The sequence below is a fragment of the Chiloscyllium plagiosum genome, unplaced genomic scaffold (assembly GCF_037043375.1).
Source record: "Chiloscyllium plagiosum isolate Xiang-an unplaced genomic scaffold, Cpla_swu_hap1 HiC_scaffold_13, whole genome shotgun sequence".
Classification (NCBI taxonomy): Eukaryota; Metazoa; Chordata; class Chondrichthyes; order Orectolobiformes; family Hemiscylliidae; genus Chiloscyllium; species Chiloscyllium plagiosum.
Genome location: NW_028270151.1, coordinates 68028135 through 68172313, shown reverse-complemented (window position 1 = coordinate 68172313; position 144179 = coordinate 68028135). Strand labels below are relative to the sequence as shown.

The 144179-nt window shown below is 42.7% G+C and overlaps 2 protein-coding genes across 5 annotated transcripts in view; both read right to left on the bottom strand.

Annotated features, from left to right (window-relative positions):
* Positions 1 to 43922, bottom strand: part of LOC122555828 (integral membrane protein 2C-like) — a 78319-nt gene extending 34397 nt beyond the window's left edge. Inside the window, exon 1 of one of the 2 annotated variants that reach the window (XM_043702007.2) lies at positions 43695 to 43922. In XM_043702007.2, coding sequence (XP_043557942.1) covers positions 43695 to 43787 — 93 coding nt within the window. In that variant the 5' untranslated portion in view covers positions 43788 to 43922. The remainder of the gene's footprint in view (positions 1 to 43694) is intronic. The other variant, XM_043702006.2, reaches the window with a different exon arrangement.
* Positions 43923 to 59674: 15752 nt separating this feature from the next.
* On the bottom strand, positions 59675 to 125618 carry cab39 (calcium binding protein 39). Of its 3 annotated transcripts, none has more exons than XM_087993705.1 (9): positions 125491 to 125618; positions 96940 to 97080; positions 78397 to 78561; positions 72922 to 73040; positions 70244 to 70412; positions 69914 to 69973; positions 66044 to 66109; positions 63860 to 64003; positions 59675 to 62740 (listed from the first exon to the last, which is right to left on the bottom strand). In XM_087993705.1, exons 2-9 carry the CDS (start codon positions 97051 to 97053, stop codon positions 62552 to 62554), a joined length of 1026 nt encoding a protein of 341 aa, XP_087849831.1. In that variant the 5' UTR covers positions 97054 to 97080; positions 125491 to 125618; the 3' UTR covers positions 59675 to 62551. The 3 variants fall into 3 exon arrangements, with proteins under 3 accessions (XP_087849831.1, XP_087849829.1, XP_087849830.1); XM_087993703.1 differs by having other exon boundaries at positions 125457 to 125616; XM_087993704.1 differs by having other exon boundaries at positions 125461 to 125616.
* Between the last annotated feature and the right edge of the window lie 18561 nt (positions 125619 to 144179).

Here is a 144179-nt window from a genome sequence, read left to right as displayed (position 1 = left end):
GTAGTCCAGGCTAACTTACTCCGTGTAATTTTCACTGTACACTTGCAGAAACAAATTGCAAAGTTATGGTCTGGGCTGCCTGCTTAAGAATGTTTGGAGTGGTCTGGTGTAGTCCAACCTTGTGCGAGATTTTAAATAGCGAGTGGTAGGTGCTAGTGCCTTTATTTCGGATGTTGGTTTGGTTGGGTAGACAAAGCTTGGGATAATAATGGCAGTCCGCTCAAGTTTTCTGGAAGTGGATGCGGTGACTTTGGAAGGTTTGCAAAAGGTGAATAAGACCAAGCTGCAGCAATTAGCAGACAAGCTGGGGTTGGAACTGCCTGCTTCTGTGAGGACAGGAGAGATAATTACAGCAGTAGCTTAGAATTTAAACTTGCTGGAGAAACCATCAGAATCTATAGAGATGGCAAGAATTCAATTGCAAATGGAGCAGCTAAAGTTAGAGGCGAGAGATAAGGAAATGGCAGCAGAAATGAAACAGTTAGAGTTACAATTAAAATCAGAAGAGAGAGAAAAAGAGAGAGCATTTGAACTTCAAAAACTGACTCTTCAAAAGGAAAGTCACTTAAAAGGCTGGAGATAAAAGACTGAAGGTAACCTTAGCAAGGAAGTAGTGTGAACTCATGTGGAAGAGCAGAGAGTTAAAACAGCAAGGTCAGTAGCTGAAGTGGCTGATGATTATGAGCTGGTCCATAAAACAGGGTTTGGCTTCCAGAATCAATTTCAGTCCATGAGGGAGAGAAATTGGGGCAAAGAGAAATCCTCACATGGAAAGGGAAAGGTAGATCTCAGTGGAGATCATAAGGATAACTTACCACAGGATAAAAAAGAAACCCTTGAGGGGGACAAAGAAGTTAAAATGCTCCAGTGTTTTCATTGTAATAAAGTGGGCCACATGAAATCACAGTGGTGGTGGATTAGGGGAAAGCCAGATGTAGGAAAACCAGACAAGCTGGAAGTTTTGCTGGACTGGTAACAAAAGGCACAAGGGAAGTTAAACAACTGCCTCTAATTATACAAGATGTTCTGAGATTGATTAAGGAGGATGTGCTAGATCTGCTTAAAAAATATACATGCAAGGGTAAAGTTTATTCACATAAGCCAGGAGCAGTGGGTAAGAAGGTTGAATATTAAGGGACACAGAATCCTCTCAGTTTGAAATGCTGAAGGATGAAGAAATATGCACTCGTGAGGGACTATTGCCAGAAAAGGTACTTGTAACAGGAATTCATGGTGAGACAAAAAGCACTCAATTATGTAAAGTGAGGCTAGAGAGTCCAGAGAAGAGTGGAGAATTTGTGGTAGGAGTACTGGACAAACTCTCAGCTCCAGGAATACAATTTGTCCTTGCAAATGATATAGCTGATTCACCGGTAGGTGTGCTGCCTACTCTAGTTGAAAAGCCAATGGAGATGCAGGCAACTAAAGACATGGAGAATGGTTATCCAGGAATTTCCCTGATTGTGTGATCACAAGATCACAGAGGCACAAGCTGAAGCAGGAGAGATCAAAAGGCAAAGATAAGGAAGCTGACACAGTGTTATCTGAAACTTCCTTTGATCAGATAAGTGGCACAGAGAAGGAGCAAATAGGTAAACATACCAGTATCTTTAGCTCTGCTAAGGTGATTGAATTACAGACGAGAACTTAAAACAGTTAAATCAGATGGCATTTACATAGAAGGAAAGTGAATGCATCCCTCGGTGTTATTACTTAACAAATTATGTCTTAATGAGAAAATGGAGATGATCACACATTCAAGCAGATGAGAAATAGACAGCGATTCATCAAATTGTTCTGCCAGTAGGGTATAGAAAAGAGGTGCTGCGAGTGGCACATGAGCTACCAATTGGAGGTCATTTGGGGTGAGGGAAACACAGGCTAAAATACACAGCTATTTTTACTGGCCGGACTACACAAAGATGTAGTTGAATTTTGACAGACATGTCATCAATGTCAGCTAATTGGAAAACCACAGGCAGTAATAAAACCTGCACCTTTAAACCCTATTCCAGCATTTGCAGAGCCTTTCACAAGAGTCTTGATTGATTGTGTAGGCCCCCTACCTCAAACAAAAAGTGGGAATAAGTATTTATTAACAATAATGGATATGTCAACTAGATTTCCAGAGGCAATCCCATTACGCAAGATCACAGCAAAAACGGGCTGTAGAAGAATTACTTAAATTATTTACTAGATACGGACTGACAATAGAGATCCAGTCTGATCAAGGATCAAACTTCACATCCAAACTATTCAAGGGGGTTATGGATAACTTGGGAATAAAGCAATTCAAATCTACTGTATACCATCCGGAATCACAGGGAGAGCTGGAGAGATGGCATCAAACACTAAAGACCATGTTGCGGGCTTATGGTCAGGATTATCCAAATGATTGGGATAGGGAAATTCTGTTGGTACTTTTTGTGATCAGACATGCACTGAATGAATTGACCAAATTCAGTCCAGTTGAATTAATTTTTGGGCATGAAGTAAGAGGACCATTAAAATTGTTTAAGGAGGAACAGTAGCGTTTACTTGAGACACGGTTGAAAGCCGCGGCATGGCACATTTTGCGCGGCCTTCGGTGACTAAGCTACAGCGGATCATGGCCCTTCGGGTTGCCTTGAATTCAATACTGACACAAAATGCAAAGAAAGAATTTGCTTTCGTTAGACAAAGGCTGTTCGAATATGGGGATAGGCCAGGGAAGTATTTAGCGGACCTGACTAGGATAAAGCATGTTCCCCAATCCATTACTGCAATCAGAGACAGCATTGGGTCCTTACATATGATGGTAAAAAGATTCATGAGGCTTTTCGGAGCTTTTACTCTGAATTTTATCAGTCTGAAGGTTGCGAAGACAGGAGGGCTAAAATGGAGACGTTTTTTAAGAACCTGGACCTCCCAGGGGTAACCTTGGAACAGGGCTCTCTCCTTAATGCCCCCTTGACAGTTCAGGAAATACAGCAGGCAGCTAGGCAACTTCACAGTGGGAAAGCGCCTGGCTCTGATGGTCTTCCGGGTGAGTTTTATAAGGAGTTTATAGGGATTCTATCAGGGCCAATGTTGGAGATGTACAGTTACTCCTATATGCATGAATGCCGACCACCATCTTTGAGAGAAGCTAATATTTCCTTAATTCTTAAGAAGGGGAGTGTTCCTGAGGATTGTGCCTCATACAGGCCCATCTGTCTATTAAATTCAGATTTCAAGATTCTGAGCAAGGTCCTGGCGCTGAGATTGGAAAGGGTATTGCCCCATATTGTTAAAGAGGACCAGGAAGGCTTTATAAGGGGCCATAGGTCCTCTAATAATATTAGAAGGTTGCTGAATGTGGTCCAAGTTTGTCAGCAACAATCGATTCAGGGGTTGGTGATTTCCTTAGCTGCAGAGAAAGCATTTGATTGGGTGGAATGGCTGTATCTTTTTTATGTCTTAGAACAGTTTGGGTTGGGTGGGGTCTTTGCTAGGTGGATGGAGGTTTTATATTTCCACCCTCTGGCCGTGGTCATCACCAACGGGGTGAAGTCTGGGAATTTTACGATTGGCAGAGGTAGTCATCAAGGCTGCCCCCCTTTTATCGTTGTTGTTTACGTTGGTGATAGAGCCGCTGGCAGAGGCCATTCATCAGAACGTCCATATAACTGCTCCGGAAGTGGGATCGAGGGCACACAAGATTACACTGTATGCGGATGATGTCCTTCTGTTTTTATTGAACCCGATGACCTCTGTACCCCATTTGATACAATGTATCAATTCATGTGGGGCTATTTCAGGATATAAGATTAACTATAACAGGCTATGCCTTTGGGGAACCCTAAGGGTGTGTCAGAAGTTGAAGGTGGCTCTAAGTTCCCTTTTAAGTGGTCATGGGCAGGATTCCGATACCTAGGCATTTTTATTACCCCCAAGATTGATCTGTTATTTCGGACTAACTTTGCTCACTCGCTCGACAATATTAGGCGAGATCTCCAGAGATGGGAGGCTCTTCCAATCTCATGGCTGGGCCGAATATCTCTCATTAAGATGAATGTTCTTCCTCGTTTGCTTTATCTCATGCATATGCTCCCTATAACGTTTCCCAGGTCAACGCTGCGGAAGTGTATGTGGTGGTTCGGTTCCTTTGTCTGGCATCGTGGGTGGCCCCTCATCAAACTTACTAAATTGCAGTTGCCTCAAGGAGGGGGAGGAGTTGATTTCCCAGATATCAGAAGGTATCAGTTGAGTTCCCTGAAGTCTTTTGTCTGTGATTGGGTAGGTAACGATCAGAACTCAATATGGCTGGACATTGAGGCCTCCCAGGCAAAGTGCCCTCTTATTAACCTGTTGTTCATGGATAACATGAGGACAGTTATGGACCATTGCCGGAACCCCATTGTTATTAGTACAGTCAAGGCATGGAGGGCGATGCATCAGAATGAGGGTTGTTTATCCAAGACTTCGCCACTTATACCTATAGTTGGCATGCCAGGGCTCTGACCAGGGATGGTGGACTCAGGGTTCAAACTATGGGCAGCGAGAGGAGTTTCTAGTTTGGGAGACTTGTTTGAGGGGGAGGTTATGATGTTTTTTGAGCAACTGAGCTGCAAATATGGGTTACCCAGCAGAGATCTTTTCCATTTTTTTCAGGTTAGGGATTTCATCCAGAAGAAGACTACCCTTCTCACTTAGCCCTATAAGCCCGATACAGAGAGCTTGTTGCTACGTTCCACAAGCACCCTTTCGGTTAGTGCCCTCTATCGCCTGCTGGGTGGCAAGGCCTCCAGGCTATTAACCGGTTATGTCAGGTCTGGGAGCAAGAGCTAAGAGTGGAGATCTCTTCTAAAACATGGGAGTATATATGGGAGAATCCTCAAAAGATCTCAATCTGTAATAGGACATGCACTACGCAGTTAAAAGTTCTGCTCATCTGGCGAAATTTAAAAAGGGGGCATCTTCAGTGTGTCTCAAATGTAAGATAAGTGTAGTACTCTTACCTATTGCTTCTGGACATGCCATAGGCTCTGTGTTTATTGGAGCACTGTGGCAGGAGAGATAGGGAGGGTATTGAGGAATGAAGTCAAAGTAGATCCGATATCTCTCCTCTTAGGTCTACCAAATTTACCATCTTTAGATGGGCATGGGAAGAAACTATTTAATATTCTTGCATACTGTGCATGGAAGAATATTCTGATGAACTGGGTGCCTGAGAACCCGCTGGGCTTGCTGGGATGGCAGAAATTAATTATGGAGCACATTCCCTTGGACTTTTTTACAACTGACAATTTTTATAAGACATGGCAGCCCTCCTAGAGTTATTTGGAAATAGATTTGTCAGTTGTCTTAACTAGGGCATTTATTTAACCAGGATGGTTAGATTTGTCAAGCCTTGGGCCCTGGAGAGGCTCTCCTGAGTTAATACGGTATATATACACAATGCTCCCTTTCCTTTGTTTGGGAGCTTTGCACCGAGCATAGCTGTTCTGTATTTTGTGGGGGGGTTTTTGGGTTTTTTTGCTTTTCTTTCTTTTTTTGGTGTTGCTTTGCACAGTGTTAGGGTTTGTTTTGTATTAGAGGGTAGGTTAATATTAGGAGACAGTAGTTGTATTGTAATTTGTGTTTTTTTCTTTTTATTATACTGATATTTGTTATTTGTATTTTTCAATAATTTTATATGTTTGTAAAGTAAAAAAAATTGCTAATAAATATACTTACAAAAAAATTTGATTAAGGAGAAATTAATAAGTAAGAATTCAGAGACCACCCATTTAGACTATGGGTCAAGTTTTGGAGAACAATTAAACAGAGCTGAAGCGTTGGCTAGACTGCATTTAAAAGTATCACAGCATACAATGAAAGAGAAAGTGGATAAGAAATCACAACTTCACAATTTTGCAATGGAAGTTAAGTTATTGGTGTTACTTCCAGTAACAGGTGAGCCTTTAAAAGCCAGGTTTAGTGGACCTTATCAAAACAAGAGGAAATTATGTGAGGTGAACTACTTGATAAGGACTCCAGACAGGAAGAAATCTCACAGTGTGTCATGTGAATACGTTCATAAGGTATTTTGAGTGGGAAGGAAAGCAAGAGGAGAAGGTGTTAATGATTACAGCACAGAAGGAAGAACCAAGTTCAGAGGATTCTGAATTGGACATTCCTCAAATCAAATTGGACAATGAGGAAGTTGTCAAAAATTGGGATTAATTATCGAGTTACCTTCCACAAGAAAATCAAAATGACCTGGAAGACTTATTGCTATCACATGGGGAGATAAGCGGAAATAAACTGGGAAGTATTAACCTAATTGTGCATGATGTCGAGATAGGAGATGCTGTTCCGATTAAGCAACATCCTCATAAGCATAACCCTCAAGTTGGCACAGGTTCAGAAGATAGAGCGCATGCTCCAAGATGGCATAATCAAAGTGAGTTACAGTAACTGGAGCTCACCCATAGTCATGGTGCCAAAGCCAGATGGTATGTGTGGACTATTGCAAAGTCAACACCGTTACAAAGACTGATGCACATCCAATTACACAATTGAAGATCTGTGTCAAAAAAGTGGGATAAATAACTTACATTTCTAAGTTGGACTTGCTCAGAGGCTGCTGGCAAGTACCTCTGTCAGAGACAGCATAGGCCATTTCAGCTTTCGGAATGCCAAATGGACTATATCAGTTCAAAGTCATGCCATTTAGTATGAAGTCACTTTTCAGAAACTGACCAATAATGACGTTGCCGGGTTAGCCAATTATGTTGTTTACATTGATGACCTGGTGATTTTTAGTCACTCATGGAAGGAGCATTTACACCTTTATCTGACTTGTCCAATAGACTTCGGAAGGCAGGCTTGGTAGTAAACCTAATTAAAAGTGAATTTGCCAATGTCACCTTCCTGAGCCATGTTATTGGATATGGACAAATGGTCCCACGGAATGCAAAAACGAAAGTAATTGGGGAATTTCCCACACTGCCGATGAAAAAGAAATACTATGGTTCCTGGGATTGACTGGATTTTACTGAAAGTTTGTGTCAAACTTTAGCAGTTTGCCTGCTCCACTCATCAAACTGTTAAAAAAAGGGCAAGAAGTTTCAGTGTACAGCTGACTGTCAAAAGGCATTTGACAGCCTAAAAACTGTGTTAACCACTGCCCCAGTATTAGTCACCCCAGATTACACGAAGCCTTTCAAGGCAGCTATTGATGCCAGTGATGTGGGTGTTGGTGCGGTCCTCCTGCAGGTGTATGATGAGGGGATAGGAAGACCCATTGGGTATTTTTCCAGGAAATTGAACGTCCATCAACAGAAATATTCAACGGTGGAGAAAGAGACTTTGAGCTTGGTGTTGGCATTACAACATTTCAGTGTTTATATTACCAGCAATGCATCTGAGATAATCGTATACACTGATCATAACCTATTGACATTTGTGGAAATATTTAAGGACAAAAATGCCAGACTGTTTAGATGGAGCTTGTTGTTGCAGCCGTTCCATTTGGCAATTATGCAGGTGGCAGGTCGCGAAAACGTGATTGCCGATGCGTTATCGAGACTCAAATACGATACAGAGGCATTCGGTGGTGGGTGTACCGCCACCTGAATTTGCACATGGTTGTGCACGTTTATAGTTAGTTTAGTGTATATGTGTGTTTAGACCACTAACCAGGTTTTGAAGGGTTAAAAATGAAGCCATCTTTTTGATATTGATGGTTCATTTTTTTAAGAGGGGAGGTGTCACAAAGCTAGTCCCTTTGTTGCTAAAGGTTGTACCTTGACTCAAGGAGACTCTGTCTTTGATTTTTTTCAAAGGGGTAATAAACCAGTTGGGCTCCAATCAGACTGGTTTGGTACAGAGATGAAAGGATTTTGAGAGGCCTTTTGTTTATATGCAAATGGATGAGACTTCAGGCCTAAGTGGTCATGTTTTAGAAGTGACCTGTAGAATGAAAGGGGAGTGGTCAGCTCTCTGGCTGAGCAGTTTAGTTCAGTCCAGAACTGGTTGGGAGTTCAACAGTGAGCTGTGTGGAAACTCTCTCTCTCCTTCTAACTTCAACCTGTAAGTATGTGTTCCATTTATACTGGTTTTTAAAGGTTTGGATAGATTGAGTTCTGTAGGTGTTCTTTATTCAGTTCTTCGTGTTTCATTGTGTAATTTTGTGAATAAATTTTTATCTGTTTTTAACCTGGTAGTCCACCTTGCTAACTTACTCTGGGTAATTTTCACTGTACCCTTACTGAAACAAATTGCATAGTTATGGTCTGCGCTGCCTGCTTAAGAATGTTTTAAGTGGTCTGGCCTAGTCCATAACATTTGACAATCACAAGCAGGATTTCACAACACTAATCTTGATACGTTACAGTCTGTTAAACTTTGCAGAAAATTGGCATGCTTCATTGCAATGATAGTGGATAATCACCATCAACCATGATCATGACATTCCCCTTTGTACCATCCCCGCATGCAACATTTGAATATAACTTACTCCATGCAGATAACCATACGCACTGGCTGTTTTCCAAATATACTTTAAAAATTGTTTAAGGGCATCACGATACAATAGCAAATAGCCTCATGAGACAAGCTGTATTGGCCTTCAACATTACCATAATTTTAAAACAGAAAACAGACAGTTACTCAGGCATTGACTGATATTAACTTATGCATTTCCCATAAATATATCTGAAAAGAAAGAAGATATTGCGATGTGGCAGTACTTGTATACATACTTTAAATAGGGGATTGAGAATAGGCTAATTGAGTGAGTGATATTGCCATTATTTCAGTCCTGCATCATTGGTTCCATATTATAGTATTATGCATGGGCACAGTGCTGAATAATTGGCTTGCCTTTCATGCCATTGAGGACTTCACAGCAAACAAACTGTTTTATAAGAACTGTTCAATATTACAATAATTCAAGTACCTGACTGGATCTATATGATAGTGTTACTTGCAATAACTTAATCATCTCACATTTGGTTGAAAGAAAATACAGACTGAAAAAGTTCACTGTGATGGCCTGTGAAATGGAGGCAAGTTCATTAAACCACCAACAAACAAGTACCAGTTTGAGCCAAAATTAACATCATTTTAAAAGTCTTTCTATTTTTGCTTGCAAGTCTGTTAAAAAGGCACTGAAACTCAGATTTGTATCTTCTCATTGACTGACACCTTTCTGGAAGTAACACTTTGGGTTAAAAGTCATCTGCATTTTGTCTAGTTCGAAATAAGATAATGGAACAGACTCTGGAATACACGCTCAACTGCATTTCAGCAGCAGTTCTTGAACAGTAAGGCAGAGACAAGAGAAAATGAATTTGAGTGCAAAAACTAAAGGACTCTTTCTCTCAAACTCAAGGTCAGTGCCCAGTGAAATAACAACTTGGGAAACAACTATCCACCAAGAACTTGTGAATATCTGTAAAGTTCACTGCTGAAGAAACAAGACAAATGCGAGACAGCCGTGAATCAGGCTGCCTGCTTGCCACTTTAACACACAACCCTGTTTCCTGGCAACATTTCTGACTCAGGCCTGCTGCAGTGTTCCAAGGCAGCTCAGCACAAGCTGGAAGAACAGCATCTCATTTTCCACTTGGGGACCTTGCAGGACTCAATATCATGACTACTAATTTTAGAGTCAAAAAGTGTGGTGCTGGAAAAGCACAGCAGGTCAGGCAGCGTCCGAGGAATAGGAGAGTCGAAGTTTCAGGCATAAACTCTTCATCAGGAATGGGCTTATTCCCAAAACATTGACTGTCCTGCTCCTCGGATGCTACCTGACCTACTGTGCTTTTTCAGCATCACACTTTGCGATTCTGATTTCCAGCACCTGCAATCTTCACTTTTTACTTAATAATTTTAGAGCTTGAACACCACTTTCCATGTATATTACCCACATTCCAGTCCTGTGCTTCCACCACATCCAACACGTTTTCACACGCTCATAGTCCTTATTATCACCCACCTAGCTTTTTGTCCCTGGTTTCCTATCTCTTGTTCCTCTCTCTTTCTGGGATCCATCTTCATCTATTAGCTCACTATTTTCCCCCTCAACCCAACCTCTTGTCATCAAAATAAATTCTACTTTCTCCCAGATGCTATCAGTCCTGACGAAGACAGTCACTGGACTAAAACATTAACACTGTTTCTCACATTTTCACAGCACAAATGCTGCCAGACCAGAGTTACTCCAGTAACTTCCGATTGTGAGTCAGGAGTCAGGTCATTTTCACAACTCAAGGACTCCAAGAACGTGTGTGTGTGTGTGTGTGTGTGTGTGATGTCTCGTTTTCATAATCTTCCCAGGGTTAGTAGAAACTAAAACTAATCTTTCCTTGAAGCAAAACTTGGAATTCTGCTCCTTCATTCCGATCTAGTTAATCACATTTTAATTGAAGTGTGATAGCTGTGTGCTAAAATGACATAAAATATTTAATATGACTGACCAAGAGGAGATTCAAATGATGGGAGCCAATCTCCCTTCAACCTGGTTGTGACAATTCTCCTTACACGGAATATCTCTTCTCCATCATAGCATCGAGTCTTTGAAGTTGAAGAGGAATGCCAGCACAGGGCAGCAGGAACACAGACAGTCCATGCAGTGGTGATGTGTAAGGGGGGGGGGGGGGGGGGGGGGAGTACAAAAACTGAAGAAAATTGTAGAGGTCAGCTCAGGTGAGTAATGAGATGTATACATAACTGGATACTGAGAGAATCCACTGTCCAGAAACATGGCAGAAATCAATGTGAAGCAATTGAGGGATAAATATTGGCCCAGAAACCAGGGATAACCCCCTCTTCCTCATTGAAATATTTGTGTAAGTCCACCTGAGAGGGCAGATGGGACTTGAACATGACAGAAAGATGGCCCCTTCAGCAATGCTGAACTGTACTGGTGTATTAGCCTTAATCTTTGCACTGGTGTGGGATTGGAATCTACCACTTTCTGATTCTTAGAGTGCTAATATGGACAGATAGGAGAGAAAATAATAAATTCAAAGTCTTAGAGCCAGATGGAAGAAATGCAATCAATACAGACAGCAGGGAATGTAACAATGTCAAGAGTTGTCTTGGAGTACAGCATTGATCAAGGTGCAGGTGGTGATTGATCCAAAAAAGGTAAGTGCATTCAAGGATGAAGGAATGAACAAAGGTTCAATCAGAATTCAATGGAGATGGGTCCAGAGAAATACTGAAGGAGGAAATATTGATACCAATGATTTGAGAAAAATCAATATAGGAGCAGAAGTCAGGGCCAGAAGTCAGGAATCCTAGGATAAGAACAAAGAAGAGTACAGCAGAAGAACAGGTCCATCAGCCCACCAGGCTTGTGCCAGTACACTATGACTTTCTAAACTGAAAACATTTATCCTCTCCATTCCTTTATTCCCTGCCTATTCATGCAACTGTCAAGATGTCTCCTGAATGATGCTATAGTTTCTGCTTCTACCATCTCTTCTGACAGCACATTCCAGGCATTAAGGCACTGTCTGTGTCAAAAAAAAACTTGCTTCTTACATTTGCATTTCTGCCTTAGATAAAGACTCCAACTACCCATTCTATCCATGCCTCTCAGGTCACTCCACAGCCTGACATTCAACTGAAATAAATTTTGTCCATCTCTCCTCAGCTCATGCCTTCTAAACCACACAACATCCTGGTAAACCTTTTCTGTACCCTCTCCAAAGCCTCCACATCCTTCTAGTAGTGTTAATGAGGTCTAACTAAATTTTTATACAGCTATGACATGCATAACCAATGTTTACACTCTATGCCCTGACCAATGAAGGCAAGCATGCCACACACCTTTTTGACCACCTTAAATCACTTGTTTTGCCACTTATAGGGAACTGTGCACCTAGATCCCTCTGTATGTTAATGTTTCTAAGAGTTTTGCCATTTACTACATACTTCACTTCTACATTAGAGCTTCCAAAATGTATCACTTTACAATTGTCCAGATTAAACTCCATCTGCCATTTCTCCACCCAAGTCTCCAGCCTATCTATATCTTGCTGTATCCTCTGGCAATTCTCCTCACTATCCACAGCTAGACTTTGTACGTGGCCTGATTATAAGTTTGTAGATGACACATTCTCCTTCAATCATTTATATATATTACAAACAACAGAGGTGCCAGCACTGATCCCTGCATAACACCACTGGTCACAGATCTCCAGTTGGGAAAACACTGCTACTCTCTGTTTTCTATGACCAAGCCAATTCTGTATACATCTTATCAGCTCACTGCATACCTGCACCCTCTCTAGACTCACAATCCACCATGTCCTTCTCCTTTGTCAATACCAATGCAAAGTGTTCGGAAGGACTTCACCCACTTCCTCTGGCTTCACACATAAATTTCCTCCTTCATCCTTGAGTGGACCTACCCTCTCCCTATTGCTCCTTATATATGAATAGAACACCTTAGAATTTTCCTTAATCCTATTTGCTAAGAATATTTCATGGCCCTTTTTAACTCCTTGTTCAAGTGCTTTTCTGCTCTCTTTCTATTCTTTGAAGGCTCTATCTGTATTCAATTTCCTAAATCTTAACTATGCCTTCTTTTTCTTCTTGACTAAGATCACAAGTTTTCTTGACATCTTCGTTTCCTGAATTTTGCTATCCTTATCCTCCATTTTCACAGAAATATGCTGGTCCTGAGCACTAATCAATTGGCCTTTAAAAAAAAGAGTCCCACATGACAGCCACTCCCAATGTGCAGTCAACAATTCTCGCCTAATATTGTAATAGATAGTTTTCCCCAATTCAGTAGTTACATCCTAGGACCACTCTTATCCATAAGTAACTTAAAACTTATAGAATTATGGTCACGGTTTCTATAATGCTCCCCCACTGAAACTCTGATCACCTGGGCGGGCTTATTCCCAATGCCAGGTCTAGTACATCTACTTCCCTATTTGGAATACTTACCATCTTGGATACATCTAACAAATTCCATCAAACAACTCCAAGTAGTCAAATAGAATAGTGGTTGAAAATAGAATGGAGTTTTGGGTGGAAGAAAGAACTTTAGAGATTGGAGCAAATTTGGGTGATGGTAATAATTTTAACAAAGTTTTTTCCTCTTTTGTTCAGCCCTTAACACTGCTTTTTCTTGAGAAAAATCTCTCTCTCTCTCATATATATATGGACAGACTCTGGTCTCGTGCTAAGCAGAAAGAATACATCTTGAGAGTGAACTGGTGAGGAAATAAAAATTGCCTTTTCAAGTAAGGGAAGACTGCATCATCAATAGACCATTATACTGAGGAACAGGAAAAAAGAGAGTTTGGCTGCTGATACAATATTGATCATGAGGAAATCTTTAAATCACTTCCTTTTTAAAATTAAGTTTCTGATTGGTGAGTTGACTGTGCCAAGATATATGGATTTGAGCAGCAGATTGGGGGGAGTAAGAAACAAACTGGGCCAGATTCAAGAGTGCTTAAGCAACCTCCCCCCCCCTCCACACCCCCTCCCCCCACCACCCCCACCCCTGCAGTTATGATCCTCAGTGACAGCAACAATATACTGTCAAGTACAGCATTAAAAAAAACAGCAATTCAACAGATCAACGAAGATAGTTGTGACTAAATCCTCATTTGGAGCCTCCTTGTTTCTGAGATGACATCTTGGCAAGTCAATTAGCATTGTAAAGAATACATGACTTCTTAACGGGTGTTTTAATAAATCCTATTACTGCTGCAGTGACTGGCAATAACTTCTGTACCATGAATTACATCAGTTTAATGAAAATCTCTTAACTAAGAAAGAAAATGTCTTTCGTACAGGGTGAAGGTAACTGAAGAGGATTGGAAGCCAGCTGATTATTTATAGTAAAGCTGGTACAAATGAATTTTGCAAAGGTACATTCACACTTAATTGAAAATGTCAAGCAGAAAGAAATTGCAAAGTATCCCAGCCACTGAACGTAGGTGCAGTGACTAAGAATTCCAGTGTCCCAGACAGAAGAACTATGAATAGCTTGCTATTTGTCTTCGAGTCTCAAAAATCAATTCCCACATCAGACAACATGACCTAGTTCACTCAAACAATTTGCTTCTGGCTTCACCTTGGAAATAACAGAGTGAAACACTTCTGATTTTTTTTAATATTAAGATTGGCAATAATAAAATATGCTTTCCTGAAATATAGCATGATCAACAAAGTATACCACAGAATCTATGGCCTTTCAAAGATTATAGTTCTGAGTGATAACAGAAAATGCAGTACAAGATTCTCAGTTTTGAGAAGACTATAATTACTGAAGAAATTTGCTTCCGTTCTACATTCATTCTGTTAAGTGGGTGGAAAAAACTGTAGCAGGGATCTCTCCTAATTCGAATTGAAAAGTAGATTATCTTGTAATCATCACACCCTCTGACGACCCCTTCTCCCACCTCCAACACACCCCGTCCACCTGGACACCCCGTGCTGGCCTCCTACCTGCCCTCGACCTCTTCATAGCAAACTGCCGCCGCGATATTAACCGCTACCTGAACTCCCCCACCCCTCCCACCCACTCCAACCTCTCACCCTCGGAACGCGCAGCCCTCCACTCCCTCCGTTCCAACCCCAACCTCACCATCAAACCAGCTGACAAGGGAGGCGCAGTAGTAGTTTGACGCACTGACCTTTACACCGCTGAGGCCAAACGCCAGCTCGCAGATACCTCCTCCTACCGTCCCCTTGACCATGACCCCACCCCCCACCACCAAACCATCATCTCCCAGACCATCCATAACCTCATCACCTCAGGGGACCTCCCATCCACCGCCTCCAACCTCATAGTCCCACAACCCCGCACCGCCCGTTTCTACCTCCTGCCCAAAATCCACAAACCTGACTGCCCCGGACGACCCATCGTCTCAGCCTGCTCCTGCCCAACCGAACTCATCTCGGCATACCTCGACACGGTCCTGTCCCCATTAGTCCAAGAACTCCCCACCTACGTTCGTGACACCACCCACGCCCTCCACCTCCTCCAGGATTTCCGCTTCCCCGGTCCCCAACGCCTCATCTTCACCATGGACATCCAGTCCCTGTACACCTCCATCCCCCATCACAAAGGACTCAAAGCACTCCGCTTCTTCCTTTCCTGCCGTACCACCCAGTACCCTTCCACTGACACCCTCCTTCGACTGACCGAACTGGTCCTCACCCTGAACAACTTTTCTTTCCAATCCTCCCACTTTCTCCAAACAAAAGGAGTAGCCATGGGCACCCGCATGGGCCCCAGCTATGCCTGCCTCTTCGTAGGGTATGTGGAACAATCCATCTTCCGCAACTACACTGGCCCCACCCCCCATCTTTTCCTTCGCTACATTGATGACTGTATCGGCGCTACCTCGTGCTCCCACGAGGAGGTTGAACAGTTCATCCACTACACTAACACCTTCCACCCCGACCTCAAATTCACCTGGACAGTCTCGGACTCCTCCCTCCCCTTCCTAGACCTTTCTGTTTCTATCTCAGGCGACCGAATCAACACGGACATCTACTACAAACAGACCGACTCCCACAGCTACCTGGACTACACCTCCTCCCATCCTGCCCCCTGTAAAAACGCCATCCCATTCTCCCAATTCCTTCGTCTCTGCCGCACCTGCTCCCAGGAGGACCAGTTCAAAATACGTACAACACAGATGGCCTCCTTCTTCAAGGACCGCAATTTCCCCCCGACGTGGTCGACGGTGCACTCCACCGCATCTCCTCCACTTCCCGCTCCTCCGCCCTTGAGCCCCGCCCCTCCAACCGCCACCAGGACAGAATCCCACTGGTCCTCACCTACCACCCCACCAATCTCCATGTACAGCGCATCATCCGCCGTCACTTCCGCCAACTCCAAACAGACCCCAGCACCAAGGATGTATTTCCCTCCCCTCCCCTATCAGCTTTCCGTAGAGACCACTCCCTCCGCGACTCCCTTGTCAGATCCACACCTCCCACCGACCCAACCTCCACTCCCGGCACCTTCCCTTGCAACCGCAGGAGGTGCAACACTTGCGCCCACACCTCCCCCCTCACTTCTCTCCAAGGCCCCAAAGAAAACTTCCATATCCGCCACAGATTCACCTGCACCTCCACCCACATCATCTACTGCATCCGCTGCAGCCGGTGTGGCCTCCTCTATATTGGGGAGACAGGCCGCCTACTTGCGGAGCGATTCAGAGAGCACCTCTGGGCCACCCGGACGAACCAACCCAACCACCCTGTAGCACAGCATTTCAACTCCCCCTCCCACTCCACCGAGGATATGCAGGTCATTGGACTCATCCACCGCCAGACCACAACAACGCGACGGTCGGAGGAGGAGCGTCTTATCTTCCGACTGGGAACCCTCCAACCACAGGGGATGAACTTATGAACTTGGACTTCACCAGTTTCTTCATCCCCCCTCCCCCCACCTTGTCTCAGCCGAATCCCTCCAGCCCGGCACCGCCTTCCTGACCTGCAGTCTTCTTCTTGACCTCTCCGCCTCCATCCTACTCCGACCTATCACCCTCACCTTGACCTCTTTCCACCTATCACATTTCCAACGCCCCTCCTCCAAGTCCCTCCTCCCTACCTTTTATCTTCTCCTGCTGAACACTCTCTGCTCATTCCTGAAGAAGGGCCTGTGCCCGAAACGTCGAATCTCCTGTTCCCTGGATGCTGCCTGACCTGCTGTGCTGTTCCAGCAATAAAGTTTCAACTTTGATCTCCAGCATCTGCAGACCTCACTTTCTCCTCCAAGAACGAAGTCATTGCCAAGAAATTGATGCCGAGGAATCAATGTTATCCAAAATGGATTGCCCTTTTTAGTTTTTGGTTTACTAAACCTAATGCACCCTCATTCTATTTGACAAAATAAAGTTTTAACAACAATATCAATCATTCAACCTAACCTTTCTGATTACCTCTAACACCTCTATACCTGGAGGAGGCTGTGGAAAATGTGATGGCTAGCTATTTGAACATCACTGCATAGCACACCTTAAAATTGGATAACGTAGTGGCAGCGGAAAACGTGCAGTCAGAGAGATCTCAATTCGGTCGAATTACTGACCCTGTCATGGCAGCTAGTGGTAGAATTAAATCAACAGCAAATATATCACTGCCAATGTCAAGTGAAAACACATTCAAACCTCCACATATTTTTATAATATTCATTCATGGGGTGTGAGTGGCTCTGGCTAGGGCAGTATTTATTACTCATCCCTAATTATCCAGAGGGCAGTTAAGAGTCAATCACATTGCTGTCAGTCTGAAGTGACATATAGGCCAGACCAGATAACGACAGTAGTTTCCTTCCCCAAAGGTCAGAAGTGAAGCAGATGGGTTTCAATAATGAACTCTTGGTCATCATTAGATTCTTAATTCCAGATTCTTTATTGAACTCAAGTTCTACCATCTCCTAAGGCAGGATTTGAACCCAGATCCACAGAACATTAGATGAGTTTCTGGATTAATATTCGAGCGATAATATCACTAGACCGATGCCTCCCTTAAATATTTAATGATAAGTACATACTCGAATATGGGCGGCACGGTGGCACAGTGGTTAGCACTGCTGCCTCACAGCACCTGAGACCCGGGTTCAATTCCCGCCTCAGGCGACCCACTGTGTGGAGTTTACACGTTCTCCCCGTGTCTGCGTGGGTTTCCTCCGGGTGCTCCGGTTTCCTCCCACAGTCCAAAGATGTGCAGGTCAGGTGAATTGGCCATACTAAATTACACCATAGTGTTAGGTAAAGGGTAAATGTAGGGGTATGGGTGGGTTGCGCTTCGGCGGGTCGGTGTGGACTTGTTGGGCCGAAGGGCCTGTTCCCACACTGTAATGTAATCTAATCTAATCTAATCTAATATGAATTTATTTTCCTTGTCATTGCTGTAGACACATATCGATTGGGACAACACTACTATCATAGGGCAAGCCAGACAGAGAACAGCCAGGGAATTCCTAGAGGCATGGCATTCATCCACAAACTCCATCAACAAACACATCGACCTGGACCCAATATACCAACCACTACAGCGGACAACTGAAACTGACAACCGGAAGCGGCAGGGACAGACCACTATAAACACCGGAGGAAACATCAAAGAAGCGCTTCGCAGGAGGCTCCCAAGCACTGATGATGTCGCCTAGCCAGGGGACGAAACGTTTGCAACAAAAACTTCCAGCTCGGCGAACAGAACCACAACAACGAGCACCCAAGCTACAAATCTTCGCACAAACTTTGAACACATATCTATCTACCTCGTAACAGAAAGGAGAGTCAGAGGATGGTTCAATGTCAAAATGAGGTCTTTGTTCACAATAACAGATTTGCTGCTCAGGAGGATGGCATTTAGCTTTTCATATCTGTGCCAGTCAAGTAAGAACCTACCAGCCTAGTTCCATTTTCCACCTTAGTCCCATAGCCCTGCGAGTTGCAGCACTTTGAGTGCATATCCAAACTTTTTAAATCTATTACAGGGTTTCTGCCTCTACCAACCTTTCATACAGAGAGTTCCAGATTCTTACTGCCAGCAAAAAAAAATCACCTTGACTATTAATTCTCTAATCCTTCTTCCAAAACCTTAATTCTATGCTCTTAGCCATTACCTCTCTACTGAATGAAATGGATCATTTCTATTTACGCCCCTCAATCTTGTATTGTATTCTTTGAGTAAACACAAACCATTTTGTTCTTGTTTTTATTCTCATGTTGAAATCTTCTTTCTATATTCAAGTGGTTGCAACACAACAGTGCAGTCACATGTGAATTGCACCGTCACCAAGGGCTATACTGTATAGCCTATGTTGCGCATCTATTTATAGAGAGATCTGGTAATATTGTATGTATGATTACGTACTGGACAACAAAGTCAAAGAAACTTAATGAAGGTTGAGGACAGCATTTTTAAAACAATCTATTTTGCTTCAACTTTCACAATGGTTCAAATGCAAACTGCATTTCAATGCTTGGAACAGCAATGCTTCAGAGAGTTTATTTTCTAATCTGTCTGTGTCAGGTTTTGACTCTTAAATATAACATATTAAAATTCAGAAAAGAAGATCTTAAGAGGAAATAAAACCAGCAATTTCATACACAAGGGGCAAGTCTTTGTGATGATGAAATATTGCAACAAATAAATGAATCATCAGATGCAGCAAGAAAATATTAAGGAAGAAAAAGGAGGTAGAGTACCTAATTTCAACTGTTGTGTAAAGCAAAATTCTAATCAGCTTGTGCAGAAATGATATTGCACACCTCGGGAGCAGGTGGGACTTGAACCCCAGCCTCCTGGTTCAGAGGTAGATATATTACCACTGTGCCAAAAGGACATATTGAGGATATATATTTTCAAACATAAGCTTCTCGCCCACCAACTTAATATGAACACAACATGACTGGTGGGAATGTGAATTACCTACACTTGCAAGTTGACCAGCTATTGTAGCACTTGCCTAAGAGCGGGCATCCAGATGATATTACAATTAGACCAAATAGGGGAACGCAGAAGAATAAAGGATTCCTGTGTGTATCCTTCTGAACATGATGAGACAGAAGCAGATTGGCCCCTCAATCAGATGCAAGTGAATTACTCTTACAGCAGTGATGAGAGCACGAAACTGAATTTTGCATCCCCAGGATTATAAAGTTGGAAAAAAGTAGTGTCTTCTTCTGTTTGCTTTGCATGCTCACAAGTCATGTGTGAACATTGAATAAGAATAGGACTTTGTGCCTTTGTGCACTCGGATAGTTACACTTAAGTGAAGTACCAAAATCTAATTCCTTAAAACAGAAAGAAAGAAAACGTGGAAAAGAACTGGGACACCGGGGCACTGCAACTGGTAATAAATGATGAAGAGAGATATTGCTTTACTCATGAGGATACACTGAATGATACATCAAAACATGGAATCATAGAATGTTTACAGTATGGAAGGTGTTATCGTTCTGCCCTACAGTGCCTATGCTAACTCTGCAAGAGTAAGTTACTGAGTTGGCCTCCACTACACTCTCACATTGGCTTGGGCCAGGAATACACAATCATCTGCAATGGGTTTAAGGTTGAACTACTTCAGCTCAGAGTTCATCAGCTGGAGGCTGAATTGTAGACACTGATGCAACAAGGAGGGAGAAAGGTATCTGGATTCTTTGTACCAGGAGGCAGCGAAAGAATAGGATCTTCTGATTTTGTCAGTCATCAAAGAAAAAGAGAGTGTGACTTACAATGAGACAGATAGAACATAGAACAATAGTGCAGAACAGGCACTTTGGCCTTCGGTGTTGTTCCGACCTGTGAACTAATCTAAGCCCATCCCCCTACACTATCCCATCATCATCCATGTGTTTATCCAAGAATTTTTAAAATCTCCCTAATGTGGCTGAGTTGGCTACATTGGCAGGCAGGGCATTCCACACCCTTACCACCCTTAAATCTATCACCCCTCAATTTGTAGCTATGCCCCCTCGTACAAGCTGACATCATCATCTTAGGAAAAAGACTTACTGTCTACCCTATCTAATCCTCTGATCATCTTGTATGTCTCTATTAACTCCCCTCTTATTCTTCTTCTTTCCAATGAGAACAGACCCACATCTCTCAGCCTTTCCTCATAAGGCCTTCCCTCTAGACCAGGCAACACCCTGGTAAATCTCCTCTGCACATTTTCCAAAGCTTCCATATCCTTCATGTAATGGGGTGACCAGAACTGTACACAATATTCCAACTGCGACCACACTAGCGTTTTGTATAGTTACAGCATGACATTACGGCTCCGGAACTCAATCCCTCTACCAATAAAACCTATCACACTGTATGCCTTCTTAACAGCACTATCCACCTGGGTGGCAACTTTCAGGGATCTATTTACATGGACTCCAAGATCCCTCATTACATCCACACTACCAAGAATCTTTCCATTGACCCAGTATTCTGCCTTCCTGTTATTCTTCCCAAAGTGAGTCACCTTACATTTATCTGCATTGAATTCCATTTGCCACCTCTTAGCCCAGTTCTGCAGGTTATTCAAGTCCTGCAACCTGCAACAATCTTCAACACTGTCTATTGCTCCACCAACTTTAGTGTCATCTGCAAACTTACTAATCCATCCACCTATGCCTGCATCTAAATCATTTATAAAAATGACAAACAGCAGTGGCCCCAGTTTCTACTCCAAACTGCTAAATCACTCACAATCCCATGCCTCTGCATTTTCTCCAACAGCCTACCATTTGGAACCTTATCAAAGGCTTTACTGAAGCCCATGTATACCACGTCAACTGCCCTACCCTTATCCACATGCTTGGTCACCTTCTCAAAAAAACTCAATAAGGTTTGTGAGACATGACCTGCTCTTGATGAAACCATGTTGACTATCTGCAATCAAATTGTTGCTTGCTAGATGATTATAAATCCTACCTCTTATAATCCTTTCCAAAACATTTCCTACAACAGACATAAGGCTCACTGGTCTATAATTACCTGGGTCATCTCTACTGCCCTTCTTGAACAAGGACACAATATTTGCAATCCTCTTGTCCTGTGTACTAAACCTATAGACATTGATAACACAAAGATCAAAGCCAAAGGCTCCAATATGTCCTTCCTAACTTCTCAGAGAATCCTCAGATGAATCCTATCCAGCCCAGGGGACTTGTCCTTCTCTCACTCCTTCTAGAATTGATAACACCTCGATCCTTTCTAGTCTAATATCTTGTATCTCATTCTTCTCCTCTACAATATCCTACTTTTCCTGAGTAAATATCGACGAGAAATATTCATTTAGCACCTCTCTGATCTCCACAGGGTCCAAACACAACTTCCCACTTCTGGCCCTATTCCTACCCTAGAAATCCTTTTATTCCTCACATACCTATAGAAAGCATTAGGGTTCTCCTTTATTCTACCTGCTAAACACTGCTCACGTCCTCTCCTTGCTCTTCTTAACTGTCTCTTTAAATCCTTCCTAGCTAATCAGTAACTCTCCATCACCTCATCTGAACCATCTCGTCTCATCAGGATGAGGGTACCCTGAGGGCATGAGTGCAGAATTTGATTTGATTGGATTTATCACAGTCACGTGTACCGAGATGGAGTGAAACCTGCTGTCTTACTTACATTCCAGGCAGATCATATGATACAAGTGCATCATGGTAGCAAAATAGAGTGAAGGCTGCAGTGTGACAGCTGCCGAGAAGTTGCAGAGAGAGCTATCAACATTAACATCAAAGAAGTCCATTCAAAAGGATGATAACAGCAGGGTTGAAGCTGTTCTTGAATCAGTCAGCCTCTGCAATTGTTCAATAAGTTTATGGTTCTCTCAGCCTGCTTGGATGAGAGCAGAGACTGCAAAATGGATGAGCAAACTAACCATGGCACCACGATGTAGGAAACCATTCAAGTGCTGGGACAAACAGAACCAGGAAAGAGGTTCTCCATAGAGACTATGAAAAGCTAAACACTAAATTAAAAACCAGAATCTCAAATATTATAATATCAGGATGATTACCTGAGGCACATGTAATTTAGCACAGGGTACACAGTATTTGAGAGATGATTCAAAGATTGATGTGTCAGAAGGGCACTCTGGTTCACAAGCCATTGTTACCAATACTGGGGAAAGTGAGCACTGTAAAACTGGGATAGTCTATATTTGAACTGTGCTGAGACTCACAAAGCAGACAGAAGTAGAGAGGGTTTTAAGCTAAATAGTGCAGTCAAAGGATCAAATGTGGTAAGATATGGAATATTAACGAATTAAAAACAAGGTAAAATAGGAGAATAGTGACACAGGAAATGAGGGTCAGAGAAGAGAAGCAAGAGACCCAGTAATAAGTTAACCCTATGAATACACCAACAGTCAAGACTAGATGGTACAAAAATAACAAAACAAAATGCCAGAGGCTCTGTATCTGAATCAAAGCAAACAAATTGTTTTTATTGACTTCAGTATACACAATCAATCTGATTGCTGTTACAGAGATATGTCCTCAGGATGACAAAGATTGGATTCTGAATATTGAGGGGATACAACATTCAAGAAGATTAGGAAGCTAGGTAAAGGTAGAGAGGTAGCACTGTTTTTCATGGATGGCATTTGTGTAATAGTTAAAGATGACTATGGTTGAGGAGTTTGGGATATAGAGTTGGTTTGGGTGGCAATGAAGAATATTAAGGGAAATAAATCCCTAGTGGAAATGATCTACATGCCTCCAAATAATAACCATAGACGTTAGCGAGTTTTGAGAAGATTTGTAGCTCAGGTTGAGGTTCTGGATGTAGGTTTGCTCTGAGCTGGAAGGTTCATTTTCAAACGAAATGAAAACGAACCTTCCAGCTACAGCCATAATAATCATAATGTGGGACAAAGTATAAAAATAGCATTGGGTGCTTATGATAAAAGGACAACAGTAATCATAGCTGACTTTAATTTACATATAGACAGGAGAACTCGGACTGATAGTCAAAGCTTAGTTGAGAAGCTCATCGAATGCTTTTCAAATAATTCCAGAGAACAGCACAATTTGGGACCCACCAGAGAGCAAGTTATATTAAACTTTGTATTGTGTAATGCAATGGGATTAATTAATGGCATTACAGTAAAGTCACCTCCTGGGAGCTGCAAACCTAATAAGCTTGAGTTATATCCAGTTTGAAAGAGAGAGTATTGGGGGCTTAGGCCAGTACTTTAAACCTAAATAAATTCAACTATGTAGGCATGAAAGCTGAGTGAGTCGAAGTGAATAGGTGTACTAGACTAAAGAATGGATCAACAGAGATACAGTGGCAGACATTTAAGAGGATGTTTGTGTATACTCTGTATATATTCCTACAAAAAAATTCTAACTAGGACCCACCAACCATAGTTAACTTAAGTTAGGGAAGCTTCAAAGATAGGGAAAAAGCATATAGAGTAAATCCCCTGTACCTGCAAACTCCCAAATCACAAATTCACCTATCCATGCCAAAAAGTAAGTAGCAGCAAAATTAAATATCCGTGGGCAAACTTGCACATCCACGATTTTGAACCTATTTTTATTCTATATTTTTAAACAAGCTCCAAAATGGAACCCTCATGCAAATGGAGGAATGATTGACATTGCGAAGATGAAAGTCAGATATTTAATCAGAATATGCACAGAGAACAGAACTCTTGCACCTGAATTTGCTGGTGTTGTTTCAAATCGCAGCTGCAAGCCAACAACAAAAACAAATTGCTATTTCAACATAATACTACAATGTCTACTCTAGACGTGCAGTTACATCATGCACGTGACTAATATTCTTGCTCATATTTCGTAAGTTAATTTATTTTGATTCTTTTTAAATTGAAAATGAGTCAGAAGATGATTCATTATTGCTTTGAAGAATAAGTGAGATTCTATGGAGGTATAGCACAAGCCATGAATCTAAATGTAATTTCTACTCAAGATCTAATGTAAATGGAGAAGGCCAGACATACTTAATATTTAGGACTTGCCAATGAAATCCAATTTATAAGAATCTAAATAATTTAGATTATGGTTAGAAAATATGTATAAAAATGGCATGTACCTGCACAGCAAGAGCTTGCGATGGCTATAATCAATAGTACTAAACTGAAAAGGAAACAGTGACACATTAAGTAGCAGCTCTGTAACACTACATCTAAAATACAGTACATGTTAATTCTCTTGGAAGGTTTAAACTGTCCAGTAAAATGGTTTAACACTGTCCTGTTGCAATTTTTCTAGTAGCCTTCTGCTTATTTATCTGCACAAATCTCCATCTGTGAATGACAAGCAAATGGCAATGTTCTTGCTGCTGTCACTGCTCTGATCCATGTTCTTTGTACAGAATCTTCTGCTCTTCAAAAAAGATTCTCACATACTTTGTCAATTACTTGTGTCTACCTCAGATATCATCTGCATTCAGGATATCTGGGTGGTCTTCCAGAGGTGGCTAACGAAGAAGCCACCTCGGCAATGCCTATTCAACTAAAGAAAGTCGGCAGGTTCATTGAGGTGAAGGCCAAGAAGACTCAAAGCTGTGGAAAGCTGGCAGCCATACTAAATGGCTAGGAAAGCAGTTATAGCTTAATGTCAAGGTTCACAGCCCAATTAATGACTTCAGCTGATGCACTGTGAATGATTGTGATACCAACAGTAATAGATCTATCAAGGCAGGAGTTGAGTTTCTGGGCAATGGCTTGAATCGCAAGGTCACAATTTTAATTGTGAGTTTAAATTTAAATTTAAATTTTAATTGCAATTCTACTTGTGGCAATTGGCTACATCTTCCCTGAGTGGTCTTCTAGTGGTTCAGGGCGTCTGGATTTTCTGTGAATAGTGGGGCAGTGGGGGTGGGGAGGGGGGGTCAAAACTGAAGCATGGAGAGAAAACAAGAACACTTAAAAGAGAGTATTGCAATTCTGAATTAAAACTTGGAAGTGAAAATGTGCCTCAGAAAATTGGTTTTAACCAAAGATTTATTGGTTTACTTATTAGTTACATTATTAATAAGTACATGGATAGTGTATGGACATGCATTTTAAAATAACACTGCTAATGATATCAAGTCATATTTATACTTATTCAAAACAAATTGGCAATCAATATAATAAGAACAACTTAGAGTTGGGCCAATAAAATAGGCCCATACAAGTATTCAACAACCATAAAAGTTAACCTATGGGAAGCAAAGTTAAGACATAGCAAGTAACTTGGTCGAGGGTCGAGTGTAATGTGTAGAGTGTAAGATGAGCATAAAATCATGGCTGAAAATGTGTTGCTGGAAAAGCGCAGCAGGTCAGGCAGCATCCAAGGAACAGGAGAATCGACGTTTCGGGCATAAGCCCTTCTTCAGGAGCATAAAATCATGGACCGTATCGGTATCCTAGATAACACTAGAACAGGAAGTGCTGCCCAGCTGCAGAAACTTGAAGTCTGGAGGTGGAAAGAAAATAGGAAACCACCATGCAGTCCAACAGAATCAGGCAGATATTGCAGGAAACCTCCAATATCCTGCTCACAAATCATTTGTCATTTGAAATTTGACAAAGGTGCTGGTTCCTTGAAGGAATGCATTCTGAGCCATGTTTGTGGTGCCAGAGAGGGCAGGAAGAAGAACGAAAGAGCAAAGGTGGTGGAGGATTCATTCATTTGGGAACAGACAAGCATTTCTGTAGTCGTACATGTGATTCGATGATGGCATTCTGCTTCACCCTGATGCTGAGATCAAGGATGTCACACAGTGGCTGCTTTGTGCTGCTGAACACTAGGTCCAGCTTTGTATGTAACAAGACAGTGAGGAGGTTAAAAAAAATCGCAGCACTTGGTATCAACTCAGTGTTACACACTGATAAATGTCACTTCTTCCTACTCCACATACCTTTAATGCCTGCTTCTAATATTCTCAACAAAATAGATGAGCATGGACCACATCAAATGTGTGCACTAATACCAAAATGGCACCAATAGTGCTGAAACTACAAGTGCAAGGGAACTGAATTTTATTGTCCTATTTGTTTGTGCACTAATAACATTTAAAGAATTGTGGATTATAATTCAAAAAGTAAAAAGTCGGTCAGAATCAGAAAACATTTTCAGCATTAATGCACAAGGCATCCATTTACTTGATTCAGAAGATTAGAATACAGGTGAGTGATTAGAAATTAATTTGTTTAAGTGAAGCAACATGATCTATTGTTGTAAAGATACAGAAGCTACTCATTACTTTATACACAAAGACAAGTTGTACTGTTTGGATTGAGTGAAGTTAATTTTAACTGTGAATCAGTATGTTTTCCTGTTGTGAGATAAGCAGCTTAACAATTCCATCAAGGCTCCATCTGACTAAGTATCTTCTCCACCAGGCTTGCAAAATGCTTGTAGCAATGCACATGGGGATACATGTGAAATACACTAACAACCAGTTACCAGCCTCAATGTACATTACTATAACAAATCCAGTCTATGTTCTTTCAAAGTTTGATACTGGGTGGTATGGGCACACAAACACAAAATGCTCAGATCATTCAGGAGTAATTAACAGCCCCTGTATCCAAGGTCAAACTAGTAACCTTTAACATACCTTTCACCCAAACTGCAAACCAGATGCTGTCTGACTGAATGCACATTCTCTACATTTTGTCTCAGTTCTGAGATCTCAGTTTTAACAGGGTATGATGTGTTCCATACCTCGTTTTTTTTCCTGTTTCTTTTACAACTCTCCATTAAACCCATTCTATATTTACAGTCTCATATTCTCAAGTGGTTCTGTGTGACGTTTTGCTCGATTACTTTACTTTGGAATATTTTGGGATTTTAAAAATTTGTTCCTGGTATGTGAACTTCACTGTAAAGCCAGTAAGTTTTGCCCATTTCGAACTATCCTTGAGCAAGCCATGGTTAGCTGCTGACAACAGAGTTGTTCAGAGGGTTATTACGAGTCACACTTAATATGTAGTTCTGCAATCACCAGTTAATGACAGCAGATATCCTGAAGGACATTAGTGAACCAGATGGGATTATACAACAATTCAATACTTTCACAATTTCTACACAGACTAGCGTTTTTATCCAGGTTAACAAACCAAACCCAAGTTCTTTCAACTGCTGTGATGAAATTTGAACTCATTTCTCCACTAGTCCATGTCACTAAATTATAGGCCAATAAAATTACCACTATGCTACTGTTCCCAATACACTGTGCAATATTGAAAATGCTACATGTAGTTGATATGGCAGATTATGGATTTATGCATATTAAACAGCCTGTGAGAGTTAAATTTAAGTACATTTCCCTCAACAGTTCTTAACAAAGAGATTGTCCAGCTATTAGTTTGTTAGACAACATTTTTAATCAAACTACACTTCAGCTTTAGAAAGGACAGCAAGTAAGTGGAATTGTAGTTAACAAATGAGCATCAGACAACATGGCAATATGTGGATAAAGAAAAATGGTACAGCAAGTCTATTTACAGATCAGTACAGAGTCACAATGATGAACACAGCTGAATTCTGGGATTGCTACACAGGAACACAACACTGGATAAAGCTGCTCCTGATGAAGGCTATCAATAATATAGTCTGACCTTAAGTGGAACACAACTAATTTTAATAATGAGGGCCCTTTTTATAACCATACCAGTGATTAAAAACAGATAAATTAAAACCTGGCTTTTCAATTGATAATAACCACACAACACAGATGTAGCAAATGTGAATAAAAAGTTTCATTCTGGCTAATTGCATTTCTGATGAAACAAATCTCTTGGCCATTCTACAAATCTGCCTTCCTGATATCGCGTTAACCTCATACTCCAAATAGGGACTGGTTGTAAAACAGAGGGATGTTGTCTCCATATGTAAATATATATTTAAACTCTCCTTGAAGGTTTACTGTACAACACAGGGCCAATCTACCTATAATCTCACATCTATCAGTTTAAACCACAAAAAAACAGAAGTGAGTATAAAGTAAGGATAGTATAAAGTCCTGAGGAAGGGTTATTACCGAAATGTTAACTTCCCCACCTCCTGATGCTGCCTGGCTTTCTGTGTTCTTCCAGTCACCTGCCTGGCTACCTTAGATTCCAGCATCTACAGTTTTTTTTGTCTCTAATAAAGTAAGGATAGGCCATGCACATAGCAATGGGATTCCTCCAATTATCTTTTACCATCAATCCAGCAATGATACATTAATTACTTTTTTTTATTGTTTGTGGGATGTCGGCATTGACAGTCCCGAATTACCCAGGGGCATATGTAGGCCAATTCTGGAGTCACATGTAGGCCGAACCTCACCAATTGAGAGTAGTTGCGTGATCACTATTAGGACAGCTTTTTATTGAATTCTAATTTCACCATCTACTATGGCAGGATTAAAACACATGTCCTCAAAACATTAACCCCAGGTCCTGTATTACTAATCTATTGATATTATCAATACACTGCTGCCTATTCACTTATAATTCCTCATCTTTTATTAAAACTGAATTGTCAGTCTCAATCAGAATTCTGCGATGATAATGTCAGTTTCTTTGACATATACATGGGCCTTCAAATTTTTTTATCCCATTTAATTAGATATGTTCCCTTTCAGCCAGTATAATGGATTAGTTGACAAACCGGTAACGTCACTGTACCAAAGAAGCCATGGTTAATGATTTGGGACAGGCCTTTAAATCTGATCATGGCAATTGGCCGAATCTGAATTCATTTATTAAATCTAGTCTAACGGAGCCCATAAAGATGTTGTCACAACAATCCATCTGGTTCACTAATGTCCTTTAGGGAAGGAAATCTGCAGTCCCTACATCAGACCCATAGCAATGTGATTGACTCTTACATGCTCTCTGAAATGGCCCAGAAGGTCATTTGGATGTATCAAACAATTGCCAAGCCTTAAAAAAAGGAACAAAACTGTATAGATCATCCTGCACCGACCTATGCACCAAAACTGAGATTGGCAAATCCAGTCCTGTCAACCCTGCAAAATCTTCCTGGCTAATAGCTAGTGGTACGGGTCAAACTTTGGAGCATTACCTTAGAGACTAGACACAAGCAACATTTGACATCTTACTCACAGGACTATGCCTCATAATGTCCCAGATACCACCATCACCAACCCTGGGTATGTCCTGCCCCAGCAGAGGTGCCTGCACAGTGACATACAATTCAGTGGGAGATACTCTGAGGCTCCTTAACAAAGGCTGCAGGCCACATAACTCTCATGGTATCTGATCAAACATGGGCAAGAAAATCTTTTGCTGATTACCACTTACAGCTGCCACTCCCCCTACCAACAGCTGTTGAAATCAGTACTCCTCCATGTTGGACGCCAACTGAAAGAAACCCAGAGTGACAAGGGCACGGAATATACTCTAGGTGGGAGATTTCAATGTCCCTCACTCAGGATGGCCCGATAGCACACTATTCACTGATCTAGAGTCGAGAGTGTGGTGCTGGAAAAGCACAGCAGGTCAGGCAGCATCCGAGGAGCAGGAGAATCGACATTTTGGGCATAAGCACTTCATCAGGAAGGACTCAGTTCTCTAATCTCTGATCTCCAGCATCTGCAGTCCTCACTTTCTCCTATTCACTGAGCTAGCCAACCTCAAATATTGCTGGCCTGCAGGAGGTCATGATAGCCAAAAAGAGGAACAAACTTACTTGACCACATTCTCACTAATCTACCTGTCACTGATGCATCTGTCCATGCCAGTATTGTAGAACTGACCAGAAAACAGTCCTTGTGGAGATATAGTCTTGCCTTCACATTGTGGATACTGTTGCAAAGACATTTTATATTTAAATGTTGCTTGCTGGAATTAAGGGCTAGCTTTTATCTGACTCAGTTGGAGGGAAGCCCAAAAATGAGCTGAATTGGAGGAAGGCTGCTCAGAACAAGCTGAGTTGCTGGAAAACCAAGTGAGAACAAGCTGTCTACCTGGCCCCTCAATATGTGAAAAGAAAATCCTTGAGCTCAATCTGTTTGTTTTTTTTGAAATTTGTTCCTGCAAGAGTTTCGAAACAACTGTGTGTTTAGTCTTGATTACACATGCCAGAACATTGAAGATAGTCTATACTTTATCCTTTAACCTTCAAAAATAACCTATTGGTCAAAGTGCATTTTTGTTTTGAGAAAGTCAATTTCTCAAAAGACTTTTTTCCCCTAACAGCATGCACTTGTGTTTTCATGTGTGATATTTAGAGAGATAGCAATTATACTTCTATGTTAGAGACTGCATATGTTGACCATTTATTGCATATTTATTGGATAAGCTTTGCTATAAACTGATGATTGTGTTTATTAAGAAACTGGGTTGCAAGATCTTGTTACTGAAAATCATAGATAAGATATTGGCTTTCCTGGTAACAGGAAGCAGTACTTTTATTCTACATCATGACCTGTGGAGCATTACAGTAGAGACAGTGCACTTTTTCAGCTTCAGTTATACCCTCCATCATGCTCTGTGGCAGAATCACCAAGCTAAATGGTATTGATTTCAAACAGATTTAGGAATGCAAAAATGGGCATGCACAAGGCACTTTGGGCCATCAAAAGCAGCAGAATTGTAAGTGCATGGACCAGCATGTCCCACTCTACTGTTACCATCAAGACAGGGGACCAATGATGGTTCACTGAAGAAGGGATGCCAGAAGCAGAACCAGGCATATATAAAAATGGAGTGTCAGCCCGGTGAAGCTACAAAACAGGACTATTTGTATGCCAGACTGTGGAAGCAATTTATAATAAACAGAGTGAAAGGATTCTTCAATCAATGGATCAGATATAAGCTCTGTAGTCCAGCTGCCTCCAATCATTACTGGTGGTGGACAATGAAACAACAGGAGAATGCAACTTCGTTAACATCAAAGGATGGTGGAGGCAAACACATTAGTGCAAAAGATAAGACTGAAGCATTTGCAAACATCTTTGGCCTCTGGAGTTGAATGGATCACTTATCTCAGGTTTGTCTTGACGACCCCAGCAATGCCAGTCCTCAGACAATTTGACTCACTGTACATGATTCAATAAATCTGAGAGTATTGGATACACCAAGGCTCTGGGCCTGACAACACTGGCAATAGTACTGAAGATTTATGCTCCTGAACTAGTTGCCGCCCTAGCCAAGATGTAACTCCAGTGTAACTCCAATCCTGGCATCTTCCCACCAATGTGCAATATTGCCCAGCTTAGTCCTTAAAATAAAGGACAAATCAAATCCATTCAATTACTAACTCATCAGGTGACTCATATTCATCAGTGATTGAAGGGATTGTCAATATTCCTATCAAGCAGAAGTTGCTTAGCAAGAAACTGTCACCAATGCTCAGTTTGGGTTTAGCTTGAGCCACTCAGCCCTTGACCTCATTTCAGTTTTAGTCCAAACATGGACAGAAGAGCTGAATTCCAAAGGTGAGGTGAGAGTGACTCCCTCTGACATCAAGGCCTAATTTGACCTAAAATAACATCAAGGAGTTCTAACGAAACTGGAATGAACGGGAATCAGTGAAAACTCTCTGTTGGTTGAAAACCTGTTAAGGACAAGGGAAGGTGGTCGTAGTCTTTGGAGATCAATCATCTTAAACACAAAACATGACTACAGGGATTCCTCAGGATAATGTCCTAGGCGCAATCATTTCCAGCTATTTCATCAACTCCCCTCATTCCATTAGGTCTGTAGTGGAGATGTTCACTGATGATTGCACAACATTCAGCACTAATTGCAACTTCTGAGATACCAAAGTCATCCCTATCAAAGTCTGCACAACATCCAAGCTTGGGCCAACAAGCGACAACTAAAATTCTCACAACATAAAAGTAGCGGATAATGATCTCCAGTACCTTCAGCATTCAGTCCCTCCAAACTAAGGCACAGTGTGTATCATCTACCAAATGTACTGCAATAACTCACTAAGGTTCCTTTAGCAAAACCTTACAAATCCACAATCACTTCCACCTTGGAGAATAAGGGCAGCAGAAGTAGTGGTGAACCTCCTGCAAGTTCCCTTCTTGAGGCAAACACTATCCTGACTTGGAACTAGATCCTTCACTGTCACTGGCCAAAATCCTGGAACTTCCACCCCTAACAACACTGAGTGTACCTACTCATGGACTGCAGCAGTTCAGGAATGCAGCTCACCACCAATATTTTAAGGATAATTTTAAATGAGTGATAAATGCTAGCCTAGCCAGCAATACCCATGTTGCATGAAAAAAATTAGAAACCACTAGATCAGAAACATACAAAAATCAAATTATGGCAGATTTCAGTGTATGTCAAAGCATTTTCTCCTTCATCATCCCAAATCTTTACCTTTCTCATTGGATATGATTGCTGGGATGGTGACCATACTTTAGTACGCCAGCCAAGTGACATTATTCAAACATGTTATCTTGCATCTTAACTGTAGCACAGTATCCATTTATAAAAGGACTTCACAGCCACGTCTGAAATTGTATTTTTTGGTTTTAGATATCTATGTCCAAAAGAGGCCACTGATTGGTGATCAGTACCATGCATCCTAGGCAATTTTTCCTACCCTGACATAAGGATGTGGTAGCCAAATTTAGCCCTATTCCTGCAAAGTTGCAATCATCAATCTCAATAAAAATCAGGCATCAATATGGAAATCTTACTATTTTCCATGGTACTAGTATGTGCTCAATAATCTGAGTTATCAGAGGCCAATATAATTCTTGCATTTACACAACATGAACATTATAGGCATTGATCCATTGGGTGTGTTCGAAACTGGTCCATACATCAAATTATTTCGAAGTATAAGCTTGGAAGACCACTGTTTCTGGACACTGATTAAGTGTAAGAATTCTTTATGATTAAATTGGCTGAAACGGAAGCTGTTCATCAAGAGTTGCATTTCTTATTTTGCAACCCGACTACACATCATTAAAAGTATTACATTAACTCACATTTATTAATTACAAACAGGCCTCATCAGATTTGCAGAACCATTAATAAAAAAATATTCTCAAGAAACAAGTTTTATTTGAATGCCCTAATCATGAGGAAACTAATATGCATTGCAGTAGTGTCCTGATCGATTGGGTTATTTGAGATTAGCAGCATATAACATAGTGCAGCTGTCTCTTATAGATAATCCAGTCAGCTATAAAAGTCTTGTTCTGAATCTTCTTCAAAGAATTACAATGTACCAAACTTTTTAGTCTAGTTAAATCATTACTTTTCTTTCACTATTCTTTCCCCCAGAAGCTTGCAAACGAACTGAAGACTGCAGTTACATTTGACACATGGTGATTGTACACCTTAGAGGCATATATTATGGTTGATGTAAATCAGTGTATTCACAGTTTTTAAAACAGTTCTTTTCAAAGTCCCAATGGCTCGCAGGTGACTTTGACAGTTTTAAGTGTTCCACTATTATCCTTCTCAGATTTAAAGCAGACTTTGACAAAATTATAACACAGACATAGAATCCCTACAGTTTGGGCCATTTGGCCCAACAAGTCCGCACCAACTCTTGGAACAGTAACCCACCCAGACCCATTCCCCTACCCTATTACTCTACATTTCCCCGGATTAACCCATCTCACCTACATATCCCTGAACACTATGGGCAATTTAGAATGGCCAATTCACCTAACCTGCACATCTTTGGACTGTGGGAGGAAACTGGAGCACCTGGAGCAAACCCACGCAGACACGGGGAGAATGTGCAAACCCCACACAATCGTCAGAGACTGGAATTGAACCTGGATCCCGGGCGTTGTGATAACTACTGGATTACTGAGTCACCCAAACAAAATTGACCACACCATCCCTGCCAGCACATCTCTCTGTGGCATCCACCCAGCTGAGTGGGATTGCTTTCATGTGGTTATATTCTCACTTCCATCGTAGTGACTGAATTAACTTCAAAGACCTCTCTTTCTACTTCAGCATCATTACCCCTGATGTCATCCAAGGGGTCATTCTTAGTTCTCAGCCATTTTGCACCTACATGCTACACCTCCAAAACATCATTCAGAATTGCAGCTTCAATTTCCACACATAAGCAGATGACTCCAATCTTCAACTCACCACCATTTTTCTCAAACCCTCTATCGCTAAATCGTCAGGCTGTTGTCTGCCATCAAGTACTGAAATAGCAGAAATTTCCTCCATATTAAATTGAGAAGAACAAACTCCAGTCCTGAGCCACCAAATTCTTCCCTCTCCCGGATAACAAAGGTTGAACAAAATTGTTCACAACTTTGATACTTTACGTGACCCAAAGATGCGTAACTAACCAAGCGACCACATTCAAGCCACAAACTAGACTATTTCTACCTCAGTATTATCATCAATCCACCACAATTTAGCTGCTGCTCATCCATGTCTTTGCTACCTCTGGACTTGAGTATTTCAACTCAGCCCTGGCCACTGTCCATAATCTGAAGTTTATGCAAGACTCTGCATACTATATATTAATCAACATTAAATTCAATGCATCTATTATCCTTATGTCTACTGATGTACATAAGCTCCTTAATTAAGGGAGTCAGTTAGCTGGACAGCTGGTTTGTATGACAGCAGAGTGTCGCCAACAGCATGGGGTCAATTCCTGCACTGGCTGAGGTTATCATCCAGGTCCCACCTCCTCAACCTTGCCCATTGCCCTCTGGGATTATGGCAACTTTATTTTTTAGTTAAGCAACACTTCAATTTGAATATTTTTGTCCTTGTTTCACATTCACCCTTGTAACTTCTCCCAGCTCTACAAATCTCCCCATATCTGCACTCCACCAACTCTGGCCTTTCCACACTGCCAGCTTAAACCATTCCACAACTGCAAGCCATGTTTTATGCTGCCAAGGGCTTAAGCATTGGAAATTCCCTCCCTAAAAACTCTCCATCGCTATCATTCTACTCCTTCTCCTTTTTAGAAACAGATCAAACCATTGCCTATAATTTCCCCTCCACGGATTGGGGGGGGGGGGATGGGGAGGGTTTGCAGAGATGGATGTTAGGCATTTGACATGTCATGAACAGGGAAACAAAAAAAAGTCTAAATCAAATTTCAAAGAATAAAATGCTCAGTGTTTCAAATGATAATGGAAATTGAGGATTTTTTTTTATTTAACAAGATATTCAATCCCATCACAGCAAAGTATATTGCATAAAAATCCATCAGTGTCCAGCACAAGGTTCATATCTTTTAGGAACAAAGAGAAAATCAAAGTACATTACAGCTGGTTCACTACTTTCTCAATGCAACCAGGAATGGATCATAGATGATGTCTTTGCTGATGATATAAAATTCTTTGGATGTTGGTAAAGCACAACATCTATTGGAAAAGTTACACACAATAATTAAGAGGCCAGGATTTTCGATACAAAGGCCTTTAGATAACTGCCTTAAAGAAGAACTGTGCATAGTTGGGACAATGAATTCTTCCTTTTTATTTTCAGTTTTCTTTGTCCATCATAGAGCTCCTCAGCTATTGTGACGGGGAAAAAGTCAGACTCAATATTAGTACTCACCTCTAGGTCAGAAAGTTGGGAGCTGAAGCTTCACTCCACAGACAAAATCTAAGCACATCCTCCAGCACTCCATGGAGGGACAATCACACTGTCAGGAGTCTTGTCTTTCAGGTACTGAACTGAAAGCTCCTTGATTTTTTAAATGATCACAAAAGATCCCCTGTCTTCAGTTGACAAGAAGCTGGGAAATTTTCCCACATAGTTGACTCAATTGTTATCCCAACTAACATCATTAAAAGAACTTCTAATGAAAGATCATTAACCTAAAACATAATCACTGTTTCCTCTCTGCAAATGCTGCATGATGTTCTGACTGATTATCAGCAGTTTCTGATTTTAGACCATAAGCCTGTAAGATATGGGAGTAGAATTAGGCCATTCGACCCATCAAATCTGCTCCACCATTCGATCATGGCTGCTATGTTTCTCAACATCATTCGCATGCCTTCTTTCTTGCCTTGATCTCCTTACTAATCAAGAACTGATCCTTCTCTACCTTAAAGAATTCAATGACCTGGCCTCCACAGCATTCTGCAGCAATGAGTTTCACAGATACACCACTCTGTGGCTGAACAATTACTCCTCATCTCAGTTCTAAATGGTTGTCCCTTTACTCTGAGGCTGTGCCCTCAGGTCCTAGTCTCTCCTAATCATGGAGACATCTTCTCCACATCTGCTCTATTCGGGGCTCTCAGTATTCTGTCAGTCTCAGTGAGATTACCCCAATCCTTCAAAGCTCCATTGAGTACAGACCCAGAGTCCTCAACTACTCCTCATACGATAGGCCCTTCACCCCTGGGATCATTCTCGTAAACCAAGGCTAGCACATCTGCTCTTAGATTCGATGCCCAAAACTTCTCACAATAGTCCAAATGCAGTCTGATCAAAGCCTTATACAGCCTCAGCAGTACATCCTTGCTCTTGTATTCCAGCCTGTATAACTGCCACTGAACCTGCACATTAACCTTAAGAGAATCCTGAACTAGAACTCCTAAGTCCCTTTGTGATTCAGATTTTCAAAGCCTTTCCCTATTTAAAAAATAGTCTACACCTCTATTCTTCTTGCAAAAGCACATAACATCATACTATCCCATATTGTATTCCATCTGCTACTTCTTCACCCACTCGCCTAGACTGGAAAAATACTTCTGCAGCCTCCCCCCCTTCTTCAACACTATCTGTCCCTCCACCTATCTTTGTGTCATCTGCAAACTTAGCAATAATGTCCTCAGTGCCTTCATCCAGATGTTTAAATGTATAACATGAATAGTGGTGGTCGCAGCACTGACCTCTGTAAAACTCCACTAACCACCAGCTGCCGTCCTGAAAAAGACCCCTTTATCCCCACTGGCCTTCTGCCAGTCAGCCAATCCTCTATCCATGTTAGTATCTTTCTCCTAACACTATGGGTTCTTATATTATTAGCACCTGTGTGGCATCTTGTCAAAGGCCTTCCAGAAATTCAAACAGATGCTGGCTCTCCTTTGCCTAACTTACACATTATTTTTTCAAAGAATTCTAACAGATATGGCCTCCCCTTGACAAAACCGTGCTGACTCAGCCCTGTTCTACCATGTACTTTCAAGTACTCCGTAATCTCATCCTTAATGATGGAGTCTAAAATCTTACCAATAACTTACATGGGACTAAAATAAAGGATAAAAGCAAATTAGTGCAGATGCTGGAATCTGAAACCAAAAGAGAAAATGCTGGAAAATCTCAGCAGGCCTGGCAGCATCTGTAAGGAGAGAAAAGAACTGATGTTTCAAATCTAACTGACCCTTTGTCAAAGCTGGACAAAGCTTTTGTCCCTTTGACAAAGGGTCAGTTAGACTCAAAACGTCAGCTCTCTTCTCTCCTTACAGATGCTGCCAGACCTACTGACATGGGACTGACTGGCCTATAGCCTCCTTTCTTCAGTCTCCTTCCCTTCTTAAATGGGGGTGTTACATTAATCTTCTTCCAATACTCTGTGACCCTCCATGACTCCAATGATTCCTGAAAGATCACCACTAATGCTCTAAAATCTCTTCAGCTATCTTCTTCTGGAACTCTGGGGCGAAGTCCATCTAGTCTGGGTGATTTATAAACCTTCAGACTTTTCAGCCTGCCCCAGCACTTTCTCCTTAGTGATGACTACTACATTCATTCTGCCCCCTGACTCTCTTGAAGTTCTGGTAATCTACTGGTGTCTTCCACCATGAAGACTGATGCAAACTACCTATTCCGTTCCTCCATCATTTCTTTGTTTCCCATTACTACTTCTCCAGCCTCATTTTCCAGCGATCCAATATCCACTCTCTCACCTTTCATAGCTCTAAAAACACTCTTACAATCTTCTTTTATATTACTAGCTAGCTTACCCTCATATTTCATCTCTGCCCTTACTGTTTTGTCAGTTATCCTCTGCTGGTTTTTAAAGGTTTCCCAATACTTTGGCCTCCCTTTGACCTTAACCACATTGTATGCTTTTTCTTTTGTTTTCATGTAGTCCCTGACTTTCCTTGTCAGCCATAGTTGTCCTCCCCTTAATATGTTTCCTCTTGGGATGAATTTCTGTTGTACCTCCCAAACGATCTCCAGAAACCCCAACTGTTGCTGCTCCATTGTCTTCCCTGCTAGGCTTCCCATCCAATGACCCTCTGGCCAGCTCCTCTCTTATGTCTTTATCATTGCCCTTACTCAACTATAATACCATTGCATTTGATCCCAACTTCTCCCTATCAAACTGCAGGGTGAATCCTATCATATCATAATCACTGTCCCCTGAGATGTACGTCACCTTAAGCTCACTAATCAAGTATGCCTCATTACACATCACCAAATCCAGAACTGCCTGTTCCCTAATGGGTTCTACCACAAGTTGCGTCAAAAAAAAAGCTTGTACACATTCAAATAATTCCTTTCATTTGGATCTGCTACCAATTTGCTTACGCCAATCCACCTGCATATTGAATTCCCACAAGATTATTGTGGGACTGTTCTATCTCCTGATTTATTTTCTGCCCTACGTTCTGATTACTGCAACAAGGCCTGCACTAATTACCATCAAGATCTTTTTCCCTTTGTGGTTCCTTAACTCTACCCACACAGATTCAATGCCTTCTGACTCTATATCACTTCTTGCTACTGATCTAATTTCATTTCTTATGCACAAGGGAACCCCACCACCTCTGCCCATCTGCCTGTCCTTTCAATAGGGTGCGCATCTTGGATATTCAGTTCCTAGCCTGATCCCCTTGCAGCCATGTCTCTATGATAATAGAATAAATTATCTAGTCATTGTTGTTTGTGTGATGTTGTGGGCAAATTGAGTAAAATGCTTGCAACATTATAATAGTAACTACCCTTCAAAATTACTTGATCGGCTGTTAATAACTATGGGATACCCTACAAGGTAATAATTCTTATGAATTTCTCTTTATTTATAAGTTGGATTTCTAGTCTAAAGAAAACTCATATTGGCAAATTAAAATTACTGTCACAGCCACCATCACAGACTTTATCAGGAAGTATGTGGAGGGCTGCATACCAAGGAAGTCAATCTGGGTGTTCCCCAGCAGGAAACCCTAGACGAATCAGATCGTACAGAACCTGCGAAATACCAGTGTGAGGCCTTCAGTATAGGAGACCCACTCAAATATAAGGAATCCAAGTATGACCTTCGCAGAGCCATTAAGACAGCCAAGGACCAATACCGATCCAAACTAGAGACTCAGACAGACACACGGTGACTACGGCAAAGACTGAATGACGTCACAAGTTCTAAAAAGATACACTGCAAGATAGCAGATGATGACACACCCCTCCCAGATTGTCTCAATGCCTTCTATGCTCGCTTTGAGCAGAATTTCAGCGAGAGGTAACACCTATTCCAACAAGTCCTGATGAACTGATCCCAACAATCACTGCATCAGAGGTCAGATCAGTTTTCCTCCGTGTGAATCCAAGGAAGGCGATAGGACCAGACTGAGTACCAGGCCGTGCACTCAGAGCATGGGCAGATCAATTGGCAGAGGTCTTCTCAGACATCTTCAACCTCTCCCTGCAGCAGGTCACTGTCCGTGTCTGTTTCAAGAGGGCCAACATCATCCCTGTGCCTAAGAAGGCTCACGCAGAATGTCCCAATGACTACCACCCAGTGGCCCTAACTTCAGTGCTTTGAAAGGTCGGTCATGGCATTAATCAACTCCAGCCTCCCCACTACTCTTGACCCACTCCAGTTTGCCTATCGGACCAAAAGATCCATGTCAGATGCTATATCACTTGCCCTTCACTCCTCCCTAGAATATCTTGACACCAAGAACAGCTACGTAAGAATCCTACTCATTGACTACAGTTCAACCTTCAACACTATTATCCCCTTGAAGACTGATTACTAAACTTAGTGATCTTGGACTAAGCCCCACTCTCTGCAACTGGATCCTCAGTTTCCTGAGCCACAGGCCACAATCAGTGAAGACTGGGGACAATATTTCATCCTCACTAACACTCAACACTGGAGTCCCCCAGAGGTGCCTACTTAGCCCCCTACTGTACTCACTGTATACCCATGATTGTGTTACCAAATACCAGACTAATGCTATTTACAAGTTCGCTGATGACACCACCATAGTCGGTCGAATCTCAGATGGGGACGAAACAGACTACAGACGGGAGGTGGAAGACCTGGAAAAATGGTGCACTGAGAACAACCTAGCTCTCAATGCTGGCAAAACCAAGGAACTCATTATTGACCTTCAGCAGGATGTTACTCATGACCCCTACACATTAACAGCACAGAGGTGGAATGAGTGGAGAGAGTCAAGCTCCTGGAAGTGGTCATCAACAACAAGCTTTCTTGGACTCTTCATGTGGATGCACTGGTTGCAAAGGCCCAAAAATGTCTCTTCTTCCTCAGGCAGCTGAGAAACTTTGGCATGACAGTGAATACCCTTGCCAACTTTTATACGTGCGCCATCGATAGCATTCTGTCTGGATGCATCACTACCTGATATGGCAACTGTACCATTAAAGATCAGAGACGGTTTCAGAGAGTGGTGAACTCAGCCTGGAAAACCCCAAAGGCAACCTCCCATCTACAGAATCCATCTACCAGGCCCGCTGTCAAGGAAAGGCCGCCAGCATTCTCCATCCCACCCTGGCAATGCTTTTCTACAACCTCTACCATCGGGGAGAAGGTACAGAAGCCTGAACACATGCACCAGCTGGTTTCAAAACAGTTTCTACCCTAATGTTGTTAGAATGCTGAATGGATTCACAAACTCATAGCATCCGCCTGTACTTTTGTTTTGGTTTTTGCCACTGTTTAACTATTATTTACTTATCTACGCTATTTAACTATGTGATCTGCCTGTAATGCTCACAAGACAAAGCTTTTCACTGTGCCTTGGTACTCATGACAATTCAATTCAATTCAATATATTGATTTGAACCAATACAAATTTCCTATTTCATCACAATGAAATAATTTTTTTTCAACACGTTACTAGTGTTGCAGATAAGCAAAGCAAAACTAATAACTTTCAGAGGTCACCGGGAGAAACCATTTAGTATGGGTTATGCCACTTTGACAACACCTTATCTACTGGAATCATAGCTGAATAAGATTGGATTTTCCTTTACAGGAATGTATTCCTTCATTATCTAATTATCTAACCTGTCATCTAAAACAGTAAAACAATAAGGACTACTCCAGTGCTGAGAGAAATGGGTTCATTACAGTCAATGAGGAAGTGTTACAACTTGTCTCCTCATATAGAAAATTGAATCATAGGATCATCACACCATAAAAGTGGCCATTCAGCCAATCGAGTCTGTGTCTGCTCTCTCAGAGCAATACTCTAGTAGTTGGCACTACTCTCATGCCCTTTGTGGTCCCATGATCCTTTTCCAGGTACTATTTAAAAATTAATTTTTTTTTTAAACAGCTAGATATGAAGCTGTCCCCACCAGACTCTCAGGCCAGGCATTCTAAATCCTAACCATTCACTGCACAAAAACGCATCTTATCACCTTTCATTCTTTTCCTGATCAGCTTAAGTCAATATTTTCTGGTTTTCCTCTCAACCTTCTGTTCTGAGAACAGTCCCAACTTCTCCAATTTATTCAACTAACTGAAATCCTTCATTCATCGAATCATTTCCATAATCTTTTTCTGCATCCTCTCAAAAGTCTTCACATCCTTCTTAAAGAATGGAGCCCAAAGTTGGGAAAATATTCCCATTAAGGCCAAATCAATGTTTTATGAAGATTTGTCATAACCTGAGAAATGCTGGAAATTACTGCCTTTGGGCTTTATTAATTCCATTGATAAATCAACAAAATACCTGAGCAGTGCAGTGAGAATATATTCAGTTCGGATATTTGCATCTGAATGACTCAATTTGGATACGTGGTTTTGGATTTCAATATCATGGAGAAAAGCATTGCCAAAGTACAAGTCTCTATCCTAATTAACAATCACCAATTCTGCAATTCAGACCAAAAGCTTTTCTTTTAAACATTAAACATTTCTGCTGTGCAGTTATTTTAAATGGAAAACAATTATAAAACATTGCAGGTTTTGAAAACAAAATGATTAAGCAATAGTTTGTGTTTTGGTAAGCTTTTGAATCAAAATGCTTTCCACTGCTGTAGAATTTTCTTTTGCTGGAGAAACTCAGGAGGTCTGGCACCATCTGTGGAGAAAAAGCAGAGCTAACTTTTCGAGTCCAGTGACTTGTTCAGAACTGATTTTGTGATTCGGTGTGGACTTGTTGGGCCGAAAGGCCTGTTTCCACACTGTAAGTGATCTAATCTAATCTGTTTTTGTTTTAGTTTCAGATTTGTTCCAGCATTAGCAGATCTTTGCCTTCTGCAAGTTGAATAGTTGGTCATGTTGTTGGTTTTCTGCACAATCATCACGAAAGGCATTTATTTTTAAACAACTGAATAAGTTTGTAATTGGTCATTAATTTAACAAGTAGGATTTTTTTAAAAAAAAGGTTGAACAGGAATGAACGTTCTCCAATAATGCCGAGCGGAGAAGCGAATGGAGTATCAAACCTATTATAATCTCTGTAGTGCTAAAACTCAAGCTACTTCAAATAAAAGCAAAATGTTGCGGATGCTGGAGATCTGAAATAAAATCAGGAAGTGCCATTTCTGAAGAAGGGTCATCGCACTCGAAACCTTAACTCTTAGTTCTCTCTCCGCAGATGCTGGCAGGACTGCTGAGATCTCCAGCATATCCTGATTCTATTTCCGACACACTGAGGGGAAAGAAAAGGTTTTGTTTTATATAAAAAAATGCAGCAGCAATTTCCTACAGGGGGAAAAAAAAGCATTCGCGTAGGGATATTTTTATATTGATATTCCAGCGATCGAAATTCACCCTATTGTGCATTAACTAAAATGTTTCCAAGTAAACAAACTAACAAAGGCTCTTGGTGCGGGTGGGGAGGTTTGAGTGTGTGCAGGCAGCACAACAAAAATCAATGTTGAATTGCTCCAGCACAACCCCATTGCCAATAATGCAGAAGGCAAAGCGAGACACAGCGAGATACACTGTCACTGCGATTCATGTCCCTTCTCTTTGGTTGTTTGTCGTCCGATTCTTTTTGTATCTAATGCAAATTAAAGGCACAGCTCGGAGCTGTCAGTCCATGGACACATTTGGAGCTACAACCCGGAGAGAGCGATGTTTACAGCAGTGACGCGATTGATATGTCATTGCACAACATTAAAAGCGACTCACATCTTGGGGGATGAGGATCTCGGTTTTATCCGCTTCACTTTCTGCCTTTTCCGGCTTCTGCCCCAGAGCTGCAGGGAGAGAGATTTTCACCATTTTTTTCTGGTTTGCGGGATGGGAATATATTAACCACCCAGTCTTTCCTCGTCAAACCTCAAAATAAAGAAAGGGCATGAAATATGTCGGTAGCTGTCTGCGCTTCCTGCTTCTGATCTGTCCTGTCGGATTTCCCAACATCGGTTTCCGGAAATTTCAAGGACTGTGCGCGTGTGTGTAAAGGGAACGCCTTTTATGTTCATTTTCTTAAGTAGGCGTGAGAATGAACGGAAGGATTAGGGTGATCCTTAAAAGGATGTTGATGTATTAACTTGCTTTCCTCCAGTTAGTTGATTACACAGCAAGACATTTCAATGCTGTAAATTAATTGATTGCAAATTTCATCTTTGCTACAATCCACTTGATTTTAGACACCATAACACATCATTAAACAAAGTGCATCCTGGAGAGAAAGTGAGGTCTGCAGGTGCTGGAGTTCAGAGTCGAGAGTGTGGTGCTGGAAAAGCACAGCAGGTCAGGCAGCATCCCAGGAGCAGGAAAATCGACGTCTCGGGCATAACCCTTTCATGAGGATTTGCGCAAGGGAAATCATGTCTCATACACTTGATTAAGTATTTTTGAGGAAGTAAGCAAGAAGATTGAAGAAAGTAAAACAGGAGACATTGTTTACGTGGACTTTGGTAATGCCTTTGATCAGGTTCCGCACAGTAGATGGATCAGAATCATCGAATCCCCGCTGTGTGGAAATAAGCTATTCGGCCCACCGAGTCCACACCGACCCTCCCAAAGACCATCCCACCCAGACCTACACCCCTACCCTATCCCTATAACCCTGCATTGCCCATGGCTAATCCACCTAGCCTGCACATCTCTCGACTTTAGAGGCATTTTATTATGGCCAACCCATAATAAATTTAGATCACATGGAGTTCAGGATTATTTTTTCAATGGGATACAATATTGGCTTGACAGTAGGAGACAGGTGATGGCAGTGGAGGGCTGCTTCTCAACCTGGAGGCCTCTGACCAGCAGAGATCGGTACTATGTCCATTTTTACTTTACATTTATATAAACAATTTGGATGAGAATAAAGGTTAGTAAGTTTGTAGAAGATACAAAAATTACTGTTAGACAGTGAAGGTTATCTAAGCATCCAAAGAGATCATGATCAATTGGGTCAATGGACTGAGAAGTGGCAGATGGAGTTTAACTTGGATAAATGTGAGGTATTGCATTTTGGTAAAACAAACAAGGACAGGACTTACACAACTAATGATAGGGCCCTGGGTAGTATGGTAGAACAGAGAGACCCAAGGGTTCAGTTACATAATTCTTAGAAATTTGCGTAACAGGTAGGGTGATTAAGGAAGTGTTTAACACATATACTCAAAGGTCTGAGCAACGAAGGTAAATGAGATGGGAACGTCATGTTTAGGTTGTACAGGATGTTGGTGAGGCCTCTTCTGGAGTACTGTGTGCAGTTCTGTCCACTCTGTTATGGGAAGAATAGTATTACATTGAAGAGGATTCAGAAAAGATTTATCAGAATGTTGCTGGGAATGGAGGATTTGAGTTATAAAAATAGGCTGGAACTTTTTCACTGGGATGGAGGTGGTCGAGGTCAGAGTCAAAAAGTGTGGTGTTGGAAAAAAACAGCCAGTCAGGCAGCATCTGAGGAGCAGGAAAGTCAATGTTTTGGGTATAAGCTCCTCTTCAGGAATGTGAAGGAGGCCCAAGGGGGCTGAGAGATAAATGGGAGCAAGGTGGGTCTCGAGGGTGTGCAGGGAAGGTAGCTCAGAATGCGATAGGTAGATGAAGGTGGGGGCAATGGGTGATAGGTCAGAGGGGAGGGTGGAGCAGATAGGTGGGAAAGAAGATGGAGAGGTAGGACAGTTCAAGAGGGTGGTGCCAAGTGGAGGAGATACATTGTCGACCACATGGAAGGGGAAATCGCAGTCCTTGTGTGGAGTGGAATTGCTCCTCCTGAGAGCAGATACGACGGAGGTGGAGAAATTTGGAGTAAAGGATAATGTTTTTACAGGAGGTAGGGTGGGAGTCTGTGGGTTTGAACTAGATGTCCGTGTTGAGTCGGTTGCTGGAAATGGAGATGGAGAGGTCCAGGAAGGGGAGGAAGGCATGTGAGATAATCCAGGTGAACTTGAGGTCAGGATGGAAGGTGTTCATGAAATTGATTAACTGTTCCACATCCTCGTGGGAGCACAAGCTGTTACCAATACAGTCATCGATGTAGCGGAGGAAAAGGTGGGGAATGGTTCTGGTGTAACATCCACATACCCAAAGAGACAGGTATAGTTAGGCCCACATGGGTGCCCATGGCTACCCCTTTGGTCTGGAGGTAGTGGGAGTATTGAAGGAGAAATTTTTGAGGGTGAGGACCAATTCAGCCAATTGAATGAGTGTGTCAGTGGAAGGGTACTGATTGGGTCGGTGGGAGAGGAAGAAACGGAGGGCTCGGAGGCCTTCATCATGATGCATGGAAGAGTATAGGTACTGGATGTCCATGGTGAAGATGAGGCATTTGGTTCCAGGGAACTGAAAGTCGTGAAGAAGGTGGAGGGTGTGGGTGGTGTCTCGACTATATGTGGGGAGATCCTGAACCAAGGGGGAACAGGATGGTGTCAAGGCATGCAGAGATAAGTTCAGTGGGGCAGGGGCAGCGGAGATGATGGGTTGACTGGGGCAGTCAGATTTGTAAATTTTGAGCAAGAGGTAGAACACCCAGTGTGGGGTTCTCGGACTATGAGATTGGAGGCTGTTGGTGGGAGAACCCCTCAATTATAAATATACCTCTTGTAGCAGACAATGGCATAACTGGACTATGCAAACATCAAAAAGGAAGCCAATGGATTGGAGAGAGCTGTTGACAAAAGTTTACTTTCCCTGTTACTAAGGACTGTGACATTTCCTTGTGGGTTACTGAATTAAGTGAACTGATCAAAGATATATTAGAATAATATTTTTCTATTTATTCACATCATACTTGTTGGCTTGAAAATGTTGATCAGTTCCCTTTTCAAAAGGCTGGAGAATTCTCATGCAAGATCATGTGCCTAAAACACTGGGTAACAATGCTAGACTAACCATAATGGATCAGAGATTGTTCACCAGAGATTGTTAGAGATGCTGAATCTGAAATCCAGAGCAAATGGAAGTTTAAAATAAGGCATTACAGAGTTTTAGAGGAAGGGAGGGACTGCAGATCAGAGTCGAAAGTGTGTTGCTGGGAAAGCACAGGTCAGGCAGCATCTGAGGAGCAGGAGAATCGACATTTCAGGCATAAGCCCTTCATCAGGAATGAAGCTTGTGGGCTGGGGCTGAAAGATAAATGGGAGGGGGTGGGGTGCGTAGCTGAGAAAGCGATAGGTGGACGAAGGTGAGGGAGGTGATAGGTCGGGGGGTGGGGGGGGGGGGAGGGGGAGGTGATGGACAGATCTGGAGATGGTGCCAGGGGGGTGGAAAATGAGGAAGCTGTTGAAATCCACATTTATCCCATGTGGTTGCAGGGCCCCAAGGTGGAACGAGGCATTCTTCCTCCAGGCGTCGGGTGGTAACAGTTTGGCGGCCCAGGACCTGCACGTCCTTGAAGGAGTTGGGGGGGGGGGGGTAGTTGAAGTGTTCAGCCACGGGGCCATTGGTGTGGGTGTCCCAGAGATGTTCTCTGAAACCAACTACGAGAAGGCATCCTGTCCCCCCAATGTAGAGGAGACCACAGAGTGCAACGGATGCAGCAGATGACCTGGTAGAGATACAGGTAAATTTCTGACGGATGTGGAAGGATCCCTTGGGGCCTTGGATGGAGGTGAGGGGAGTGGTGTGGGTGCAGGGTTTGCATTTCCTGCAGTGGCAGGGAAAGGTGCCAAGAATGGGGTGTGGGTTAGTGGGGGTGGGGGTGGGGGAGGTGTGGACCTGACAAGGGAGTCGCAGAGGGAATGGTCTCTCCAAAATGCTGATAGGGGTAGGGAGAGAAATATATCTTTGGTGGTGGAGTCCTTTGGAGGTGGCAGAAGTAGCAGAGAATGATGCGTTGTATGCAGAGATTGATGGGGAGGAAGGTGAGGACCAGGCGGTTCTGTCCTTGTTGTGTTGGAAGGGGTGGGGTTCAAGGACGGTGGGGTGTATAGTGGAGGAGATGTGCTGGAGGGCATTGTCGACCACATGGGAAGGGAAATTGCAATCATGGAAGTAGGAGGCCATCTGGGACTTTGAGGTGGAATTGGTCATCCTGGGAGGAATTGGGAATAAGGGATGGCGTTTTTACAGGAGGTAGCTATGGGAGTTGGTGGCTTGTAGTAAATGCCTGTGGTTAGTTGGTCACCAGAGATGGTGATGGAGAGGTCCAGGGAGGGGAGGGAAGTGTCCAAGATAGTCCAGCTGAATTTGAGGTCGGGTGAAAGGTGTTGGTAAAGTTGATGGACTGTTCAACCTCCACGTGGGAGCATGAAGCGGCGCCGATACAGTCATCGATGTAGCAGAGGAACAGGTGAGGGGTGGTGGCAGTGTAACTGCAGAAGATTATCTGCTCCACATATTCGACAAACAGGCAGGCATAGCTGGGTCCCATGCAGGTGCTCAAGGCTACCCCATTGGTTTGGATGAAGTGGGAGGATTGGAAGGAGTTGTTGTTGAGGGCAAGGACCAGTTCAGCCTAGCGGATGAGGGTGTCAGTGGAAGGGTCTTGGTTGGGATGGTGTGACAGGAAGAAACAGAGGACTTGGAGACTTTGTTGTGGCCGATTGATGTGTACAGGAACTGGATGTTCATAGTGAAGATGAGATGTTGGGGGCCAGGGAAATGAAAATTTTGGAGGTGAAGGGCGTGGGTGATGTCACATCTCTGAGACACCTGCACCGACCAACCATACCACCCCGTGGCTGAACACTTCAACTCCCCCTCCCACTCCATCAAGGACATGCAGGTCCTGGGCCGCCTCCACTGCCAAACCATTACCATCTGACACCTGGAAGAAGAATGCCTCATATTCCACCTTGGGACCCTGCAACCACATGGGATAAATGTGGATTTCAACAGCTTTCTCATTTCCCCTCCCCTCACATTATCCCAGTCTCAAGCCTCCAACTTGGAACTGCCCTCTGGACCTGTCCATCACCTCCCCCACCGATCTATCACCTTCTCCCTCACCTTCATCCACCTATCGCTTTCTCAGCTACCCCCTCCACACCCTCCCATTTATCTCTCAGCCCCAGCCCACAAGCCTCATTCCTGATGAAGGGCTTATGCCCAAAATGTTGATTCTCCTGCCTCTTGGATGCTGCCTGACCTGCTGTGCTTTCCCAGCAACACACTAGAGTATAGAATTTTAGTTCAAATGTGACACAAATTGCCAATCTAGCCGAGGTTACAGTGTTTATCTCTAGGTGGTATCTGGGCATCAAAAGCTAAATTAAAGATATGTTGGAATACTTTGAATCAGTGCTTTCATGTGGAATAATCAGATCAGTGTTCAAGATAGCTAGCTGATGGGGATCAAAGCATTATGAAAAAAAAAGTCAGAAAACACCAGCTGAGGATAATCTATATGTACTCAAATGTAAATGAAACAAAGGTGAAAGCAAACTTTCCAAAAGGTACATTATTTTATTGTAGCTGAAAGGGTTAATAGAGCTTCAAATCAGAAAGTTGCACAAGTTAAATTGCAAAAAGAGAAAGTCAAATGTAATTTTTAAAAATTATGTTGACAATGCGCAGGACTGCTAATGTATAAAGTGACCAGCAAATTCAGGGATGAAAGGACACAGGGCAAGTTGCTAATATCTAGAATTTGGTGGCTTACATCATCTAAGCCATTGCCAGCCCATAAATTTAAAAGGTAATGGATTTGCACAGAAATTGGTTGAAGTTAGGGCTGAATTCATGCCCAACTGCCAAATGATGCAGTATTTATCAGCACAATACCAATGAGTTTGTATTGCCCAAGAGAACGATATAAACCAATAATAACAGAAATTTCTGGAAATACTCAGGTCAGCCAACACCTGTAGAGAAAGAAACAATGTCAACTACTTCCACTTATATGACATATTCATTATGAAACATATTTCAGCAGGCAAACCTAACACTGATCCACTTAAGGAGATATTAATGTAAATGACCAAAAGCTTTATCAAAGATGGGTTTTAAGAGGTAACTTAAAAGAGAAAGTTAAAAATCTCACAACACACCAGGTTACAGTCCAACAGGTTTATTTGGAATCACTAGATTTCAAAGTGCCACTTCTTCATCAGGTAGCTGTGGAGCAGCAGCACTCTGAAAGCTAGTGATCCAAATAAACCTGTTAGAATATAACCTGGTGTTGTGTGATTTTTAAACTTTGCCCACCGCAGTCCAACACCAGCACCTCCAAATCATGGCTTAAAAAGACTAAAGCAGAGACAATTGGTTAGGCCACAGTTGGAATATTGTGTGCAATTCTGGTCTCCTTCCTATCGGAAAGATGTTGTGAAACTTGAAAGGGTTCAGAAAAGATTTACAAGGATGTTGCCAGGGTTGGAGGATTTGAGCTATAGGGAGAGGCTGAACAGGCTGGGGCTGTTTTCCCTGGAGCGTCAGAGGCTGAGGGGTGAACTCAGAGATTTACAAAATTATGAAGGGCATGGATAGGATAACTAATCTTTTCCCTGGGGTCGGGGAGTCCAGAACTAGAGGGCATAGGTTCAGAGTGAGAGGGAAAAGATATAAAAGAGACCTAAGGGGCAACTTTTTCGCACAGAGGGTGGTACGTGTATGGAATGAGCTACCAAAGGAAGTGGTGGAGGCTAGCAAAATTGCAACATTTAAGAGGCATTTGGACGGGTATATGAATAGGAGGGGTTTGGAGGGATATGGGCCGGGTGCTGGCAGGTGGGACTAGATTGGGTTGGGATATCTGGTCAGCATGGACGGGTTGGACCAAAAGGTCTGTTTCCATGCTGTACATCTCTATGACTCTAAGAGGGATGCAGGGATGGAAGTTTAGAGCTTAAAGCCAAGACAATTAAAGGCATAGCCACGATAAGTGGAGTAATTAAAATCAGAAGGTGCAATTAGCCATCAATCTGGTTTCTCAGTTCATGGATGCTTCGAGGCCTGCTGTGCATTTCCAGCATTATGGTTTTATTGCAGATTTTCAACTTGTGCATTACTTTGATGCTGGAGTATAATTATTTATTCAATTTCATTTTGAATCATAGCTAATTCTTCTTTGAGATTAAGACAACACATTAAATAATTTTCTTCATCTTTTTGTCTCTCAAAGAATTTGCGGGCAAAACAACAGCGAGTTGATGGCACTTCGTACTATTTATGCATTAGTAACTTTAGCGAAAGGGAAATACTTAAATGTCAGGTTTCGTGTTGTGTTATTCTCCATTAAGCTTCATAAAAAAGGTATCGTGTTGCCAGTTCACCACTGACATATAGTTACTCCAATGATGTTCAGAGTGTTTGCAAATACAGAGGCAGCATTCAGAAGAATTAGACAGAATATTTAACTGAGCTGAAACAATAGGAGACTTTAATTATCCAAAAATAAATCAGGACAGAGAAATGTGTTTAGAAAGGGTATGTTTTGTTGCAGTGTTCAGATTTGTTTTCCTAACTAATCACATTACTCGAACGAGGAAGCAACAATTGTTCAAGTTATGGGTAAAGAGGCAGTGAACATGAAGCATTAATCAGTGACAATTATGCAAGTCCAAAGGGAAAGTGTGCTCAATTTTGAAAGAAATTACAATTAGAGATGAATTGCCCAATTAAGTGGAAGAAAAAACTGGGGAAGTAGCATTGGACATTAGTATGAAATATTTAACCAGCAAACAGAGATTACAAATCATAAATGCCCCAATGATAAGAATAGTGAACGTTGGAATTCTATTACGTAATTGGTGACTTAGATCAAATTTGAAATTGAGAAAAATGCTTCAGGGCAGGTAACAAAACCAGTCAAAATATAGAACAATTACAAAAACTAGAGATTAAAAAGGGTAGAAGTATGACAGAAAATAAACAAAATTCAAAGAGGCATCCTGCTGGGATAGCAGCATTATTATTACTCAGAAATGAAAGTAACAAGCTTGCAATAGAAGATAAGGTGGAAAATGGCACTAGTATTTTGTCCCAGTTTTCAGGTGTGGTAGATATTGAAATGGTAAAATCATGAAAAACAAGAAGAGTTAAATGTTCCAAGGAAAATTAATTCAGGAATTTACTCTTAATAAGTAGACAAAAGATTGCAACCAATTGAGTTATCTGGACAGAATAGATGATGAATCCAATTATATTTGACCAAACTTATGTGGAAAGAAAAATCATTATCTCAGACAGCAGGCTGAAAAATATGACAGCCCTTTAAAAAAAGGAAAAAATCAGTTAGTCTTATATCAGTTATTGGTAAATAACTGGATTCTATGAAAACAGGGTGAAATAGCTTAGCAACTGAAGCCATAAGATTAATCTGGACAAGTTAGCACATTTACTTTGACCTTTCCTGTACTTCGATTGTATATAAAGCCTGTGTTCATATAAAGGATTCTTTAATTTGAAATGATTACAAGAACTCCCTCCAGTGGAAATGGAAGGCATTCAGATGATAATCTATTTGGCGACTTGATTGGTAGGAACATAAAACTTGTAATTCAAACAAAAATCATCTTTTAACATGGAAAAACTTCTGAATGGATTCCAGAGATTTGGAGTGCGGGCGGTGGGGGAGAAGAGGAGGTGAGGGGAAAGAGTGAGAGTGTAATAAAGAAAAGCAGAATTTTTCCTTTTATGAAAGCAAAATAACTGTTTCTCTTTCCAACATCTACAGTAATGTGTCAAGTCCAATATGATGCTTCTTTGACACGGAAACATTTTTCTTTATTATCTTCATGGAAGTGTTTGGTCTCCTAATGCCATCAGAATGTGAATGGCTCAACTGGAGACAGGAAATAACTCTTGATTGGCCAGAAGATAGGACTATGTTACAAGATCCTTGAGATCTTGAAAGGGTTCAGAAAAGGTTTACAAGGACATTGCCAGGGTGGAGGATTTGAGCTATAAGAAGTTTATTAGGCTGGAGTTGTTTTTCCCTGCAGCATCGGAGGCCGAGGGGTGACCTTAAAGAAGTTTATAAAATCATGAGGGACATGGATAGGTCTTTTCCCTGGGGTGGGGGAGTCCAGAACTAGAGGGCATAGGTTTAGGGTGGGAAAGATATGGAACAGAATTAAGGGGCAACCATTTTACGCAGAGGGTGGTACGTGTATGGAATGAGCTGCTAGAGGAAGTGGAGGAGATTGGTACAATTGCAACATTTAAAAGGCATCTCGATGGGTACATGAATAAGAAGGGTTTACAGGGATATGGGCCAAGTGCTGGCAAATGGGACTAGATTACATTAGGATATCTGGTCAACATGGATAAGTTGGATCAAACGGTCTGTTTTCATCATACATCTCTATGACTTCAGTCAAGCTGTCACCATAAGTGGTGATGGTGAGCATAATGAAATGTAACCCAGAGCAATACATGATGCTTTTCTGAAGCCAGGGCTGTTATACTGAAACAGAATGAATGGAACTTTCCGCATAGCTAAGACTGGGTGCCCGAAACAAGAAAATATTCAGTTATCCTTAATTTAGAGCAAAATAAAACTTACCTTTGCTCTGCATTCCTCAGGCTCTAGAACTTTGTTAATTCCTTGTTTTTCTTAATCAGAATGTGCACAGGTCAAATTATTTAAAAAATTGGGTATTAGGATGCCGAGTTTTACATCAATAAAATTCTACACTGTAGGATTATATTCTTTCTACAATTTGGCAAGTGTAAGATTACCCAAAAGCGATCAAGCTGTCACATTTGTCACTTTCCTACTACACAATTCATCTGAAATTTTAAATATAAATCCTTCTCCAGTAAGTATTACTGAGCTGTCTTTTCTCTTGGCAATCAAACCCAATATGGACCACAAGTTCTTTCTTACAGAAAGGCCATGTTACATAGAAAACAGCTGGCAAATGTGTCAACAGCTGAAGCATGAGAGGTTCTCTATCTGGATTGCATGTAATAATGCAGGTGAATGCTGCTGTACCCAGGCATTAAGACATAACAGGTTGGAAGTTAGCTTATTAGAACCTAATGTTTATCCTAATAGTTCAAAATGGATCAAGTAGTACCCTAATGTGCATTAGCAACATTTGCATCACTAGGAAAGTTCAAACTTGGCCCTTACCATACTTTTGCTTTTTTTTAAGCATTCTGCAATACTTTCAACAGAGCAGGAACATAGCTAGTGGCGATGGTGGGGTGGGAGGATCTTGGGCAACAATGTGAGCCAAGTTGGAAAGGCTTCTCAATGCAGTCCCATTGCCAGTGGCACTTTGCAGAATGGCTTAGCTGCCTACTCCAAGATGGCAGCATGCCAGTTTACAAAAGGACCTATTAAGAGCCAATGTACAGAGCCACCGACACTATTGATAGGGAACTCTGTTACATGGGGAAACCACCAGACTAATGAAGGTGGCCATCCTGTGAGCCAAAGAGAGGGTCATGTCAAGGAATAGCTGCCCACTAACCATCACCCAATGACAAAAAGAGGGCTCAAATGAAGTGGAGAGATTGCCTCTTTGATCCTTAATGCATCATTTCCAGTACTTGATGCAGCCCAATGTTTCCTATGTGCCTCAGCAGTCACCATCTCTCCCACTGGTACTGCTGTCTTTAGAGGCCACCCGTGATAAAATAATTTAGCTGGTTGCACTGTCAGTAGGCACAGGCTCAGGACTTGCTTCGATGTCATGGTCCCAAAGCCTTAAGTAAAATTTAGCCCTTTATTGCACTTGACAAAGATTTAGTGAAACTCATTCAGCAATCAAAAAGTCATGTTTGGATATTTTCTCATGTAAAATGGACTACTACAGGGAAAGTAGACAATATTCCTCCACATTGCGTCTTAAAATCAGACCTAAATAAATAGAAATTAGCAATTTAGAATTACTAGAAAACTCATTACAAGTTCTGCGAGTAATAAAGAATGACAACAGCTTACAAAAGACAAAACAGCAAGTATACAGAAAAGTCTATTAACATCATGGGATCAACTTTGAGGCTTTCTCAGTACCAAACAAATTGGCAATATTCCATTCAATATCCTTTTTGCTCATGGTGTAACTGAATTCTAAGTATCAATCTTTTAAATTAATCACGACACATATTACAATTTTCTTGAGGTCAGCAGCAAAATTTAAAGCTCAAAATAACTTTTAAACACTAATTAGCTTCTTAGCATGCAAGTATTGTCATCTTTCTTAGACTGTAAAAATTGCTGTATTCCTCCCCAAAACATGGAATTCAGAATCACTTGAGCACAAATCAAAAAAGAAATTGAAAATTGTACAGTTGGAGCATTAAAAAGAACAAACCATTCTTCTTGCCTTTACACTATTTTCCTCTGTTAAAGAAAGCCCTGAAATCTGGATTCTTGCCCTAATGATGGTATGACCACCTTGTAGTTTTGGGAAAAGCCTATGTATTGTTTTTGAGATATCCCTGTAACCCTAGGTTAACTGGGGAAATGAAAGTTAGTTGTGGTGGTGCCACAAGTTAGTTAGTTGTTTTGTGGCAGACAGCCTGAACGGTCAGTTCAGAATATAAAATGTAAGAGGGTGAAGCAAGCAAACCTCCATACAAAAGATCAATTTTTTGTTTGGCAGAGAGAAATTACTAGTCCAAATATTCTTGGTGAAACCACAGGCAGGCAAGCAAGCAAGCAAACTGAAAGGAACTGAGTCCTAATGCTGTGAGAATAATTCAAGCACACTGAAGAGCTGAGAGCTTGATTTAGAGGACCAGATTCATAATGATGTGACGGTTGAAAAGAAACTTGTGAAAGCTGCATTATCAGGGTTGTTGTGACCTGTGTGAGGTCGGCGTGGCTAGCACTAACCTTAATGTCCATCTCAATAGAATACCAGCATCTCTGCAGCATCTTCACAGCCACTTCTATCAAGTGGGCAGAGATTCTACTTACTGGAAGCAGAAAGTCTGTGAAATGATACATTACACCAGACGAGAGAATGTGTGGGGTTGATTGTAAATAACTTTTACCTTTTAAATTGAAATTTAGTTTGCCTATGAATGAATGAAGTATTCATTTTAGTTGGCTTGTTATGGTAAAAGTTTAAAAAGTGAAATCTTGCTCATTGGTTTTCTTTCCTTGGAAATGGGGACTTCAATTATTAGCTTCTCTGGGGATAAAGAAACACTGGTTTGTGCTCTTCTCGCGAGATAACTATTCCACAAGTATTTCACTGTTACAGAAGGTCAATGGTATTTATTGCAGGACACACAAGTTGTAACCATTTCAACCAATCTAGCACTTGACCTGTAATAGGGAATTAATATTCCTTAAAACTACATCAAGACAATTTGGAGGTAGATCGTGGGTGACTTAAAAACAATAGTTTGTGGAGGCTGTGTTTCTGTCACTGAAGAAAACAAATTAAATGACTGCCTACTTAATGACAAAATAAATATCTTCATTTCATAGTGCAAAGTGAATGGTCTGATGATAAATGTTCTTAGTTTTTGTTTATTAGTATATTTATTCACTACCATCGTAGGATCAAGTTAAATATCAGACACCACCAGGTAATACTACAACAGGTTTATTTGGAAGTATAAGCTTTCAAAACGCTGCTCCTTTGGCACTAGCTACCTGACAAAGCAGTAGCACTCTGGAAGCTTGTACTTCCAAATAAACATGTTGGACTATAACCTAGTGTTGTGAGATTTTTAACTTTGTACACCACAGTGCAAAACCAGCACTTCCACATCACATCTTAGGATCAGTTTCAAGCACTACTTATGGAAACGTAGTTATCAAGTGAATATAAACCTTGTGCGACATCGTGGCACAGTGGTTAGCACTGCTACCTCGCAGCGTCAGAGACCCGGGTTCAATTCCCGCCTCAGGCGACTGACTGCATAGAGTTTGCACATTCTCCCAGTGTCTCCGTGGGTTTCCTCCGGGTGCTCCGGTTTCCTCCAAGTCCAAAAATGTGCAGGTTAGGTGAATTGGCTCTGCTAAATTGCCTGCAGTGTTAGGGGAAGGGGTAAATGTAGGGGAAAATGTAGGGGAATAGGTCTGGGTGGGTTGCGCTTCGCCAGGTCAGTGGGGACTTGTTGGGCCGAAGGGTAATGTAAATAATTTATAAGCCAATAATAATGGGAAAATTTCTAGTCTATTAATTCAGAGGATGGAGATAACTGCAGATGCTTGAAAGTTAGAGTCGAAGAAAGTGTGGATGTGGAAAAAGCACAGCAGGTCGAGCAGGAGAGTTAATGTTTTGGGCTGTGACCCTTCATCAGTCCTGCGTGACCTGCTGTGCTTTTTCCAGCTCCACACTTTCAACTCTAATAGTTCAGAGACCCAGGCTACTGGTCTGAGGACATGGATTCAAATCCCATCAGGGCAATTCATCAATAAATTTGAAATATAGTCTCAGTAATGACTGCAAAAACTACATTCAAGTCTTAATAAATACATCCGCTTCACCAATATCCTTAGGTATGGAAATCCTGCATCCTCACCTCTGCTACCATGCATGTGACTCCAGGCAAATAGCAATGTGATTTGACTTGGAACTGTCCTCTGAATTGGTTGAACCAGCTAATAAGTTCATGGGTAATTAAGAATGGGCAGCAGTTCTGTCTTTGCTCGTTACACACACATCACATGAACAACTGAAAACAAATGCTGGAACTGAATTCTAATTAAGCAGCATGTAGGTCTCCACCTCTAATGCAGGAAAAGGAAAATAAAGGTCCAGTTATTGCAGTCTATGGCAAAGGGGCTATGCTTGCTGCATAGATTTAGTAGCAATGCCAATTCATTTTGAAGCCATCTAAAGGGAATTTCTGGCGTGTAGGTGTGTATGTTTTATCGGTTTTATACTCAAACCCCAATACTGATTTTGTTTAGAGACTTTAACCAAAAGGCAACAGGAAACAGCCTACTGTCATAAATTAGGAAACTTTATTTCGGTTATAATTAGCTCCTACTTTACAAGCATACTTTGGCTCTTGCTTTCTGGTTCAGCTTTGGGTATAGATTGATACCTGGTTTCTGAGTCTATCCAATGGCTTGAAGCCCTTCCACTTCAGTTTGGAAGCAGGGTAAGTTCAAACTTTCTTGTGCATGCACTGATCATCAAAAGCATTGCTTATTAACTCTTTCCAAGTCACAACCTATGATCAAATACAGCAGTACATTTGGATTGGCCTAGGTTAGACAAACGTTATTGCTAATTGGTTTAAAGAATTATGACCAAACTCCAGTTGGCTTTTAGGGGTGACGGACATTGATTGATCTCACCTTCCACTATTGCCTGACTGGTTTCTGAAGTCGTCAATGATCCATGGGTCCACCCACCTAAGTTTTTTTCTATTGTCAGTTTATTAAACAGATATTCTTTGCTAAACACAAAAGGGAGGCATGTACAATCCAGGCTTGATTGATATCCTTCAGCTAATGTCTTAATCCTTGCTTAATTGGTGAGATTTCCATTAAATCATATTTGTCACTGACCATTTATTTTTTCCCTGGTTTTCCTTTTGCGTTGAATACTTGGAAACAGTTTATGTTGCCATAATACAGAAGATCAGAAAATATACTGATTTATACAAATTTTGATCCAGAGTATGTTGAAGTCAAAAGATTATAAAATTACAAACTTAAATACATTGCTACAAAGATAATGCTAGTACAAAAGTTACATTTAGTTAATTACTATATTTCTAATATACTAGTTCAAGAGCACGGCTGTGATTATGATTCAGTGATGAGCACTAACAGGCTGAAAGTATATTATTTGTCTCATTCAACCTTCAAAGTCTGAATCTTAAACTAAAGAGGCACTCAGCCTTATAGCTCTAAGTTGAAACATTAAGTCATTCCTTTACTCTGTTCGCAATCCTATGGTATATTTTTATGTCAAATAAAGCTAAGTGATGTCATATGATGTTAGAATTAAGCAGAATAATGTTAATCAGTATTACTTTAGTTTAGTTATGATTACATATACTAGGTCAATTATGAAACTTTAGTTTTCCGACTAATCCTAGAAGAGCAGTTAAAAAAAAAACAGCAGCCAGTTTGAAGAGTTCTCATACAATGAAGTAACAAGCAGCAACTGTCACCTTTGATAGCAAACCACAATGACCTATATAGACGGGATTAAGAAAGCTGATACTCCTAGTTGCTAAAGTAGGTTTTACAGGGCCAGAGAGCTTGTTTGCTGTTAACTATAACTTCAGACAAGTTAATTTGAGTTTTGTCCCATTCAACAATGCTTAACTTTTAAGGGTTTTTATAAGACATCCATGAAAACCACAACATTCACCCTACAAAAGAGCATGGCTTCACTAAGAGCAAATTTCAATGTCAGCATTTAGCTGCACATGTGCAGGAGCTAGAAACTGTTGTCAGTTTTACACAGTAATGATGAAAGCTGAGTTTCAACGTTATCACGATGCAGATTCTCGGCTGCAGTAACCCGCTGGCTATGTCTGGAAGCATACTGAAATTTACTTTAGTGCAGCCTTATAGCTAGCTCTTTTTAAAAAAGTGCTTAAAGATAGAGGGCCCTCAGTTAAACTGCAGCGCCTGATGTTCAAATCAAATGCTGTTTGACCATCAGATGAGTTGCACAAAGTTGTAGGAAATCGAATTCTTCTTCCAAACCATACGTCAGATTGAAGGCCATCATTTCTTCAACTTAAGGAAACTGCTTAGCAGAGAGGCTGAAATGGTGACAAATATACACGTTAGGTATTCAAAGCTATTAACAGCTCAACAGCATTCAATACTGCAGTTTACTGATGTATGAACTGCACTTTCCTCAAAACAATCACAATTAGAATTTGAAAATAAACACACAAACATTTGTATATTTAATCAAAATTTATTTGTATCCTTGGGGCCAGTCAGATCATCTGACATTGTTTTATGGGGAGACAGGACATATTTAGCAAGATTTGCTATTATAAAGCAGTCCTAATGATTCAAAAACTGATCACCCTGCAGAAATATCTTTGGAGGGCAACATTTCACAGTACTTGAAGATTCCAGTGCAACGGCTCCTTACAACCTAAGATTGCAGCATAATTTGAGTATATATGGCTTACAAACAACACAACTTACAAATGTTTAACCATACTCATGCTACATCTTAATTATTTATATATTTGGCATCTTCCTAAAGTGACCTCATGCTTTAGTTTTCAACCCATTTATAGTATGGATTGCACAACATATTACTCAGCAATGCATTGTTTCCAATTCTTAATATGTTGACATACTTGCAAAGCAGCCAGTGCAATAACTAAAAGCTTTCTGTAGTTATGCAGCTATCAAGTGACACATTAGCTACAGGAAAATAATCCCACAGGGTGTTTCTGATGAAACAAAAACAGCCTTTTCCAGATACATGAGAATTGTACACGTATCCTGAACAAGTCTCTACTTGCATTAATGGAGGTGGCCTGAACTGTATATATATTAGTGACACTGAATGTAGACCTAAGTAACCAGGTGTAAAATGGAAGGAGTATTGATGAGTCAAATTTCAGCATAGCAGTAACATTTGTCAACTCCTCACATTCATTGAAAATAGTTATTTTAAGTTGCAGTTGTCGAGTTAAAATATTTTTGATATGATTTAGTGGACAGTCAATTAAGCTAATTTTGACAGTCACTCCCATAGCAAGTTAAAATATTGACTAACGTTTGTATGCTATGGCTAAGTTCACAACAGTGAATCCCAATGCAACAGTTCCACAATCAGCAATGTAAAAAAGTCACTATTTAACATGCAACTGTCATCAGGAAAATATGAAGTGCCCACATGGTTTTAACATTGTTTTTTAAACTGTTTTTTTTTAAAAAAGCATGGGGGCAGTTTATATTGACATTTAGGTTCTTAAGAGTACAACATTTATAATATGCTGCAATGCATTACTCGATCAGAAAACACTAATATATTTCAAATGTTATCTGACTTCAGAGTTCCTCAAATTTAGAAACCTGATGCACCGGAATCTAAAAGCTCAAGTACACTTCAAGGCAAGATCTAAAGTTATCAACTGGATTAAAAAGAAACAGTAATACACCAATTAAATGCTATCACTTTGTTTGTAAGTTTATATTAAGAACACAAAAGCAAATAACTTTTCTGCAGACTTATTTCAACCATTTTGTTAAAAACAAAAGTCCCAACTGTGGTATAATTGAATGCGGAGGGCTCACAAATAATTAGCATAAATCCAGTTTTTTGGGGTGGGGGTGGGGAGTGAACTGGGGGAGGTCTTCCAGTTTATTCATTTGCCTATCCTGATCACAGCGGCCCAGTAGCAAATAGCATAAATACAGAATTGGCTTTAGAATGCTGTTCTACTGCAAATATTAATCAGCAATTTCATGTGATCAGCAGAAATATTCAAATAACATATCAGCATTCATATGCAAAACTCAATATTAAGTAAATAGTTAGACTAACACAATAACATTCTTCCGCTGTACAAATTAATCATTTTTAGAACTGAGCGGCCTAAAAGTTATGTACAAGGAACCAGCAAATCCCTCTAATGAAATGCAGAGTTCCAATGCTAACTCCCAAACAGAAAATAGGAATTAAAATTAACATAAGTAAAACATTTGAAAGTGTATATACTTTTCAATTCTTGTAAATCAAACTGCCTGCAAAATCTATAAATCAACAAAAGGCCTATGTACATTCTCTTCTCCCCCAATAAGAACAACCCCTTTCCAACAGATTAATTCTCCTGAAAGTTACTTAATACATTAAGGGGGATAATCACATCCCTTAAAAAGAAAAACTTCTCACATCTACAGTTCTTTGCCAGCATTCTGAATTGTGTACAACTATGCAAAGAAATCTAGCTTGTAACACTACATTCTGCAATTACAGGAGGGGAGATGCAGCATTTCAACTTTCAATTTTATCAATAAATTTCCTAGCATTAAAAAAACGTGTCACAGGTAGGACACAATCCACTGGGAAATCTGTTTACAGAGCACCAGGGGGAAAATCGCTGTCACAATGCTGCAGGCTCGATTTCTTTACAGTAAACATGCATAGCTTTGCATCCTAGGAGAACTCTAACCAATAACTGATTTTAGTCCCCTATTCATATTTGAATGGAGTTCACTTTTAAACCATTTTGTGAACAAGTTCTACTAAATGACTTCAAAAAACATACACCATAGAAAAATGAACCCAACTAAATTAAATCACAAGTAGCGCACCATATCCATAAAGGAAAAATCAATAACATGGAGATCCAGCACTTTAATCCTTATGACTATGGTGTGTGCCTTTAAATGTTAGCATAGATCAAATCCATGACAAACACTCAGCACAGTTTGCAAATAAATAGATCTTATACCAGGCATGCAACCTCTGTTTACTGTTATCCTTTTTTCATGAACCATTCTAATTTCTAAAAATTTGCTTACATAAACCAAATTCCCTCTCACCTACGTTTAACCATAAGACGGTATGTTTACATTGAAGTTACTTTTTTGTCATAGAAACAGTCCATGTTGTGCTCTAATGTGCAGGAAAGCAGCAGCTAAATTTCATCTTTTTGACTTCAAAACAAAAAAACAAAAACCGTTCACTGGACAGCAGATTAGCAGTAATCCATAAGAATCGAATAAGGGTGCTTGATGTTCATTAATAGACAGCAGTTGCTTAAATTGCATTCTGTTTTATAACACAGCTTTAGGATTCCTGGGGTGCTGGTCTCTTTAGATCTCTGATTTGTTTGACCAAGTAAGTCTTCTCATCATTGAATTGTTCATCTTCGGTCCTGTCATTCTGGAATTTGCTGAGAAACTCTATCAGCTTGGTCTGGTTTTTCAGCAAGATATCCAGAATTGGCTGAGTTTTGTTGGGATTGGCCACAAACACCTAGAGAGAGAACAGACATTACATCTTTGTAAGAAAGTTTTCAATAAATATACTTAAGTCTTTAAAAGTAGTGAGCCTTTGTACACAGTGTTAATGCATAGTGATTATTTGCTAAACAGCATTAAGTCTAGGGCATGTCTTTTTGAAAAATTCTTTCACAGGATGAGGGAATCACTGGCTAATACCAATTTTTTTTACCATCATTAAATGCCTGCAAGGAGTAGCGATTTACTGCCTTCTTGAAGCACTACAATTCACATTCTGTGGGTACACGTCTGTGAGGAGTTCAGGAGTTTCACTCATTATAAGCAAAAGAACAGCAGTTCAGTTCCAAGTCAGGATATTGTGCTTGGAGGCAAAGATGATGCTTCCCCCTTCATTTACTGCCCCCTTGTCATTTAGATGCCAAATGTTGTGGTTTTGCAAGATGTTGAAGAAGCCCTAATGAGTTACTGCAGTGCATTCTGTATATAGTACACATTGCTGCCACTGTGTATTCGTGGTGGAGGGAGTGATTTTTTTAAGCTGATGCATGGAGGGTCAATCAAGCACACTGCCTTCTTCTGGGTGGCACTGAGCTCCACCCATCTAAGCAATTGGAGAGCATTCCACTCCAAGCTGGACTTGTACGTTGCAGATGGTGGGCAGGTGTTGCAGTCAGGTGGTGAGTTTCTCACTCTAGAATACAAGCACCTCATCTAATATTAGGCATGGTCATAAAAATTTAGTTTGAGAGGTTAGTAGTTCATTGCTAAATTTTAAAACTAGCCAATAAAGAAATGTCTTCTTTAAATAAAAAAAACCGAATATGGGGCAATTTAACCTACTCTGCCAGCAAAGAAACTGATAATTCAATTCACAAGGCTAGACGCTTGGAATCAAGTAATCAACAAATCGATAGCAATGAAGTGACTCAATTTTGGTACAAATTCTAAGTATTTATTGTTTTAGTTTACACTTCTGAGAAGTGACAGCACTTCAACCCTGAAATAGACTCGATAACGTCTTACTCCAATAGAAGAGCAGTATCACCGAGAAGTTGACACTTAACATTAATTATGTCTTTCACCTTATAGCCTGTTGTGCTCAGCCCCTGTGAAAGGTTACATGTACTAATACCTTAAATACATGGAAGGCCTCAAACTGAATGTTGCGGCTTTTGTCTCGCAGAAGATTCATCATGAGCTTCAAGTTCTCTGGTTTGCTGATATACTTTGTCATTATGGTAAAATTATGTCTATCCAGTAGAAGCTCTCCAAGTAGCTAAATAACAATGAATGTTTAAGTTCAGACAAGTTACATTATAACTAAATAGAAAAATTACATCATAAATGCAGAAAAATTGACAAAAGGGTTCAATGTTTACACTTGTCACAAAATAAACAGCAAACGAATACAGGGAAAACATTTTACTGTAATACACAATATTTATTTTTATGCCATTTTTTCTACATTTAAACACCATCTCTTGCACTGTTATAGACAGAAACAAATCCTCAAGATCCTGCCATTATGCTGCTGCTTCTTCCTCTAAATTTCTCTTTGCTCATTGTTTGCCTAACCTTTACTTAAAATCTTTCAATTCCAACACAGATAAGCTAGTAACTGAAAACGTAAAGTGATGGGTCAGCACTAATGTAATTAGCCTTAGTCTACAGCCATAGGTTTCTTTATCAATTAAAGACACAATTGTTTCGGTATAGTTTCATGGACACCACTCTGCAAATGGGTGGGCGGCACGGTGGCACAGTGGTTAGCACTGCTGCCTCACAGCGCCAGAGATCCGGGTTCAATTCCCGCCTCAGGCGACTGACTGTGTGGAGTTTGCACGTTCTCCCCGTGTCTGCGTGGGTTTCCTCCGGGTGCTCCGGTTTCCTCCCACAGTCCAAAGATGTGCAGGGTCAGGTGAATTGGCCATACTAAATTGCCCGTAGTGTTAGATAAGGGGTAAATGGAGGGGTATGGGTGGGTTTCGCTTCGGCGGGTCGGTGTGGACTTGTTGGGTCGAAGGGCCTGTTTCCACACTGTAATCTAATCTAATCTAAATATGTGGGGTGAGGCAATAAGACAGCCTCCACGAGCTATCATATTATTGAACCTCTGCTATCTTGCTGCGTCATGCTCCAGTCACCTTGCCAATCCTCTTAATTTCCCCCTCAGAGTGATGTGATTGAAACCAGGAAGCACCTCCACTTGCCAACCCCAAGGGACAAGTAATTATTACATCAGCCCACTTCGAACTCCTCTCCATACAATATTCATACATTTTGCAATGTACATTTTCATTCGATTTTCCAAATTCAAAATTAATGCTACTTTCATTTTGCTTTCTGCTCAATGGCAAAAAGATGAGTAATTCTGCTCAATCAGCAATTATAAAGAATAACCTTGAAAGATGAGCCTGTTTAAGAGAGATCATATTTTTCATGGCAAATTCTGGACATCCCACTCCCTCTTTAATTTAGTTACCAAAAAGAACATGTCACTTGGACTGCAGTGAATTGTTACAGTCAGTGAGTGAAACATTTGTATTACGTACTGCAAGCATTTCAATACATAACTCCAATTTTTAAGGACTGAAATTATTTGAAGAAAACAGGAACAAATTGCACTGCTTGTGATTACTGGTCAGTTACTGGTCATAGATGTAACCTAGCTTAATGTAGTTTGATGTAACTTGGTTGGAGTATTGATCTGGATGATTTTTCCAATTGTGTATTTGCACCAAATTAGTTAAAGCTGACATCAAATGTACAGCTTTTTATTTTCCCTGGATGACCTTACAATTCTCATCATTATGGACTAAATCAGAAATTGTCTGCAGATGCAACTTGAAATACGACATCGTTGAATTTAGGTTAGGCAATTTATGTCTGCTCGTGTGAAATAATCTGAAAAACTACTGTATGGCCTTCCTAATGAGAACTGGGACAAAAGCCCATTTTAGTTCACCACATCACCAGCCAGTTTTGAGAAATGTAGGCGTACAAGTCTTGGAGTAAGGAATTCATTCCAAACTTGAAATCAAGTCAAAACACTGGTCTTACAGTCTTGTTCATAGGATTTGGGTGTTGCTGGCTCAGCCAGTATTTATGGCCCATCCCTAATTGCCCTTGAAATGATGGAGAAAGCTGCCTTTTTAAACCAATGCAGTCCTGGGAGTGCAGGTATACTTCTATTTGTGGCATAATTGTAATAAGTACAAAATGACTACAGTAGCACATTTGAAGATTTACTTGTCACATATGTTAAACTTAATTTTGAAATTATACTCCCACATTTAAAATAACACTTTTGAATTACCTTCAGTGACTGTCTTTTTGTGACATAGTTTTCTGAATGGAGTAACTTTTCATATTCACTGAAGAACTAAAATAAAAAAGTTTTCACAATTATTCAATCAGTTCAGCTGTCAAGCTTTCAAAATTAAACTATGTAATTAACTACTTTACAGAATTTCCCAAACAAGCATAATATTTTTGAATTCAATTTTATGTCACACCTGATTTAAAAATAGCAAAAGAGGATTTTAACAAATGCAGGAACACTTTCTCAACTCAACTGCAAGTGAATTTTTGCAACTTCTTTGTTATGTGTTTAATGAACAGGACTGCCAACTCTCAACAACTCCAAGAATGCGCTTATTCTATTTACAGGTGATGAAAGCAGAACGGTCCTTGGAAATTTGAGAATTTACAACAAATATCAAAATATGACATAGGATATGATGCATTTTTAAACTGTATTATTTCTTTGCTTGTCACTAAAATTGAATTATGACGATTTTAAAGAGTCACATCTATCAATTACAGCTTAAAAATACGGGGTAGACCATTTAGGACAGAGATGAGGAGAAACTTCTTCACCCAGAGAGTGGTGGCTGTGTGGAATGCTCTGCCCCAGAGGACAGTGGAGGCCCAGTCTCTGGATTCATTTAAGAAAGAGTTGGATAGAGCTCTCAAAGATAGTGGAATCAAGGGTTATGGAGATAAGGCAGGAAGAGGATACTGATTAGGAATGATCAGCCATGATCATATTGAATGGCGATGCAGGCTCGAAGGACAGAATGGCCTACTCCTCCACCTATTGTCTACTGTCTATAATTTTGCATGTTTGAGATGAGAATTATTTTATTTGCACGTGAAAAGGTTTTGCTAAAGATCAAATTTTAACCTATTACAGAAATGCAAATCAAAAAGCTGTGCATTCAGTCAATCAACAATAAACCAATAAGAACCCAGCAATTTTCCAATTTCTTTAAATTATGATCATGGACTGCTGTTTTGGATTTGAAGTAACAAGTCAAAACAGCATTCCATGATCATAATTTAAACAAACTGGAAAACCACAAAGCTACTCAATGAGGCAGTAGAATAGATACAAGGAAATGTCACTAGAGGGCACTCCCATATAATTTTTCAAGTTCACAGGGAACTTGAACCATTGAAACAACTTTCCCTTCACATCGAAGATGGTTTTCACTGGAACAGTCAGCCAACAGATGCAGCATCCAACAACTTTTCAGTCTTTCAGGTTGCCTTTGGAACTTTCTTTGGGACCGTTAATTTTGCAGATTAATGTTCAATGGAAGCTATTATCAATCTACAAATCAATATCTATTCAAAATAATCATTACAGAATTCTTCATGATGCACACTGTTCTCGTACTTTACATTCTTATCATTCAGTAGTGCAGATCATTCTTGTGATCAAAGTGCTTTTAGCCAACTAATTTCCTTGCTTCTTCTATTGATACTTATGTTTAAAATACCAGCAATCAATATGCAAAGCACACAATCAACCATTACTTGCACAGATAAGATGTCACAAAAACAATTAAATGAATCATTCGCTCATCTAGGAATAGAAATTGCGCAGTGCAGTCAATTTTCCATATTGTGCTATTTAGAATAATACAATGTTTCATAAAATTACAACTATTGAAATAATTGAAACTAGGACATGACTTTAAAATATTTAACAAAGCACAAGCTTAGAAAAGCAGACAGACATAGGCCAGATAGTCAATTATAGATCCAACAGCATCAAAGGCCTTTAATGTTTTTTTTAAAACATGGAATGTGAACACTGAAGGAAAGGTCAGCGTTTGTTGCCAATCCCAATTGCCCTTGAACTGAAAGGTTGGCTAGGTCATTTCAGAGGGCAGCTGAGAGTCAACCACACTGCTGCGGGTATGGAGTCACATGTAGATCAGAGATGGGGGGGGGGGGGGGGGGGGGAAAGACAGATTTCTTTTCCTAAAGGGTGAGAGAACCAAATGGGTATTTTTGACAGTGGTCACAAGGTCATTAGGCTAATCTTTAATTCCAGGTTTCACCACTTGCCATGGTAGAATTCGAATGCATTCCCCTGGAATATTAGCTTGAGGCTCTGGATGACAACTGCTGAAAATGTGTTGCTGGAACAGTGCAGACGTTTCGGGCAAAACGTCGATTCTCCTGTTCCCTGGATGCTGCCTGACCTGCTGCACTGTTCCAGCAACACATTTTCAGCTCTGATCTCCAGCATCTGCAGACCTCACTTTCTCCGCTCTGGATGACAAGGTTACTGACATTACAACTATGCCACCAACTTCTCCAACTCCAACAAGAGTGAACTCAAATGAAGAATAATTAAATTTAACCTAAAAAAAAACACAATTTCATAACTAAATTTAACCCAGCAGTTACCCATAGGGTACTAAAGCTCTTCACACACCTCCCTCCTCCAATCGTGGACCTATCCCACCCATTCTCAACCAGTTCTCAAATTCTTGATTTTGTGTCAGATACAGAGTAACGTCAGGGAAAAGGAAGCTTCTACCATTCAGACAGTTAGATCTTTAAAGGCTGCACTCTTCTCAGTGACAAATAATATTTCTTCACCACTAACTGCAAAATTCAACCCAACAACTTCTAGATTGCAGCAGATAACCTTGGAACTCCAAGGGTACGTTGAGATTCAACAAACTAGGCTTGTATACCCTGGAATTTAGAATTTAGAAAGTGATAGCGGTTTTTGAGAAGATTTGTAGCTCAAGGTTGATGAGATGGATGTAAGTTAGCTCGCTGAGCTGGAAGGTTTGTTTTCAGATGTTTCATCACCGTGACGAGGTAACATCAGTGAGAGTCGCTGGTGGTATGTCATGAGACATTAAGCGGAACAGGTAAAGAAACTATTTTGCTGCTTGTTGAGTGTAGGATTGGAGAGAATAGAATAACCTTTAAATCCACATCTTTTGAGAAAGAACTTAGAATGGCCTTCTTTTACAAGTAAAATGTGTTAAAAGCTTGGACTTCTTTCCCACAATGGCAACTGTCAGGATGTTTAGCAGAAGTATCCTCACCTTGAGTGTGACAATCCCTCCTGGTTACCTGATTAGACTTTGCTGATATATGAACTGTTCCCATCAATCTTGCTTTAATGCCTGAAGTCTACTTCATAAACAAGTGATGGATTTGGTAAATTAAACTGAGAAAGTCTTTCTCCTGTATACCCAGGAGTCCAGATTTCGGTCATTGGCATAATTGTTGCTCAGCACCAGCAAACAGGTCAAGAACCCTGTGCTAAAATATATGAAATAATACAACAACTTGATCTATTTAATAAAGAATAAAAACAAGCATGGCTACAAATCTAAAAAAGCTGGCTCTCGATATAATATGGAGCGAAGGGGCTCTCAACTTGCAAAGTCTTGAGGCTGTATCTTGTAAAGTCTTCCCTTTAAACAATAATTCATTTCTACCAAAGACAGTGAATGCATATTTTACATCCTGAATCAAAAATTAAAGTCAATGCTTTGATTCAGATGAAATTCTAAAACATTTAAGGATAATTCTACTTGGATTTCATTCGATTAACAAATGGATAATGAAACATGAAATCAGCAACTTGTCTTTTTTTAAAATTTCAACTGAAAAATGGGAGATATTTCAAAAGGCACACTTCCACGCAAATTGTGTTGCATAGCAGAAGTTCCCTAAATCTCCCCTTTTCTTCGCACTACTTCAAAGAAAAGTGGATAATTTTGTTTTAAAAAGCAGACCAAAGTTCTGCGTTTTAAGTGCCATGTTAAATATGCCATGTTTATGCCTTTTAAATGCCATATTAAAACGGTTGTGATCACAATCCAAATTGTCCTCCCACTCCCTAAAGCAACAAACATTTACTTACTCGATCGTAATACCGTTCCAAAAATTCTGCACTCAGAAGTTTATGTCGTGTAAGCAAATCCTATAAAGAAATCACACATCGTGGTATGACTCTGCAATTCAATACCAGAACAAGAAAAAACATAATAGGACAGAAGTGAATCATGTTATACATATAGGGAATGGTAAACTTTTGCAAAATATGTAGTTACTTAGTAGCTTTGCAACATCGGTATAGTTAATCAAAATACTTTATGTTTGTATTGAAATTTAACATATATTGCACCTTCTTCAGATGAAAAAAATGCATACCCTCAGTCGGCTTAAGAAAACATCTTCATATGCAAACTACCTTGAATGTGGCAAACGCGTCTGAAGCAATGTCAAAAGTTGACATTTCCACATATCTGAAGAAATCATAAAATTGCTCAGCCCACAGAATAACTTTTGCCAATGGTTCATGCCGGATACATTCGCGCAGCATAATGCCGCAATTAAGTGCGATTTCTGGTGATTCATACCTACAAAGACACAAAGATTCTTTAGGATAAACAAAATCCTCAATTTCTGACATAACTTCCAAACTGTTAGATAACCAGTCCTCACTTTGGCCTGTTAGATAACCTTGTATACCAGATGTCTAAATACAGTATTTCCCAATAGTTCTAACTTCATATAGTTTATTCTAATTTGAGTGTTTTGTTAATAATGCTTTTAGCAAGTTCCACTGTAATCCTTCATTTGAACTTGATTACTGATTAACTTACATATAGCTCGTTTGCAACTAATCCCTGTGCAACAAAGCAAATGAGTACGATATCCAATTTTCTTTCAACTCTCAGAAGTTTACAATATAATGTTAAGCAAATAATGGGAAATATAATTTGCAAGTGCCATTCCATTCATACACATTACAAAATAAAATTCTTTTATGGTATTGTTGGACTGCTTCCTCTGGCAAATTTCAGCATATCCAAATCTGACAGTTTAATTTAATTTTTAAAAATCCAAGTCATTAAAATAAAATGTATTATCCTACTTAATGCATTTGTAAATTTACTTAAAATGTAATCAAACAACCTAGACTAGAAGATTCTTATGTATTAAATTACTCTCAGAGGAGTCTTTATGATGGCTAATATTCAAAATCCAGTTCAAAGCATTGGAATTTTACATTCATAGAAACATAGAAAACAGGAGGAAGTCATTCAACATGATCATGGCTGATCACTGAACTCAGTACCCTATGAGGAGAAAGTGAGGTCTGCAGATGCTGTAGATCAGAGCTGAAAATGTGTTGCTGGAAAAGCGCAGGTCAGGCAGCATCCAGGGAACAGGAGAATCGACGTTTCGGGCATAAGCCCTTCTTCCTGAAGAAGGGCTTATGCCCGAAACGTCGATTCTCCTGTTCCTCAGTACCCTATGCCCATTTTCTCTTGATATGCTTTGATCCTTTAGCCCCAAGAACTACATCTAACTTCTTGAAAACAGTCAACGTTGTGGACTCAACCAATTTACATGGCAGTGAATTCCATGGGAGTATCACTGAGTAAGAAATTTCACTCCAGTCCCAAATGGACTACCTCATCTCAAACTGTGAACCACTGGCTTCCCTATTATTTCTGCATTTACCCTGTCTAGTTCAGTTAGGACTGTACAGGTTTCCATGAGATATCCTCCTCCAATGAATATAGTCCTAACCGAACCAGTATCTCTTCATTCAAGACTTTTACCAGACATTTCTGGAATGGAACTTTGTTGCACTCCTACCACAGTATCCTTCTTCAAAGCAAAACCACAACTGTGCACACTACTGCTGATGTGGTCTCACCAAGGCCCTGTACAACTGCAGCAAGATATCCTTCTCTTGGACTTGAATCCTCTTGGCATAACATACCATTTGTCTTCTTCACTGCCTGATGCACCTGCATGCTTACATGCATGCTTGGTGCACTTCCCCTTTCCATTCAGATAATAATTTGCCTTCCTGTTCTCGCTACCAAGGTGGATAACCTCACATTTAACCATTATACTTCATCTGCCATGCATTTCCCCACTCTCTCAAATTGTCCAAATCACATTAAAACATCTATGCATCTGCCTCACAGTTTACCCTCCCTCCCAGCTCTAGGTCATCTTAACTTGGAGGTATTACATTTTGTTCCCTCATCTAAGTCATTAATACATTATGATTAACTAAAATTATACTCCATAAAGTGTGACACAACAGCTAAAGATCGGCACCCGCCCCAGCACTATACACACACATTTTTCTAAAAATTAAAGAGACAAGCACAACAAACATAGTTGCTGATGTACTGATTCACTGTTGGTATTTTCAAACTAGCCTGCCTGGGCTAGGAAGCTAACAACAGAGACCTTCATTTTCATTTAAGTGCTGACTTGACTGTCTCTTGTATGATCACAGTTTAAAAACAAAATACAAGCAGGAATTACTTTTAAACTTCATGTGGAGTTTGGATTAAAAAGGAAAAAACAATGTTGAACATAATTAAGTGACATGACGAGGGTTACACTTCATAAAATTGCAGTATTCATTGTTGCAGTAATTCAGAAACTCTTTTCAAGGTTGGCGCATTTAGTATTTTTGAATTTACTCATGAGTATGCTAAAAAGGCTGAGAGATTCTTAGAAAAAAACCATGAAGAGCATACAGTTGCAAAGAGAAAACTGGCATTATCAGTAAGTGATGGAAAGCAGCAGCCAATCTCAAAGCTGGTGCTTCAGGAAGTGTGTATTTAGAAACATTCAGATTTTTATCTTAAGCAAAAAAGAAACTAATCATTTCATTCAAAGTTGTCCTCCTCACCACCAAGTAGCTGACTCCTGGTTCTGGCTTTACCAATGCATTCCTTCCACCATCAACACACTACTGCTGGTGAAACAGACTGGGTCTCAGTGCTGACATGGGCCTCTGCAACTCTCCTCTTAACTAAGACTATAATGTTCTTGCTTATATAACCAAGTACATACAACAAAACTACACATACAAAATAAGTTTCTACACACCCTTTCAGTAACATGAACAATATATTTTGCTGAGTGCAGATATATTCCACAGTTGGAGTCCGTGTGCCAATCTGCCTTCTCAAAATGTTGTTGAAAATCTGAGCCACATCTTTCTTGCCCTGTGAAAAGCAAGAAAAGGAGAGAGTAAAAATGGAGAGATCAGGAATACAGGGATGGCATAGATTTGCAAAGTTACCAGTTCACTTGTTGCAAACAGTTTTGGGTTTCTGGAAAATAACCAGAGGGTAATTTACTTTTGTCAACTTTACTGCTCTTACTACAGAGCAAGTTCAGCCCTTTCCCTTCTATCATGCTGAGAAAGCAATTACAACCGCAATGACAGATTAACCCATTATAAACACCATGTAAAGACAGAAATTGCATTATTCAATTCACAAGTCTAACTTTTTTTCATTCATCTGAACAACAATGTTCATCAACACAGCTTTGAGTTTCTTAATAAAGGAATACTGGAAACATCATGAACCGCAAAGTAACTTGTGAATAGCTGCACTGGCAACATCTGCATTTTGTGCAGCAAAGTTCTTTTTCCACAAACCCACCTTAAAAAGGAAGTAAACAAATTGCAACTTCAGTATTAAGAGGTGCTTTGTCTATACAACCAAATATTAAATGCCAAGACATGCAAAACAATTTAGCATCCAAATTATTTTCAAAATCATATTCTTAAATCATAATTCAACCATAAAGGAATCCTAGCTCAGAATTAACCATAACAAGCAATGAAGACATTAAATCAAAGGGTTCTCTACAGGATGCAGTCATGAATTCTTGGGAGGTTGTGAGGAAAAGATGGATAAAAATCTGAATCAATAGAGGCCAAGTCCTAAGCTAGCCTAACATTGATGCATGAATAATTCTACAATTACAAAAGGTTACAAAGTGCTTACAGAAAGGAGAAGACTGGCCCAAGTAATCTATGCCTATGCTATGTTTCATCCTTCTTCAAATAATCCTATTAACATTTCCTTCTATTCACTTCATTATCTTGCATTTTTCAAGCTTTCCCTTAAAAACATCTACATTATTTCTCTCAACAACTACTTGTGGTAGCATGACCGATATTCTCTATTTAATTCCTTACTGTACATAACAATAAGGTGTATTGACGACCCCAGTGTTGTTCTTGCCAGGAAGTGGAAACACCTCAATATGGACCTATCAAATAACTTCATTATCTTAAACCTTATCAGCTCATCGCTCTTCTCCTTTCTAGAGAAGTCTATCCAGTTTCTTTTATCATTCTCAACAGATATAATCTCTCAGGTCTGGTGTCATTCCAGTAAATTGTTTTTGCACTTCTCAGCTGTTAAATGATTCTTCTATCCAATCAAAACTGTTCAGAGACCTCCAGGGGTGCTCTATGTTTAACACAACATATGTATTTAATTTTAACCCTCCAGCAATTAGCCTCATTGTTCAGTGAGATGGTGTTGAAAGCCTTTTTTTTGGAAACCTACAATGAAATTCCCTGAAGACCTTTTGTAAATCTAAATCTACTATTTCAACTGTACTACCCTCATCTACCTTGTTACTCCTCGAAGAATTTAAAGAACTCAGCAAACATGATTTTCCCTCTTGAAAGCTATGCCACAATTCTATTATAAAACAAAAAAAAGGACACTGGAGATCCGAAATAAAAACACAAATCGATGGCGAAAATCTGCAGGGTCTGGCAGCATCTGAGTAGAAAGCAGTTAATTTTTCAACTCCAAGGACTGTTCATCAGAACTGAACAGTTCCGATGCTGATGCTGCCAGACCTGCTGAGTTTCGTCTGCAATTCCCATTTATTATTTCAATTCTGTAATTCATCCTGCTAAGGGTCTCGTTAAGCCAATTTGGGGAGTGCATAAAGCTGCAGCGCAGTGCACAATGATGGTGACATCGTAGAGAGCGGTTGACCTGGGTTTGACTCCTGGCCACTGAAACCTTATGGTTTTAAATCCAAAAACAAAACGCAAAGCAAAATGAATTTGATCGGTCGTTGACTTGCCCTAAAAATACACCAGGTTTTCATTCTTTCAGGAACACCTCCAAATTGTTCTGATTTTCCTCTCATCAGGAATTTCTGCTGAAGGGTTTCTGCCTGAAATGTCGATTCTCCTGCTCCTCGGATGCTGCCTGACCAGCTGTGCGTTTCCAGCAGCACACTCTTCGACTCTGATCTCCAGCATCTGCAGTCCTCACTTTCTCCCTGTAGAAGACTTTGCCTATTTCTATAATTATTCCTTTGTTACAGCTGCATCATACACCCATTTGGGAAGATGAATATTTTATTTTAAATGCAATATGGACAAGTTACCTTGAAAAAGTTGACTCAAAGACCAGGTAACTTCTTTTGAGCTTTCTGTACAGAGGAACTACTGCATGTCTGGACATGCCTCTGGAACATTAAATGCAATGATCTTTTGGAGGTTCTTCCAGTGAAGAGACACAAGGATACAAAAGATCACTGGTGCACTAACAGTTAGAATTGTCAGGATATTTACAGAAACTCAATACAATGTTCATTTCAAGTCTACAGTAACCAAAATACGAAGGAACCACTTTAATCACAAGAAAGTGAAAAGGACCATCATTAATTTTCCCATTATGTCAATAGTTTACAGCATTAAATCATTTCTGTGAATAACGAGACTATTAATGTGGTCACAAGGCAAGTTAGCAGAGATCTTACTATTTTAAGAACAGTGGGGATAGACAAATCTGGGATTTGCAGCACCTGGGAAAAGATCTTGACCAGAAATCAGAAAAGATCCTGTCTTGAAAAAAGAAAGTGAGCCCAGGGAGAGTAGTACAGGTTTGTCTTGTAACTGCAAATTTTAATTTGACTGCAGGGGGCTGATAACAGTTGTCAAGGATTAAATTCCAGAAATGTGCGATTCTTTAAGTACCACTGTTCATCACCACAGACCTTCAAACTCCTCTATTCCTCCACTGAACTGACAAGATAAATTTTAGGCCTCTAATCCCTGTGATGTTATTGGAAAAACAGAGGGATTTTAATCTGAGTGCACGCTGCAACTTAGAAAATCATCCTTCCTTGTGAGAGACATGAAGGAGGAATAGGTGCTTGTTGTGACTGCAGGTCAGATGTTGCTAATAATATTTTCTCTTTCGATCTGAACTTACAAATGTCTTGCATTTGATCTTTAAAGATACAGCATCTAGTGGTTAATACACACTCAGCAATGCATCTTGGTGCAGTCAGCAAAGAGATGGGATAAAGGAGGAAATAATCCTACATCTTTCCCATGTCCATAACGTCTTAGAAATGCATTTTTCTAGCTTGTGTTTATCTTTCCAAGTGTATCCTGACTTCTTCTCTAAGCTTTCTGTGGTACTTGGCCATCCTTTACTTCTTATCTGGTTAGCTAATGCATTTTCTTTGTTTTCAGTGTTTCCCTTGAGTTTATTAAACTGTGGCATAGTATTATCAATGAATTGCTTCCTTTTTACGTAGGATACATTTCTTCATAACACTACAGATCACAATTCACATTGTTCTAATTATATGTTCTAAGCACATTTTCTCATTCATTTTTCATGATTTCATTCTCATTCTTTTAAAATGAGCATTTTTCCAATGCATTACTTTGACCTCACCTTACTCATGCCCATTTCAATCTTGACTTTAAACCCAATTATGCTAGGATAGTAGTTGCCTGGATCTTCTATTCTTATCAACTTTGGTTAATTTTTCATTACCAGATCCATCAGCACTCTTGTTTATTGGGCTAGTAACATATTGAACAAGAAAACAGACTTGCAGCTTGTTAGAAACTGAATTCTCCATGCCCCTCAATTTTCAAATTTATTTGATGTTAGTTAAACTTCCTTGATTATTCTATATTCTTTGCATAGTTCATATATTTGTTATTTTAGCCGCATAGTACCAGAGGCAACAGGATTTTGTTAAAGTAGATTTTTTTAAACCACCCTTCAACAAAATAAAAGGTAAAGCTAAGTATGCTTTGTAAGACATCTTGCAGGTTTTTATTCTTATTTGTTCCTCCATTTGTTACATTATTTCATACGCTCAGTTTTTATTGGATCAAACAGAACAGAGCTATGTTTTATTAGACCCAAGGGAGTTGGAAGTAAAAGTTTACAGGGCAACCTCGATTATCCAAATGTCGATTACCCGAATTTCAGATTATCTGAACAAGATCTTGATGTCCTGATGCTTGGCTAAACTGTGTTATCCGAACAAAATACTCCTCTGCCCGTATTGTTTGGATAATCTAGGTTGCCCTGTGGACAGCTGTATGCAAGATGATTAACCTGAGAAAACATTTCTTTGTATTATTTTAAGTGTTTAAAATTTGGAGTTGAACTGAGGGGACAAGCTCAAGTTACCTGAAGTTTGCATGGAGCTCAAGTAATGATAAGAATGCTATTTACTCTTGATTCATTTACAGAAACGTTATATGAGATTTAAAACAGTTGTTTACTTAGGATACAGAATTATATAATCTAATTGGTTATAAGTATCCACAATTAAAGTTTTGCAGTAAAACAATGCAAGTATGAAGTTATTTTCCACATAGACCCACTGATCTATTAATTGGCCAAATGATTAAAGGCATAAGTATTTCCAGTAAAAATTAACTAGAAACACATTAAAATGCCAGGCTTCGATTGCTTTCAGCAATCAACTCTTAAAACTATTTTAGCTGCACAATACCAGAGTCAACAGGATTTTGTTATGTAGATCTTTTGACCCATCCTTCAAACATATTACCAAAAAGGTCAAAGTAAAAGGTAAAGTGTGCTTTGTAACACATCCTGCAGGTTTTTATCTGTAGTTTTTCCACATAAGCTCCTTTCCATGGATTCCTTAAAAGCCTTGAGATGAACTTGCAGCAAAAGCCACACCATACAGGGAGAGATCAAAAGTGGATACCTAAGCAATCGCATAACCAGGGGGAAAAAAACTTGATTACACATCAAAAAGTTCAAGAACGAACTCCCCCACAACAGTACTGACTTATTTTGATGTCCCCCAACAAACTTACATTACTAGCAGTTTAACCAGAACATTCCAATGGCACAAGAAAATAATCAATATATAGTACCACAAATAAAAAATAAGCTTTGAGTTAATTTTTTTTTTAAATTGACCAGAGCTTCATGAAAAACTTCAAATAGTGGATTTTCATGAAGTACTCCTTAAATGATAAAAGCACTCCTTTTTCTGGAGACAGAACCTTTATCTTATGGAAAAAACTTGCTACATAAATGTGATTTTATTCACATAGTCACCATATCCAGGTACTCCATTCATCTTTTTTTCTCAATTAGGTGTATCTTCTGAGAGCAACTAAACTTAACATTTGGAAACTATCCTTTCAACCTCAAAATGAATGTTTAATACAGCATAGGTTTGTCAAGAAAATGCACACCATGACATATTTCCAAGAACAAAATTATCTTGCATGTTTCTTCTCACCTCAAAGTCAATGAGTTGTAAGTCTGCTATCAAAGTGCTGAGGAGGCCACTGTTGTACAGCTCCTGAGCCAGCTGTGCCACTGCTTCAGTCTGGGGTTCCTTCTCATTTGTACCATACAAGATTTCCTTCATAGCTACCAGATTCTTGGACACTTCTTCCGTGGCCTAGACAAAAATAAACGTTTAGGAAGCAGATGCTCTTACTCAAACAACAAGTTCACTAAGTATAAAATCAGTAAAGCTCAAGGGAATTGCACACATCTTAAGTATTTACACTAACAGTTGCCTTTAAAGGTCTGAGATTCCCCTCCTGAGTCTGTGCTAATTTAAAAACATTGAAACATACGGTTTCTGGTCAGACAGCAAAGTAATATTTACCATTTTCAGCAATTAGCAAGAAATTAATTGGTGCTCTACTACACTGAACAGGAAGTTAAGAGTTTTGACCTGCAATGTAGTAAAAAGTGAATCCTTTATTTGCCCGGTCAACAAAAAGACAATCAAAACAAGGAGTCTCTTATACAAAGATTGAAGTAGGAAGGTAATCTAGTTCTGTTGAATTAACTCCAAGCAACATTAAAAGCAAACCAGTAATCCATATGATCTTAACCACTGATCTTAACTTTGAAAATGACAGTGATTTTAAAAAAAGAATCTTTTTTCAGGTAACCACTGGTAATTTAACAAGAACCTAACCTATTAATTCCTGACTGATGACTGCAGGGGCTGGTAGAGCAGTTAGAAATTGTTTCCCCAGGAGGGACGTTATGAAGAATGACTTCACATGTAAAGGAAAGGGAAATCTGGAATGCACACCTACTCTTAAAAACAACCTTGAGGCTGGGCGGAGGGGTATTTTAAAGTTAGAAAACAGAAATTTGTACATTGTTTGGAATCAAGGTGGAGAAATGATATTAAAGTGTAGATCACCAGTTGAATGATGGAACAGGCTCACTGGCCTGAATGGCCTCCTCTTGTTTCTACATCCAGAATTAAAAAAATATGTGCTGAAATGGAAAACAACCACCATAAGACAGTGGGGCACCCATATTTCAAACTAATTAAAACAAAATCCTAAGGAATTTGACAGATGCTGCAAGGTTTTGCTACAGCTCTACAAGTCCCTGGTGAGACCACATGTGGAATATTGTGTCCAGTTCTGGTCGCCCTACTATAGGAAAGATAGAGGCTTTGCAGAGGGTGCAAAGAAGGTTTACCAGGATGCTGCCTGGACTGGAGGGCTTGCCTTATGAAGAGAGGTTGAATAAGCTCAGACTTTTCTCTCTGGAAAGGAGAAAGAGAGATGACCTGATCGAGATATACAAGATAATGAGAGGAATGGATAGAGTCAATAGCCAGAACAGGTTTGACTGGTACAAGGGATCATAGTTTTAAGATATTACGACAAAGGTATAGAGGGGACGTTAGAGGAAGGTTCTTTACGCAGAGTTGTGAATGCATGGAATGTGTTGCCAGTGGTGGTGGTGGAAGCAGAGTCATTAGGGACATTTAAGCGACCGCTGGACATGCACATGGATAGCAGTGGGTTGAGGGGTGCATAGGTTAAGTTGTTTTATTTTACATTAGGATTAACTCTTGGCACAACATCATGGGCCAAAGGGCCTATTTTGTGCTGTACCTTTCTATGTTCTATGTGGAAAGGATGCTTCCTCTTATGGAAGAATCTCCAATAAGAGACTCCTGTATAAAATCATTGGTCACTTACTTAAAGACCAAAGATCAGGCAAAAAAAATTCTCTCCAGATTAAGTGCTTGGAACTCTCCCAGAAAAGACAGTGGAAGTAAAGTTCCGGAATATTTGAAGACAGAGGTAGATTCACATTAAGCAAGGGGCTGTAATGTTATTGGGATAGGCAGGAAATGTGGCTTGGAGGTTATTATCTGATCAGCCATTATCGTATTGAATGGCAGAGCAGGTGCTAGGGTCTAAATGACCTACTTCAGCTCCTAATTCATTTGTTTGGTCATATACTCAATTACTTTGGAGCAACTGATCAATACATAATACACAGTGCAATAAACTAACAGACTAAGTTTCATGCACAAATATTGGATTGAAGGCTTGAGCCCACGATTCTCTTATTTAAGCATGTTTCTGCTGAGCCAAGCATGAAATCAGTAATGAAAAAATGCTCTCCTGTTATCAAAGCAGCCCATAGTAAATCATGTTCTTGAAGTTGTCAGATACAATTTCTTGAAAATTGAAGTTACGCCTCATTTATCTCATAAAACATGCAAGCTCCCGTTAATAATTTCACATTGGCATTTTGTTATTGCCACTCTAAAAGGTCAGTAAAGGAGTGGAACTGAATGTCTTACAATATTATGTTTACCTTCTTAACACTTAAGGTCATTTCAAACTGTAAAGCCAAAGATCTCACTTCTAACAAACCTAATTCCCTGTACACCATTACAAATAGAGCTATTCAAATTGCTTTAGTTTTGTTTGGCAAGTAAGCAATTCAGCTGTATGTGAATGTGTGCTGTAAGTGATTAGCAAAGACTAGGACAAAATATCTTTCAGACCATAACAGATATCTGTAAATACCATCAACCAACAGTATAAGAATCAAGTTAACAGCCAGCCCAGAAAGTGCAAGATGTTTGAAAGATGGACAAGAAATAATCATTCTTTTAGAACATAGAACATTACAGCACAGTACAGGCCATTCGGCCCTTGATCTTGCGCCGACTTGTGGAACTATTCTGAAGCCCATCTAACCTACACTATTCCATTCCCATCGATATGCCTATCCAATGACCATTTAAATGCCCTTAATGGTGGCGAGTCTACTACTGTTGCAAGCACTGCATTCCACGCCGCTACTTCTGAGTAAAGAAATTGCATCTGACATTTGTCCTATATCTACCACCCCTCAATTTAAAGCTATGTCTCCTCATGCTAGCCATCGCCATCTGAGGAAAAAGGTGCTCACTGTCCAACCTATCTAACCCTCTGATTATCTTATATGCCTCAATTAAGTCACCTCTCAACCTCCTCCTCTCTAACAAAAAACAGCCTCAAGTCCCTCAGCCTTTCCTCATAAGACTTTTCTTCATACCAGGTCACATCCTAGTAAATCTCCTCTGAACCCTTTCCAAAGTTTCCACATCCTTCCGATAATGTGGTGACCAGAACTTAATGCAATACTCCAAATGTGGCCGCACCAGAGTTTTGTACAGCTGCAGCATGATCTCATGGTTCTGAAACTCAATCCCTCTACCAATAAAAGTTAACACATCGTATGCCTTCTTAAGAACCTTGTCAACCTGGGTGGCAACTTTCAAGGATCTATGTACCTGGACAGACATCTCTCTGCTCATCTACACTACCAAGAATCTTATCATTAGCCCAGTACTCTGCATTTCTATTACTCCTTCCAAAGTGAATCACCTCACACTTTTCCACATTAAACTCCATTTGCCACCTCTCAGCCCAGCTCTGCAGCTTATATATGTGTCTCTGTAACCTACATCATTCTTCACTATTCACAACTCTATCAACCTTAGTGGCACCTGCAAATTTACTAACCCATCCTTCTATGCCCTCATCCAGGTCATTTATAAAAACTACAAACAACAGCGGATGCAAAGTAGATGCTTGCGGTACACTAGTAACTGAACTCCAGGATGAATATTTCCCATCAACCACCATCCTGCCTACTTTCAGCTAATCAATTTCTGATCCAAATAGTAAATCACCCTCAATCCCATGCTCCCGTATTTTGTGCAATAGCCTACCACGGAGAACCTTATCAAACACCTTACTGAAATCCATATACAGAGGAACTTCGATTATCCGAATGAGATGGGCAGGCACTATTACGTTCGGATAGTTGATTATTCGGTTAATTGATTTCCTCTGGGGCTCGGAGTTTTCTGTGAAGTCTGCTTCAGGAGGCGAGGCAAAAGCACACTGTGAGGGACCCCACACCCCATCCGCCCCCGTCCAACACCGCCCCTCGCCCGCCCACCCCCAACCCAGTCCACTCTCACCCCCACCCACCATCCAACCCCCCAACCAGGGCAGCCGGACTGTACACCAACAATAAAACTGCTATGGCCTTTGTGGGGTAAGTCTCCAAATCCCGTGTGTACACACAGATACCTTTTTGACAGGTTCCACCTCTGCCCTGTACAAGACAATGTTGGAGAGATTATCTGGGGAAGGGGGGGGTTCAGGGTTCATCCATGTAGAACTCCAGGAAAAGTGGGGAGAGAGGGAGGGGCAGGTGGTCAGTCATTTAGAGACGGTGCCTGGATTGTCCAGGACTGTTCTCAGCAGCATTTCAGTGAGCCGAGTTCATTTTTATTTATTGTACCTGTAAACAAAAGACGCGATCAGGATTGAAACAGCTCTTTGACGTAATGTTTCCGTCAGGACCTTGAGATCCAATTTGGAAAATCAAGATTTGGATAATCAAGATTTGGATAATCAAGATTTGGATAATCAAGATTTGGATAATCAAGATTTGGATAATCAAGATTTGGATAATCAAGATTTGGATAATCAAGATTTGGATAATCAAGGTTCCTCTGTACACCACATCAACAGCTTTACCCTCATCCACCTGTTTGGTCACCTTCTCAAAAGAATTCAAGGTTTGTGAAGCATGACCGGTTGACTCTACCTGATCACTTATTCCTTTCTAGATGATTATAAAAATCATATCTCTTATAACCCTTCCTAACACTTTACCCACAACCGAAGGAAGGCTCAGATCTATAATTTCCAGGGTTGTCTCTACTCCCTTCTTGAACAAGGGAACAATGTGACAGATTGCCAGATACAATGCAGTAAGTTCATTATGGTTGCTTAAAGGTTATACAAAAAGCACCTATGGTCAAGAACGTTTGTGAAATATCAGTGCAGGGTTAAATTCAGAAAGCAGTCCAATTTCCCTCATGCTACAGCCATGTTAGTAAACTATTCTTTGATTATAGGGTCAGAGATAAATAGCATGGAAACAGACCCTTCGGTCCGACTCGTTCAATTATTCAAATTTTTTTTAAAGTAAGTGTTTAGAGAATCTTATTTGTTATCGACAATGCTACCATTCTTCTCTTTAGTCCTTCCAAATTGGTTTTAGGTGTTTGGAAACAGCTCATCGTGCTTTATAAGAGAGCACAAGACATTCTTTAGGAGTCAGTTGATCCCATGTGCAATAGGATTCTTAGGGGTGGAGTGGGATGGGTAAGTTTTAATTGGATGCATTGAATTGTGAAGACCATCCGTTAAGTGGCAACAGCTCAATTACTGAAATAACTCAGATTCTCGATTTAACTGCAACACAGTGGTAACGCGAATGCCCAAGGCAACTTTCCATCAACTGCAGCAATTGTTTGATGGCAAGTGCTGACATTTCTCAGAATAACTAACTGATTGAATCAGCACAGGCTCACTTCAGTGATACTTTTTAATTTTTTTTTCAGAACAATGAAGGCTCTGCAAAAACCCAAATTAATAAACCTAGCCTAACTTTATAAACTGCAAAATAAAGTATAAACAAATGTTGACAGTCAAAGATTAGTCTGATATACAACTGGACTGAATGCCAAGTCATATTCTGCAGTTCAGAGATTTGCACAAGTTCAACATTCTTCAAATTAGCAAGATGTTTACCCTCTAAGGATAACCCAATGTTAAGACTACAGTGCAAACACACAAGCTCAATTTAAGCAAACCATAGACCAGATCACCACGTTTCCTGGCTGGAGGTTTGATAATCTATGTACAATATTTATTTTGCCAAAAATGAATACTGTATGCAGATTATTAAACCATAAACAATCTTATATAATTTACCCAATTCAGCCAGTCTTTTTTTTGAGCAAAATGCTTTGCTAGTTACTTCCAAAAATAATCTCTAACTTTCTGAATAATACAGAATGGTTTTCAGTCAGGCTATCAATTCAACCTCTCTTTTCTCACCCAGTGAAAACAAAAGCAATATTGATTTAATCTTACACATTCTGGCCTGTAACTGGATTTACTGAACAAAACAAATTTAGGACTCAAATACAGTATAACAGTCTTCAATAATTACTAATCAAACTTGTTTCCCCTTCATCTCCCTATCTTCCGTAAGTCCACAGTTTGGTACACATGCTTAAAAAAAATTGTAAAAATTTGTTTTGAAAAGACAGGAAATATAGTACCAGTATTTAAATAAGTTCTTCTGTAGAGTTACAAAAACTTGCCTCATATATACATCTATTGTAAGATGCATGAATACCACATCTGTTGCTGCTCCACCCCTCAAATGATCATCTGGCTGCACAAATTGCTCTATTCTGAGATAACACACCTGCTCAAGGAGCACACACTTATTAAACGTAGGCAGCATCTGCCATAGTACCCTATACCCAACATCTGATAGCAATTTCCATGTGCAAAGCACGAGATGAGCAATGCATCACTTTCAGCACAATGTGAGACTAGAGCTTCAGCAATTATTGTAGCTGTGTATGTAAACTGACAAACCAAAAATAAGAGTTCAAATATTTGAACCTAAAAATCAGCATGGATTTGCACAAAAAAAAACCTGGCAATAGATTTAGGCAAATTTGAGAATTTCATTAAATAACACAACAATGTCTTGAAAATTCAAAAGCAAGTCTGCCCACATCAAAAACAAAAGAGGAATCTGTTCTTCCTCTTCTATTTTACATTACTAACATTAATTTCAGGCACCATTCTTGTTATATTGTCAATAAGCTTTCCTATGACAAATAACAAGTGAAGGCTTTGGTGTCACTTTTCTTGCTTTAAGCAAATCGCAATAACTTTGACAGTACAAAAGGTTTTTAATGTACATAAAAAATATGAAAAACAACCAATGCTAATTATATACTCTGCTCTTCCTTCCAAGCTAGACTTTAATAGAGTGAGCCTTTTCAAATCTGTGTAGTGATAATGATTGTGGCAGGAACAATAAGAAATGATGAACCAAAAGCTTCACATACAAACAGACTGATGAGCGTATTAGCCAAGGATGATTTTTCTTCTCATATACACGGTAAACAAACGGTGAACATTAGACTCTGGTTCATCTAATTTGGACACTGCTAGCCTGACAAACTTTGCTGTCTATATTTATTCCCACAACTTGATAAAACCATGGATAAACTATTGCCTTAACTCCAAGTAACCAGGTAATCATTTCAAACAATAGGCAAGTAAATGACAGTAACTGTGAAAAGATCTATATTAGTTTAACAATACTAACTTAAAAAAAACAGGAAAGCAGGATAATGAAGACAGCTTAATGGTCGTCATGATAATACTTCTAAGTCAGGAGACCTGGGTTCAAGTCCCACTTTTTACATTGATTACATTGCATTACAGTGTGGAAACAGGCCCTTCGGCCCAACAAGTCCACACCAACCCGCCGAAGCGCAACCCACCCATACCCCTACATTTACCCCTTAGCTAACACTACAGGCAATTTAGCATGGCCAATTCACCTGACATGCACATCTTTGGACTGTGGGAGGAAACCGGAGCACCTGGAGGAAACCCATGCCGACACGGGGAGGACGTGCAAACTCCACACAGTCAGTCGCCTGAGGCGGGAATTGAACCCGGGTCTCTGGCGCTGTGAGGCAGCAGTGCTAACCACTGTGCCACCGTGCCGCCTATGTGTCACTACATCTCTGAAGAGTTATGGACCAGACCAAACATCCCTCAAAATATTCAGGAGATAGTCAAGACCCTAATGTTTTCTAATTTTAAAAGTAAATGTGAAGTGTTGTGTTCCAGATGCAATTCAATTGGTCAGACTACTCAATGTTATGCAAAACAATTTATCTATACAATGTACTTGAAATACAAAAATCAAAATGCTTAACAAATTAATAGAAATAGTAACTATTACTGATTAATTATTCCAAGATAGCAACATCCCTTAAACATACCCTTGGAAAAGGCAATGTCAATAAAATAAATTGTCTCATGCAATTCTCGCAGTTCAGGAGGAAAGCATCAAGAGAAAAGTCAAGACTGTAGCAGTGAGAGATGTATTACAGCTTCGAAATCTTGCTGAGACCCCAGCAACAACTGCTGAAAGCTAAAACTAAATTCCTGGTTCTGTTTGAGCTTGAGCACACCCATTCAGGCACTCCTATTGATCAAACTTATTTTAAAAAAACCAAGGCCCCTCAAACTGTTTATTTCGAGAGTTTCCAATAGACATCTTGTCACCTCTGCCTTAAAACCTGCTTTCCAAAAAAGGAAAAATTATACCTCAAGGCTGTAGTATCATCACATTAGAAAATATTTATAAATTCAAGTTACTTCACACATCTCTATTCAGATGACTATCTCCACAAACACCTTTTTCCATAGAGAAAGCTGCTCATTTAAGTATAAAACTGGTCTCTGCATCTGTGAATTCAATTTCAGCTTTGATGATTTCTTCTCAATGACATTAATTCTATTTGTCAACCTTCCACCATTTCAGCATACTGAATGATCATATCTAGTGGAATGAAATAAGCTTCTCATTTATAAAATAAAAAAAATGATCTTAGGTGATAAACAACTATCCTACTAACAAATTCAACATCTAAGCCATCGTAAGCAGCATCACAATCTTGTTCAAAAGATTTTGCAGAACTTGAAAAAGGCGAACTGTATTCCTCAATACCTATTCTTGGATTTGGAATCCAATAAATGTCACATCCAGAAAGCGTTCCACAACAGTCTAAAGTTGACATTCCAGACTCCAGAAATGAATTTTTCTTTAAAACTTTTTTTCCCAAAAATATTAACCACATACCCCATTGCTTTGGAGAATCACCCAATAGACATGGACAAGAGATATTTTGATCCTGCAGCTGTCTTTAAAAAAAAACAAATATGAAAACAAATTTCACTGAGGAAATTTAGTTAGGAGAAAGCCCTCAAAGTCTCAGCTCCACCAAAATAAACTTAATGGTTGTCAAAGGGAATACCCACACCAATTGCCTTCTGATTAGTCTAGGCATTACCCTGAGAATTTGAGAGATCAGATGCAATTTTGCAATGGACAACACTCGCTGTATAGTCTTGAGGATGGGAAGAACTATGCTCACAACCTATTTAGGATTGTCACTCAGGCTCACAATATAACACATTTACATGTTCCAGAAGCTACATTATTAATACATAGGATCCTAGTTTTTGCAGACTGAAAGAAAATATGTACACGGCACTAGTGTCAATGCAAACTAGGTAACAGCTATTCTCTGGTTCATTTTTCAAGGCAATGCATTAGCCAGATCAAATTGCCTCGTTTAAAATTTAAACATGATTGGGAGATAACTATCAGTTATTAACACACACTTTCCTCATGGCAACAATTTTCCCAAATAGAGCTCACTTGTCAAACAATCAGCACTCTCATACAGTATAAATGTTGTTTCCTTTTATTTTGATAACTTGTTGTGAACAGTTCTGATGAGTGCAAGACAAAAGGTTTCCACAAAATGTGCCATTTTACAGCAATACACAACAACTTTTATCAAACATTCAGGTAAGGGAGTGTTTTAAAAAAAATAAGCTAAAGAACTGGCAGGATCTTCGCCATCGAGAATGTGTTGCTGGAAGAGCACAGGTCAGGCAGCATCAGAAAATCAGAAAAACATTTTGTCTATTTCTATAATTATTTCTTTGTTACATATTAAACTCCTATTTCTTGCTTCGCTCAAACAGTTTGCATGCTTATCTTTAAAACTAGTTTCAACTGGGAAAGCAGTCTCAAGAACCAGTAATGAATAGTCAAATAGATCTAGGTATTGAACCATAGAAATAAACTTGCAATTTTACCTATCTGAAAGCTGATCATTGCTAAAGCTTATAATCAAGGTTTACAAACTGAAAAATCAAAAAATACAATTTTAGCATAATTTCAGTTCTAAAATCTCCATTCTTAGAATACAAAAGCAGAGTGTACAAATTCTGGAAAGCAGCAGATTAAGTATCAATATCTTTCAAAAAGAAAATAAATACTTGTGAGACCACAAGTATTCTTAAGAATTCTGGGAAAGCTTCTGATTCCAAGGAGAGATCTATCAATTGAGCCAAAGCAGACAACCAATTAACTGAATGCAAACTATTTTGGAATACATTGCAGATGTGTAAAGAATAAAAGCTTCTTTGAAAGATAGACATCATAATCTTCGGGTTTTGCTGATATTCTCTCTGGCAAGCTAAAAATTGATACAACCAAGAAGCAGAAAAACTATACCATGAACATTAAAGCAAACGAAGAACTGACACTTCGAAGGTCAGGAAGCAATGTTCATTTAACAATATTCAAACAGACAGGAAGGGTTTCATAAAAATTTTTACAGATGAGCTCCCAAGCCCGCTTGATAAACAATTGTTTAAAACAAACCATTACAGTAATAATTAATTACAGACTGCTTTGCTTACTCACATAAGCACACGAGTAAATAATTCACTGCATGTAAAATACTTTACGATTATATAATTTATTCCAAATAATCTAAAGAGGCCATTTGGCCTATCAAGTCTGCACCAAAATTATATTAAATTTACCCCATTTTCCAGTCCATAGACTTGAAAATTATGACAGTCAGTGCATTGACTATCTGTGTTGGGAGGTCATGTTATAGCTGTACAGGACATTGGTTAGGTCACTTTTGGAATACTGCATTCAATTCTGGTCTCTGTTATAGAACAGATGTTGTGAAACTTCAAAGGGTTCAGAAAAAGATTTACGAGGACATTGCCAGGGTTGGACAGTTTGAGCTATAGGAGGTGGCTGAATAGACTTGGTATACTTTCTCTGGAGCATCAGAGGCCATGGGGTGAGTGTATAGAGGTTTACAAAATCATGAAGTGCATGGATAGGATAAATAGACAAAGCCCTTTCCCTGGAGTGGGGGAGTCGAGAACTAGAGGGAATAGGTTTAGGGTGAGAGGGGAAAGATATAAGAGATCTAAGGAACAACCTTTTCATGCAGAGGGTGGTACATGTATTGAACGAGCTGTCAGAGGAAGTGGAGGAGGCTGGTACAATTTAAAAGGCATTTGGATGGGTATATGAATAGGAAGGTTATAGAGGGATACAGGCCAAGTGCTGGCACATAGGACTAGACTAGGTTAGGATATCTGGTCAGCATGGACGAGTGGGATCAAAGGGTCTGGCCCTGTGCTATAAATCTCTATGACTATTTCAAGAGTTCCTCCAAGTACTTTTTAAAAGGTTGAGGTTTTTCCACCTCAACTACCCCCCAAAAGGAGCTAGGAAAAAGTGAGGACTGCAGATGCTGGAAACTAGTATTTAGATCAGAGTGGTGCTGCAAAAGCACAGCAGGTCAGGCAGCATCAGAGGAGCATGAAAATCGACTGCCCAAAACGTTGATTTTCCTGCTCCTCGGATGCTGCCTGACCTGCTGTGCTTTTCCAGCACCACTCTGAACTACCCTCCAAAGGAGTACATTGAAGATCTACACAATCCTGTGTGGAGAAAATGTTCCCTCAAATTCCATCTAAACCTTCCACCTTAAAATTATGCCCTCTTGTTATTTATTGACACTTCAACTCAGGGGAACAGCTGCTTTCTATTCACTCTGTGCATGTCCCTTTATAATCTTACTCAATGTTGAACTGGTTATCACATTGGCTAACATGCAAGAGGTACCTAGTTCAAAATCAAGCAAAACAGCGATGCTGCCTTGTTCTTAAATGCAGGAGTATGTCCCTACCTCAGAGCCAGGAGGCCTGAGTTCAAGTCCCACTTGCTTCAGAAATGTCATAACACAGATTGATTAAAGAAAATCTTATATACCTCATCAGGTCCACCTCAACCGTCTCTGTTCCAAAGAAAACCCGAGCTTATCAGTCTCTCTTCAAAGCTAAAGCACTCCAACCAGATAATATCCTGGTGAAGCTCCCCTGCAGCCACACCATTGCAATCACATCCTCTTTATAACAGTGCATAAAAATTACTACTCAAAGTCACTACAACCAACAAATCCTCAATAACTCTCATCCAAAGTACCTGTCCTGGAGGGCAAGTATAATAGGTGTGGTGTTTGGGGCACTTTGGGAGGTGGGGGAGGTTGACAGAACTAACAGAATATCTACTTATATTTAGATATAATATGTAAGTTCTTGAATACCCTATATTCTCTACATACACATACCACCAGTGAGAAAAATATCCCAACTCTTTTTTTTACACACAACAGATTGTAATAGCAACAATGCACAGGCACAACCTGAAAAATAAAATCCATTCATCAATAATATTGAATTCTTGTAGGGATGTGAAAGGTGGTATTTCACCAGCTCCACTTTAACAAGCATTGTGTCCTCATGCGTTCTCACTCATCACCGGCAACATTTCTCAACTTCAGAGGGAAGCTTTTTTAAAGATGAGTTGCATCAAATACCAGAATAGTTCAAGTTAAGCCGGCTCTGCCAAGCTTAATTTCTCTTCAGTAATTAGACATTCAGCAAGTGACTGTTTGCTTTCATCCACTTCCTCCAATCACCAATACTGTGCAGACTTCCAGCATTGGTTTTCTAAGAGGATTGCTAAGACCAGAAAATCAATCCATCTCTTTCAACTTGCAATTACTTCAACTACCTTTCTTTAAACTGGTTTTAAGCTTGTTGACCCAGGTGCAACAACCATTTTTCTTTAAATTTAATTCAAGGTGAAGATGTCAGTACAAGGGAATGCACGTTCAGTTAATGGTATTCAGTGGCAACATTAAACACTTCCTGACTAAATCAAATATTTCCTCTTTGCAATGTGATTTGTTTTGCCTGCTAGAGTATTATGCTGAACTCAAGATGTACTTTTGACTGAGCCAAGACAAATATCCTGAAACATAACATGTCAATGCCTCCAACCACCAAAAGATTGGCACCAAAAGGATTCGGAAAGGTCTGTACCCAAATTCTCAGTTGTATTTACAACTTCAGAGATAGTATAAGAATTGTAATTTAAAGAAATTATATCTACTTGTATCGGTTTTCAAAATTAATTCATGGGATATTTTGCATTAACAGCCAAAGCCAAGATTTATTGCCCATTCTTATTACTCACTCCTTAACTGTGAATGACAAGTGCTTTCTTGAACTGCTGCAGTTCATGGGATAGTGTTAGTCAGGCAGTTCCAGGATTCTGACCCAGCAGCAGTGAAGTAATAGCAAAATATTTCAAAGTCAAGATAGTGAAAGACTTGGGGAGTAATTAGAGGTGGTGGTGTTCCTATGCGTTTGCTGCCCTGACCTAAGTGGCAGAGTCACAAATTTGGGCTGTGCTACCAAACAAGCTTTTGTAAACCGTTGCAGAGCATTTTCTAAATGGCAGATACTGCAACTACATTGCACTATGGTGGAGAGAGTGAATGCTTCATGTGTTGAATGGGATGACTGTCAAGTGGACAACTCTGTCCTGGATGGATTTGAGATCCCAAAGGGTCACTAAACCTGTACACATCTAAGCTCTTGGCAGTGCTTGGCAGATTTGTGGAATCAATGTCGCAGCCTATTCCTGGATATCACCCAGATCTTGCTCTTCAGTATGAATAACAATGAATGGAACTCAAAAAAAAGTTATCCCCACTTCCAATACAATGATGGCTGGAAGTTCATTGATATTACAAAGATAGTTAGGCAAAAGACAGCCCCAGAGGAACACCTGCAACTACATCCTGGTAGTTCTCCGCCCCCACGCCGATCTCCACGCCTAAGCCCGCCCCCCCGCCGAGTTCCGTCACCACGCCTAACCCCGCCCCCACGACGATCTCCCTCACCACGCCTAATCCCGCCCCTTCGCCGATCTCCGACTGCATGCCTAACCCCGCCCCCACGCTTATAGCCGTCACCACGTCTAACCCCGCCCCCACGCCGATCTCCGTCCCCGCCCCCAGGGCTAACCCCGCCCCCACACCCAGCTCCAGCCCCACACCAGGTCCTAGCTCCCAGCCCTGCCGTGTTGTCACCATCCCTCCAGACCTACCCCTCTCTGAGGATGAAAGATCAGTCCTCAGCAGAGGCCTCACCTTCATTCCCCTACGCTCTCGGATTAATGAGTTCAACACACGGCGTGACATCAAACAATTCTTCCGCCGCCTTCGCCTCCGCGCCTACTTCTTCAATCAGGATTCCCGCCCACCCTCTGACGACCCCTTCTCACGATTCCAACACACCCCATCCACCTGGACACCCCGTGCGGGCCACCTACCTGCTCTCGACCTCTTCATAGCCAACTGCTGCCGCAATATTAACCGCCACCTGAACTCCCCCACCCCTCTCACCCACTCCAACCTCTCACCCTCGGAACGCGCAGCCCTCCACTCCCTCCGTTGCAACCCCAACCTATCAAACCAGCAGACAAAGGAGGCGCGGTAGTAGTTTGGCGCACCGACCTTTACACCGCTGAGGCCAAACGCCAGCTCGCAGATACCTCCTCCTACTGCCCCCTTGACCATGACCCCACCCCCCACCACCAAACCATCATCTCCCATAACCTCATCACCTCGGGGGATCTCCCATCCGTCGCCTCCAACCTCGTAGTCCCACAACCCCGCTCCGCCCGCTTCTACCTCCTGCCCAAAATCCACAAACCTGACTGCCCCGGCCGACCCATTGTCTCCGCCTGCTCCTGCCCCACCGAACTCATCTCCGCATACCTTGACACCGTCCTGTCCCCCTTAGTCCAAGAAATCCCCACCTACGTTCGGGACACCACCCATGCCCTCCACCTGCTCCAGGATTTTCGCGACCCCGGTCCCCAACGCCTTATTTTCACCATGGACATCCAGTCCTTGTACACCTCCATCCCCCATCACGAAGGACTCAAAGCCCTCCGCTTCTTCCTTTCCCGCCGTACCGACCAGTACCCTTCCACTGACACCCTCCTTCGACTGACTGAACTGGTCCTCACCCTGAACAACTTCTCTTTCCAATCCTCCCACTTCCTCCAAACCAAAGGAGTAGCCATGGGCACCCGCATGGGCCCCAGCTATGCCTGCCTCTTCGTAGGATATGTGGAACAGTCCATCTTCCGCAAGTACACTGGCACCACCCCCCTTTTCCTCCGCTACATCGATGACTGTATCGGCGCCGCCTCGTGCTCCCACGAGGAGGTTGAACAGTTCATCCACTTCACCAACACCTTCCACCCCGACCTCAAATTCACCTGGACAGTCTCAGATTCCTCCCTCCCCTTCCTCGACCTTTCTATTTCTATCTCAGGCGACCAAATCAACACGGACATCTACAACAAACTGACCGACTCCCACAGCTACGTGGACAACACCTTCTCCCACCCTGCCCCCTGTAAAAACGCCATCCCATTCTCCCAATTCCTTCGACTCCGCCGCATCTGCTCCCAGGAGGACCAGTTCCAAAAACGTACAACCCAGATGGCCTCCTTCTTCAAGGACCGCAATTACCCCCCCAACGTAGTCGACGATGCCCTCCACCACATCTCTTCCACTTCCTGCTCCTCCGCCCTTGAGCCCCGCCCCTCCAACCGCCACCAGGACAGAACCCCACTGGTCCTCACCTACCACCCCACCAATCTCCATGTACAGCGCATCATCTGCCGTCATTTCCGCCACCTCCAAACGGACCCCACCAAGGATATATTTCCCTCCCCTCCCCTATCAGCATTCCGTAAAGACCACTCCTTCCGTGACTCCCTCGTCAGATCCACACCCCCCACCAACCCAACCTCCACTCCCGGCACCTTCCCCTGCAACCGCAGGAGGTGCAAGACTTGCGCCCACACCTCCCCCCTCACCTCCCTCCAAGGCCCCAAAGGAAACTTCCATATCCGCCACAGATTCACCTGCATCTCCACACACATCATCTACTGCATCCTCTGCACCTGATGTGGCCTCCTCTATATTGGGGAGACAGGCCGGCTACTTGCGGAGCGTTTCAGAGAACACCTCTGGGACACCCGGACCAACCAATCCAACCACCCTGTGGCTCAACACTTCAACTCCCCCTTCCACTCCACCAAGGATATGCAGGTCTTTGGACTCCTCCATCGCCAGACCACAACAACACGACGGTTGGAGGAAGAGTGCCTCATCTTCCGCCTAGGAACCCTCCAACCACAAGGGATGAACTCAGATTTCACCAGTTTCCTCATTTCCCCTCCCCCCACCTTGTCTCAGTCAAATCCATCGAATTCAGCACCGCCTTCCTAACCTGCAATCTTCTCCATGACCTCTCCGCCCCCACCCCAGTCTGACCTATCACCCTCACCTTGACCTCTTTCCACCTATCACATTTCCGACGCCCCTCCCCCAAGTCCCTCCTCCCTACCTTTTATCTTAGCCTGCTGGACAAACTTTCCTCATTCCTGAAGAAGGGCTTATTCCCGAAACGTTGATTCTCCTGTTCCCTGGATGCTGCCTGACCTGCTGCACTTTTCCAGCAACACATTTTCAGCACTACATCCTGGTAGTAAGGTGACTGACCTCCAGCAGACAATCATCTTGTGCTAAGCATGAATCTACACAGAGGAGAGATCAAGAATCCCTGGGGACTTCAAATTGCATTCAAGAGTCTTGATGCCATACTCAGTCAAATTCACTTTTCAGGTCATCTTTGGATTAAGCCTGTATTGAGGCCTAGAATTAAACAGTCAATTAACCTTATGGTCCAAGATCCCATGGGAAATAGTGATAATAAAATGGTTGAATTTACTGAGTTTAAGAATTAATACTTTTGTTAAAACCCAGGGTCTCAAATGTAAGCAAAGCCAATTACAAAACTGAAGGGGTCTGGTTCATAGAATCCCTGCAGTTCAGAAAGAGACCACTTGGGCCATCATGCCTGCACAATCCCTCCAAAGATGAGTGAGTTTCAGTGAAACATCGCATTCCAAAGATGACACTTCCAACTGTCCATCACTTGCAGGGATGCTGAAGATTGTTATCTTTTGCATTGATGTTCTGAGCTCCCAATCCATTGAGAGTGAGGATATTTGTGAAGTCTCCTTCAATGAGTTGTTCAATTTTCCACCAATTCACAACTGGATTTGATCATTTATGTCTCGAGTTAAGGTGGTGAACAGTTAGGGCCAAGGTGAGGAGAAATTACCTCACTCAGATTTGAAGATCGCTGAAATTCTCCAAAGCAGAGAAGGCTGTAGACAGAAGTTCATCCAGTATATTCAAGATGAAGGTTGACTAGATTGTTTTAAGGAACGTGGGGTGAGAGAGATTGGGTGAGAGAGTGGAATTGACTTTGAAGTTCATTCGTGAACTTATTGGCTGAATGGAGTGAATTCAACAGGACATATGCTCTTGCTCCTAATTCGTAATTTATGCTTCTATGAGCCCAAATGAGGCATTAGTGTTATTACTAACAAGTTTCACTTGATAGCAGTGTCAACAACACCTTCCAATATGCTTATGATTGAGTGTTGAACAATGGAGATGTGAAAGGATTGACTGGATTTGACTTGGACTTTTTTGTGGATGGAACATATGTAGTAATTTTCCATGCTAGCAGGAGGAGCTAATATTTTACATACGCTGGAACAGCTTGTTGAGAGATATGGTTATATCTATAGCACAAATCTACAGTGCTACAGCAAGGTTGTCAAACCACACTGTCTTTTCTGCAAACATTTAGCTCAGCCATTTCTTTAAATCACAGTAAACTGAACTGGCTGATGACTGTCTACCATGGGAAGCCAATTTAATGGAGAAATTTTAAATGAGAACACTCTACAGGCCAGACTGGTTAAAGATGACAGCACTGCTGTTCTGGGTTCATGGGTGAATGAACTCTGAATTTTTTTCCTATCAATTAAGGAGCCCAGATGAATTCCGACTCATAGTTACCAGCCATTCTGCACTTGTCAGGAGCTAATGACAAAAGGGAATAGAGGCAAGGTGATGATAAATGTGTTAAATATGAATGAAGTCAGTTTATCACTTGGTTAAATAAATTCGTTAAGTTCCTATAATGGCCAAGTTGAAACTGATAACCTGACTGGCAATATCAAAAGATCCATATACAAATTTAATCAGTTTAAAATGGTTTACACATCCCTTAAAAAAAAAATCAGAATAAGGATTTGGTGCACATCCATCTAAAAATGTCCTGAGTAGTTACAAGAACATGTTAATTGCATGAGAAAGCCTATATAATCTTACAGCAGTGTTTAGAAAATTGACAGTTCTTTAATTGCACAAGATGCAGATTCAGTTCAGATTATAACTTTTATATTTTTGCAGCATAACACATTTACCACTGGTCTATTTTGAGAATTAGAGAAATATGCACAAACGGCTAGCCTAAATTTTGGACAAAATAAACTTCAATTAAAGCATTTAATTGACAATTTTTGATTCTTTATAACCATTACAACATTAAGAAGTTTCTACCTCAAAGGTTCAACAGCAAGTTACATGTATTTGTAGCAGCTAGAGAAAATGCTCGATTGAAATAAGCATTATTGAAATTCTCATTTTGTACTCAATATCAAAAATATTGTGAAGTGATGTCACATGCTTAAGACACTGTACCTTTTCTGCCTTTTTGTCAGAGATATCTTGTTTTTCTAACACCGCCATGCTCTCCTTTAGATTTTTTACAATGTCCGCAGGAGACTTATGGGATTTGCCAAATGGAAATGGCATTGTTGCCAAAAGACCAGATTATTTCACCTGCAAAAGGCAAAACAAAAGTGATTTTAGAAACTTTTTCTGAACACATTTTATTATTAGAAATAGGACATCCTTAATAGTTTAAGAACTTAAATTTTTTGACCACTATATCATCAATATTCAACAATTTAATTTGATTTGTCCAAGTTAATCAACTTAAAAGGAATGGTGGAAAATACACATCATAAGCAACGTTGAATATTTACTGGTTCCAGATCAGCAAGCAATAATGGCAGAACTTATTTGAATCAATTTCTTATAATGATCAGTAATCTAAAGCATTCCTTACTAGCCTAGCCACAAATATTGAGAAGTCCTTGGTCACTTTCCAGAGGCCCCGGAGCCATGCCCCTTAAAGTGATGGTGTAACAACATTAATCTGTTAATGTCATTGACAACTGTCTCACTAACGGCAAAACACAAGTAATCCCTGTAGGATGCGTTTTGAAATAGGTCTGCTGGTTTTTGAAAATTTCATCATGTTGCGAACTATATGACTTTGCTCCATGCTTAACAAATCTATCTAGGTGATGTAAAGAAGTCAATAGCCATTTCACTCCAAAGCTTTTTCAGGTAGTTTGGCTGCAATTGGATGGTATCTCACAAATTATGACATCTGAAGTATTCTGGACAATCAAAACTTTCACAATCATACTTTTAAGTTTTCAAAAGCCCTCAATTAATTAATTGTCACATTCATATTCATGTAGGACACAAGATCTGCTGACTCAATGGAAACAATTAGTGTTGCAAGCCAGCTAGTTAACTGGGGATAAAGATCTTAAAAATTGTACTTTTGATTTTAAAAAAAAGTCACGTGACCTCAACGCTCAATCACACTACACTTGCCTAGTTTTACAATAGCCTCAATTCCCTTTCTGTTTTAAAAAAAAAAATCAGTCCATTTCAGCTTTGAATATTCTTAGTGACCCAACCTCGACAGCTCTCTGCCCATTCCATAAATTCCACAGATTCACTACGCATGGAGAAGAAATTCCTCTTTATCTTTCTCTTAAATGGGTGATTTTACTGAGATTTTGCCCTCTGGTCCTGGACACTCCCACTGTGATTGCTGAGAGACAGTCCTCCCAATTTTGGCAATGTCCCCCATATGTTAATAACCTAGATGGGTTTTCATGGCAATCAACATGATCATCATTAGGCTTTTAATTCCAGACTTATACTGAATTCAAATTCTAGCATTGCCATTATGGGATTCAAACCTGGATCTCGAAGACATTATTGGAGTCTCTGGATTATTAGTACATCAATTCCCCATTACTATTTTTGATGTCTAGCATAGCTGCTTCTGATCTAAGTTTTTACTCAAACTGATTACTAAATTTGATCATGTTAAGGTCACAATTCTCAGCAAAACTCAGCCTCAATAAATAAACGTTTTCAACAATAGAGCAAATAATTCAAAGCTCCACATCCACATTCTGTCAAGTAGCAAGCTGTTTATCTATCACCCTCAACTCTGACCTAATTGTATCTCTATCTCCCAACAGATAAGATTTAAAATCACACCTACGCTTACATTCCCTCAGATTTGTCCCCTATCCTGGCCATTTCATCCCTCTCCAACTTCCCTCTGTTCCATTTTCAACTGTGCAACCTCAGTAGTCTTCAGAAGTGACTGCTCAAACACCATAACGTGGAGGAGCCAGTGCTGGACTGGGGTGGACAAAGTTAAAAATCACAACTCCAGGTTATAGTCCAAGAGGTTTATATTTGGAAGCACTAGCTTTTGGAGTGCTGTTCCTTCATCAGGTAACAGCTACCTGATAAAGGAGCAGCACTCTGAAAGCGAGTGCTTCCAAATAAACCTGTTGGACTATAACCTGGTGTTGTGATTCTTCACTTTGTTCAAACACCAACATTATCACACCTTCCTCAATTACAGTTAGCTTTAAGTAAAATGTTTGAGCTAAGTTTTCTAAATCTGTTTCTCGTCTGTGAAACAACCTGGGCATTGTTCTGTCCAAAGTGCAATAATTAATGCAAAGTTTATAGTTCATAAAAAATGTGGTGCAACTAAGCAGCAATAGGAACCAATTTATAAACTCAAAATCATCAGACTTAAAAACAAAGCATACAACATAGAATGAAGCCATTTGTCCCAATCGCCAATTCTTTTAAATAACAAAGCAAATCATATCAATAGATGGATCTAAGACTTTAACCTCCTAGAAATGACTGCAGCTCAATATTAGCTGCTATAATCATTCAGCACTGAACATGACTATCTCCAAAATGTTATCTGTAATTTAGCTGGATGGTTATATAGTTTGTAAGGGGTCCCCTTTTGCTGAATTTATCTGGTACAAGTCAGAACAAATAAAGTAAATTTCCATTTCTTAGAATTTTATGGAAGACTCTTGATAATAAATGTATCTTATTTAATTATCTTAGAACAAGTTGACATAGCAGAAAGTATGTTCACAGAAGTTTTCCCTGTTCAGAGAAGTGAGAAACCATAATTCAAAGCTATGTTAATTTTAAAAAATTAAGTGGGTGTTCTGGAGATGTCAAGCGTCAATTTTAAAAAACCCCAACAGTATAAGGAAATGCCAAGAAAGGAAGGGTTTCACAATAGGAAGTCACATACCAGGAGTGGTTCTTCAGAGTTAAATGGGGAAGACAACTGCTTGCCTAACAGGGTGTCAGATTAATTTGGCTTTAATCTTCCTCGTATTTGACTACACACCTTCACAAACTCCACTTACATATCACCTTATTTGAGGACAGGTTTCCAAGATGCAAACAAGTGTTCACCCTGGAACTCATCATACACGTGCTGACCAAAACACCACCACCAAATTTTCAGTCAAAGACTTGGCAAACTTCAAGCAAATACACTGGCATCATCTTTTGATTTCCAAATGGATTAAATCTGAATTCAGCAATCCAGATTCATGTGATTAAAAAGCCTTTCCAAACATTTTTTGAACCTTGCCTCACAAACCAACATAAAGAAACTTATAACATTGAAGAAAAACAATTGCAAAACAAAACATTGAAGAAATTAAGATATGAGACTCAAGTCAATTCACAACATTCAAGTAATATTAGTCAATGAATGAAGAGATCCTTCAGGACATAATATTTTCAATAAGTAACTTTAGAAGAAAAGCAGCTTTAATTCCTATTTCTTGAATTATTTTTCGTCATTCTAAAACCTAAAAGATTTTTTTTTAAAACTGCCATCATTCTGGGTCTTATACTTTCAATAAAGTATCCATACGAAATCAATGTGCATCTACCAAATAACTGAAGGTTTGTTCGATATAATGATTAAATGTGTGCAATCCGGATGTGATAAGCAGTGTATCAAACAATGTTGACATCATGGAAACTAATTTCTTCAGAAAACCAGAAGCATTTCAGGTCATAAAAATATAATAAAATATTCAGCCAATTAGACTAAGGTGCTACCGTGATAACTTTGTTTCCTACGTTAAAAAGTAGTTACCACACTTCCAAACAATTTAACTGGCTGCAAAGGACTTTTAAACATTAGAAGGTTCTAAAAATTGCTTTATGAAATAAGTTTTCCTTTTTTCCGTAATAAGCCAATGCTGTAAAACCGCTTACGTGTGCCCTTTTTAATGAAAGAAAGTAGACATTTGGTGAGAGATACTATCCACAAAAATTAGCAAGACTTAATGTGGGATAATGGAGCAAGCAGAAGGAATTTTGAGCAAATTGTAAATTTGCAGAAGGATCAATTTTTGACCAAGGAGGACTGCAGCAGTCATGACAAGAGACAGTAAAATTTGGAGATAGATATACAAGCACGATAGACTTAACTTTATTCAAGATAAACCAAAATGTTTATATACAACTCAGCCTCCATTTTAACATTAGGCAAGGAAAAACCATAATTTAAAAACTAAGTAAAATTCAAAACTTCCCGTATTTACTCTCGTTACCCAACGTGCACAATTTATGCTTTATGTGCAAAGTTTTCACATTCAACTCAAACATGAATAAAGCTAGATTTGACCATTGTGGAATCTATAGTTAAAAGGAACTGACTAAATCCACTAAGTGCAATGAAAAGTTTTGCTCTATCAACAAGTCACAACTATGCATGCATAAGATTACACTGGCCCTTGGAAAGTTATAGCTCCTATCTCTGCATCTAATCAAATTTAGTTGTGAGAAACTTTTACGGTTACAGTTTACTGAAAAAATGAATGAGCTTGGAATTCTAAATATGATGCGAACAGATGAAACCCCACAGATCAACAAAGATTTATAGAACTTCAGTTAATCATCACACAACATTGATGCAGCTGAGAATGCAAATGGGATTTTACTTGTTTGTAGATTCAATTAATATGTGCGAAAACTAAGAAGCCAACACAATGTCTGTATAAGCTGAACGCCCAGTTATCATCTTTGGCATCCCCAGTGTCAAGGATGACTTGCTTCCACTTTAAAGGGGTGAATTCTAAGGTGGCTACATGGCCTAATCCTGGAGTTACAGACTCTGTTACAAGAGGGGTAGATGAGGCGGGTTACTCCGAACCTCACCTTTTCGTTTTGTGCATTTGCCTTGCACATACTCCATTTGATGATGCATGACGTAGTTGGCACGTTCGCAGATGTTTCTTCTCCAGCTTGTGTATTCTAACGCAAGCAATGTCCGTGTGTCAGTGGGGAAAATGCATTTGTTTAGAGGGGTTTTTAAGGGTGTCCTTGTAGTGTCTTTTCTGCCCTATTTTAGATTGCTCACCATTGCAACACTTGGAATAGAGAACTTGTTTTAAGGAGTGGCAGGAGAATCGTCACCCAAAATGTTGATTCTCCTGCTCCTCAGATGCTGTCTGAATCTGCTGTGCTTTTCCAGCATCACATTCTTTACTCTGATCTCCAGCATCTGCAGTCCTCACTTTCTTCCACTTGTTTAAGGAGTCTTGTGTCAGATATTTGAACAATTATGGCGTTCCCACCACAGCTGATCCCACATGTGCCTGTGAATGGATCCTCATATTGAAAAGCCTAACCGACCAGTGGATTTGTAGGATTTGTAAAGGCAGTGCTGGTAATAACTCCGCCAGGGATGTGGAGTGTTTGCTGTACAATTTCCACATTTCTTACAGACACTGGAGGGTGCGAATCACTACTTTGTAGACCATGTGTTCGGCACTGAAGTGGAGATCTCAAACTTTTAGCACACTGTTCCTCAGATGTCCGAAGGCTACAGTGGCACATTGGAGTGGATGCTGAAGTTCATCCTCAATGTCTGCTCACATGGAGAAAAGCCTCCTGAGAGATGGGAAATTATCCACATTGTTAAGGCACTGCCATGGCAATTGAGGTAGTGTTATTGTTATGTACAATTTGTAAAACCAGCAGTTTTATGTTGTCATCCAGCAACAAGTGCTGATACAACTGACATACTGAAGAACAAAATATCAAGACAAATTATCTACAATTTTATGAAAATATGGTCAACCATTTTGGTATCACAAGGTATGTATGGAGGGGAACTACTTAAAACCAGAAGCCTTTGCCTTAATACTTAGTCACAGATACTCCTTTTGCTTAAAGAACTGAATCATCTACTTGGCAGCAATATTCCCTTGATATCAAAAGTCTTTACTGGCTTTCCAGCACTTTGTGACATTACAGCATTTCAAGCATGCATATGTCAATAGACTGACCCATATGCTTGGTCATTCTGATGGAAGCATTTAAATAAATTGACTACGTACAAATTTATCAAAGCTGGTCTGAACAAAAATTGAGCCTTGACAGAAGTAATGAAGAGCCCAATAGAATGACACTTAATGACTTAACTGGTCATAGGTGACACAGCATTTCCTAGGCGGACAATCATACTCGTTGGGTTTGTGGGTTCTTGTGTAGCTGATGAGCCCATTCCTTGAGCTGCATTTCTGACAAGGGTCAGAACATTGAGCAAGGGTTTCCAGGAGGTGGAAGTGATCCTATACTTTGAGATCTGACATTCCTTTCTTTGGTTCCTTTTCCATACTTCCTCTTGCTAGTGGTGCTTTCAAAGAATTCATGAATCATAGGTTACCCAGCGTATGGAAATAAGCCATTCAGCATATCGAGTCTATACTGACTCTCTGACGAGCACCCCACTGTCCACCCTATCCCTACAACGTCCATGGCTAATCCACTTACCCTGCACATTCCCAAACCCTACGGGACAATTTAGCATGGCCAAGCCATCTAACATGGATACTTTTGCACTGTGGGGGGATACCAGAGCAGACCGAGGAATCCCACAATGACACAGGGATAACATGTAAGCTCCACACAGTCACCCAAGGCTGGAATCAAAATTAGGTCCCTGACATGGTGAGGCAGCAGTGTTAGCCGTTGTGCCACTGTGCTGCCCCTGTCTCTTCATGGAGTCTTCTTCAATTCAGTTTCTTCTGAATAGGATGTTTTTATGCATTAACCACATTGTCAGCCTAGCAAAGTTGATTTTAGAGGACCACAGCCTCAACGTTAGCACTTTAAGCTGCTTCAGGACACTGTTAGTACGCCCATTCTCCCAGCTGATGGCAAAATCCATCTCAAACAGCATTGATCTGTCACGTCAAGAGTCTTGACGTGACACCTGCACATAGTCCAGGTTTTGAAGCCACACAGAAGAATTGAAAGTATTACTGCCTTATGTGCAAGGATTTTGATATCAACACCAATAGTCCAGTAAAAAAGTCAAATCCTGAGATGTGCAAAGGCAGAGCATGCAGAGTGAATGAATGCTAAGTCTCTGCATCGATGTCACCATTAGATGAGAGGTAGCTTCCTAGGTAAGGGAAATGTTCCATGTTTAGTTGATCATAATAGTGGAGTGAACTAGAACCTGATGGGGGATGGGTTGATAAAGGATTTCAGTCAAAGTAGAGGCCAAGACCAACTCTTTGGTATGCTCCCATGAAGGCTGTAAGTGATGCCTGTAGGTTCTTTTAAGAGAGAGATGACATTATTTCCAAATAGTGAAGTTCCACAAGTGAGGAACATCCTTTGCAGTGTCCACATCCCTGCTTAACACATCTTGAACTCAAACGATTCTGTTGCATTACCGGTACTGAGGACTGTCACTGACGTCATCGTGGAGGATGCTGATTAGTTTTATTGGACAACCAGTCTTCTACATCACTTCCTGTCTGAGTAACATACCTTGGTCAAATTAGTGAATGCCATGAAGTTGCTGAGTAGTGAAAATCATGTCCATAGTTCCACGGTTTGGTCAGAAGCCACATTTGCTTTTGTGAAGCATTTCCTCAGAGACTGAGAGAAGGCGCCTAGCGAAAATTCGGGTGATGACCTTCCCCAGAATAGTGAGTAGCAAAGCTTCTCAGTAGATTGTAGGAGCTACCAAGGAACCTCTAGTCTCCATTTTAGGGGTACTACATAAGTCAAATACTTTAAATTTTCATAAAAACAGGTAAGATACTGAATGCAATTAATACAGCCGTGGGGTCAGGATAGCTCAAGGGGCGGGATATGCACTTCCTTTACAACCAACACGGTAACAGCAATGTGTACCATCTATAAGATACACTGCAGTAACTCACCTAGGCTCCTTCAACAGCACCTTAAAAACCTGTGAACTCTTCTACCCAAAGAACAAGGGCAGCAAATGCATGGAAACACTACCACCTGCAAGATCTCCTCCAAGCCACACACTAGCTAAACTTGGAAACATAACTACTATCCCTTCATTGTTACTGATTCAAAATTCTGAAACTCCCTTCCCAAGAACCCAAGTAGACCCAAAGAACTCAGTAGTTCTTGAACAAATTTTAAAAATCAGACAAGTCCTCTACAAAGGGGCTTTCTGCCAGTTTTACTAAGGTTTTTTTTAATAATAGTCCATTACATAAATATAATAATTACTATAATAAAGTAACTTTGTTTTGTTGTGCTTTCATTCATATTGATCTCCCCAAATTATAACAGCATTCAAATGCAATTGATTTCTCACAAAAATCTCAAAATCTTCAGTTATTAAACACTGCATGCAAGACAAAATTGACAACAGATTGAATCACATGGGATGTGGTTGGTGCTGCTGGGTCAGCATTTTTACCCATTCTTAGTCACCCTTGAGAATGTGGTAGTCAACTTCCTCCTGAGCCACTGCAGAACATTTCGTGCACAGGCAGTGCTGTCAGGGAGGGAGTTCCATGATTTTGACCCAGCAACAAAGGAATGGTAAACCATTTCTAAATCAGGATGATGAGTGGCTTAGAGGGGAATTTGAAAATGGTGGTCTTCCCATGAGTTTATTGCCCTTTTGGATGGTACTATTCATGGGTTTGAAGTGTACTGTCTAAAGTGCCTTGGTGAATTTCAAAATACTGCAATATACAGGGAACCATTAAGAATGAAATGTACAGCACGCAAAAGAAACTTCTTTCATTTGGATCAATTAATAGACTACTTTTAAGGAACTTGAACAATCATAACTAACTACCTTTAGATTCAGGCCTTCGAAACAAAACCACTCGCCCCAAATCCTTTACGATTTCAAACATGTGAAAATTATTCAGATGCAACGTAATTCTCCCTTTCAAGGGACAATAAATATCACTATCATGTGAACATCAGTTAATAGATTTTTAACAGCAAGTACACCAATCCATTTCTTTCATGTAGCTCAACCCATCAGATATCTAAAAACCCAAATGAAGTAAAACAAGAACAGTAAATGCTGAAAATCAAACAAAAACATAAATTGCAGTTTAAACTCAGCAGATCTGGCAGTATCTGTGGAGAATAAGCAGAGTTAATGTATTGAGTCCAATAACCTCTCTTTCACTCTAGGAGTAGCTAGGAAAAAAGGGGTATATATGTTGGAGTGGTGGGAAGGATAGCATCAAGGAGTAAGCGATAGGTAGAGATGAAATCCAGAAGGAGAAAAAGATAATTGGACAGATAAAGGGATGAATAATAAGCAAGGAAGAAAAGCAAAGCTACAAATGGGGACCATAAGGTGGTCAAAATTGGTTGGCAGTGCTGAAAGCAGACCACATGATGACAGGGCCTGGGGTGTCGGAGTGGGTACAAGGCATGGAAGGTGTTGTTCAAGTTAATGAACTCTTATCTAGATTCCTGAAGGCTGCACGGTCTCCAACAGTAGAATGAGATTCTGTTTATCAGCTTGCACTAAGCAGAGCTGGAGTTGAGCATCAGGCTCAAGATCATAACAGTTCCGCAATACTGAGATTTCATAATTTCTGGTCTATAGGGTGGACATTAAATAGCGGAGAGGTTTTTAAAAACATGTTCGAAACTTGGATTGCTCCAACAATAATACCACTACTCTTGTCTATTTTCTCCTCTGGGTCCTCACATTAGCTGACATTGTTAACGGTTACTTCTTCTCAGGTGCTGTTTCTGCATACTTTGAAAAACATCTCTTTGAAAGTATACTGATCATTCTACCTTGCAAGCTAATTCACATCCTAAATATATTGACTTCGAAATGTGGCTTGGTTCCATCTTTGTCTATCTGATAGCCACTTCACTTTCAGCAACAGTACTTCTATCACCTTGTACCATTACTTCTGAAGTCCCATGCATCTATCCTTATTGAGCTCATCTACAGCAGGACGTTGGTGATATCAGCCAAATACAGCATATTTGATACCCAGCTCTATCATTCCACCAGAGTGTGTTGTCTGTATTGTCAGACTATTCATCTGATATCAGATCCAGGATGCACCAGACCACTCTAAAACATTACATAGACCATAATTATTGCTTTTGGGTCTCGTACAAAATGTACACTCTTCATCCAGATTGTATCCCTATGCCTTTCCTTGGCCACTGTTTCTAAGATCATTTCCAACATCTGTGCTTTATCTGATCTAGAGCTGAGCTTTTAATCCCACATCCTTTCCATTACAAAAACAATCTAATTCCATCTCCGTAATAACACCCCATACATCTGATGAGATCTTCATTCCTGCCTTTATCAACTTCAAATGCAACTATCCCAGTGATTTCCTACCAATTCACCATTTTCTGTAAACATTTGCTCATCAAAAGTTCCACAGTTAGAGATCATTAGGGTCAGGGTAAAAGATATCAGTTTCCCTTCTCCAATACCTCCAAGATAAAACTAATTACCATATCTTGATTCATTTGTGGTTTGACCAATGTCTCTAAAATCTATCCTAGGAAAGAGACCTCTTGGACACCTCATTTCCTTTTTCTTTATTCATTCACAGGACGAGGGAGTCATTGGCTAGGCAGCATTTAGTGCCCATCCCTAATTACCCAGAAGGCAGTTAAGAGTCAACTACATTGCTGAGTGTCTAGGGCCACAGGTCAGCCAGACCATCTAAGGATAGACTTTCCTTCCCTAAAGGACATTTGTGAACCAGATGGGTTTTTCTGACAGTCAACAATAGATTCGTAGTTGTCATGAGACTCCAGATTCCTTTTTAACTGAATTCAAATTCCACCATCTGCCATGGCTGGTTCCCTGAACATCTAGAGTAATAACTCAGCGATAATACAGGAGGAACCTCGATTTTCCGAACAAGACGGGTGGGCACTATATTGTTCGGATAATTGATTATTCGGTTAATCGTCAGCCCCCCCACACCCTCGAGGCAGCCAGACTGTACACCAACAGTAAGACTGATGCTACCTTTGTGGGATAAGTCTCCAAATTGTGTGCGCGCACACACAGACACACACAACTTTTTACTGCAACTTTTTGAAAGTTCCACCTCTGCCCTGTACAGGACAATGTTCGAGAAAATATCTGGGGAAGGGGGTCGGGGGGGGGGGGGGGGGGGGGTTTAGGGTTCATCCTTATGTAGAACATCAGGGCAATTGTGGGGAGAAGGAGAGAGGGCAGGTGGTCAGTCATTTGGAAAAGGTGACTGGGCTCCCATCGATGTCCAGGACCGTTCTTGGCAGCATTTTGGTGCGCCGAGATAGTTTCTAATCATTGTAAACAAAAGATCCAGGTTGAAACAGCTGTTTGATGTAATGTTTCTATCGGGGCCTTGAGATCTCTTACGGATAATCACATATTTGGACAATTGATATTCTGATAATCAAGGTTCCTCTATACCACTACTTCATCACCTTCCCATTAATAGTTCTGCCTACAGCTATCTAGTCTCCAAAATTCTGTCATTCTCTCCACAGAATTATTTGCCTCTTACTTAAAACCATACTTACAGCCCATTTCTGTGACCAGGTTTTCAATCATCCCTGTTAATACATCCTCCTTTCACTCAATGATCATTTTTATCTGACTACACACTTCAGAACATTGGTTGCATTAACAGACAGCAAAATATATTCCAATTGCTGCAAGTGCATATCTAGTGTTGCAGAATTAGTATCTACTTGCGAACCAAGATATACTGCTTACAATCTTCTTCCACTCTCAGCTGTGTATATATAATATAGCAATCCAAAAATTAGTATTGTTTGACCAGACCTCCCCAATAAATTCTTAAGTTTTTAATTCACAGAAGTTCAATGTGAACATAATTACATGTCTGAACAAATTCTGCAATTGAGTTATCACATGTGGGAATACAGCTAAGTTATTCTACTAAGAATTATCTGTGGAGCTGTATCCAGCCAGAGCTTTGTAACTCCAACTGATAAAGCAGCTACAGAAACACATAATTTAGCAAACAGACAGCAAATACACACCCAACACTTTGCAGCTCAAGATTAACTAAATTCCAAGACACTCCACATTGCACACCAACAAAATTGCCTTAAAGAGCACCAATAGACAACTTAGTAAAATCACAAAGCATATGTTTAAGAAACCAGTGTAAAAGTATTTTACGAGCACTTTCCCAAAGATATTAACTATGATGTTTATAATTATATTTTCTTATATGCACAAAATTTTCATTAAAATACTTTATTCTTGAAGACTTAAATTTAACATTTCACAATAGACATCCATATCATCGTCACGAAGAGTCTGGATTTACAGCACTCAATAATGAAGAGCAGACAAGCACACAATCCCAAGCTATACAACTGGACAGGGTTACAGTGAAGGTGGGAAGGCAGCATAAACCTACAAGACATGGGCGGAGAAGTACGCCATTGAGTCCATTGGGTTTGTTCAGCCATTCATGTTCCAATAACGCTCAACTCCGCTTTCTTGTCATTTCCCCATAACCTTCTATTCCCTTACTGATTAAAATCTGACCATTTCAGCTTTGAACATTCTTAATGACTCAGCTACTATAGCCCCATGTAGAAAATTCCTCAAAGAAGAAATTCCTCAAATTGTCTTACTGATCTCTTAAAGAGATTACATCTTCTAGTCCTAGACTCTCCCACAAGGGGAAACAATCTCCCTGCATCTACCCTGTTAAGACCCTAAGAATCTTACATGCTTCAGCAAGATCAATCTAATCTACTCAACCCCTAAGAAAATCAAGTGATCAAATGTTCTCTGGACTGTCGCCAATACCAACATTTCTTTCCTTCGAAAAGAGAAAACTGTTCACACATTTAGTCAGTTCACAGCTGGAATACTTTGTATAATTTTAGCAAGGCCTGCACGTTTTTATACATTGCCCCTTTGAAATAACAGCGAACATTCCATTTGTCTTCCCTATTACCCATTGAATTTGGACGTTAGTTTTTTGATTCACGCATGACGACCCTCTATGTTGCGACTTTCCGCAAACATTTCCCCCATTTAAAATATTGTGCTTTTTATTTTCTTTCTGCCGAAGTACATTTGCTTAGTAATGCGACACAGAAACATTACAAAATAGTTTTATGCTGAGCCACACGAGTAGTTATCAGAGCATACGAGCAAATGTTTGAAAAAAGATTTTTTTAAGGAGGAAAGCATGTTAGAGACACAAAGAGGTCTCAGGAGTGAATTCAAACTTTGGGTCTTTGCAGCCAAATAAAGACTTAAGAAACCAGAGTTGGAGGAGTGCAGAGACCTCAGATGGTTGTAGAACCGAATGAAGTTAGAGATGGGGAGAGGCAAAAGCTATTTAGGGATTTCAAAGCATCCAGAAGGAATTTTAAAATTGTGCTGTCTCTGAATCTGGAACTGCTGGTGGTCACTGATGAGTGAACATGACTTGCAGTGAGTTAAGACAAGATTTTGGATGAATTCAAGGTGATCTAGGGTGGAAGGTGCACAATCAGGAGAACATTTGAATAGTCAAGCTTACACAAAGTAGTTGACATAGTCCTAAGTACATATGCAGACATCACAGCCAAAATGGATAACATTAAGATGTGCAAAAAAGCAGTCATGGTAATGGGTGGTTTCCAAGGAAATGGTCTGCTTCAGCTTCAAATGGTTGTCAATGACAGAGATGGTGCTGGTTGTCAGGGAATGGGGTGTATAGCCAAAAACAGTATTAAGGAGGCCAAAGACACTAAGTTAGAAGCAATGTCTGCTCTTCCACTACTTAATATCGCAATAAATGACATATCAGTGGCCAAAGACTGGACAACATGCCTTTTATTCTACTAACTAAAAAAGTTGGTCTTCACCTTTTGATTAAAAACTGACAAACTTGAACCTCTACTAATTGGTCTCACATGACTGCATGCCCTGCAGTATCTCTAGCAGAATTGATTAACTGTTCCATGCCAGATAGTAACTGATACTTATAACCTTTTGTACTGTTGATGGATTTATAAAGACCTATACAATACGGCAGTTTTAGAAGCGATTAGGCTTTTATTATTTTGTGAACATAAAATCTAAAAGTTAAAGATGATCTAGTCAAAACCTGTTTCCTTTCTTTTTTTCACATTTAATAAATTTGCTTCACGAATTATATTGAAACCCATGTAGTTTGACAGTGTTATTCTTTCTTTAACACGGAGGATTCAATAGTAGTCATTCTATTGGATTTATTGAGTAAATTGGATTTATAATGATTATGTATTCAACCTTGTATGACAGGTTTTGCACATATAAAATTAAAGCTTTGGGTATGTACAGCAAAGACCCACCTGAAGGAATACCGCATTACAGAATCTCAAGCACAGGTGGCCATATACCCACTAACACCCATGCTGGCAGCTTAAAAGAGCTAACCAATTAATTCCACTCCCCTGCTTTTCTGGACAGTCTCAAAAATGTTTCCCTTCCCTCTTAAGTATACAGAGGGCAAATCAGGAGGGCAAAAAGGGGACAAGATAGCTTTAGCGATTAGGGTTAACAAGAATCCAAAAGGGGTTTTATCAAGATATTAAGGAGAAAAGGGTAATTGGGAGAGAATAGGGCCCCTCAAAGATCAGCAAGGCAGTTTAAGTGTGGAACCACAGCAGATGGGTGAAAGATACTAAACAAGAATTTTACATCAGTGTGTACTGTGGAGAAGCACATGGAAGATATAGAATGTGAGGAAATGGATGGTGACATCTTTAAAAATACCCATATTACAGCGGTTGTGGTGCCGGATGCCTAAACACAAAAGTGGATAAATCCATAGGACCTGATCAGACGTACCCTCGAACTCTGTGGAAAGCTAATGAAGTGATTGCTAGGCCCTTTGCTGAGATATTTGTATCATCGATGATCACAGCTGAGGTGTCAGAAGACTGGAGGTTGGCTAACATAGTGCCACTATTTAAGAAAGGTGGTAAGGAAAAGCCAGGGAACTATAAACCAGTGAGCCTGGCATCGATGCTGGGCGTGAAAAAGTTGCCCCTCACTCTAAACCTATGCCCTCCAGTTGATTGAGTATTTCGAAGAAGTAACAAAGAGGGTTGATGAGGGCAGAGCGATAGATGTGATCTATATGGACTTCAGTAAGGCGTTCAACAAGGTTCCTCACAGTATACTGGTTAGCAAGATTCAAACTTACAGAATACAGGGAGAACTAGCTCAAAGATAAAAGACACAGGGTGATGGTGGAGGGGTGCTTTTCAGACTGGAACCTTGCGACCAGTGGTGTGCCACAAGGATGTGTGCTGGGTCCACTGCTTTTCGTCATTTATATAAATGATTTGGATGTGAACAAAGGAGGTATAGTTAGTAAGTTCACAGATGACACCAAATTTGGAGGGGCAGTGGACAGTGAAGGTCACCTCAGAGCAGAACGGGATCTTGATCAGTGGGCCACTGGCCTGCGAAGGTGGCGTTTGATACACTTTCCTTTATTGGACAGAGCAATGAATGTAGGAGTTGGGAGGTCATGCTGCAGCTGTACAGGACATTGGTTAGGCTACTTTTGGAATATTGTGCGCAATTCTTGTCCCCCTATCAGAAAGATGTTGTGAAACCTGAAAGGGTTCAGAAAAGATTTACAAGGGTATTGCCAAGGTTGGAGGATCTGAGCTACAGGGAGAGGCTGAATAGGCTGGGGCTGTTTTCCCAGGAGCGTCGGAGGCTGAGGGGTGACCTCAGAGGTTTATAAAATCATGAGGGACATGGATAGGATATATAGACAAAGTCTTTACCCTGGGGTGGGGGAGTTCAGAACTAGATGGCATAGGTTTAGGTGAGGGGGGGAAATTTTAAAGAGACCTATGGGGCAACATTTCCACGCAGAGAGTGGTGCGTGTATGGTGCCAGAGGAAGTGATGGAGGTTGGCACAATTACAACATTTAAAAGGCCTCTGGATGGGTATATGAATAGGAAGGATTAAGAGGGATATGGCCAAGTGCTGGCAAATGGGACTGGATTACATTGGGATATCTGGTTGGAATGGGTAATTTTGACTGAAGGGTCCGTTTCCGTGTTGTACATCTCTATAACACAAAGTATACAAACCATAGGGGAGAAGAACTTGAAAATCAAAAGGGAGACACCAAGTCATATTCAAATATTACTTTTCCAGTGAAATTAGGAGAAATTTAACACCTGCACTGTGTTAACAATAAGAGAGGCTATGTAACTGTTCAGCTTCTCATTGAATGTGATCAATTTCACAGCCTGAAAACTGACATTATAGATATACATGGAGCCGTATAATCAAAAGGCTTGCTTAGACAGAAACCAAACCGTGATTTGGATGCTTACTCAGTCAAAGTTTAGGCTGCAATTACTAACAATTATATTGAGGCCTGAAGCTTAGAATAGGCTTTGCCGTGGGCATACAACTACTTTTGGAATGCACTATATCAACTATTCATACCAAAATTATTTGAGCAGCAAATTGCAAGTGTCATGTATTTAATCTTTTGAAACAAATGTAGAAAACAAGAACAAACTGTATCATGTAGAAATAATACCTACTTTGTAATATCCAGAAAAACATGTACTTCTGTGGTAAAACAGCACCAGAAAGTGTACTAAACTATTCAGAGTTTTTCCTCAGTTTCCTGTTTGCCAGGTTAAACTGTTAAATTTCTGTTGCTTAAATCTACTTTCCAGTTTTGGGTCAATAAACAGTCTGCCTTTTCTCCGCCCACCTGAAACACACATCTGGACCTTCTGAAGGTGACATGTTTATAATAACTTCAATAGTAACCTTTGAAAATTAGTTCAATTAGTTAAAAATTAAGAATATTTAATATAACTTGGTATTTTGTTCCAACATTCGACCACAGACTGTATTGTGGGAGTGTGTGTGGACAATAGAGCATTCAGTCTGGTTCCAGATCATTGTCACAACAAATCTTTTACTAAATTATACATAGAAACAAACAGAAGATACTGAATCTCAAGAGCATCCCCACTGCCAGTTCAGCAGAAGATTATACCTACCCACCTCCGGGCTGCACTTGAACCACTGGATAAAAAAATCCAGTATTTAGTGGGAAGCAAGGATGTGCTTATTGTGCATGGAAACAAACAGACTTGTTACTAGAGCTATCTAGTGAACTCCTGTTACTTAGGTGCACAAATCAATAGTACTTAGGCAAAGTATTACAGTATTAGAGATGTACCTCAGAACAAAATCCCAATCACTGATCAGGCAGTGAAAGGAAAAACAAAATTGCTCCTCAGCTGTTTGAGCCATTTGGAAAGAAGCAATTTTCTATTAGTTTAACCATGGACTTTTAATAGAACAGTTACACCTTCACAACTACACTGACTAGGTGCAATATACAATTACTCTTGAAGATTAGGGGCTTATTTTCAGCATGCAACAAATTACACAAGGCATAAAAGGAATTACTGGTTAAAAATGCTTCCTCCCAGAACTTCCTTCTCAATTTCTTTACTTTTTTTAATATTCACAAAGGGAAATCAGTGGGCTGAAAATGCTCTACAAGAAAGATTTGCTGACAAACCTATATGATTCAAACTCACTTACGACACCTTTTCTTCAGAAAGCACATTGATACATCTATGGATTTGTATTTAAGTACCTTACCTGCCCATTACAAGAAACTGATGTACTGAGCATAATGGGTTTTCATTTTAAATGGCAAATTGCAAATTTAGTAATTTTCAGATTGAGTGCCTAAAAGCCAATGAGGTACAGCAAAATGAAATCACTCAGAAGAAAGATCCTCTTCAATCACAACTCCTGTACTGATGTTGTTTACATTCCCAAACGAGGATGATCCATCTTGATCTCATTTAGAGTCTCAACATCACAGAAGCCAGACTTCAGCCAATTTGATTCAGTTTGTGTTTTATACAAACAGCTGAACACGTGGATATAGTAAAGGATGTGAGCTCCATCATACCAACAGAAAATCTGTGTTCCAGAATGGGCTAGATCTCTAGCCAAGTTCTTCACTGGACTCTACCCATCAGATGGTAAAAACAATGACTGCAGATGCTGGAAACCAGATTCTGGATCAATGGTGCTGGAAGAGCACAGCAGTTCAGGCAGCATCCGAGGAGCTTCAGCAAAATCGACGTTTCGGGCAAAAGCCCTTAATCAGGAATTGGACAATCGCTCAAGTATATTCTGTCCACAAACAGAACGTTTGTTTTATTCGTGGGATGACAGCATTGCTGGCTATGCCAGCATTTATTGTCCATCCCAGAGGACAGTTAAGAGTCAACCACACTGCTACTGGTCTGAAGTCACACGTAGTCCATACCAGGTAAAGATGGCCGTATCCTTCCCTAAAGGGCATTAGTGAACCAGATGGATTTTTCTGACAATTGACAATGGTCTCATGGTCATTTTAATTCCAGATTTTTATTGAATTCAAATTCCACCATCTGCTATATAGTGGAATTCAAACCCGATCCCCAGATCATTGCCTGGATCACTAGATTAACACACCAGTGATGATACCACTAGCCTATCACTCCTCCTAATGCCAATTCCCATCAGAAAAGCTACAGTAAATACTGTTGAGTGTGTCAACCAGCACATATGCACTAAATCTGTATGGCAATGCTGAGATTTGGATTTTACCACATACAACCTTGACCAATACATGGTCAAACAGAAAAGCCTAAAGGTCAGGTAAGCCTGAAGGACAGGTGAGAGACAAATGAAAGTATCAGTCCAGTGCCTTCATATGCAAGGCAGAGCACAAGATTAAGGAGCCCATTGGTTAAGCCACTGTTGGAATATTGCTTGCAATTCTGGTCTCCTTCCTATCGGAAAGATGTGAAACTTGAAAGGGTTCAGAAAAGATTTACAAGGATGTTGCCAGGGTTGGAGGATCTGAGCTACAGGGAGAGGCTGAACAGGCTAGGCTGTTTTCCCTGGAGCGTCAGAGGCTGAGGGGTGAACTCAGAGGTTTACAAACGTATGAGGGGCATGGAGCAGGTAAATAGGCAAAGTCTTTTCCCTGGGGTCAGGGAGTCCAGAACTAGAGGGCATAGGTTTAGGTTGAGAGGGGAAAGATATAAAAGAGACCTACGGGGGTGGTACGTGTATGGAATGAGCTGCCAGAGGAAGTGGTGGAGGCTGGTACAACTGCAACATTTAAGAGGCATCTGGATGGGTCTACGAATAGGAAGATTTTGCAGGGATATTGGCCGGGTGCTGGCAGGTGGGACTAGATTGGGATATCTGGTCGGCATGGACGAGTTAGACCGAAGGGTCTGTTTCCATGCTATACATCTCTATGACTATGAAATTTACAGCATTTGGAGGAAAACTCTCTTGACAATCTCCTAAATTGACAAAAAAAAACTTAGCAGACTCAATGGGCTGAATGGTCTGATTTCTGCTCCTACATCTTAAGGCCTTATGAAGTAGTTACTGGAGGCACTCAACTCAGCACGAGGAGAAACTAGGGTAGTCACCTCGGTTAAATCACCACAACTTGATTTACCTTCTCTACATTACAAGGTCCAAAGCAGAGATGTCTTCTAATAAATTCAGTGTTCAGTGCTACTTGCCATTCCTCAAATCAACAAATGTTCAAATGCTCATGTAGCAAAAGAATCCATGCTTGGACAACTAACAAATCATATCGGTTCCATACAATTGCCAAGCAATAACCAGTGTTAACAGTAGATAAGCTGAACATTTCCTCTTAACCTTTATAGCCAAATCACTCAATATTTGGGGAGGAGGGGCACCATTTACTAGCAACCAGCCACACCACTATTATAGCAAAAAGAACAGGTCATGGGTGGGAATTCAATGGGGAGTTACTCATCTTTTCAATTTAAAAGTTTTTTTGCCCACCATCCAACAAGGTATAAGTCGGTGCAAGGGAACGCTATCCGCTTGTTGACCCTCTGACAGTGCCCTCTCCCTCAATGATGACATTCCCACAGCACCCACTTCCTCAGTGCTAACCTGTACATAACTCCCAAAAACAAAATCAAGAAGCTTGACACCATCCAGGACAGAATCATCTACTTGATCACCACTTCATCGTTAATTTAAATATTCATAAAAGACAACATTGAAATGCAAGTTTGTTTTTCACCTTCAGTACAGCATGACTAAAGGGTGGGAACTGTCTAAAAGATACACTATCATAACTTACCAAGACTTCTGGACAAAACTTCTCAAAACCTAACCCTCCATCACTTCGAACAACAAGAGCAAAAGGTACATGTTAACACACTACCTCTGTTTCCCTCCAAGTCACAAAACATCCTGACTTGGAAATATTCTTCATTGAACTGAAAATTCCAGCTAATAGCATTGTGGGAGTACTTGCAACACACAAATCAACAGCTGACCACCAATTTCAAAACGACCACGAAGATAATCAACAACTGCTGACCTTGATAGCAACACTCTTGGCTTTAAAAATAAATAAAGAGTAAAAAGCTGTGCTAATCCACTAGTTAAAGTAAAAAGCCAGAAAAAGTCTGTTGCTAGCCATGATGTGTTTTCAAGAAGTACACCAATACTTTCAGCAAATTTTTTAACTGGCTTGCTTGCTTCAATATTATGGCAATGACTATAACACAATCCTGTTTTAGTTATTTTTATAATGGGTTTTATTTTCCATAATCTTAACCTGTTACAGAACCAGTATCCAAACGTTGAACTCTTATTCAAAACGTATATACTAAAAAAATGCAATTTTCAATCAGAAGGTATAAGGGGACATGGAATCAAATTTGCAAGACTGAAAATTTAAGGGTTAATTCAAATGACTTGGCAATGTTAAATCAAACATGGGAGAAGGAGTAAGCGCACCTTTCCCAGACTTATTCTTTGGTTAATTAATTTTTTTTATAAAACCAGTTTGACCATGTTATGTTCTTACAAAACAATTATACAGTGAGAGTTGTGTCACTTTGGCAGAGTACCTTTTAAGACTGCAAACAGTGCTGAATACAATGACAATCTAGTAATTTGTGGACCAGGAAGCAACCATGAATAGCTTACAGACAATTGTTAAAAAATACACAAGTGCCTCAATAATTTGCTTCAGGAAAGGGAACCAGTCACCTTTACCTTATCCACATGAATCCATCCACCTTTATGACAGAATCACAGTTATAGTAAACCACTACATGCAACATTTTTGATTACATTGATTTGTTTATTGTCACATCCACCCTACAGCACCATCTTAAAACACAGAAAAATAAATCAAAACAAAATATAAAAGACAGAAAAATAAAGAAATGAAGTTCAACTTAACAGTCCTTTTCGTTAAGTGTTCAGCCATGGGTCTGAAGCAGCCAACCATGAGTCCCCACACCATGACACCAAAATAAGAGTCGCCATCTCGTCTCCACTCAGGTCCTCACTGAACTTCGCCAATGCAGCCAACACCAACATCAGGTTCTGCATCAACCCAAACACAACTCTGCCACCGCCAACAAGAGCCCATCTCAACTATCTCACCAACATTGCCAGCACCGATACCGCTGGATTTCATACTGGGCCCAAGCTCACCTCTGCTGCTGCCTCCATGAGTCTGCGCTGGATGCAGACACCACAGGGAACCCAAACTCGACTCTGCCACAGCAGCCATGAGTCGGGGCTGGGACCTCCTCATTGATGTAGAAATCGCAGGAAACGCAAACTCACATCCAATTTCTCCACCACAACTCCACACTGGGCTCATCTCACTGCTGCCAATGCTGTCACTGCACCAGAGTTCTTCACACAAGGTAAGTAAAAAGGAAAATAAGTGAGAAAAGAAAAATGTGGAACAGACAAGCCCTGGGCACAGGAGCCCTACTCTGCTGTCACCTTATAGTGGACAGCTTGTTGCCAATAAGCCAAACATATCAGAATAAACGGAGGTAATCGCAACCCAACTAAATTAGCTTCCCTTCAGCATTCAGGCCTGCTGCCTTAAGTTGAGAAAACATACTCCAGGCATAAATGTCAACCAAAATTCCAATGTTCAACAGATATATGCTCTCTTCCCAACAGATTCACCAAAGTGGCATTGCTCTGAGCATCGTCAGCATTTGACATCAGGCTTCAGTCATGTGATCCAGGTCAAACAATGAAAAAGAATACTCTCTCTGAATACCAATGACTTGGAGCAAACAATGAAAGAAGGGAACAAAATGTACTCAGGTCTGGGGACTTCAATACCCAAAATTTGTTGATGCCACAACTGATCAAGCCAGCTATGTCCTGAAAGACTAAACAGTTAAACATGTCAAATTCCAAACAGCTAGTACCAACAGGAGGATATTGCCTACTCGACTTCATCTTCAACTGGTCACAGATGTGTGTCTGCAACAGTACTGTTAAGAACAACCACGGCCAACTTGTCCTGGAAAGGAAGTCTTCATAATGAAGGAGTTCTCCATTATGCAACAAACTATTACAAGCACACATCAACGCATTCACAAGACACAGACTCGTGAATAATAGAAACGTATACCTCCATATCTTGAAGTTAGTATAGCCATCATCTCTATTAAACTGGAATATCACTTTTTTAAAAATAGAAAACCTCAAACAGGAGCAGTGCCAGACATTCTTTACAACATTGCATCATCTAGAGCACAGGATCACCGTCAACATGGTTAAGCAGCAGGCATATGATTAGAGGGGAAAAAAAAGACCAGTAGCCAGTCCAATCACGAACAGTTGAGGTCAATTAAAGGAAAATCCTCAAGAATCTTCACCTTCAACAAATGTGAGGTCATCACAAATGGGTAAGCTGGGGCATGGTAGTAACTTCACTGGACCGGTAGCTCAGAATTCCAGGCTAATGTTCTGGGGATGTGGGTTTGAATCTGAATATAGCTGATGAAACACGGCATATGGAAAAGAAATTTAAAAAGTCAAGGTGAAATATTTTCAGCCAAAAGTGCAAGTGGGCAATCCTACTCAGCCTCCTCTTGTTATCTGCAATGTTCGTTCAATTCAGTTCACTCAACATGCCGAAAATGTGACTCAGCATAGTCAATACAAAGATTACATGGCCTAACTAAGTATCAAATCTAAAACAGAAGATCAGAAATATCTGTTCATAATATCTTACTCTGTACACCTGCTGCCAATTCTACCAAAATTACCACAAGGTGCTTCGTCCCAATGGTCTTAGAGGATGGTAAATTATGATACGAAAGAAATGTATCTTTCCTGATCACTTACAGCATTTAACTGTGATCAAAACTCTATGTGACACAATCAACCTGCAGCGTTAGCCATTCTAATCTAATTAAATGAAGCAATTGTCAAGATAAAGTAATTGTTTAATTAGCACTTGGTATTGTAATCCAGTAGTCATACATCTTACCTCAGTACAACACATTTTCAACCATTTCTCAAAAATTTGCAGCAACTTCAGGTGATTATTTCCCGTATGTGAGTTCATTACCAAGATTTGTATTTATTGGCTATCCTTAACTGCCTTTGACTGCCACCTTTTTGAATGTGTAAACATAGTTAAAAAGTCAACTGCATTGTGGTGGGTCTGGAGTCAAAAGATAGATGAGATCCACAAAGGGACAATAATGATCTGGAAGGCCTATGTTCACTATTACTGATACAAGACTAGTTTTCTTTAAATTCCAGATTTTATTTAACTGAAATAACCCCAGCTGCCACTGATGATTTGAACAGCTGCTTCCCAATTGCAAGTCCAGATCTCACCAAAATAAAGGAACTACAATAACAAGACAAAAATAAAGTTTTGGACTTAATGGCATTCAAAACTGACGGCAAAAGAAACCTTTCACTGATCTCAAGAATTCTAGCAGCATTCGGGAGGTATATCTGAGTAGCACTATTTGAACTCAAAGTTGAGTTCCTGAATTACCAATTGACATCAAGTTGGCCAAGTGCTCCACTACTATACATGGAGATGGATACAGTCAGTGTGAGGACAGCAGACAGCCAGTTTGTAACTCTCATTCGTCATCTCCCAAATACTCAGCCAAGTATCTAGATGACTACAAACTGACAGAGTTTATGGTCACACAAGTATGGTAGAAGGTGGCACTTGCTTGAGTAACTGTATCTCAGCTAGAAGTGTACATTTCCAGAGTGGAAGAAGGAAGCTAAAAATAGATTGGAAAAATGTCAAAAACAAAACACGTCAACATTTACTAGTTCAACAATTTTAATCACATAATGGTTCCACAATTTTGGGTGGTAAAATTTTGACCAAAGCTAAAACACACTATACCTTGACAGATATAGTGAGAAACCAATATGATCTCATCCGGAGAGGGACATGAGCTGCAAACAACAGGGTACCCTTCATTGTCCAATACTTCTCAGGAGCTGGAAAACTCTGCCATGTTCTTCACAGCCTGCAACACATTATTAATGAGGACGAGCACCTTGCCAAGGCCTTCCCCACACCTTCTTGCCTTTAAACAATCAAACTTCACCTGGAGGCCCACTGAACATGTTACCTAGTAGGGCGACAAAACGTCTGGAAATGAACCTTCCAGCTCAACGAGCAAACCTACATCCAGAACCTCCATCTGAGCTACAAATCAACTCAAATCTCACTAAGACCTATTGGTGCAATACACTAAAAATGGCCCGAAAAATGGGAAACGAATGCCATTCAGCAGAGTGCCACCCATGAACAGCTGTACTTACTGCACGAATGCCTAAGAAAACAGGTATTACCTAAATGCCTTCAATACAAACCATCCCTTAACCACCCCGCTAGCCAGACTTCGCCTGGAGACCCACTGAAGATGGTACCTAGTAGGGTGACGAAACGTCTGGAAACGAGCAAACCTACATCCAGAATCAAACTTCAAACAGATCACTGTTCGCAGCAAACTGCCCAGCTTTCAGGACAACACCATACAACCTTGTCACGGTAGATAATGCAAGACATTTCAGTGTCGACACATACCACCATTACACGTGGAGACAGTTCCCACCATGTACATGGCAGGCACTCATGTGACTCAGCCAACATGGTCTCTCTCACACGCTGCAAGCAAGGATGCCCTGAGCATGGTACATTGGTGAAACCGACCAGAGACTACGGCAATGGATGCATGGAGACCAACAATCAGGTAGGAGAGTTCCCTCCCAGTCAGAGAACACTTCAGCTGTTCGGGTCATTCTGCCTCTGACCTTTGAGTGACCATCCTCCAAGGCAGACTGAGACAGGCAACAACGCAAAGTAGACAAGCAAAGGCTGATAGCCAAGTTCAGTACCCATGGGAATGGTCTCAACTAGGGCCTTGGGTTCATGTCACACAACAGGTGACCCCACTGCACTATACACACAGACAGACATACTCCTACAGACCCATACACTCATGCAGACCCTCTCTCATACATGCATACCATACACTCCACACCCACCCTCTCACAGACTTATAGCCCTTTACAGTCTCACAGCCACTCATAGCACCGCCACCCCCCCCCCCTGCCCATGTGTGACTCCAGATCCACAGCGACATGGTTAATTCTTAACAGCCCTCTGTTTAATTAGGGATGGGCAATAAACATTGCCCTCATCCTGTGAATGGATGTAAGAAGAGTTTCTAAGGTGTCTTTATAGGTTTCAACTTATTCTGAGATTGAATTTCCTGGCAACAAACAAAACTTTCAACTCTTATCTTACTTAAAACGTTAACTACAATTGCAAAGTAGCAAGAGATGAGTTAATCACTTTCTATATTTGGTTACTTTCATTAGAGTATATGCATACTAAATTAGTAGCATAACTTCTGGAAGTGAAGAATGTAGTTCTGCACCCCAACTCTCAACAGTTGGAAAATTCCACTCAAAGCTCACAAACTGAAAAACGAGTAAAAAGCCAGTTTGGAATTAACACTAATTATCTTCCTCCATCAGCAACCTATGATTTGCATTTCTGATCATTTAGATCATGCAGCATGAACACTTGAGACCAGTTAGAGTCCAGGAAATGATGAACTGAAAAAAATTCCAAATAATGCAGCTATAGTGCCAACAAGCTAAATGATAAAATTTCTGCTTGCTCTAGGTTTATGCTTTGCTTTTTTTCAATCAACTTACTTTTCCCCCAAAAAATTCACAAAGACAACAGCTTCATCAGAAATGCAAGATTACCAGATTTTTAGTAGTATTTTTTGGCAGTATGAAAATTTTCAGAATACCTTCCAGTATGAAATAGGGATGTTAATAAAATACAATAAATGCATTAATCAAATAATTCAAATAACCAAAGCATAGATGAAAAATTGAGCCTCACAACTTTTTATACTCAAGTGTCAAACTCGCCTTTCCATGTAGCCATTACCAAAAACGTCTCTGCAATCCTGACAGCTCAATCTAAAGCTATTCAAATGAATAGATCTTGCCACTGGTATGAAGGACCAAACATTGTGGAAAATAAATGAGGCATTGTGGACAGAGGCAAATTCACAGCTTTTACAACATACATGTAAGATGGATAAATCTCCAGTAAACAGGAAGGTGCCATTGCAGAAACATTAATTTATTTTGCAAGTGCTGAACTGCAACTCAAAAATCAAACAAGTAGTTATTTAGGATCACAAGTGTGCAAAATTTCTTCAACTCCAATTGTTGCTGTTTTTATCACTGCAGAGATTTATAAATGACCTTGTCATCATTCATTCTGAAAAATGTAGGTGCTGGTCACAAGGACATTTAGTTTTATTTGTACATTGATGTAATAGAAAACAAACATATCAAGAAAAGTCTGATACAAATATCAAAAGATACCAGATATATAACTAAGCGATGGATATAGACCTCATATTTAAATTATGCTGCAGTTAAATAAATCTGTGACAGCAACTTTGTCAACACTTATCACTACAATGAAATTGAAGTCAATAATTTGTAACTTGTTAATCAAGTTGGCCTTTTCGTTCATTGATGAGTTATACAATATATCAATACAGTACATTCACATTATACCACAAAGTGGCACAATAGGTAATACCCAGAATTTGCCCTCACAAGCCATTAAATGGACATCAGGATTATTTTCAAAAAATAAGTCTGATCTTCAAGAACCTCAAACCAGAAAAATTACACAAGCCTTAAACAGGTTGCATATACACCCTGGGTAGAGGTTTTGGGGAAGAAAATATACTCTTGAAACAGCAGCACAAATATTCTGCAACACACAGGTCAATGCAAGCCCTTGCAGTTACCAAATAAAGGAACTGTGTTTCATTTGGCAACCATGTTATCATTTGTCAACATTAAAATCCAAAGACAGGTTTAGCACTCGTCTAACATTTGCCATTCTTGCAAATCTAAATTCTACAATGTAAACATCACAATCTAAACATAGGAAACACAATCTTAGAAAGACTAAAGTTCCAGCTCAAACAAAACTTCAAAACTCTCCTGCAAATTGAGTAATGGCAGAAACAGATGTCCACAATTTTCTGGTCACTCAAAAGATACAAGTCAGATGCAGGTGGTTACATTTTGCAAAAAAATTCCAAATAAATTTTTAACTTAAATAAATTTACAAAGGAAAGTTCCAGCTTCAAAGTATTCATGTGTGTATTACTTTTCATAATTCGAGCAGAATCTGAAGGAAAACCTTTTCCTATTTCAGAAAGTAGTATTTAGCAAAGTTACAAGCTATCCCCTCATTAAATCTTTGAACCAAAATCAATCCAACTCTACATTTCTAACAAAGCACAGAAAATGAAAAAAATTGATACAGTTGCCTAGAATACAAAATACTAAAGTATGGCTGTAAGCTAATTTAGTAGTTGATATTAGTTACTCACATACATGATTTGGAGTTAATCTATTATCTCTCAAATCCTACAGTAACCAAAACTGAGAACCACAGAAGTCAAATATAAAACTGTAGCTCCTAGTTAACCAAAACTCTGCAAATTTTGAACTGGCGTTTCTGAATTTAGCACCACTACATTTCCTATCTGCCAAGTGAAACAACAAAAACATAGCAACTCCTGAGGTCAATCGTAACCCACAATAAAAGGATCACTGCACACTATCTGAACACTGAGGTTATCTCCAATGCCGTGGAAGCACCTGCAGAGTGCAAACAATATGATTTTACGCTGGCCGTGTTGAAGGGAAGAGAAATGCCTCTCTTGCTGCAGTTATTTTGAGGGGAGGCGATACCTTCTGTTGCACCGTCCTTTAAGCGTTGGACTGCCTGATTATCATTTAGTTGTGTGTGTGAGAGAAAGAGAGACAGTGTGTGTCTGCTGTGGAGAGGCTCCCCCTTTACATTACTCAGTGAAGGAATGTCAGACCGCGCCACGCTTTGCGCGACAATGAAGCAGCCGGAATGAGACAGGTGCAATGCCGGACAAGGGATGAGCAGCCCAGCTCCAGGCGCCGGGAGGAGGGGGTTAGGGAAGTAAGGGGAATGGGGGGGGGGGGGGGTATGTTAGCCCCAGACCGGGGGAGGGTGGGGAGTCCCCTCCCACCAGCACCAACCGGCAGAGGCGAGAACCAGACGGCATGGCGCCCAATCAACAACTGAACCACAGGCGAGGCGCGGAGCGGCTCGGTGGCAGATGGGAGAGGACAACTCCCACACCCCACCCCTCCCCTCCCCTCCCCTCCGCCCCCTAAAGCCACCCAGCGGCCGGCGACTAGGCCGCAGCGAGAAGCCCGGGCCCCCAGTGAGGGGGGATGGCGGAGGCAGGGAGATTTACTTACAGCGCGGCCCGTAGGCAATGGGTGACTCACGCTCCGCTCCCGTCCGTGGGCCTCGTCACCCGCCGCCGGCGTGCCCGCTGTCCGTGCGGCCTCTCTGGCGGTGCTATTCGCGCGGCCCCGCTGCCTCTCCCGCCGCTGCTCCTCCTCCACCGCCGATTCCTTCTCACTCACAGACCGGGCGGCCCTGCCGCGCTGCGTCAGTACGTCAACGTCCGGCAAAGACGTCAGCACGTACACACGTCACCACCACCATCAACACCCACCCCCAAACCAACACCGAAAAACCACAACGTGGGATTGTGAAGGAATGGGACAGAGGAGGAATGGGAGAGGGTGATGGGGAATGGGAGAGGGTGATGGGGAATGGGGAGGAATGGGTGAGGGTGATGGGGAATGGGGAGGAATGGGAGAGGGTGATGGGGAATGGGAGAGGGTGATGGGGAAAGGGGAGGAATGGGAGAGGGTGATGGGGAAAGGGGAGGAATGGGAGAGGGTGATGGGGAATGGGAGAGGGTGATGGGGAATGGGGAGGAATGGGAGAGGGTGATGGGGAATGGGAGAGGGTGATGGGGAATGGGGAGGAATGGGAGAGGGTGATGGGGAATGGGAGAGGGTGATGGGGAATGGGGAGGAATGGGAGAGGATGATGGGGAATGGGAGAGGGTGATGGGGAATGGGAGAGGGTGATGGGGAATGGGGAGGAATGGGAGAGGGTGATGGGGAATGGGAGAGGGTGATGGGGAAAGGGGAGGAATGGGAGAGGGTGATGGGGAATGGGAGAGGGTGATGGGGAATGGGGAGGAATGGGAGAGGGTGATGGGGAATGGGAGAGGGTGATGGGGAATGGGAGAGGGTGATGGGGAATGGGGAGGAATGGGAGAGGGTGATGGGGAAAGGGGAGGAATGGGAGAGGGTGATGGGGAAAGGGGAGGAATCGGAGAGGGTGATGGGGAATGGGGAGGAATGGGAGAGGGTGATGGGGAAAGGGGAGGAATCGGAGAGGGTGATGGGGAATGAGGAGGAATGGGAGAGGGTGATGGGGAAAGGGGAGGAATGGGAGAGGGTGATGGGGAATGGGGTAAGGGGAGGAATGGGAGAGGGTGATGGGGAAAGGGGAGGAATCGGAGAGGGTGATGGGGAAAGGGGAGGAATCGGAGAGGGTGATGGGGAAAGGGGAGGAATGGGAGAGGGTGATGGGGAAAGGGGAGGAATCGGAGAGGGTGATGGGGAAAGGGGAGGAATGGGAGAGGGTGATGGGGAAAGGGGAGGAATCGGAGAGGGTGATGGGGAAAGGGGAGGAATGGGAGAGGGTGATGGGGAAAGGGGAGGAATGGGAGAGGGTGATGGGGAATGGGGTAAGGGGAGGAATGGGAGAGGGTGATGGGGAATGGGGAGGAATGGGAGAGGGTGATGGGGAAAGGGGAGGAATGGGAGAGGGTGATGGGGAAAGGGGAGGAATGGGAGAGGGTGATGGGGAATGGGGGTAAGGGGAGGAATGGGAGAGGGTGATGGGGAAAGGGGAGGAATCGGAGAGGGTGATGGGGAATGGGGTAAGGGGAGGAATGGGAGAGGGTGATGTGGAATGGGGAGGAATGGGAGAGGGTGATGGGGAAAGGGGAGGAATGGGAGAGGGTGATGGGGAATGGGGTAAGGGGAGGAATGGGAGAGGGTGATGGGGAAAGGGGAGGAATCGGAGAGGGTGATGGGGAAAGGGGAGGAATCGGAGAGGGTGATGGGGAAAGGGGAGGAATGGGAGAGGGTGATGGGGAAAGGGGAGGAATGGGAGAGGGTGATGGGGAATGGGGTAAGGGGAGGAATGGGAGAGGGTGATGGGGAAAGGGGAGGAATGGGAGAGGGTGATGGGGAAAGGGGAGGAAAGGGAGAGGGTGATGGAGAAACGGGAGGAATGGGAGAGGGTGATGGGGAATGGGTGAGGGTGATGGGGAAAGGGGAGGAATGGGAGAGTGTGATGGGGAATGGGTGAGGGTGATGGGGAAAGGGAAGGAATGGGAGAGGGTGATGGGAAATCGGAGAGGGTGATGGGGAATGGGAGTGGGGTGATTGGGAAACGGGAGGAATGGGAGAGGGTGATGGGGAATGGGAGAGGGTGATGGGGAATGGGGAGGAATGGGAGAGGGTGATGGGGAATGGGGAGGAATGGGAGAGGGTGATGGGGAAAGGGGAGGAATGGGAGAGGGTGATGGGGAATGGGAGAGGGGTGATGGGGAAAGGGGAGGAATGGGAGAGGATGATGGGAAATCGGAGAGGATGATGGGGAATGGGAGTGGGTGATGGGGAAACGGGAGGAATGGGAGAGGGTGATGGGGAATGGGAGAGGGTGATGGGGAATGGGGAGGAATGGGAGAGGGTGATGGGGAAAGGGGAGGAATGGGAGAGGGTGATGGGGAAAGGGGAGGAAAGGGAGAGGGTGATGGGGAAAGGGGAGGAAAGGGAGAGGGTGATGGGGAAAGGGGAGGAAAGGAAGAGGGTGATGGGGAATGGGGAGAAATGGGAGAGGGTGATGGGGAATAGGAGGGGAGATGGGGAATGGGGAGGAATGGGAGAGGGTGATGGGGAATGGGGAGGAATGGGAGAGGGTGATGGGGAAAGGGGAGGAATGGGAGAGGGTGATGGGGAAAGGGGAGGAAAGGGAGAGGGTGATGGGAATGGGGAGGAATGGGAGAGGGTGATGGGGAAAGGGGAGGAATGGGAGAGGGTGATGGGGAAAGGGGAGGAAAGGGAGAGGGTGATGGGGAATGGGGAGGAATGGGAGAGGGTGATGGGGAAAGGGGAGGAATGGGAGAGGGTGATGGGGAATGGGGTAAGGGAGGAATGGGAGAGGATGATGGGGAATGGGGAGGAATGGGAGAGGGTGATGGGGAAAGGGGAGGAATGGGAGAGGGTGATGGGGAAAGGGGAGGAAAGGGAGAGGGTGATTGGGAAACGGGAGAATGGGAGAGGGTGATGGGGAAAGGGGAGGATGGGAGAGGATGATGGGAAATCGGAGAGGGTGATGGGGAATGGGAGTGAGTGATGGGGAAACGGGAGGAATGGGAGAGGGTGATGGGGAATGGGAGAGGGTGATGGAGAATAGGAGAGGGTGATGGGAAACGGGAGGAAAGAGAGGGTGATGGGGAATAGGAGGGGGTGATGGGGAATGGGGAGGAATGGGAGAGGGTGATGGGGAAAGGGGAGGAATGGGAGAGGGTGATGGGGAATCGGAGAGGGTGATGGGGAATGGGAGTGGGTGATGGGGAAACCGGGGGAATGGGAGAGGGTGATGGGGAATAGGAGAGGGTGATGGGAAATGGGAGGAAAGAGAGGGTGATGGGGAATGGGAGAGGGTGATGGGGAAAGGGGAGGAATGGGAGAGGGTGATGGGGAAAGGGGAGGAAAGGAGAGGGTGATGGGGAAAGGGGAGGAAAGGGAGAGGGTGATGGGGAAAGGGGAGGAAAGGGAGAGGGTGATGGGGAAAGGGGAGGAAAGGGAGAGGGTGATGGGGAATGGGAGAGGGTATGGGGAAAGGGGAGGAATGGGACAGGGTGATGGGGAATGCGACAGGGTAATGGGGGAAGAGGAGGAATGGAAGAGAGTGATGGGGAATGGGAGAGGGTGATGGGGAAAGGGGAGGAATGGGAGAGGGTGCTGAGGAATAGGAGGGGGTGATGGGGAATGGGAGAGGGTGATGGGGAAGGGAGAGGAATGGGAGATGGTGATGGGGAAAGGTGAGGAATGGAAGAGGGTGATGGGGAATGGGGAGAAATGGGAGAGGGTGATGGGGAATAGGAGGGGGTGATGGGGAATGGGAGAGGGTGATGGGGAAGGGAGAGGAATGGGAGATGGTGATGGGGAAAGGTGAGGAATGGAAGAGGGTGATGGGGAATGGGGAGAGATGGGAGAGGGTGATGGGGAATAGGAGGGGGTGATGGGGAAAGGGGAGGAATGGGAGAGGGTGATGGGGAAAGGGGAGGAATGGGAGAGGGTGATGGGGAAAGGGGAGCAATGGAAGAGGGTGATGGGGAAAAGGGAGGAATGCGAGAGGGTGATGGGGAATGGGAGAGGGTGATGGGGAATAGGGTAAGGGGAGGAATGGGAGAGGATGATGGTGAATGGGAGAAGGTGATGGCGAAAGGGGAGGAATGGGAGAGGGTGAAGGGAAAGGGGAGGAATGGGAGAGGGTGATGGGCAAAGGGGACGAATGGGAGAGGGTGATGGGGAATGAGAGAGGGTGATGGGGAAAGGGGAGGAATGGGAGAGGGTAATGGGGAATGGGAGAGGATGATGGAGAATGGGGAGGAATGGGAGAGTGTGATGGGGAAAGGGGAGGAATGGGAGAAGGTGATGGGCAAAGGGGACGAATGGGAGAGGGTGATATGGAATGGGAGAGGGTGATGGGGAAAGGGGAGGAATGGGAGAGGGTGATGGGGAGTGGGAGCGGGTGATGGGGAAAGGGGAGGAATAGGAGAGTGTGATGGGGAATGGGAGAGGGTGATAGGGAAAGCGGAGGAATGGGAGAGGGTGATGGGGAAAGGGGAGCAATGGAAGAGGGTGATGGGAAATGGGAGAGGGTGATGGGGAAAAGGGAGGAATGCGAGAGGGTGATGGGGAATGGGAGAGGGTGATGGGGAAAGGGGAGGAATGGGAGAGGGTAATGGGGAATGGGAGAGGATGATGGAGAAAGGGGAGGAATGGGAGAGTGTGATGGAGAAAGGGGAGGAATGGGAGAAGGTGATGGGCAAAGGGGACGAATGGGAGAGGGTGATATGGAATGGGAGAGGGTGATGGGGAAAGGGGAGGAATGGGAGAGGGTGATGGGGAATGGGAGCGGGTGATGGGGAAAGGGGAGGAATAGGAGAGTGTGATGGGGAATGGGAGAGGGTGATGGGGAAAGGGGAGGAATGGGAGAGGGTGATGGGGAATGGGAGAGGGTGATGGAGAAAGGGGAGGAATGGGAGAGGGTGATGGGGAAAGGGGAGGAATGGGAGAGGGTGATGGGGAAAGGGGAGCAATGGAAGAGGGTGATGGGAAATGGGAGAGGGTGATGGGGAAAAGGGAGGAATGCGAGAGGGTGATGGGGAATGGGAGAGGGTGATGGGGTAAGGGGAGGAAAGGGAAAGGGTGATGGGGAATGGGAGAGGGTGATGGGGAAAGGGGAGGAATGGGAGAGGGTGATGGGGAAAGGGAGAGGGTGGTGGAGAAAGGGCAGGAATGGGAGAGGGTGATGGCAAATGGGAGGGAGTGATGGGGAATGGGAGAAGGTGATGGGTAAATGGCAGGAAAGGGAGAGGGTGATGGTGAAAGGGGAGCAATGGGAGAGGGTGATAGGGAATCAGAGAGCGTGATGGGGAAAGGGGTGGAAAGGGAGAGGGTGATGGGGAATGGGAGAGGGTGATGGGGAAAGGGGAGGAATGGGAGAGGGTGATGGGGAAAGGGAGAGGGTGGTGGAGAAAGGGCAGGAATGGGAGAGGGTGATGGCAAATGGGAGGGGGTGATGGGGAATGGGAGAGGGTGATGGGTAAATGGCAGGAATGGGAGAGGGTGATGGAGAAAGGGGAGGAATGGGAGAGGGTGATGGGGAAAGCGGAGGAATGGGAGAGGTTGATGGGGAAAGGGGAGCAATGGAAGAGGGTGATGGGAAATGGGAGAGGGTGATGGGGAAAAGGGAGGAATGCGAGAGGGTGATGGGGAATGGGAGAGGGTGATGGGGAAAGGGGAGGAATGGGAGAGGATAATGGGGAATGGGAGAGGATGATGGAGAAAGGGGAGGAATGGGAGAGTGTGATGGGGAAAGGGGAGGAATGGGAGAAGGTGATGGGCAAAGGGGACGAATGGGAGAGGGTGATATGGAATGGGAGAGGGTGATGGGGAAAGGGGAGGAATGGGAGAGGGTGATGGGGAATGGGAGCGGGTGATGGGGAAAGGGGAGGAATAGGAGAGTGTGATGGGGAATGGGAGAGGGTGATGGGGAAAGGGGAGGAATGGGAGAGGGTGATGGGGAATGGGAGAGGGTGATGGAGAAAGGGGAGGAATGGGAGAGGGTGATGGGGAAAGGGGAGGAATGGGAGAGGGTGATGGGGAAAGGGGAGCAATGGAAGAGGGTGATGGGAAATGGGAGAGGGTGATGGGGAAAAGGGAGGAATGCGAGAGGGTGATGGGGAATGGGAGAGGGTGATGGGGTAAGGGGAGGAAAGGGAAAGGGTGATGGGGAATGGGAGAGGGTGATGGGGAAGGGGGAGGAATGGGAGAGGGTGATGGGGAAAGGGAGAGGGTGGTGGAGAAAGGGCAGGAATGGGAGAGGGTGATGGCAAATGGGAGGGAGTGATGGGGAATGGGAGAAGGTGATGGGTAAATGGCAGGAAAGGGAGAGGGTGATGGTGAAAGGGGAGCAATGGGAGAGGGTGATAGGGAATCAGAGAGCGTGATGGGGAAAGGGGTGGAAAGGGAGAGGGTGATGGGGAATGGGAGAGGGTGATGGGGAAAGGGGAGGAATGGGAGAGGGTGATGGGGAAAGGGAGAGGGTGGTGGAGAAAGGGCAGGAATGGGAGAGGGTGATGGCAAATGGGAGGGGGTGATGGGGAATGGGAGAGGGTGATGGGTAAATGGCAGGAAAGGGAGAGGGTGATGGTGAAATGGGAGCAATGGGAGAGGGTGATAGGGAATCAGAGAGGGTGATGGGGAAAGGGGTGGAAAGGGAGAGGGTGATGGGGAAAGGGGAGGAAAGGGAGAGGGTGATGGGGAATGGGAGAGGGTGATGGGAAAGGGGAGGAATGGGAGAGCGTGATGGGGAATGGGAGTGGGTGATGGGGAAAGGGGAGAAATGGGAGAGGGTGATGGGAAATGGGAGCTGGTGATGGGGAAAGGGGAGGAAATGGAGAGGGTGATGGGGAATGGGAGAGGGTGATGTCAAAAGGGGAGGAAAGGGAGAGGTGATGGGGAATGGGAGACGGTAATCGGGAAAGGGGAGGAATTGGAGTGGGTGATGGGGAAAGGGAGAAGTTGATGGGGAATGGGAGAGGGTGATTGGGGAAAGGGGAGGAAAGTGAGAGGATGATGGGGAAAGGGGAGGAAAGGGAGAGGGTGATGGGGAATGGGAGAGAGTGATGGGGAAAGGGGAGGAATGGTAGAGGGTGATGGGGAATGGGAGAGGGTGATGAGGAATGGGGAGGAATGAAAGAGGGTGATGGTGAATGGGACAGGGTGATGGGGAAAGGGGAGGAATGGAAGAGGGTGATGGGGAAAGGGGGGAATGGGAGAGGGTGATGGAGAATGGGAGAGGGTGATGGGGAAAAGGGAGGAATGGGAGAAGGTGATGGGGAATGGGAGAGGGTGATGGAGAAAGGGGAGGAATGGATGAGGGTGATGGGGAATGGGGAGAAATGGGAGAGGGTGATGGGGAAAGGGGAGCAATGGAAGAGGGTGATGGGGAAAAGGGAGGAATGCGAGAGGGTGATGGGGAATGGGAGAGGGTGATGGGGTAAGGGGAGGAAAGGGTGATGGGGAATGGGAGAGGGTGATGGGGAAAGGGGAGGAATGGGACAGGGTGATGGGGAATGGGAGAGGGTGGTGGAGAAAGGGGAGGAATGGGAGAGGGTGATGGCGAATGGGAGGGGGTGATGGGGAATGGGAGAGGGTGATGGGTAAATGGCAGGAAAGGGAGAGGGTGATGGTGAAAGGGGAGCAATGGGAGAGGGTGATAGGGAATCAGAGAGGGTGATGCGGAAAGGGGTGGAAAGGGAGAGGGTGATGGGGAATGGGAGAGGGTGATGGGGAAAGGGAGAGGGTGATGGGGAATAGGAGAGGGTGATGGGGAAAGGGGCGAATGGGAGAGGGTGACGGGGAATGATAGAGGGTAATGGGGAAAGGGGAGGAATGGGAGAGAGTGATGGGGAAAGGGGAGGAATGGGAGAGGGTGATGGGGAATGGGAGAGGGTAATGAGAAATGGGAGGAATGATAGAGGGTAATGGGGAAAGGGGAGGAATGGGAGAGGGTGATGGGGAAAGTGGAGGAATGGGAGAGGGTGATGGGGAATGGGAGAGGGTGATGTGGAAAGCGGAGGAAAGGAAGAGGGTGATGGGGATTGGGAGAGGGTGATGGGGAATGGGAGAGGGTGATGGGGAATGGGAGAGGGTGATCGGGAAAGGGTGAGGAATGGGAGACGGTGATAGGGAAAGGGGAGCGATGGGTGAGCGTGATGGGGAAAGGGGAGGGATGGGAGAGGGTGATAGGGGAAAGGGGAGGAATGGGAGAGGGTGATGGGAATGGGAGAGGATGATGGGGAATGGGAGAAGGTGATGGGGAAAGGGGAGGAATGGGAGAGGGTGATGGGGAATGGGAGAGGGTAATGGGAAATGGGAGGAATGATAGAGGGTAATGGGGAAAGGGGAGGAATGGGAGAGAGTGATGGGAAATGGGAGAACGTAATGGGGAATGGGATAGGGTAATCGGGAAAGGGGAGGAATGGGAGAGGCTGATGGGAAAAGGGGAGGAATGGGAGAGGGTGATGGGAAAAGGGGAGGAATGGGAGAGGGTGATCGGGAAAGGGTGAGGAATGGGAGAGGGTGATGGGGAATGGGAGAGAGTGATGGGGAATGGGAGAGAGTGATGGGGAAAGGGGAGGAATAGGACAGGGTGATGGGGAATGGGGGAGATTGATGGGGAAAGGGGAGGAATGGGAGAGGGTGATGGGGAATGAGAGAGTGTGATGGGGAAAGGGGAGGAATGGGCGAGGGTGATGGGGAATGGGAGAGGGTGATGGGGAAAGTGGAGGAATGGGAGAGGGTGATGGGGAATGGGAGAGGGTGATGGGGAAAGCGGAGGAAAGGGAGAGGGTGACGGCGAAAGGGGAGGAAAGAGAGAGGGTGATGGGGAATGGACGAGGGTGATGGGGAATGGGAGAGAGTGATGGGGAAAGGGGAGGAATGGGAGAGGGTGATGGGGAAAGGGGAGGAATGGGAGAGGGTGATGGGGAATGGGAGAGGGTGATGTGGAAAGCGGAGGAAAGGAAGAGGGTGATGGGGATTGGGAGAGGGTGATGGGGAATGGGAGAGGGTGATCGTGAAAGGGTAAGGAATGGGAGAGGGTGATAGGGAAAGGGGAGCGATGGGTGAGCGTGATGGGGAAAGGGGAGGGATGGGAGAGGGTGATGGGAATGGGAGAGGATGATGGGGAATGGGAGAAGGTGATGGGAAAGGGGAGGAATGGGAGAGGGTGATGGGGAATGGGAGAGGGTGATGGGAAAGGGGAGGAATGGGAGAGGGTGATGGGGAAAGGGGAGCAATGGAAGAGGGTGATGGCAAATGGGAGAGGGTGATGGGGAAAATGGAGGAATGCGAGAGGGTGATGGGGAAGGGAGAGGGTGATGGGGAAAGGGGTGGAATGGGAGAGGGTGATGAGAAAAGGGGAGGAATGGGAGAGGGTGATGGGGAAAGGGGTGGAATGGGAGAGGGTGATGAGGAAAGGGGAGGAATGGGAGAGGGTGATGGGGAATGGGGGAGGGTATGGGGAAAGGGGAGGAATGGGAGAGAGTGATGGGAAAGGGGAGGAATGGAAGAGTGTGATGGGGGAATGGGGGGAATGGGAGAGGGTGATGGGGAAAGGGGAGGAATGGGAGAGGGTGATGGGGAATGAGAGAGTGTGATGGGGAAAGGGGAGGAATGGGCGAGGGTGATGGGGAATGGGAGAGGGTGATGGGGAAAGTGGAGGAATGGGAGAGGGTGATGGGGAATGGGAGAGGGTGATGGGGAAAGCGGAGGAAAGGGAGAGGGTGACGGCGAAAGGGGAGGAAAGAGAGAGGGTGATGGGGAATGGACGAGGGTGATGGGGAATGGGAGAGAGTGATGGGGAAAGGGGAGGAATGGGAGAGGGTGATGGGGAAAGGGGAGGAATGGGAGAGGGTGATGGGGAATGGGAGAGGGTGATGTGGAAAGCGGAGGAAAGGAAGAGGGTGATGGGGATTGGGAGAGGGTGATGGGGAATGGGAGAGGGTGATCGTGAAAGGGTAAGGAATGGGAGAGGGTGATAGGGAAAGGGGAGCGATGGGTGAGCGTGATGGGGAAAGGGGAGGGATGGGAGAGGGTGATGGGAATGGGAGAGGATGATGGGGAATGGGAGAAGGTGATGGGAAAGGGGAGGAATGGGAGAGGGTGATGGGGAATGGGAGAGGGTGATGGGAAAGGGAGGAATGGGAGAGGGTGATGGGGAAAGGGGAGCAATGGAAGAGGGTGATGGCAAATGGGAGAGGGTGATGGGGAAAATGGAGGAATGCGAGAGGGTGATGGGGAAGGGAGAGGGTGATGGGGAAAGGGGTGGAATGGGAGAGGGTGATGAGAAAAGGGGAGGAATGGGAGAGGGTGATGGGGAAAGGGGTGGAATGGGAGAGGGTGATGAGGAAAGGGGAGGAATGGGAGAGGGTGATGGGGAATGGGGGAGGGTATGGGGAAAGGGGAGGAATGGGAGAGAGTGATGGGAAAGGGGAGGAATGGAAGAGTGTGATGGGGGAATGGGGGGAATGGGAGAGGGTGATGGGGAAAGGGGAGGAATGGGAGAGGGTGATGTGGAATGGGAGAGGGTGAGGGGGAATGGGAGTGGATGATTGGGAATGGGGAGGAAAGAGAGAGTGTGATGGGGAAAGGGGAGGAATGGGAGAGGGTGATGGGGAATGGAAGAGGGTGATGGGGAAAGGGGAGGAATGGGAGAGTGTGTTGGGAGAAAGGGGAGGAATAAGAGAGGATGATGGGGAATTGGAGAGGGTGATGGGGAATGGGAGAAGGTGATGGGGAAGGGGGAGGTATGGGAGAGGGTGATGGGCAAAGGGGACGAATGGGAGTGGGTGATGGGGAAAGGGGAAGATTGGGAGGATGTGATGGGGAATGGGAGTGGGTGATGGGGAAAGGGGAGGAATGGGAGAGGTTAATGGGGAATGGGAGAGCGTGATGGGGAAAGGGGAGGAATGGGAGATGATGATGGGGAATGGGTGAGGGTGATGGGGAAAGGGGAGAAATGGATGAGGGTGATGGGGAATGGGGAGGATTGGGAGAGGGTGATAGGGAATATGGTAAGGGGAGGAATGGGAGAGGGTGATGGGCAAAGGGGACGAATGGGAGAGGGTGATGGGGAATAGGAGAGGGTGATGGGGAAAGGGGAGGAATGGGAGAGGGTGATGGGGAAGGGGAGGAATGCGAGAGGGTGATGGGCAAAGGGAAAGAATGTGAGAGGGTGATGGGGAATGAGAGAGGGTGATGGGGAAAGGGGAGGAATGGGAGAGGGTATTGGGGAATGGGAGAGGATGATGGAGAAAGGGGAGGAATGGGAGAGGGTGATGGGCAAAGGGGACGAATGGGAGAGTGTGATGGGGAATGGGAGAGTGTGATGGGGAAAGGGGTGGAATGGGAGAGGGTGATGGGCAAAGGGGACGAATGGGAGAGTGTGATGGGGAATGGGAGAGGGTGATGGGGAAAGGGGAGGAATGGGAGAGGGTGATGGGGAATGGGAGAGGGTGATGGGGAAAGGGGAGGAATGGGAGAGGGTGATGGGGAAAGGGGAGGAATGGGAGAGTGTGATGGGGAAAGGGGAGGAATGGGAGAGGGTGATGGGGAATGGGAGAGGGTGATGGGGAAAGGGGAGGAATGGGAGAGTGTGATGGGGAAAGGGGAGGAATGGGAGAGAGTGATGGGAAATGGGAGAGGGTAATGGGGAATGGGACAGGGTAATCGGGAAAGGGGAGGAATGGGAGAGGCTGATGGGAAAAGGGGAGGAATGGGAGAGGGTGATCGGAAAAGGGTGAGGAATGGGAGAGGGTGATGGGGAATGGGAGAGAGTGATGGGGAATGGGAGAGAGTGATGGGGAAAGGGGAGGAATGGGACAGGGTGATGGGGAATGGGGGAGGATGATGGGGAAAGGGGAGGAATGGGAGAGGGTGATGGGGAATGAGAGAGTGTGATGGGGAAAGGGGAGGAATGGGAGAGGGTGATGGGGAAAATGGAGGAATGGGAAAGGGTGATGGGGAATGGGGGTGATGGGGAAAGCGGAGGAAAGGGAGAGGGTGACGGCGAAAGGGGAGGAAAGAGAGAGGGTGATGGGGAATGGGAGAGAGTGATGGGGAAAGGGGAGGAATGGGAGAGGGTGATGGGGAAAGGGGAGGAATGGGAGAGGGTGATGGGGAATGGGTGAGGGTGATGTGGAAAGGGGAGGAAAGGAAGAGGATGACGGGGATTGGGAGAGGGTGATGGGGAATGGGAGAGAGTGATGGGGAAAGGGGAGTTATGGGACAGGGTGATGGGGAATGGGGGAGGATGATGGGGAAAGGGGAGGAATGGGAGAGGGTGATGGGGAATGAGAGAGTGTGATGGGAATGGGAGATGGTGATGGGGAAAGTGGAGGAAAGGGAGAGGGTGACGGCGAAAGGGGAGGAAAGAGAGAGGGTGATGGGGAATGGAAGAGGGTGATGGGGAATGGGAGAGAGTGATGGGGAAAGGGGAGGAATGGGAGAGGGTGATGGGGAATGGGAGAGGGTGATGGGGAAAGGTGAGGAATGGGAGAGGGTGATGTGGAAAGGGGAGGAAAGAGAGAGGGTGATGGGGAATGGAAGTGGGTGATGGGGAATGGGAGAGGGTGATGGGGAAAGGGGAGGAATTGGAGTGGGTGATGGGGAATGGGGGAGGGTGATGGGGAAACGGGAGGAATGGGAGAGGGTGATGGGAAAAGTGGAGGAATGGGAGAGGGTGATGGGGAAAGGGGAGGAATGGGAGAGGGTGATGGGGAAAGGGGAGCAATGGAAGAGGGTGATGGGAAACGGGAGAGGGTGATTGGGGAAAAGGGAGGAATGCGAAAGGGTGATGGGGAATGGGAGAGGGTGATGGGGTAAGGGGAGGAAAGGGAGAGGGTGATGGGGAAAGGGGAGGAATGGGAGAGGGTGATGGGGAATGGGAGAGGGTGATGGAGAAAGGGGAGGAATGGGAGAGGGTGATGGAGAAAGGGGAGGAATGGGAGAGGGTGATGGCGAATGGGAGAGGGTGATGGGTAAATGGCTGTAAAGGCAGAGGGTGATGGTGAAAGGGGAGGAATGGGAGAGGGTGATAGGGAATCGGAGAGGGTGATGGGGAAAGGGAGAGGGTGATGGGGAAAGGGGAGGAATGGTAGAGGGTGATGGGGAATGGGAGAGGGTGATGAGGAATGGGGAGGAATGAAAGAGGGTGATGGTGAATGGGACAGGGTGATGGGGAAAGGGGAGGAATGGAAGAGGGTGATGGGGAAAGGGGGGAATGGGAGAGGGTGATGGAGAATGGGAGAGGGTGATGGGGAAAAGGGAGGAATGGGAGAAGGTGATGGGGAATGGGAGAGGGTGATGGAGAAAGGGGAGGAATGGATGAGGGTGATGGGGAATGGGGAGAAATGGGAGAGGGTGATGGGGAAAGGGGAGCAATGGAAGAGGGTGATGGGGAAAAGGGAGGAATGCGAGAGGGTGATGGGGAATGGGAGAGGGTGATGGGGTAAGGGGAGGAAAGGGTGATGGGGAATGGGAGAGGGTGATGGGGAAAGGGGAGGAATGGGACAGGGTGATGGGGAATGGGAGAGGGTGGTGGAGAAAGGGGAGGAATGGGAGAGGGTGATGGCGAATGGGAGGGGGTGATGGGGAATGGGAGAGGGTGATGGGTAAATGGCAGGAAAGGGAGAGGGTGATGGTGAAAGGGGAGCAATGGGAGAGGGTGATAGGGAATCAGAGAGGGTGATGCGGAAAGGGGTGGAAAGGGAGAGGGTGATGGGGAATGGGAGAGGGTGATGGGGAAAGGGAGAGGGTGATGGGGAATAGGAGAGGGTGATGGGGAAAGGGGCGAATGGGAGAGGGTGACGGGGAATGATAGAGGGTAATGGGGAAAGGGGAGGAATGGGAGAGAGTGATGGGGAAAGGGGAGGAATGGGAGAGGGTGATGGGGAATGGGAGAGGGTAATGAGAAATGGGAGGAATGATAGAGGGTAATGGGGAAAGGGGAGGAATGGGAGAGGGTGATGGGGAAAGTGGAGGAATGGGAGAGGGTGATGGGGAATGGGAGAGGGTGATGTGGAAAGCGGAGGAAAGGAAGAGGGTGATGGGGATTGGGAGAGGGTGATGGGGAATGGGAGAGGGTGATGGGGAATGGGAGAGGGTGATCGGGAAAGGGTGAGGAATGGGAGACGGTGATAGGGAAAGGGGAGCGATGGGTGAGCGTGATGGGGAAAGGGGAGGGATGGGAGAGGGTGATAGGGGAAAGGGGAGGAATGGGAGAGGGTGATGGGAATGGGAGAGGATGATGGGGAATGGGAGAAGGTGATGGGGAAAGGGGAGGAATGGGAGAGGGTGATGGGGAATGGGAGAGGGTAATGGGAAATGGGAGGAATGATAGAGGGTAATGGGGAAAGGGGAGGAATGGGAGAGAGTGATGGGAAATGGGAGAACGTAATGGGGAATGGGATAGGGTAATCGGGAAAGGGGAGGAATGGGAGAGGCTGATGGGAAAAGGGGAGGAATGGGAGAGGGTGATGGGAAAAGGGGAGGAATGGGATAGGGTGATGGGGAATGGGAGAGGGTGATCGGGAAAGGGTGAGGAATGGGAGAGGGTGATGGGGAATGGGAGAGAGTGATGGGGAATGGGAGAGAGTGATGGGGAAAGGGGAGGAATAGGACAGGGTGATGGGGAATGGGGGAGATTGATGGGGAAAGGGGAGGAATGGGAGAGGGTGATGGGGAATGAGAGAGTGTGATGGGGAAAGGGGAGGAATGGGCGAGGGTGATGGGGAATGGGAGAGGGTGATGGGGAAAGTGGAGGAATGGGAGAGGGTGATGGGGAATGGGAGAGGGTGATGGGGAAAGCGGAGGAAAGGGAGAGGGTGACGGCGAAAGGGGAGGAAAGAGAGAGGGTGATGGGGAATGGACGAGGGTGATGGGGAATGGGAGAGAGTGATGGGGAAAGGGGAGGAATGGGAGAGGGTGATGGGGAAAGGGGAGGAATGGGAGAGGGTGATGGGGAATGGGAGAGGGTGATGTGGAAAGCGGAGGAAAGGAAGAGGGTGATGGGGATTGGGAGAGGGTGATGGGGAATGGGAGAGGGTGATCGTGAAAGGGTAAGGAATGGGAGAGGGTGATAGGGAAAGGGGAGCGATGGGTGAGCGTGATGGGGAAAGGGGAGGGATGGGAGAGGGTGATGGGAATGGGAGAGGATGATGGGGAATGGGAGAAGGTGATGGGAAAGGGGAGGAATGGGAGAGGGTGATGGGGAATGGGAGAGGGTGATGGGAAAGGGGAGGAATGGGAGAGGGTGATGGGGAAAGGGGAGCAATGGAAGAGGGTGATGGCAAATGGGAGAGGGTGATGGGGAAAATGGAGGAATGCGAGAGGGTGATGGGGAAGGGAGAGGGTGATGGGGAAAGGGGTGGAATGGGAGAGGGTGATGAGAAAAGGGGAGGAATGGGAGAGGGTGATGGGGAAAGGGGTGGAATGGGAGAGGGTGATGAGGAAAGGGGAGGAATGGGAGAGGGTGATGGGGAATGGGGGAGGGTATGGGGAAAGGGGAGGAATGGGAGAGAGTGATGGGAAAGGGGAGGAATGGAAGAGTGTGATGGGGGAATGGGGGGAATGGGAGAGGGTGATGGGGAAAGGGGAGGAATGGGAGAGGGTGATGTGGAATGGGAGAGGGTGAGGGGGAATGGGAGTGGATGATTGGGAATGGGGAGGAAAGAGAGAGTGTGATGGGGAAAGGGGAGGAATGGGAGAGGGTGATGGGGAATGGAAGAGGGTGATGGGGAAAGGGGAGGAATGGGAGAGTGTGTTGGGAGAAAGGGGAGGAATAAGAGAGGATGATGGGGAATTGGAGAGGGTGATGGGGAATGGGAGAAGGTGATGGAGAAGGGGGAGGTATGGGAGAGGGTGATGGGGAATGGGAGAGGGTGATGGAGGAAAGGGAGAGGGTGATGTGGAAGGGGGAGGAATGGGAGAGGGTGATGGGCAAAGGGGACGAATGGGAGTGGGTGATGGGGAAAGGGAGAGGGTGATCGGGAAAGGGTGAGGAATGGGAGAGGGTGATGGGGAATGGGAGAGAGTGATGGGGAATGGGAGAGAGTGATGGGGAAAGGGGAGGAATAGGACAGGGTGATGGGGAATGGGGGAGATTGATGGGGAAAGGGGAGGAATGGGAGAGGGTGATGGGGAATGAGAGAGTGTGATGGGGAAAGGGGAGGAATGGGCGAGGGTGATGGGGAATGGGAGAGGGTGATGGGGAAAGTGGAGGAATGGGAGAGGGTGATGGGGAATGGGAGAGGGTGATGGGGAAAGCGGAGGAAAGGGAGAGGGTGACGGCGAAAGGGGAGGAAAGAGAGAGGGTGATGGGGAATGGACGAGGGTGATGGGGAATGGGAGAGAGTGATGGGGAAAGGGGAGGAATGGGAGAGGGTGATGGGGAAAGGGGAGGAATGGGAGAGGGTGATGGGGAATGGGAGAGGGTGATGTGGAAAGCGGAGGAAAGGAAGAGGGTGATGGGGATTGGGAGAGGGTGATGGGGAATGGGAGAGGGTGATCGTGAAAGGGTAAGGAATGGGAGAGGGTGATAGGGAAAGGGGAGCGATGGGTGAGCGTGATGGGGAAAGGGGAGGGATGGGAGAGGGTGATGGGAATGGGAGAGGATGATGGGGAATGGGAGAAGGTGATGGGAAAGGGGAGGAATGGGAGAGGGTGATGGGGAATGGGAGAGGGTGATGGGAAAGGGGAGGAATGGGAGAGGGTGATGGGGAAAGGGGAGCAATGGAAGAGGGTGATGGCAAATGGGAGAGGGTGATGGGGAAAATGGAGGAATGCGAGAGGGTGATGGGGAAGGGAGAGGGTGATGGGGAAAGGGGTGGAATGGGAGAGGGTGATGAGAAAAGGGGAGGAATGGGAGAGGGTGATGGGGAAAGGGGTGGAATGGGAGAGGGTGATGAGGAAAGGGGAGGAATGGGAGAGGGTGATGGGGAATGGGGGAGGGTATGGGGAAAGGGGAGGAATGGGAGAGAGTGATGGGAAAGGGGAGGAATGGAAGAGTGTGATGGGGGAATGGGGGGAATGGGAGAGGGTGATGGGGAAAGGGGAGGAATGGGAGAGGGTGATGTGGAATGGGAGAGGGTGAGGGGGAATGGGAGTGGATGATTGGGAATGGGGAGGAAAGAGAGAGTGTGATGGGGAAAGGGGAGGAATGGGAGAGGGTGATGGGGAATGGAAGAGGGTGATGGGGAAAGGGGAGGAATGGGAGAGTGTGTTGGGAGAAAGGGGAGGAATAAGAGAGGATGATGGGGAATTGGAGAGGGTGATGGGGAATGGGAGAAGGTGATGGGGAAGGGGGAGGTATGGGAGAGGGTGATGGGCAAAGGGGACGAATGGGAGTGGGTGATGGGGAAAGGGGAAGATTGGGAGGATGTGATGGGGAATGGGAGTGGGTGATGGGGAAAGGGGAGGAATGGGAGAGGTTAATGGGGAATGGGAGAGCGTGATGGGGAAAGGGGAGGAATGGGAGATGATGATGGGGAATGGGTGAGGGTGATGGGGAAAGGGGAGAAATGGATGAGGGTGATGGGGAATGGGGAGGATTGGGAGAGGGTGATAGGGAATATGGTAAGGGGAGGAATGGGAGAGGGTGATGGGCAAAGGGGACGAATGGGAGAGGGTGATGGGGAATAGGAGAGGGTGATGGGGAAAGGGGAGGAATGGGAGAGGGTGATGGGGAAGGGGAGGAATGCGAGAGGGTGATGGGCAAAGGGAAAGAATGTGAGAGGGTGATGGGGAATGAGAGAGGGTGATGGGGAAAGGGGAGGAATGGGAGAGGGTATTGGGGAATGGGAGAGGATGATGGAGAAAGGGGAGGAATGGGAGAGGGTGATGGGCAAAGGGGACGAATGGGAGAGTGTGATGGGGAATGGGAGAGTGTGATGGGGAAAGGGGTGGAATGGGAGAGGGTGATGGGCAAAGGGGACGAATGGGAGAGTGTGATGGGGAATGGGAGAGGGTGATGGGGAAAGGGGAGGAATGGGAGAGGGTGATGGGGAATGGGAGAGGGTGATGGGGAAAGGGGAGGAATGGGAGAGGGTGATGGGGAAAGGGGAGGAATGGGAGAGTGTGATGGGGAAAGGGGAGGAATGGGAGAGGGTGATGGGGAATGGGAGAGGGTGATGGGGAAAGGGGAGGAATGGGAGAGTGTGATGGGGAAAGGGGAGGAATGGGAGAGAGTGATGGGAAATGGGAGAGGGTAATGGGGAATGGGACAGGGTAATCGGGAAAGGGGAGGAATGGGAGAGGCTGATGGGAAAAGGGGAGGAATGGGAGAGGGTGATCGGAAAAGGGTGAGGAATGGGAGAGGGTGATGGGGAATGGGAGAGAGTGATGGGGAATGGGAGAGAGTGATGGGGAAAGGGGAGGAATGGGACAGGGTGATGGGGAATGGGGGAGGATGATGGGGAAAGGGGAGGAATGGGAGAGGGTGATGGGGAATGAGAGAGTGTGATGGGGAAAGGGGAGGAATGGGAGAGGGTGATGGGGAAAATGGAGGAATGGGAAAGGGTGATGGGGAATGGGGGTGATGGGGAAAGCGGAGGAAAGGGAGAGGGTGACGGCGAAAGGGGAGGAAAGAGAGAGGGTGATGGGGAATGGGAGAGAGTGATGGGGAAAGGGGAGGAATGGGAGAGGGTGATGGGGAAAGGGGAGGAATGGGAGAGGGTGATGGG

What these genes read in the sequence shown, in the direction of transcription:
- cab39 (XM_087993705.1), bottom strand. Translation starts at nt 97,053, where the DNA reads ATGCCATTTCCATTTGGCAAATCCCATAAGTCTCCTGCGGACATTGTA. An exon ending in CTGACAAAAAGGCAGAAAAG is followed by an intron (nt 78,562 to 96,939) that starts GTACAGTGTCTT and finishes ATTTTTGTCTAG; the next exon opens with GCCACGGAAGAAGTGTCCAA. An exon ending in TACAACTCATTGACTTTGAG is followed by an intron (nt 73,041 to 78,396) that starts GTGAGAAGAAAC and finishes TGCTTTTCACAG; the next exon opens with GGCAAGAAAGATGTGGCTCA.